Source organism: Nelumbo nucifera, chromosome 2, assembly GCF_055504915.1.
Source record: "Nelumbo nucifera cultivar China Antique chromosome 2, China Antique-T2T, whole genome shotgun sequence".
Lineage (NCBI taxonomy): Eukaryota > Viridiplantae > Streptophyta > Magnoliopsida > Proteales > Nelumbonaceae > Nelumbo > Nelumbo nucifera.
In genome coordinates this window covers 36,337,636-36,473,576 of record NC_142650.1, presented here as the reverse complement: position 1 = coordinate 36,473,576, position 135,941 = coordinate 36,337,636, and the positions used below count along the sequence as shown (strand labels likewise).

The 135,941-nt window shown below is 35.1% G+C and overlaps 2 protein-coding genes, 2 long non-coding RNA genes, 9 other non-coding genes and 2 pseudogenes across 19 annotated transcripts; 10 read left to right on the top strand and 5 right to left on the bottom strand.

Moving 5' to 3' along the window:
• Positions 1–18,073: 18,073 nt before the first annotated feature.
• Positions 18,074–18,833, top strand: LOC104612390 (zinc-finger homeodomain protein 1-like; annotated as a pseudogene).
• A 12,798-nt stretch (positions 18,834–31,631) lies between these two features.
• On the top strand, positions 31,632–47,300 carry LOC104612364 (tRNAse Z TRZ4, mitochondrial-like). 2 transcript variants are annotated; one of them, XM_010279756.3, is made up of 12 exons: positions 31,632–32,168; positions 32,483–32,572; positions 34,277–34,321; positions 34,428–34,482; positions 42,220–42,263; positions 42,418–42,927; positions 43,062–43,330; positions 43,434–43,581; positions 43,709–43,759; positions 44,489–44,970; positions 45,071–45,746; positions 46,935–47,300. In XM_010279756.3, the coding sequence occupies exons 1-12, from the start codon at positions 31,809–31,811 to the stop codon at positions 47,241–47,243; spliced, it is 3,039 nt and encodes a 1,012-aa protein (XP_010278058.1). In that variant the 5' UTR covers positions 31,632–31,808; the 3' UTR covers positions 47,244–47,300. The 2 variants fall into 2 exon arrangements, with proteins under 2 accessions (XP_010278058.1, XP_088755173.1); XM_088899047.1 differs by having other exon boundaries at positions 31,644–31,708.
• Positions 47,301–56,709: 9,409 nt separating this feature from the next.
• Positions 56,710–56,781, top strand: TRNAG-UCC (transfer RNA glycine (anticodon UCC)). Its single transcript has one exon. It is a non-coding gene; the product is annotated as a tRNA-Gly (tRNA).
• A 1,799-nt stretch (positions 56,782–58,580) lies between these two features.
• Positions 58,581–61,567, bottom strand: LOC148802108 (uncharacterized). The gene is made up of 3 exons (XR_016082925.1): positions 60,743–61,567; positions 59,722–60,512; positions 58,581–59,491 (listed from the first exon to the last, which is right to left on the bottom strand). It is a non-coding gene; the product is annotated as an uncharacterized LOC148802108 (long non-coding RNA).
• LOC148802107 (signal recognition particle RNA) lies at positions 61,266–61,572 on the bottom strand. The gene has a single exon (XR_016083351.1).
• Positions 61,573–69,223: 7,651 nt separating this feature from the next.
• On the top strand, positions 69,224–69,295 carry TRNAG-UCC (transfer RNA glycine (anticodon UCC)). Its single transcript has one exon. It is a non-coding gene; the product is annotated as a tRNA-Gly (tRNA).
• A 3,973-nt stretch (positions 69,296–73,268) lies between these two features.
• On the bottom strand, positions 73,269–73,575 carry LOC148802106 (signal recognition particle RNA). The gene has a single exon (XR_016083347.1).
• A 2,061-nt stretch (positions 73,576–75,636) lies between these two features.
• Positions 75,637–75,708, top strand: TRNAG-UCC (transfer RNA glycine (anticodon UCC)). Its single transcript has one exon. It is a non-coding gene; the product is annotated as a tRNA-Gly (tRNA).
• Positions 75,709–76,908: 1,200 nt separating this feature from the next.
• On the bottom strand, positions 76,909–77,202 carry LOC148802105 (signal recognition particle RNA). Its single transcript, XR_016083352.1, has one exon.
• A 13,244-nt stretch (positions 77,203–90,446) lies between these two features.
• On the top strand, positions 90,447–92,465 carry LOC104612363 (uncharacterized). The gene is made up of 3 exons (XR_737806.3): positions 90,447–90,785; positions 90,858–90,950; positions 91,970–92,465. It is a non-coding gene; the product is annotated as an uncharacterized LOC104612363 (long non-coding RNA).
• An 8,532-nt stretch (positions 92,466–100,997) lies between these two features.
• On the top strand, positions 100,998–101,069 carry TRNAG-UCC (transfer RNA glycine (anticodon UCC)). Its single transcript has one exon. It is a non-coding gene; the product is annotated as a tRNA-Gly (tRNA).
• Positions 101,070–103,269: 2,200 nt separating this feature from the next.
• LOC148802104 (signal recognition particle RNA) lies at positions 103,270–103,451 on the bottom strand (annotated as a pseudogene).
• Positions 103,452–116,117: 12,666 nt separating this feature from the next.
• TRNAG-UCC (transfer RNA glycine (anticodon UCC)) lies at positions 116,118–116,189 on the top strand. Its single transcript has one exon. It is a non-coding gene; the product is annotated as a tRNA-Gly (tRNA).
• Positions 116,190–117,132: 943 nt separating this feature from the next.
• On the top strand, positions 117,133–127,330 carry LOC104612361 (uncharacterized). Of its 6 annotated transcripts, none has more exons than XM_088898308.1 (6): positions 117,183–117,425; positions 118,216–118,426; positions 121,240–121,306; positions 121,923–122,050; positions 125,790–126,234; positions 126,587–127,330. In XM_088898308.1, exons 5-6 carry the CDS (start codon positions 125,801–125,803, stop codon positions 126,987–126,989), a joined length of 837 nt encoding a protein of 278 aa, XP_088754434.1. In that variant the 5' UTR covers positions 117,183–117,425; positions 118,216–118,426; positions 121,240–121,306; positions 121,923–122,050; positions 125,790–125,800; the 3' UTR covers positions 126,990–127,330. The 6 variants fall into 6 exon arrangements, with proteins under 6 accessions (XP_010278054.1, XP_088754434.1, XP_010278055.1 ...); XM_010279753.3 differs by having other exon boundaries at positions 125,785–126,234; XM_010279752.3 differs by lacking the exon at positions 118,216–118,426 and having other exon boundaries at positions 117,133–117,425; positions 125,785–126,234.
• A 5,375-nt stretch (positions 127,331–132,705) lies between these two features.
• On the top strand, positions 132,706–132,777 carry TRNAG-UCC (transfer RNA glycine (anticodon UCC)). Its single transcript has one exon. It is a non-coding gene; the product is annotated as a tRNA-Gly (tRNA).
• The last annotated feature ends 3,164 nt before the right edge of the window (positions 132,778–135,941 follow it).

Sequence of the window (135,941 nt, the reverse complement as noted above, 5' to 3'; positions counted from 1 at the left end):
ATGAGTGCTCTTATGACAGAAAAACTATCAGAATCATCCAAGGGTGGAATTGAACAGGCGGGAGGCGGCCATTCCGCCCATGTGCCAGTAGCCTCCAAAACTGATATATGTTGGTCTGTATATACTTAAAACCTAGTATTAAAACCCTAGTTAGCCGGTTATTGAACTGGTGATAGGGATGCCACTATGTTGAGAGACTGTCTTTCTATGGGTTTGAACTCAAATAAAGGGGCACAGAGGGTGACCAACTGAACTACTGATTATGGACTTTAATGAGTTTGTTACTTCGTCTCCATTTGGAAGGAGTACAAATACAAATACGTAGAGCGCAAAATTTTATGTTTTATACAATTTTGTATGTATTTATACTGTACATATTTGTAATTGTACTCTTTCCAAACAGAGCCTTCACATTAACACTTTGGGCTGTGTTTGGTAAGAATGCAAAATGCGAATTCCGATCTGCTTCCCCATTACATGTAGGGAGTGCTCTGTGGGGAGCAGATTCAAATACGCAAAAATCATATGTATTGACATAAATTCAAATTTGATTGAAAAGTAAGAATGTAAGCTCGGTTCGGTTCAGTTTCACATTGGTAAATTTGTATTTTATTTGGTTATGATGGATACAAAGATGAATTTCAAGATTGGAATCTGCCATTTTTGCTTTGACTAATTTTGAGTGCATTGTTCCCGTTTTAAATTTAAAAAAAAAAATGTCATAGAAAACCAAACCAGAGTACACTTTCACCATGATTTTGATCCTAATGCAAAATTTGCATTCTTTTTGTCAAATTTGCAATCCATCCCTCTCGTCCCCAGTTTTGCATTGTCAATTTGCAATCAAGTCTTAATCTAAAACCGCTCCCCTCAACCCCCACTCCTACCTTCCCTGTATAAGATGGACCTCTCCTTAGGGTTGTGTTTGGTACCATTGTTGTTTCTATCTGAAACATTTTAGTTTGATCAATGCGAATTAGTAAACAACTTAAAGAATGCATATGCAGGAGGCTGCTTTTAGAAATGCCAAATTGATGTTTCTTGTTCCACGGAGTGAAATTTTAACGGTTCTATCTGAAGTGACTGTTATATATGATGTTGCAACACATCTATCACCCATTTATATTGATCAACAACAATAGTACCAAATACAACCAAAGTGGGTGTTTATTTATACAAAGATGTTAATGCAATGGTGATCTTTAGAAATTTTGCAGGGTGAAAGCAAACCACGTTTCTGAATTGTGTACACCGACTACAATAATTTTTTGAAAAAAAAGAGTTAAGAAGTGTTGAATGTACAGTCAGCACATGAGCATGATGTTTTTTATTTTAATTGTTTTTGAAATTGTCACATTAGCCAATCCCATATAGTTGGGATGAGATGATGATGTTTTTGTAATTGCCCCATCAGCAAAAAAAAAAAAAAAACAAATTAAAAATATTTCTTGAAGCATGTATTTGTTTTGAGAAAATAAAACAAGTTGGTTTGTTTGGAAAAATAATTCATGTTTTCAAAGCCATTAAAGAAAACCAAATTTTGGAGTATAGAATTTTTGTGGTGTGTAAAAGTTGATGAGAGATCATTAGATAAAAAAGTTTTTTTGAAACCAGAAATTCAAGAATACATGTTTTTGTTTCAGTTTTGAAAAAAAAACATATAAAACCAAAAACATGTTTTCTTTATTTTTGTTTTAAGAATTAAACTGTTTTCAAACCAGATGATTTTGACTTCGTTCTTGAAATTCACAAGAAGAAAAACAATACACATCGGAGAACTCCCCTGGTGATGTGATGTTGTCCTATGAGCTTCAGCTAGTTTGTTGGTTATGATCAGAAACGGTATTCGAAAATCTAAATTCGAATATGAGATTTGGTTTAATGGAATCGAATTTGAATAATTTGAATTGAATATTATTTTTTTATCGAATAAATTATTAGATCGAATCTGGATATATGTTGATTCGATCCGATAAATATTCAAACCGATTATATATATATAATATAATATAATATAAAAGTTAAAAAAAGGAAATGAAAAATAACATTAGTTCGAAAATCTCAAAAGTCAATTGAATATTACACTCGAACTCATTCAGTTTTACCTCTCAAAACCCTAAAGGAAAACCCTAACCCTCCGTTCGTCACTCCCTTCATCGTCGTCGGTTGCCACCCGAGCAACCACCATTGGTCCATCACCGGTCAACGCCCCTCATCGTCCGACCAACCACCAGCCTTTCGTCGGAGTTTGGACGCCATCGTCGCTCATCTCGTCTTTCCTCTTAGGCTCTTACCTCTATCTCTCTTCTCTCAGTCTGTGGCTCGTTGCCCAAGCAACCACCATCACCGACAGCAGTGTTAGTGATAACAGTCAAGCACTAGTCACCGGCCATAGCTCAAGCTCAAAGCTAAAGATCAATGCCACCTCTTTCGCCCAATCGTTTGTTCACCGCTGCTCAAGCTCAAGCAACCCTCAGGCCTCAACTTTCCAGCATCACCGGTTTGTGCTGTAACCCACAACTGCTACTGGGAACTCATCGCATTCGCACCGCCAGGAACCCACGCTTGCCACCATCTCCTATCTCTTTTCTCAATGTGATTACAGCCTTACAATTACAGATTGGTTCCTATGCTAAATTTTTCAAATTTTCAGCTCTTTTTCTAATGAGATAGTGATTTAGATTTTTTAGCTCTTTTCCTATGCTAAAATTTTCAGATCACAAATTTATGATAATGTTGTCAAGTTCTACCTTCTCCATGCATCCAGAGAACTATTGACAGTGTTGAACATTGTTCCAGAATTCATACCATGAAGAAAAGTAATGTGTGCCAGCAGGTACCCTTCTGCACCCTTTGAAGTTCTATTGCATCCACCGCTCTCCCTCCTTTCTTTGCAGGTTCACACATATACTCACTGGTTTTTATGTTTCTGTGTTCTTTTTTTTTTTTTTCTTTTCTTGTGAATGAAGGAGAAGAAGTTTTCATAAAGGATGGGATTTTCGCTTCCGCCAATCGAATCGAATATTCGATTTAATAATCGAAATCGAATTCAAATTGATGTATTCGATATTCGTCGAATTAAATTCAAATATCAGTATCTATAATTGATTTCGAATTTGAATATAACCTGATTCAATTCGAATTCGATCCATTTACGAGCCTATTTCTAATAATGGTTTAGTTTGAATTGTTATTGATGTAAATGCAAGACATTCCAACCATGAATTAAAATATCCAAATGCCCAACACCCACTCGAGGGCATCCGGTATGGGTGCATATTGATATGTCCTGAAGTTTCAAAATAATCCTTGATTAATTCCAACCAATGATACAATGAATTTGTGCATGTGCATGTGTTTGTTGTACGTACAGTGTGATGTTGATGAAATTCCGTGATTGTAACTGCTATGAACAAGTCCAAATAAGTCCATGTGCATAACCCAGGAGTCTGATAAAGATGGGAGAAACTAAGGGAGAAGTAGAACAGCACACGCTGCCTGTGCTTTCACCATGATTTAGAAAGCAGTTTTATTTTTTACTGTGAATTGGTCCATTTGGCATTGGTCACATCCTCTTGTTGAAGGCCGTTGGCCAATCTACCATTTATAGGGATCATGATTCATGGCTGTTGAGCCTTGTGGCAACATGGTTGTTGAGGGGGCACACTGCATAGAGGAGGCAAGGGGTGTGGGGTTGGCCAGGTTGTTGGGTAAGATACTGCAAATGAAAGGGAAATCTGTGGGTCTCTTTCTCTCTCTCTCTCTCAAAAGCTTAAGTTGGTTTGATCTAATGGAGGTCATAGGTTCGTCTCATATGAGTTGTTCATGTCACAACTATTCCCAGCTCTCCTTCACCCCTCTGGATTTTGTGATATTTATTGAATCTTTGAAAAAATAAAAATAGACTCCATCTAAATTCACAACTAATTCACTTTACCTTTTTAACAGGAAATTGAATCTATTCCTTACCCTTGGCTTGGAATATGGGGCATCTTCTAAAACCAGTCCATGTGGGTCCCTTATAGTATAATATCTATCTATCTATTGGCATGGCCCCATAGCTTTTAAATTATATTGTATCATAATTCAAGTTAGAAAGCTAGTTAACTCATGTCTTTGGAAGAGTGTAAATATAAATATGTACGGTGTAAATACAAGATTTACAAATAGAATATACAAGGTTTTGCATTGCACATATTTATATTTGAACTCTTTCCAAACTAAACCATAAGCACTGTTTTGGAAGAGTACAAATGCTGGTTCAGTGCATATATCACTATGGTTCAATTTTTCTAGTATTTGGTAAGAATGCATTTATATACCGAAAGTGACAGTTTTTACAAATTTAAATGCATGTTTACATCCAAAATGGGAGCAAAATTGATCAATGTTAAAATGGTATATATTTCAATATGGAGTTTTGTGTTTGCAACTAAAAATTTTTGCGTAAGAAAGTAAATTTATCAATGTAAAACTAAACCAAATTTGCATTTGCTTGGACGGGAAATCACTCTATATATTTGTATTGGTAGTTTGGTACTCTCCTCGAACAGAGCTATAAATAATAGATCAAGTTTAAATTTAGTCAAGGTTCAGAAATGATATATTCAATATGCAAAAAATTTGTATCATGTGATTAAAATAGCTGATAGTTATATTTATTTTCAGGTTTTAAAAATGATACTTATCAATAGGGAAAGTTGTACTTTAGTACCCTAAACTTTGGGGGTAGTGCCAAGTTAGTATCCGAAACTTTCAAACATATCACTGCAGCACCTAAATTTTCAAAAAGTGTCATATTGGTCCTGCCGTTAATCGACTATCAGTTATCTGTTAAAAATGTTAAAAAGAAGATGACATTGTTCATTGTCTTCTACCTTGAGACTGAACCAGTTGAGGTGTTTGAGATTCTAGACTAATGAAGTTATTGTCATCTACCTTTAAAACTGAAAGACTGGAATACATTCTTGTATAGTTATTTCTTTGTTTTCATTTATTGTTTCCCTTGATCATATTTCATGTTTTTTTCTTTGAAGATAACCGGTTCAGTCTCAATGTAGAAGACAATGAACAAAGTCTTACTTTGAAGGGTAGTTTTGACATTTTCAACAGATGAGATAATTGACAGTGGATTAATAGCAATGACCAATTTATTACTTTTTGAAAGTTTAGATACTACAGTAACATGTTTGAAGGTTAATGTACTAACTTGACACTACCCCCAAAGTTTAGGGTATTAAAGTGGAATTTTCCCATATTAATACTTTGAATCTTTAATCTAATTTTTTGACTAAGAAAAAAAGAAAAAAAAAACTAGCATGAAGGCTTTGAAGATGGCATTTTAAGTTGGGCTGGGTCCTATTCTTCTCGATAAAGTGGGCTTGTTAATTATAAATCAAACTGAATTCGGTATCCTGAATGAATTTAGGCTCAGTTTAGGAAGACGATAAATACAAATATATGCAGTGCAAATACAAGGTTTAGAATTGTAATATACAGTGCAAACTAAGCCTAAAAAGGATAAAAAGAACTAAAATGTGAAAGCAAACAAAAAACTTTAAGCTATTCAAAGATGAGCAAGTCAACTGATATTTCTTCCACGTGATTTTCATATTCAAATTCTAGTAATTTCAATACTGACTTGACAATAAACGTCAAGTCTAGCCTATAGTTAAAACATTGAGTCATTTAAAACAAAGAATCTGCAAAAATGAGTGAATTGAGATGGTTGGGTTCTAACACTAAAGTCAGTAGTCTGTGTCATCAAACCGAATGCATTTAAGAAAGCTCTAGGGTGGCTCCATTAATGATCATGTGCAACAGTAATAAATGACAATGTTAGTTAGCATTTAGCAATGGATCTCCACTGCCAAACCTATCGGTACTCTACCTTAGTTATTGTGCAGTCTCTGTATCCACATCAGCTTGAGGTATACCATTTATTAATGGCTTTCACAAGTAATTGGCCACTGAAACTTTAATTTAATATTTGATATTAAATTTACAGGAAAAGAAAGGTCTTATTCTGAACAAAGGGCAAGAGCTTTTATACCCAAATTTGCACCATTAATAGGGGATAGTAAGAGAAATGTGATGGGCCATTCTCAGTCCCAAACCAATTTGCCACGTGGAAGATCCCTTCATCATTCAGCCTTATTCCTTCAACTAAGAAGATCAATTTCTCATACCTGCTCTGTCAAGGGATTATTCTGAATAAAGGGAAAGAGCTTTTGGGATCAAATTTACCCCATTAATAGGGGATATAGCAAGAGAAATGTGTTGGGCCATTTTCAGTCCCAAACCAACTTGCCATGTGGAAGGTTCCTTCGTCATTCAGCTTTCTTCCTTGAACTAAGCATGTCAATTTATCATGCCTTCTCTGAGCAAAAGGAAGGCTGAATGATGAACAAGGTGGAAACCCAAAATTGGCAAAAGAAGGAAAAAAATATTATCTTTTAAACATTTGTCTCTTGTATGCACAACACCAGATGATTTGCAAAAGTTGAAGACTGTTCACTTAATTTGTTAAACAACATCTGGCTTGAACCACCCATTTTCGGTTTTCAGTTATTAATTCAAACAAGCCAAATAAACTGTTCAAGGGACAAATCTTGGGTAAATGGTCCTATGATGCTTTATATTCTGCCTCTTAAACAACTAACATAACCTATTAAAAATAGTTATACTTAATCCAAATCAAATGCACTTTGTGATCCTATTTTTAAATTATTGTCAAATTAGTCACCTCAAGAAATGGATGTTATATTTTTTTCTGAATTTTTAATATTAAAAAATTTTAATCTAGCAAAGTTTTCTATTTAATCCCATTTACAAAGTTTCTATATTGAAATTTTAGTTTTTGGAAACAATTATAGGTAAGGATTTTTTTTTTTTTTGAGTTCAATTATAGGTAAGACTTGAGCATATTGTTTTTTGTTATTCAAACTATGGAACATCTTGAGCAGGCTGGGCCAGGTTTAAGGTCGACACAGGCCCAACCCATACTTGAGCTTAAAGCCCGGGTCCGTACTGAGCCCAATCTATCCAACCCAGGTTCAGTCCAAATTAAAATTTTACACACAGGATTGAGTCTGGGTTAGGCTTGGTTTGACCACTCGGGATCAAGCAGGCCTATTGGGCCCAATGTGTTATAAATGAACCTAAAGAGGCTAAGCTATCCAAAACACTAGATTGGAATATTTTATTCATGTATGTATATACGTATACAACTAGGCTAAGTTCAAGAGCTTAGGCCCAAACCCAACCCAAAAATGAAAAAAAAAATCGAGGTATTGGGCCTGGGCCCAGCCCATGAACGGAAATTTAAGTCTAGTAGGTATAAAATTTTGGGCTGGGCCTATAAAGTTGCACCCCCATGTGGAGTCTTTCAACCAAAGTTGACGTCACTATTAGGCTAAACAAAATCGTCAAATATAGGCCGAGTTTGGGAAGAATGCAAATACAAATATACTCAATACAAAACTTCATATACGGTATTTTTAAACCTTGTATTTATACTGTATACATTTGTATTTCTACTCTTCTCAAACTGAGCATAATGCTTTAATTGCCTATTAATTAGAGATGCAATTTTCCCCATTTTCCTGATCCTTACGGAACCATCTTGAACGGGGTGGGGATGGGGATGATTTCCCCCATGAGAACAAAGATGGGAAAATTTTCATTCTTTTTGGCAAGAAGGGAGATAGCACTCCTGCCTTGCAGTTGCAGAGTCCCCAATCCACGCTTAACAACATATATTCGTACAAGTATTTTTAAAAATATGGATGAACGTGTTTGAAATCATTTGAATATGTATTTGGATATTTTTGGATCAAATTGTAAATTGAAATTATCTTATTTAAAAATAAAAATAAATTGAATTTAACATCATAAAAGAATGGTGGGAAATGAGGATCCCTATGGAGATGGAGAAAATCCTCCCCCCATTGGTAGGGACAGGGATGGCAGTGGAAATTTTCATGGGGACAGTATTGGGAGTAGATCCCATCCCTGCCCCCTACCATAAGGTACCATTCCTACTATCAATCAAGGGTTTGACTATGATACCCAAAAAAACTTGTAACCAATCAAAATTCACCAAGATATTAATTGGTCAATGCTCTTCCAGTTTCCTTTCCGGATTCATAGAGTTTTACTTTAAACTAAAATTAACAATTAAACTAATTTCGTTATTTTGAGAAACTAATTATATAAAGGACCTTTACTTATTCCAAGTACAAAGTAAAAGACTATTGAGGGTTCTTGTGTGTGGGCGTTTGTAGTCCAATGGTTGGGATAATTGCCTTCCAAGCAATAGACCTGGGTTCCACATAAATTGACCTTTATATGTGAAACCCGTAAAATTATACGGGTCACTAAATTCAATTTGAACCATTTATTACTTTAATTAATTAATTAATTATTAATTATTATTATTATTATTATTACTAATTTATTTTAGTATTTAATTTAAATTGTTTGCTATATAGTAATAATATTAACTAAATTTGTAATATTTACTTAAAATATTTTTTCCAACCGACTATAATTATTATATAATAGATTTGTTAATTCATATTTTAAATTTAAGAAAAAACGTTAATGATAATTGTGATGATTGTTATTTTGCTTTTTATTATTTACTTAATTAAGTACTTGATGATGATTATTATTATTATTAATTATTATTTCAATAAATAATTGATTACTATTATTTACTTAATTAAGTAATTTTCAGCAAGTAATTATTTGATTTTTTAATTTTTTAATTATTTATAATAGACATTTATGGTAGTCTATTTATTTGATTTAAGAGACTTACCATGTTTTATAGACTTATTTGATAAGTCTATAATAACATGATAATTATAGACTTACCATGTTTATAATAACATGGTAAGACTTACCATGATAATTGATGATTGTAAAAAATGATTTATTCTGATTAATAATCAACATGGTAGTCTATAATTGATGATAAGAGACATACCATGTTTTATAAAATAATTAATATAAATATAAAATGATTTTGTCCTGATTAATAATTAACATTATTAAAATACTTATTAATTATCATTAATTAATTAACATTCTAATGTAATAACTATCATTGTTATAATTAAGAAATTAATTATTAGTAATTAATTATAATCAGTAATTAAATTTATCATAAATCATTATTATTAGTAGTAATTAATTATAATTATTTATAATAATAATATAAATATATAATTATATTAATTAATATAAGTATTAATTATAATTACTGATAATAATAATAATAATAATAATATAATTAATTTTTTCATATAAATGTATTAATTATAATTTTAGATAATAATTATAATATAAATAATTAACATTAAATATTAATTTTCAAAATAATTAATATGAGTTAATATAAATATAAAATGATTATTTTTGAATTATTAATTACTATTATGAAAATCATTATTAATTATCATTCCAAATTAATAATGAGAAATATTATCAGTAATTATTTAATATCAGTAATTAAGTATTAGTAGTAATTATTATAAGAAATTATTATCAGTAAGTTATTATTAGTAATTAATAGCTGAAGTTAATTAATTAGAAGTCATTAATTATTATTAGTACTCCTCTCTTTCAAAAAGTTGACTCATCATCATCGTCATCGTCAATGACAATAACTTGATAAATACATAAATTGATAAAAATAGGTAAATATCATTAATTTATTTTTTTGTCTTTTGAAAAACTGAATAAGAGAAAAAAATAAAATGGTTAGCATTGCAAATGAAAAGTTATTTGGATTTTTGCAAAAAAAAATATTTAACATAAAAACCAATTATTCAAAAATAAAGTTATTAATCAAAGAGTATTTAAAATTATTCAGTAAATAATAATTATAAGAAATTAAAATTATTAATTAATTATCTATCTGAATTAAAATGGGTAATTTCAGCAAATAAATTTTGCTATTATCATTTTTTAATAATAATTAGTGTTATTAATGGATTAATAATATATTAATAATTATATAATCAGTAATAATAATAAGCATATTATTATTATAAACAAATAATATATTCTTATTATGTGTGTATTGATTTTGAAATCAGTAATATTAAAGCATTATTACTATTACTACTACTACTACTACATCGACATCGTCAATGACAATAACTTGATAAATACATAATTTGATAAAAATAGGTAAATATCATTAATTTATTTTTTTGTCTTTTGAAAAACTGAATAAGAGAAAAAAATAAAATGGTTAGCATTGCAAATCAAAAGTTATTTTGATTTTTGCAAAAAAAAAATATTTAACATAAAAACCAATTATTCAAAAATAAAGTTATTAATCAAAGAGTATTTAAAATTATTCAGTAAATAATAATTATAATAAATTAAAAGTATTAATTAATTATCTATCCGAATTAAAATGGGTAATTTCAGCAAATAATTTTAAGTAAATAAATTTTTCTATTAACATTTTTTAATAATAATTAGTGTTATTAATGGATTAATAATATATTAATAATTATGAAATCAGTAAGAATAATAAGCATATTATTATTATTAACTAATAATATATTCTTATTATGTGTGTATTGATTTTGAAATCAGTAATATTAAAGCATTACTACTACTACTACTACTACTATTATTATTATTATTATTATTTTATTTTTATTAAGTATTTAATTTGTTATAACTACGACTTTTAGTTAATTCATAAAATAATATTTGCTATTATAATTCTTTAAGTTTAAAAATATTGAATAATATAAAGTTTTATAATTTAACTTTCACTAAATGAAGTATTTATTAGAGAACAATAATAGAATTAATTATAACAATAGTATTAATTAGAATTGCTTGTAATAATAATAATAATAATAATAATTGTATTAATTGTATTAATTAATATAATATTATTCATTATAATTACTTATAATAATATAATTAATTATTTCATATAAACATGTGAATTATAATTTTTGATAATAATTATAATATGAATAATTAGCATTAATTTGTTTCAAAATAATTAATATGATTTAATATAAATATAAATTGATTATTTCTGAATTATTAATTACCATTATGAAAATATTTATTAATTATCATTAATTAATCATCATTTCGACTTAATAATGAGCAATATTGTGAGTAATAAATTATCAGTAATTATTATAAGAAATAATTTTCAGTAATTAATTGTTATCAATGAGTAATTATTATTAGTAAATAATAGTTGAAATTAATTAATTAGAGGTAGCTAACAGTAATTAACAATAATTATTATTAGTAATTAATAGTTGTAATTAATTAATTAGATGTAGTCAATAGCTGGGATTAATTAATTAGTTTAGTGGTTAACATTAATTAATAACAAAGTTTCCTTTTTTTTAGGAAAGGATTGAAAGTGGGAGTTTCCCACTTCTCACAACTCTACATGGTGGTAAGCTCCACTCTCCATGTTAGTGGTCTATTTTCTTGAATTACCACTAATTAGAATTTGACACATTTCTAGTAGGCTCTATGACTATAGGGAGCTTTGGCCTGAAATCATTACTTTAATAATATATATATATATTAGATGGGCAAGCTTTTTAACACTTCCTTCATTCTTAAGGTGATGAAATGGATGGAACCAAAATAGACAGTTGACACAATTGTTCAGATGTCTTCCCTTTTAGGAAGAATTGCAGCTTCATTCAGTTGGATGTTCTCCTTCACTAGCCCATGCATAATCTCACCATAGTCACATGCTGGCATACAGCCGAAAAGAATAGAAAAGGAAATGGAAAACTAAAAGAATAGCAAACAAATTAAATGCACACTATAATGACAGAAACCAATGTATACCTTAAAAGAAGTTTGCAACAAGGAAAACATACATCTGCCATTAACATTTTCCTATATGGGTTATGTAGTGAAAGTCGGTGAAAGACAGAAGTCCAACTTCATTATCATGACTTGTAAAATCTTTGAGGAAAACAAAATCCCCATTGGACCTTATGGAAATGCATTATTCTATATAGGGTTTTAAAAATCGACCCTATGGCCGAACTATTTTTGCCTCCAGTTCGCAGGTTATCGGTTTGACTATTCGGGGCAATGGGTCAGACCATTTTTATTAATAAATAAATAAATAATCTGTGTGTGTGTGTGTGTGTGCACATACATATTTTATCAATTAATAATGTATAATTATGTTTTGGATATGATATATGTATTATTTTATATTTAATTTATTTCTTAATTCAGTTTTTATTTTTTATTTATAAAAATATTAAAATTATGATTTGAGGCCAAAATAGGTTTTCTCATGAAAATAGTGGGGTAAGGCACTTACGGCTCCTTAGGACACATAGATCTCAAAAAGTTACCCACAATAAAAAAATCACCTCAATCAGACATAGAGTGTAAAGTTATGACCTCTTCAAGTTTTCATACACAGTTAGTATGCAACCGCGCCGGGTCAAGGGTCCAACCATCCAGGTCAAACAGTTTTTTACCAAGTCAATAGATTTTGACATTTCTTTAGATTTTACTCAAACTGGACCCAAAATCTTGACTGGGTGATGGTTTGAATGGTTCAATTGGTTGGATCAATGAAAGGTTGAAAACACTAATTCTATACATATATGCAGGTTTCCTTATACATGAAATGAAACCATTGCATTTGACAGTAAGTGTTAAAAGTAGACTTATTTCATCCTAAAAACTGCTTGGAGGTCATCTTGATTCCAATATAAATGCAACTCTTCTTTTCATTTGGATGGTGCAATAGTAGTATTTACATTGCAGTGACAAGATTTAAGGAGTGTTTTTCAACGTATCCATTAACGATATTATTAATATACATGCATTCATTAATTTTCTTTTATTTGTAACATCTATGTTATCCATGATGTAAATCCAATGTCCTGGTTGCTTGAGTTTTCATCTTGATATTTCAAACTTAAGTGTGAAACATAAAATTGAACTTGAGTTTTTTCAAATATAATTCATGCTAAAATCAATGAAATTGTCACTCAAGAACATGCACAAAGGATAGTCAAATAAACAAATTGCTTGTTCTATCATTTTTTTTACAAGGAACGCCTTGAGCTTCAACAAAAAGAGGCTTCCCGCAAAACTAAGTGTTTAGGGGTAAATCGGTTTGAGCCACCATGTACAAAAGCATATAGAAAGAGCATGTTAGTAAATTCTTTGTTCAAGAATCAAAATGAAGTTCATTCCTCAATGCCCCAATAAATCCAAGGCCCTGTGTAGAAGATCGTCTACTTCAGAAATACTAGAGAACTAAAGAGCCCAATAAGCTATTCATAGTAATCTTTGTCGGTTACTCTCTCTCTAGATCACCTTGAATTGGGGAATTGAGTACAGGCTTCATTGACAACACCAGATCAGAACCACAACCACCCTCTCCAAGAGGAAAAGAAAGAACTTAGATACATGCCTATTGCTACCAAATATGGAACAGAGGGTAGCAACATAATTTCTAGCATCTAAGGCCAACGGGTCCAACTTATTGAAAGAAGGAAAGGAGATAGAGGCCCTAGGAGTTATCCCAGGGGCAAAGGCTCCAACAGTCAATGTGGGAGACTTAGAGCTTGAGTTCCAATGTCCTTTACCTTGATGTGGGAGCCCCTTTTTATAGTCAGAGTTGCTTGAGAGGATTGGTTGGGAGCAAATGGTAGCGGTTGGTAGTGGTTGGTGATGGATGGTTAAGGTGCGTCCAACCGATGCCATGTGTTTGGATTTGCGGGATGGTTGGGATGGATTTGGCCGACTCCACGTGTCAAGATCAGTAGGTTAGCCAAATACCCTTACATCACTTGCCCCCCACTCTCGAGGCTGTAGCAACTGAGGTCAGTTGGTGGGTTGTGTCGAGGCCTCAGCTTCGGCCGAAGAGAGTATAATACATTCCCGTTGAGGCATCAGCCTTGGCTGCAGAGCTCTTCTCAATGGTTGTGTGGCAATTGCTCCTCCGTTCACCATTTACTTAAATGAAAGACCATCTCAGGCCAAGAGGATGTGATCGTGGCCCGTGCGGGCGCAAGCCATCTGCCTCCATTGTCTGTGCCTCGCACAGGCATTGACGTCACCCGTCATATGTCCGTACGTAGGACAAGCATCGGGATCGACTGAATGAAGTCATGTACGAGACGGTGCAGGGGGGTCCGGTTCAATATATCCTTAATCTAGAGTCAATGGGCAAACTGGCCCCATCTCTTAGTCTCATTTCATCTCCTGAGGTCAGCGCCCCATGGAGGCCGTCAATTCGGGTTGTCAGGCCGACAGGTCCATGGCCATTGGATCTGATCCATACATTTTTTCTTTAAATAGGGAGGCTGGTTGATCGACTCTCTACCATTTGCTTGAAACCTTCTGCCTTGGAGCTACTGAGGACACCTTGGCTATCAACAACCAATCCATAAGACCTTCTTTGATTAACATCTTTAGGTAAAAGAATTCCTACATCTAACATGTCAACCTCGGGTTTTGATTGTGAGGCATATAACCTTCCTGACTAGAGTACTCCTAGCAGCACTCCTAGTAGTGATGGCAGTGACAGTAGTGACTTCGAGAACTCCTCTTGGACATCTAGCGTCCAAGTGTTGAGGGAGACGGTCGTGTATCGTAGGGCCAAGCACGACTAGCAGAGTGCGGGCTTTGCCAATGAAAGTACCAGTTTCAGGCAGCCGAGGGCTGATGCCCCATGGAATGCTCTTGGGCACCTTGATGTGGTGGATGTGGAAGAGGTCGAGGAACCATTGGTCAAGGAGTGCGCCGAGGGATGACACTGGGGCATTATCCTCGCTCTAATTTAGATAGCACTCTCGGAAAGGGGCAAGTTAGTGCATTAGCCGAGATATACTACATTCAAGGGGACAATAGAGTTAAAGTCCCCTACGTGGGTGATAGGCCGTGGTGCTCCTGAAGGGGAGGTGTGCATCCATGAGCATTACCTTCACTTTGGATTACGGTTTCCCTTACACCCCCTCACTCCTGAGATCCTAAACCATTATAACCTCACCCTTAGCTCACTCCCAATGCCATTAGGACGATAGTGGTCGTATTAGTGATGGCCCATCTCCGGGAGGTGTCAATGACACTGAAAATATTCTGATGTTTGTTTGCATTGAAGAAGCATCTTGACGGGGACAGCTTGTGATACTTCCAAAGCCAACAAGGAAGGGTGGTGGACAACCTGTCGTTTGTCCACAATTGGAAGAAGAAAATCTTCTTTGTTAGTTGCCCCTAAGGCTGATCCTTTTAGTACAGCTAGGGGAACCTAGACACGCTAGCCGAGAGGATTATGCCATGCAACAGAAGGTTGTGATGAATCGGCTTCGGTTGGGTGGGACAATTCGTGTTGGACCCTTTGTGAAGGAGGAGGCCTTGGTGATGGCCAGCCTTAGTTCTACCCCCTTGGTATGGACGCTCCTGCTATCTACCAATTGTGAAATTCATTAAGTTTTATTGGCACTCTTCTGACATGTTTGCTTCTCTTGTTCGCAGAAAATGGAGGGAAATAGGAAGGTAAAGCTGCTAGATGTGGTGTCTAAGAGATCCCCTCGTTCGGTTCACATCAGACGGAGCCCTGGTTGTCTAATCCCTAGGAGAACGAGCTGTTCAAAACTCGTCTGATCTTCTAGCCAACATGGAGTGTTCGAGAGGGGGACTCCTTGTCAGCTCCTGGTATCGGCTGACAGCTAGCGATCAACATGGTCCTTCCTAGGGACCGCCAGTCCTAGATGCAATATTCGATGGATTCGGTCTGGACACACTTTTGGACAAGGTTGCTATGGTATGCATACACTTCTTCAGGTCCATTGTGTCATTGAGGTATTCTTAGCGGCATGTGACTGATGATTTTCTTTTGTCATGGTATCTTGCTTGGTCGGCCTTTGCAATAAGGTCGATGTGCTGATCCAGTAGCTTCGGCAGGCACAAGAGGAGATTGATCGCCTAAAGCAACAAGCAGTCGAGGCATAGTCTGACCAGGAGGTGGCCGAAGGCCAGGCATGCGACAGGCACAAGCATTGCAAGAAAGTCAAGGCCGAGATGGCGAATAACCGGGAGCTCATGAAGGAGCTAAAGTCCTTGGCGTCAATGGAGCTACAGTTGGAGGAGTCAACCACAAATGTAGTCAAAAAATATAAGACCTTGGAGGAGCACGGGACGGATTTGACCATCTTTGCCTCCTAGGCTTACTTAGAGGGCTTCAACGACTGTAAGGCTATGATGAAGTCCCTTCCTAGTTTCGATGTTGGCCAACTGGATCCATTCGCCATTGAAGCTCAATAGATATTGGACATGTTGGGGATTGACGAGAACCCAACTACCAATGCCACTGCCCAGGCGTCCACTCTAACTAGTGGGGGCTAATAAATTTTTTCTTGTCTTCTTTTGTTTGGGCCTACGTGCCCCTAAAACTTGTATTTTTTTTTATTTTTTATTGTAAGGAGTTGGTGCCTTCCCCATAAGAGGCCTTTTTTTGTAAAGATACTTAAGTAAATGCAACTTAAGTTTCTTGCCAAAAGTTGTTCTCCCTTTCTTCTTTTCTCTTCTTTTTCTTTGTTTTGTTCAAGGGGTAGATGCTTCTCCCAAAGAGGCAACTTTGTAAAGAAACTTGCTACCCTTTAATAAAGTAATTCTTTATTTCAAAAGTGTTCTTTACTTAGCCTTTCATGAAATGTATTGTAAATTGTATCTCTTGGTTTTATAGCCAAATGATAATCGTTTTTTTGTGTGGGCCAGCCTTCAACTATATGCCCATATGTTTGATCTGGACTTAATTTTTACCCTTGCTAAACAACCAAGTTAGGCCCAACAAGCAACCACACCTGACCTGAGCACATGGTTTTCAAAACCGGACTGAACTGGATGGCCGGATCGGAAAAACCAAAAATCAGTTTTGATTTTCCCCAAAATTTCTTCAAAAACCATTAATTTTGGTCAGCAAACCGCTGACCCGGATAATTATCTGTTTGAACCGTTTAAACGATTTTGACCATTTTTCTCTTTTTAGTTTTTTGTTTTTTTTGTCAGAATGGGTCAATTGTTCAAACCCCATTCGACTCAGTAACCGAACCCCTGATTGGTTCGGTCTCTGGGTCGGTTTTAAAAACCATGCCTAAGCATACTTTACTGACAATAAACTCGATTTATAGTTCATTACGTGAATCAATCTCTCACTCTCTCTCTCTCTCTCTCTATCTATCTATCTATCTATCTATTTACCTATCTATCTACTAAGTAGAGCTTGCCAGTTGCCACAATGGCTTCTCTTTGCCCCATTACCCAAACCTCGATAGGTACCCTGTATTTTAGGTCGAGTGCCAATTTAGTATCTAAACTTTAAAACGTGACAATTTAGTATTCAAACTTCAAAATGCGACAATTTAGTACCTATTGTTAACCAGTCGTTAAGTGTCATAGAAAAAAGACATAAATGCCCTTCAATTGTCGTCTAATTTTCTTTATCAACCATCTGTTAATAGGTGATCCCAGATGCTCCATTACTGGTTGATAAAGCAACAACTATGTAACAAATGCCCTTCAAGTTAAACGCATCTCAACACTCATCAGTTTTCCAAGGGAAAACCAGGAGTCCTCTGTTAATAGACAAAGTGGTGTGGGTCATTGGCTCGGAGGCCGGAGGCCATCCAAGCTAGTTTAACTGAACATGTATTTTCTGTATACATTTATAGTATCAACGCTAATAATTTGGTGCTATTTTCTATGTCCGATTGAATACGGCACAACCGAAGAAAGACATCCCTTTTTTGCAGGCGAGGAATTGGTGACCACACTCTATACTCTTCCCTCTTATCATCATCTCATCTAAAGGAAAAAAAAAAGATGAAACTAGATCTTGGAAAAACATAAAATACAAAAACCTTCACTGTTGGTAGTGTTGTTACTGCTGGTGGTGGATATGCCGCCCCAACCTCTCAATGTGAAGTTTTTTCTTATTTTTTATCATCTTAGAAGATTGAAATAGGAGAATTGTGAACTTAAGTGGGATAGAGAGGAAAATGGAGGAATAAAAGAAGAAACAATGGACTTAGACGATCACGAAGAGCAAGACAAAGGAGATGAGGATGTTGGTATTAGCCAGTTACGAATCTCTTGGCAACTTGTCTAGAGACAAAGTGGCGGGTACAGGTGGCGATGGGGCTTCGTTTGGGAAAAATACTATCAACAAGTATAGGGAGTGGTTAAAGAACCATGCGGTCAGCATCAGAGGCCATGTCATCGATGGATGTGGAGATTTCATGGCCGCCAGAGAGGAAGGCACGCTAGACACCCTCAAATGTGCCACCTGCAAATGCCACCGTAACTTCCACCGCAAGGAGACGGAAGGAGAAGTCTACCATCATCAATTCTCCCCGTACTATCGAACTCCAATGGGATACCTACATGTGGCATTGTATCATCGCCCATTGGCGCTGCCATTGACCTCAGGAGGTGGTGGTGGAGCCCAAAGCAGGGAGGACCAGGAGGACGTCTCAAACCCAGTTGATCCACTTGAGCCGTCAAAGTTCAAGCACAAGAGAGTCCCAAAAGGTTATACAATCCCACTTGATAAACCTCAAACACTGAAACATTCTATAAGAAGGGGTGGAGAGATAAAACAAAGCATAAATACCAGAACAACTCTTTTGTGTAGTGAGCTTGTATATCAAGACCATGATCCCCGCCCAATGAATCGCTTCAGAAGCAATGAAGAAGTGGTTGTGATCCTTAACGAAAAGTTTCAGAGCAACCAAAGAACAAACCATAGATACCATAGCCAGGAAAATCTTCACCTTCATTGACTAGCTCCAAACCCATCTGAATAACACACTTACAGGAGAGCTCCTCCTCCTCCCCATACCTTCTTGACTCTTCTTTTCTCTCCCCAACATAATATAGAGCTTCAAAGAGAGAGGAAAAGAGAGAGGGATTTAGTAGAAAAATAATACAATCCCACTGGATAAACGTAAAAAGCTAGTAAAGTTGTTGCAATGAGATCAAAGGTCCAAAAGGAGATGTTGTTGAAGGAGAAGGAAAGAAAGGAGCAGTGGCTGCAAGCATTGGCTTAGAAAGCCCGAGCTGAGAGGGCTGGGGGTGCACCACCCCTGATAGTTGTTCCCATCCCTACTGATAGGACAATGATGGGTAGTGGTGATGGGAGAGAAGAAGAGTAGCCTGTGAGGGAAAAAGAGGAGACTATTGAGAGGTTGGGCTCTGTTTCATTTTATTGAGAAAGAAGATGATGAAAAATGTGTTTTATTTCTAAGGGTAATTTTGACATTTTCAAAACTCTTAAATCACACATGAGGTCACATGATATACATAATTGACAATTCATTAACAGTAGGTACTAGATTGTCGCCTTTCGAAAGTTCAGGTAGTAGATTATCATGTTTTAAAGTTTGGGTACTAAATTGGCACTTAGCCTAAAGTACAAGGTACCTATTGGGAATTTTCCCTAATTTTTTTTTATAATAAAAGGAGAAATAATGAGTAATATATTTAAAGTGCCAGAAATGTATTGTAAATTGTATCTCTTTGTTTTATAGGCAAATAATAATTGTTTTTTGTATGGGTCAACCTTCAACTATAGGCCCATATGTGATCTCGACTTAATTTTTACGCTTGCTAAACAACCAAGCTAAGCCCAACAAACAACCACACCTGACCTGAGCATACTTTACTGGCAATAAACTTGATGTATAATTCGTTACATGAAACAATCCCTATCTATCTATCTATCTATCTATCTATCTATCTATCTATCTATCTATATACTAAGTAGAGTTTGCCACGATGGCTTCTCTTTGCCCCACTACCCAAACATATGGAGCAATTCTAGAGGGGGTGCAAGATTCCCTCTAGAAGTCCCATGGACTTGCCACCTAGCATGGATATCTCCCCTTTTTTTGCCCCAAAATTATCACTCCCAAAACCATTCCTTACTTCTCTCATCCAACCGAGACTCCATAGGATGCCAGTTTCCTCTTTTAAAGCATACTAGTAAGTGTGCACGTGTAAAGCACGCGGCAATTCTAGATGATAATAGTGATAGAAATAATGTATCCAAAATTTTCTATAAATTCATGTATTTTTTATTTTTTACATTCTTTTGTTTTTCATTATTAATCGGATGCGAATTGCAAAATCTGAATCTGATTATGTAAGCACCTCATATTGGGCTACAAAGTTTTGGGTATCATTGACAGGCCTACCTATTTGGCTGAACTCTTCTTTTTGTAATGTTTTATCTTCTTAGTGTATACTTTTTTGTTTATTTATCAAAAAAAAGTGTAAGATTTAAGGAGGGGGAATTGAATGAGGTGAAAAATGTAGTTCAAACTATATTTTACACCACACAATTAAATAGGGATTAAATTCAAATAATGGGTATTTTAGTTAAAAGAAAGTTCCATAATTTTATTCATATTTTTAATAGTTGTGTAAATATGGAGTTATATATGTATTCAATTTTGTCTATACTTTTTTATTTATATGTGTGTAAAAATAATACTGTCATTTACACTTATTTTTGTTTAATATGTTAAATATATGATATTATACATGTGCCCATTTTTTTGTAAATTTATGTATTTTTATTCTTTAAATTTTATTATTTAAATATGACATTAAAGGTTGATAGATTTGACCCAAAAGTTGAACTATTGATCTCCGCTAAATAGGAAAATAATTTCATTTTTTGTTAATTTTAGATTATGCATTTCATGTTCATCGTCAATAAAAATAAAAGTATCATAAATGTGTATTTTTTCTATATTTTTATAATTTTCTATATTTATTTCTATTTAAAAAATTCATTTTCTAACTATGACTTCATGGGTTGGCCAATTTGTTTTTTAGTAAGTTTTAAAATATATGGGTTTATATTGGTAAGAGTATTGGACATATATCTAATTAGCAACATTTATTAGTGAAAAAATAACTTAAATATGGGATTTAATAAGAGAGATGGGAGTTAATACCTTAAATACAAGAGCTAATGAAAGGGGATTAAATGAGGTGAAAAACATTAACTGAATTACATTTTCAACTTTCATAATTAAAGGGACTAAATAACAAATGTGGACATTTTTGTCAAGAAAAGTTCCACACCCTCATACTTTTTATAATAGTATAGATTTAATCTCCTTACTTATAGGCATTTCCATCTCTCCCCCTGAACAAACGTCCCAATCCTAGCTTCTCATTCATTCACTCTTTCTTTTCATTCACTTTTTTCCCCTCTCCCAATTGACCACACTTGTTAAACTACATATTTAGGTGTTGTTTGGCAAGTCTTTTTTGAAAGATCTTTTGGAAGATCTGACAACCAAAAGAGGTAGTGGCTATTGCATAAAGATCTTGGCAACCCAAATTTTTTGGTTGGAGGCATGCCTTTTCGCACGTCTTTTCACGCAAAGACGAGCCAAAAAAGGTGAGAAGCTTCATTTCTAGCTTTCTGAAATAAGCTCAAATCGAGCTTCTTGCATTTTTTCGAGGCAAAGTCTTTTGCCGATTAGATCTTCCCCAAAGCAAATGGGAAAAGACAAAAATGTGGGCTTCCAAGCTTGCAAACAACAACTGCCTACACAAAAGACGTGCCAAATAGGCCCTTAAATTGTATTTAAATTGTTTTAAACTATAATTAGCACCAATTATCTTTAATTTTACTTTAATTTAAATGTTATCAATGGTTCAACTATAAGGTTTAATTATCAATGAATTAGAATTTAAAAAATAATTATTATTTTGAATACATTTTATATTTCCTATTTAAAATAAATTATATTTAAATTAACATTAATTACACTTTAAAAGTGTAGTTTATAGTAATTATATTTTCAATATAAATATTATCAATGGTTCAACTATAAGGTTTAATTATCAATAAATTGCAATTTAAAAACAAACTATAAAATGACAAATTAATTATTAACACTAATTGTATTTATAATTATATTTAATTTAATAGTAATTATATTTTTAACTATAATTAACATGTTTTTCTCAAAATTATTTATATTATAACAATTCTTAATAATTACAGTAATTAACTAATTGCTTTCTGATGTAATTATTCAAAAATATTGTTTAATTATTTATACTAAGTATTTATTGAAAATAACACAAATTATTGTAATTATTTTCATTTATCAGTAATTATTAAAAAATATTAATTAATATTAAATTATTCAACGATAACTCCCATTAATTAGTTAATGTGAAATTAAATTTGATTTCAATAAGTTAAAGAATTCAGAAATTATTTCAGTTTTAAATGAAAATTATCATTTAATTATTCAAAATTATTCTTGAATATCAATTTTTATTGTGTTTAGTAGTAATTATTAATTATTTCTCATAATTAAATAACTAACAATAAAATAAACATCAATTATTGGTGAAATTTCCTAAATTAGTGGACGGGAAAGGGAGTTTCCTAATAAAAGGGAGTGGGTCATGTAGAGGTAGCAAGTTGAGATAGTTAGAAAAGGCATAAGGGAGAGACATTAGGATCAGAGAGTTGGGGGAGGGAGAAAGAAGAGGCTATCTAACGTGGCCAGTTTTGTTTTAATATGTAGTAATAAATTATTGACGATGACTAAAAACTATCAATAATTTAAATGTTATTTTCCTTTAATTATTTATGAGTAAATTATTATCACAAATTATCAGTAATCGTAGGGCTGTGGAAGGGAGAAAGGAGAGGCCATCTAACACAATGTTTAAAAAACTGACCTAGAGGTTGAACCGTTTTTGCCTCTGGGTTGCAAGTCACCGGTTCGACTATTCGAATCAAATGGGTCAAACCGTGCCACATCAACAATACATAAATTTATATATACTAATAAGTGTGTACGTGCATATGGGATATAATCATAATAATAATTAAAGTGTGAAAATTAAAAAGAAATTGTTAAAAAAAATCAACACATTTGTAATATCATATATTCACAATACATCCATTGTGAAGCAATGTTATGGATTTGCTTGGCCATCAGTAGATGAGCTACATATGTGGTACAAGAAAAGAGATAGAAACATTGATAGTTCTAGTGGGCGGTTTGAAAATTGCCTCTGTATGGTGGAATGTGGTTGTCGTAAGGCTATTGTTTAGTTGCAGCGGTTCCATGATGAATTGCCATATCTGCACTCTCTTATTTATACTGATGGATGTGATGAAGAAATAAATATCACCATGAGTTTTGTTATATGGGAACAATTCACTATGAAAAGTTTAAGATGATGCATAGGGGAATCAAAGATGATAAAATTATGGAAATATTATGTGAAAAGCTATTAAGCTAATTAGATCGTTTAATATCGGAAAGAGGTCCACATGTTTGGCAATGTCAACCCTCTCATGTGTTGGTGATAGACCCTGCATTGCAGTGTGCAGCACAGAAAAAAGCCTTCTCCATTGGAAATTTTGTATTCAAAATTTGGAAAATAACTTAAATTTAGGGGAACTAGTGGGAGTATTGAGTTGATCAAAACAAATGAAGCATGATGAACCTAGAGTGCTGAAATGTGGTTTCGTTTGGTAATGTATTTGACAACCACAATATATAAATTGAGGAATAATAAGTAGTAAAAAATGGTTTACTAAGGCTATAAGCCTGTAATAGGTCATAAATTGTTTAGATAAGGAAGAAAAGAGAGCAAGAAGAGAGAAAGAAAAAGGTTTGGAACTTGGAAGAAGATAGAATCATGGGGTAGCAGTGTGCTATCCCATTGGTTTTTTTATTTTTAAATAAAGAAGAAGAAATTGCATAAGTAAACTTAATTAGTAAGGGCAACAACTATAACAACAATAATAATATAAAACAAAAATAAAATAGGCCCAAGTCCCACTAAGATAAAACAACCCAAAAAACATAAAATAAAGCCCAACTATCAAGTAGGGATATGCTATTGTAGCAAGTTTATACGATAAAATGCAAATAACAATACTATGGCCTTGTTTGGGTGTTTGGTGGTTTTTTTTTTCCAATAAGCAATTGTGACTCTTTTGTCCTTCATTTGCTTTCAAATTTTCAAAACATCCAATCCAAAGTGAATGAATAAAAGTACTTTGATAGAAGTGCTTTTATAAAAGTACTTTGATAAAATTACTTCTGTAAAATACTTTTATAAAAGTGTTTTCATAGAAGTACTTTTGTAGAAGTGCTTTCGTAAAAGTATTTTTAAAAAATGCTTTTGTAATAGTACTTTCATAAAAGTACTTCCATAAAATTTCTTTCATAAAAGTACTCTCATAAAAGTGCTTTCTTAAAAGTACTTTTATAGAAGGGCTTTCGTAAAAATACTTTACTTTCATAAAATTACTTTTATAAAAGTGCCTTTGTAAAATTGTTAGCAAAAGGGTTATAATTGGTATTCTAAAAATTCAATGGGGTCAATTATGGGAGAAACGAATAAATGCTTATTGTATGAGCACTTGTGTATATAGGTTGTCCACGTCACCATGCCTCTCCTTGCCGCAAACCCCCTTCCTAATTTCCTTTTTTATTTTTTTTACTTTTATAATTCAACATAATTTCCCTTTAAACCAATAAGGAAACAATATATGCTAAATTATCTCTAACAACCAATAGATAAAGAAAGAGGGATTTCCTTTTTTAATGTCTCTAGCTAAGTGGCATCATTGTCCTCAACTTTCTCCTAAATTATCTCTATTTCCTATTTATCTCCTAAATTATCTCTAATTCCTATTTATCCTCTCCCCCACTTTTTATAAATATATATCTAAAGAAAGTTTGAACTAACAAATTTAGTATTATTTAAATATTATACTAAAATTATATAATAACTTTAAAATATTTATTAAAAATACAAAAAAAATTATAGTAGATTTAGTAATGTTTATATTATTAATAATTTTATACTTTTACATAATTATGTACTAATAATATAAATTATAATTTTACGGATTATTCAATTTAAATGTCATTTAAACAATAAAAGCTTAGCATTAAAAAATAAAATATTTACTTAAATATTTCAATAGCTAAATATCTTAAATAACAAAATATTAAAAAAAGTTAAATAATTATATAAAAAAAATTAACATTATGTAATATCTTCGAAATAAATAAAATTCAAATAACGAAAAACTTTAACTATTTTACATATTATTTAAATATTTAACATAACTAAAATTTAAATAGTTAAAATAAGGAAATTATGTAATAAATTTAAAAAATTCTTAAAAATAGATAAATTATTATACTAGAATTCATAACATTTAAATTAATAATAATTTAGTATTTTTCAAAATTAATAAAGAAATTATGTAATAATAGTATAAATTATAATTTTATGGATTATAAAATTCAATAAATAATTAATATTTTAAAATTTTAAATAATATTATTAAATTCTTAAAAGGAGAACGTCATAAGCTCCTTTTTATTTTTTACTTTTTTTAATTTCATATCCTTTTTGAAACAACCAATGAGATGTTCTCCTTCTCCAATCTACCCCCACCCCCACACTGTTCCCTCTAATGACCTAAATAATCTCCTCTCCTAAAATTTCTCCTAAACTACCTCCCCCACTTTCTCCTAAATTGTCTCTAATTCCTATTTATCCTCTCCCTCACTTTTTATCTATATATATTTGAACAAGTCTTAATTAAAAAATTTAATAATTATTTAAATATTCTAATAAATTATATAATAAAAAATATTAATTAAAAATACGAAAAACAATTATAATAAATTTAATAATATTCATATTATTAATAATTTTATACTTTTATGACATTCATCAGAAAATATGTACTAACAATATAAATTATGATTTTCTGGATTATTCAACTTAAATGTTATTCATATAAAAAAAAATTAACATTAAAAAATAAAACATTATTGAAATATTTTAATAACTAAATATTTAATATTATTTAATATCTTTAAAATAAATAAAATTCAAATAAAAATTAAATATTTTACATATTATTTAAATATTTTAACTAACGAAATATTTAAAATAACGGTATTTTAAATAGTTAATGTGATGAAATTTTGTAATAAATTAAAAATTTTGTTAAAAGTAGAAAAATAATTATATCATAATATTTAAATTAATTATAATTTATTATTTTACAAAATTAATAATGAAATCATATAGTAATACTATAAATTATAATTTTACTGATTATTAAATTTAATAAATAATTAATATTTTAAAATTTAAATGATGATATTATTTAAATAACTAAATAATATTGTAAGTAACTAATTTCACTTATATCAATTAATAATTTGACAAAATAACTTTCAAAAAATTAATATTTGTTAATAATAATTTTAAACTCTTAATCTATATTTATTATATAATTATATATACTAAAATTAATATTTATTGTATTTCATTAATTATTTATTTTTTGTGATAAATATATTTTCAGTAATTTTGTATGAATTTATTTTTGTATTGTTATTTAACAGAAAATTTTCAATAATTATTGGAGATTAAACTACTATTATTGAACTTTTTAAATTTATTTTATTGTACTTATTATATTTTTGTTATAATTTATTTATTAATATTTATTTGAGATTAAACTATTTATTTAATAATTTATTATTATTATTATTTATTGTATTTTTATTAGTTATTTTTTCTATTTTGATTATCAATATATTTTCAATAATGATGTATTTTTGTTATAAATTTTCAATAATTATTAGAGATTAAACTATTTTTATTTATTAGAGACTAGACTATTTATTAGAAATTTTCAATAATTATGTATTAGACTATTAAACCATTGTTATAAATTTTCAATAATTTTGCTTAAACAGTAGGGTTCAGAGTATTGATAAACCCGATACGCCATATGTATGTATTGATATTTTGATCCTTGTGATTTTTTTTAGTTTTTTTCATAACTTCATAGGAGGGTTATTTTTTTGTTATTTATTTATTAAAAATACCTTCAAAAATAGTATCGGTACCCCGAGATGAGCATTTGCTGGAAATAGGGCTATAAAGGAATTCCTCGCCATGAGCTAGAGATTGTATATCATAAATAGATTGGGCATTTATAAAAAAATAAAAAATAAAAAAAAATAAAAAAAAAAATTGGACCAATTGGTCTCCGACTAAGGACTAAGGTCACATTTGGTCCTGTTACTCCATCAGGCCCAGACCCCAGTGCTAACGAGAATAAATTCAAGATTGTTAGAACATTTATAATACATAGATCTTTACTCCATCAGGTCCTTTTTTGCCCTAGTTTTTTTGCAATTTTATTTGTAATGGTGAAATACCATAAAAGTGCAAATGAATTGAATATCCGGTTTTGGAGGAACAGTTTGTTAGCCATCTCCTTTCCCCTTTCCACTAGATTTGAGGTTTAATGTTTATTGCCACTAGATGAGTTTGAGTTAACAATCAATTCTCTCCAAACCCCTCATTGGTTTATTTGTTGGACACCTTTTTCAGGGGTTTCTTATTGAGTTTATCTCTATTGGAGGTTTGACCATTCGTTTTGGTGTTTTATGGACTAGTAATTAAGCACATGTGTTGCATGTAAGAAATTTAATTTTCTTCATATTAATTACTAGAACTTTATATATATTATAATTAAGATATAATTTAGAAATTAACAAAAGTAACAGTATGACTAAAAGTAAACTCAAATGCTTATAGTAAATGCACATGCACATTACATGTGGAAATTTTAAATTACATTAACAATTATTATTATTATTATTAAATTCTGAATTCCATTTCTGTCATAAATAAAAATAATTTTAAATTTAACAATTATTTTTATTTAATATGATGAATATATAACATTAGAAATGTTCCCAAAAGTTTTCTACAACATTCTATACTTTTTCATTTTTATGTTTTATATATATATATATTTTTTAAATATTTATTATTCGATTATGACATCATGAGTTTTTTTTGAAAACTTGGATCATTGACACACCATCTAGATAAGAAAATAGTTTTGCTTTCGCATTAGTTTTAAATTATATAGTTCATCTATATTTTATAAATAATTTTGTATTTATTACACTTAATTTTTGTTTGACATGATTAATATAAAATTTTTTATATATTCTTTTGATTACTTGCATTTTTTTATTTTTAAAGATTTATTGTATAACTATCATATCATCGATTAATCCATTTGACTCAACCACTAACCCACCACCCGAAAAGGAAAATAGTTTGACTTCTAGGTTGACATTAAATTTTGTATTACATTTCCATCATTGATAAAATTATTTCTTTTGTATGATTCTTATTTTTGTTCAATATAATAAATTTATAATATTAGAGATGTACCTTATATTTTTATAAATATATAACATTAGATATGTGCCCAAATTTTCTCTTTTTTATTTTTGTTATTTTTTATTCTCTATTTTTAATAATTTTATTATTTGACTATGAAATCATTTCATTTCTAAGTTGATTTTAAATTTGGCATTCAATTTCCATCATTAATAACACTGCTTCTTATATTTCATACTTATTCTTGCTTCTTATAATACTATAATGAATATTAGAGATAAGTCCTATTTGTTTTACTTTTTTGTTGTTATATATTTTAATTTTCAATTATTTAGTTATGATATTATTTATTAACCCATTTGGCCCCAAACGTTGAATTTCTTACCCACCACCAAGAGGGAAGAAAATGGTTTTCTTTTCAAATTATTTTTTGAAATATTTATTTTTATACTATTAAAATTAATATTATGGATTTAATTAGTAAAATTTAATGATGAGAAAAAAAAATATATCTTAAATATAGGATTTAATGAGGGAATATAACTTGGATATGAGATTTAATAAAGTAATATAACTTAGATATGAGATTTAATGAGAGAGAATATGAAAATAGTTTTATTTCTAATTGGTTTTAAATTTTACATTCCATTTCCATAATTAATAAAAACATTTGTTATTTATCATACTTATTATTGTTTAATATGTCAAATATATGATGTTAAAAATGTTCTCAAATTTTTTTTTTATATTTTTTGCATTTTATTTATTTTTGAATTTTATTATTTAATTGTAGCAACATGGATTGACCCATTTGACCAAATGCTTTAATTTCTTACCATTACCTAGATGAAAACACTATTTTTTCAAGTAGGTTTTAAAAGTATAAGTATTTATGTTATTAAAATTATTAATTTATTATATATGGATTTAATTAATAGAATTTAATGATAAGAAGAAACAAAAATGCCTTAAATATATGATTCAATGAAGTAAATGCAAGTTAATAGCTTAAATGTTGGATTTAATGAGAGGAAATTGAATGAATTGAATATTTTAAAAATATCTCTTTTCAACTCATTTAATATTAATAACCAATTGTCCTATTTGCCCTCATTTTTATCAACAAGTTATGTAATAAATTTAAAAAATATCCTAAAACTAGAAAAATAATTATAACATAATATTCAAATTAATAATACTTTAATATTTTACAAAAATAATAACAAAATTATGCAATAATAGTATAAATTATAATTTTATGGATTATTAAATTCAATAAATAATTAATATTTTAAATTTTAAATAATAAGATTATTTAAATATCTAAATAATATTGTAAATAACTAATTTCGCTTATATCAATAAATAATTAATATTCTAGAAAATAGCTTTCAAAAAAAAATTTATTAATAATAATTTTAAAATCATTATCTATATTTATTATATATTAATGTATACTAAAATTAATATTTATTTCATTTTAATTATTTATTTATTTATTTTTGCGATAAATATATTTTCAATAATTATGTATAAGTCTATTTTTGTTTTGTTATTTAACAGAAACTTTTTAATAATTATTGGAGATTAAACTACTGTTATTTAACTTTATTTTAATTTATTGTACTTATTATATTTATTATATTTTGTTATAATTTATTGATTAACATTTATTAGAAATTAAACTATTATTCGAGATTACACTATTTATTGACTAATTTAATATATTTTTAATATTTATTGTATTTTGTTAGTATTTTATTTTTATTGTTACTTATTTCTTTTTCATTATCAATATATTTTCAATAATTGTGTATTTTTGCTATAAATTTTCAATAATTATTAGAGATTAAACTATTGTTATTTACTAGAAATAGATTAGACTATTCGTTTAGTTGAAATTATGAGTATTCATGGGTTGGTTCAGTTCGATTGTAGGCTTTTTGGCCATCCAAATCAACTTGGTTAGGTTGAGGAGTTGGTCACCCGTAACCGACCAACTCAGGTTGCATAAGTTTGGGTTGATTTTCAGTTTGGTTGGTTGGTTCAAATGATTTAAACTTAAAAAATTAAATTTGAATTTATAAAACTATAGTGACATTATTAAAAAAATTAAATTTATGATATAAAATATTTTAGATTAAGAAATATGAGAATTTTTCCACTTTCCCATATTATACATATACATACATACATACATACACACACACACACACACACATATATATATATATATATATTGTGTGTTGTGTGTGTCAAGTTGTTTGATTTTGGTCAATTTACAAATGGTCAAAGCAATACCTAAATCCAACCTGGTCAGGTTGGGAAATTGTTGAACCAAAGCCGATTGAAAATACTAGAAAATTGACTAGCTCGGGTCAAGTTGGTTGGAATTAATTATTGTTATTTTTGTATTGTAAAAAATTATTAAAAGTAGTATATAAAATATAAGGGAAAATCTATGATACGAGAAAGATATGGTATCAGAAGAATTTTGGTCGATCAAAATCCACCCATGAATTTTGATAAATAACACCTGATTGGCTACCACACTTATGATACCAATTGATTGGTCAAAAAAATTTTAGATATCATATCTGTCCCATATCGTAGTCGAACCCAAAATATAAATGATTATTAATTATTTATAAGTTAAAAGTATAAAACAATTATATATATCTTTCGCTTAACAAATCCCGTGCAACGGATAGGTCCCCACTAATTTAATGATAAGAAGAAACAAAAATGGATTAAATATATGGTTCAATGAAGTAAATGCAACTTATTACCTTAAATGTTGGATTTAATGAGAATTACCTTTCGATTCATTTAATATGACCAATTATCCTATTTGCCCTTTTTTTATCGATAAATTTAAATATACGCGATAAATTTTATCCTTAGAAAATTTCAAAAAAAATCTTGAGGAGATTTACGCTGTAGAGTCCTCACAAGCTCTCATTCCCGATGCTCATGATTGGTATTTTTTTTCAGTAGATTGGTCAATAATCAAGATATGTTGTTTCTCATTCTTAGTCCAGTACTCTAGGATTGTGTTGAATGCTCGAACTCGCCCTTTTTGTTATGATTCATTTGTCCTATGTTAGTAGTATGGGATGCTAATGTAAACTATCCACATTGATAGCAATAGGATGTTGTTGTGGAGTATATATGTGCTTGAATTCCCTCCCTCTAATCGCTAGCTTTTAGAGGCGAATTCTAAAATAAGAAACAAATGGTACCAGAGCTTCCACTATGCCTCCCAATTACGATCAGCTTCCACTATGCCTCCCAATTACAATCATATAATTGTCAAGACTAGGTGGAACACCATATTACCGTATTATGATCGATGTTGGCAGTATGAGATGCTAATCTGAGGTATACCGGTAGAATGGGATGCTAGGTATTATGGGTGAGTTCTGCTAACGCACGTAATACTCTCTCTCGCTCTCTCTCCAATCTCCCGGCCCTGTTAGGGCTGTAAACGCCCCACCCAACCCAATTGAAAAACAATGCCCCAAATTGGAACCTTCAGACTATTCTTTTCGAGCGGTTACTCATCTCCTCTCTCCTTTCCCTTCAAGCTTTCATTCTCTTCTTCTCTTCTGAACAAGTCCAAAACCCTTCAAAAACCTCTCTCTTTTGCCACTGTTTCCTCTTCTTCTGTAAGAAGAGAACGAAAGGTTCCTCCGCCCAGGACTAGAGGCAATAGTACCCTCCGAGAAGCTAAGAACGAGAAACCGATGGAGGAGGCCAAGTCTGTCATGTTCAATAAGAGGAGAGCTGAAGGGAAAGATAAGAGTGACAAGCCCAGGACCCTTCAGTTGAAGGTTCGGAAATTGAATCCAGTTAACACCATATGTTATGTTCAGGTAAAAGCTCTTTTACCAAATGATGATGAAGAAAAAGAGTGCATGTGGGTGGGTGCGGGGGAGGGGCGCTTGATCATTATTTGTTTTATGAAAAGTTCCCAGATTTTGAGTGTGGTATTTCTCTGGAATTGGTTCATGGCATCTGGACTTGCGTCTTTTTTCCAAAATTTCAAATTTTATATCATAATAATTGGTCTCCAGAAATTGTTCTATATTTCCGTTTTATTATTAGAAACGAAGGACTTGTATCCTTCTCTGTTTTAATGGTTTGCTTTGAATTCTTATCTAGCCATCTCTGGTTTTTATTTTCACAGATTTTAGGTACTGGGATGGATACGCAGGATACATCGCCATCAGTTCTACTATTTTTTGACAAGCAAAGATTTATATTTAATGCAGGAGAGGTACGTTGAAGAAACACTAATATTTTCTTTTTTCTTTTTTCAACGAGAAAAAACTAGGAATAGGCTCTACTTTTAGGCCTTTTTTGGTTCGCAGGAATAGGGGTTCCGATTCCAACTGTTTGGTTGGGTTGGGTGGAATCAGAATCCCATTCCCATTCCTGGTGGAATGGGATTTCCCCATTTTAGGGAATGGCGATTCCCCCCCTCCCTTCGCCCATTACTGCTGACTTCAATTTCCATTCTTATTCTTGTCTGAACCAACCAAACTATGAGAATAGACCATCCTGATTCCTATTCCCATTGTGAACCAAACAGACCCTTACCTCCCGTTTGGCATTGTTCCTGCCTGTTTCTTTTTTGGAGAAATTCTTGTTCCAGAACTGGTTCCTGGGGAATAACACTTGTATTTGGCAATTTGTTCCTTAGTATTTTAAAGAGACAGAAACAGCTTTTGGATACGCTATTGAATCTTGAGATTAGTTTTTCAAATCCATACACATACAAAGCATGTTACAAGTCCTCATATATAAAAGTAATAAAAAAGGACCACACAGAAATGGTGTCTTCCATTGTCCATCATTTGATAATTGTTGACTATGGATGAAAACAACACAAATAAATAGCAAAATAAGAACCCAACACGCCATGAAGCAGCAACATCCACAAGCTATAATGGTTAAAAATCGGTCCCTGTTTCGCACAACTAGTCCTTGTTGCACCTCAACATGTCTACCACTGTTAGGAGGGATGAATTGGTCAACCCATATAAAGTCATTTTCATGTGCTTGTGTATAAAATAAAAATGTATGGTTATGAAATACCTTGTATATTAAGAATAAAATAGAACAGAACCGATGAGAGATATACAAGAAAAACCCAGGCTGCCTTGTCGATGCTCCACAAGAGGTTAGGAGTCTGTCGGTGGTAGGAAGAAGGAAAAAACCACACTCAGCTAGACTTGGGGCTTTCTTACGTCTGAAACCGCAAAATTACGATTTTTCCCTGACCAACACGTGGGGAACTAGCACACGTGTTCGCAACTTAAAGAAGACGCTGTGGGAATTGCGTGTTCCCAAGTTCCTCGTTCCTGCGGAGTGACGTGATGAAGGCCCTTGGTGAAGATGCCTACAAGTTGTTTCCATTCCCACTCCAAAAGAACCCATTCCCACCTAAAATGTCATGCCAAACATGTTTCCGTTCTACGGGAACGTCGAGAACGCGAGGAAGACTCCCACAGAACGATGCCAGTGGGACCTTAGTTTATTATTATCATGATGGAAAATTCCTGGACTCTGTTGAGGTGGAAAATCATAACAAAAATTCTTATTTTCCTCCTTTATCTATGAATCTCATTTCTCACCCACTCCAAATCCTCTTCCCCTTAATAGTAAATAGTTAGTTACAAATTATCCGCAAGGACTTGTATTTTGAGAGGTTGTGCTTCATTTTGTGTAGCTCTTTTCGCTTGTACTAGAAAAAATGTAGGTTATCATTTCTTCTCTTTTAGTTAGTATGTTTGTTTCGCCAAACAACTTATTCAAAAATCAAAATTACTCAAGAAAGTTTTAACCTCTAAGCATTTCAAAAGCTTGTATTGACTATAACTCTGCAAGTCTGCATATAAAATTAACGATGTTTTAGTGGTGGCCCTTCATGAAACCTTGTAATGATGTTCTATTTTTGAATGGTTTCTTCTTGTTCCAGGGGTTGCAGCGGTTCTGTACTGAGCATAAGATTAAGTTATCAAAGGTATCATATATCTTTTGTTTGCTCACTGTTCTCTCTTGTATTGATAGAAGCTTTTCTTAATAAATTGTGGAAATGCATCTTGATATTGTTCTTTAAATGTTTTCAGATCGATCACATGTTCCTTTCCCGCGTATGCTCAGAAACTGCAGGTGGACTTCCAGGTCAGTGCAAATGAGCTTTCTATGATATGTTTTACTTCGTTATTTGATTAGAAATCTTTATTGTACTCAGAAGAAGGGCGTAACCATGAATCTTCAGATTTTCTTATGTCCTTAATGTACAAGCATGTACAGCTAGCTGTACATCATCATCACCATTATGTAAGCCTTGTCCTAATTGTATGGGGTTGGCTGCATGAATCTTGTTCTGTCATTCCATTCTATTCAGTGCCATATCAACTGTTATGTACAGCTTAACATCATTTTAAGAAAATATGATGCTATACGGATTATTACAATTTTTTGAGACTCAGGCCTCCGGAATCTAAAGTCCTTCAAAATGGGGAACCAAAGTTGCATATGTGCTCAACTTTCTATGTAACCTTATCATCAACAGATCTTGCCTTTACATACACAAATGCTCCTTCCCTTCCAAATATGCAACAAATCTATTAGCAGAAGAAAAGAGGAGAAACAAGGAAGAAGGGAAGAGAGAGAAGACAGAATGATAAAAAACCCTTATGCCCCTATTGTAGTCAAAGTACATAAACAATGATAAAAAAGCTATTGTAACCAGACCAAACAGATCCCAACTAAGCAAAATAAAACATAAAATGTAAAGTAAACACTCCAGCACTCCCCCTCAAGTTGGGACATAGATGTCAATCGTGCCCACTTGTCACACAAATTATTATGCCGCACATGATGAAGGCCCTCGGTGAAGATGTCTACAAGTTGTTCTTCCGAATTGACATATGGAGTGCACACTTCTCCACTCACAAGTTTTTCTCTAATAAAATGTTTGTCCAATTCAATATATTTTGTTATATCATGGAGGATTGGGTTAGCAATAATGTTGATAGCAGCTTTATTGTCATAATAGAGTGACATAGGTTTGTTAACTGCAAAACCTAGTTCATCTAATAGGTTTTTTCATCCATATGATTCTAGCAACTCCATGAGACAGCTCTGTATTCCGCTTCAGCACTGGACCTAGCCACCACACTTTGCTTCTTACTTCTCTAGGTGAATAAGTTTCCTCCCACAAGGGTACAATACTCACTGGTAGACTTTTTGTCATTGACTGCCCTTGCCTAATTAGCATCTGTATACACTTCAACCTTCAAATGCCCATGTTTCTGGAATAGCAAACTAGCTCCTGGGAATTTCTTGAGGTATCTAAGGATCATTTCTGTAGCTTCAAAGTGAGTTGTCTTAGGATTATGCATGAACTGACTAAGGACACCCACTGCATAGGCAATATTAGGCCCGGTCATAGACAAATACAAGAGTCTCCTTACAAGTCTCTAGAACTTCTTCACATCTTTCAAAACCCTCCCTAACTGAGGATCAGGAAATGATGGCGAAGAAAGACACAAAATGGAGGAGGATTAGGAAGAGGAGGTAATTGAGTCTGAACCTAGGTGTGTTTCTCCTCTTCAACCCTAATCTCCCCCTGAGGAGAAACCAAGAAAAAAGGTTGATTCTCAGAGAAGGATATGCCCATGGAGACATGGTACGTGCGTAAGGTAGGGTCATAGCAACGGTAACCCTTTTGAGATAAAGGATAGCCAAGAAAAGCACAAGGAATGGCACAAGGATAGAGCTTATGACGAGTAGGGGACAAGTCATGAACAAAGCAACGATACCCAAAGACATGCATTGGAATATAGTTTTCAAGGCACCAAGGCGAGACTAGGCGACAGGGGGTGCTTTGTCGCCTAATCGCCTAGGCGATGGATTTTTTTATGTAGAAAATATAGATCCTAGGGTAGTTCCCTAGGTACCATAACCATATTTCCTTAATAATATTTATAATTTTCATAAGAAAATTATAGAGTTCATGTTAAAGTATAGAAAATCAACATATTAATGAGAAGAAAAAGAAAAATAAAAAATATAGGGGCTGAACCCTTATTTTTGTTATAGGAAAAGAAGAAAAGCAAAAGTAGTAGTAGTAGTTTAATAGTGCCTATTTTATAAATATAATGTAAAAAATAGTCACTATTAAACTATGGGGGACAGAGGAGCTGTAGGAAACAAAAGTTGATGTGGGGCCTTATACTCTAGTAACCGAGGTGGCATACGGTTGGTGATATATGCAACACACATAACAACATTCATCCAAAAATGTTTTGGAGCATTCATATGGAGTAATAAACGATGAGCTACTTCGAGAAGATGATGATTTTTCCTTTCAGCAACACCGTTTTGCTGGGGTGTCCTAGTACAAGAGCTTTGATGAAGAGATCCACACAAAGCAAATAACTCCATGAGATCACTATGGAAGTACTCCTTCGCGTTGTCCGATTGGAAAATATGAATCTCAATTTGGATTTGAGTAAAAATCATGCATTGAAAATCTTTCACAACCTTTGGTAGTTTATCTCTAGATCACATAAGATAAACCCAATTATATCTAGAGTAGTCATCAATCAAAGTAATGAAATACTTTTATCTAGTCTCAGAAGGTAGAGTAATAGGGCCCCAAACATCATAATAGACAATATGAAGCGGAAATTCAGATCTTTTATTTCTTAAAGGAAAAGAATTTCTACAATGTTTGCTCAATTGACATGTCTGACATTGTAACTCACTAATTGAAAAGACGTAAATAACTCAGGAAACATAAGTTTTAAAGAGTCAAACGGAAGATGACCAAGACGAGTAGACGACTATGCCATAAGTAGGTATGGCTCTCACTAGATGAACTTAAGGACTCCGTAGCCACAAGACCGACTTTATTCTTCAACACGTAAAGACCATCCACCATGCTTCCTCTACCAATTGTCTTCCTCGAGGCCAAATCTTGAAACACACACAAAGAAGGAAAGAAGGTCAATGAACAATTCAAGGAGTGAGTAATACTGCTAATGGAAAGTAAAATGATAGGTAATTTAGGAACGTGCAACGCATTAGAGAGGGTAAGACTGAAAGGAAGGGAGATGGCTCCTTGACTGACTATGGTGGAGAATGATCCATCAGTTAGTCTCACCTTATCTCTCCTAGAGAGGATGTTATATGCCTGGAATAAAGTTGATTTACCGGTCATGTGGTTTGAGGCTCCAGAGTCAATTATCTAAGGGGAATCAGATGCATGAGATGACACATGGAAACCATGTGGCAGTGTTACCTGGTGTAGACACAAAGGAGGTAGAAAGAGTATGGCCAAAATCCATTTGACGAAGTGTCCTACCATATAATTCCAAGTGGTCACGAAAATAGTTGATACTCTCTTCCTTGGGGTCAAAACCAGAGTGTCGTTCCTGTGGTACCATGGGACTAGTCTCTTGAGATGCCACATTTGCTGAGTTATATTTCTTCTGACTCTGCTGGGTTGGCTTCTTACTTTGATCAGATGTTGATTTCTTACTCAATTCCTGAGCCCATTTAGGCTTGCCATGGAGTTTCCAACATGTGTCTCTAGTGTGCTTGGACTTTTGACAGTGAGTGTACCAAAGTTTGTCTTTGTCATCCACTCTCTTCTATGAGTTACCCTTCTTAAAAGAGCCTCCAACATTTGAATTTGTACCTCCTCGGACTGCTAGTGCAACCGACTCCCCCTTTGTAGAATTCATCACACTTCTTCTACTCGCTTCAGATTGGACTAAGGCATAAAGTTCCTGAACTGAAGGTAAGTTCTTACTTCCTAAGATTTGTACCCTCATGAACTCATACATAGGATTCAACCCCAAAAGAAAAGCAAATACTCATTGTTAGGAGACAAGTGATTTGTAGGCCTTTGCATCTTCATCACACTTCCAATTCACACTTTGATAATGATTTAGTTTCTTCCAGATTGATGTCAGATTTGAGTAGTACATTGAGAGACTCCTCTCCCCCTGCTTGCAAGTGGAGGATTCAGCTTGTAATTGGTATATCTTTGCATAGTGCCTCTGCTCTGAATAGGTAGATTTCGCTTGTTCCCATATTCCACAAGCTGTTTCAGCCCACGTAAATGTCTTCCTTACTTGTGGCAGCATGGAAACCAAGAGGCATGACATCACCATACTATTTTCTTGGTCCCACCTGTCATGTTCAACACTTCCAGTCTTTGGTTCCTTCACTTTACCATTAATATACCCATTTTCCCTAGCAGTAATGTAAAGTTTAATTCCCCTAGGCCATTCAAGGTAGTTTCGTCCATCAAAGGGAATTACAGTCATGGGGGAACTCATATCCATTCCTCCACTTATTTCATTTTGACTTCCTAAAATCTCAGAAGTTGCAGAATTTTCAGAGGACAGGATTCAAACACTTTACAGTTTCAACACACCCCTTAAGATCTCTCCTAACGCCCAAAAAGTCCTAAAAACACAGTAGAGATGCAATCCACATGCACACACTGTAGTCTGTACACAATCTGAACACAGACCAGCTCCAATTCTCAATTTTTTTTTTTTTTTTTAGGTTGATTCCAGCACTGTACAGGTATAACAGTCACGGTCCATCAATTTTCCAGATCATCTAAACACACCAACTACTAGGAGAGATCATAAAACAATGGAGTCACACCAAAACAGTGTAAAAACAGGTCATTCGTGACCTACAGGATGTGAGAAGGCATGTGATGTATTTATAGAATAGTTGCAAGCAAGGAGAAGGTATGTGATGCATTCTTCATAGGAGTGGAATAATGATGTATCTCTCTTCCAGTATGTGAGATGACCTCTTGTTAGGGTTTTATCCACAAACACCATCCAGGAAAAGAAAAAGGATATCTTAGTTGTATTGTTGGTTTCCATATGGACCATATCATCCATTTCAATGGGAAAAATATGTTCTTCCATCAATAAGAGTTAGATAGCATGAAAGATATTTAAGCAGGTATCTCAGCGTTGATATGTGCCTCCATGGGAGAGACTGACAGACAGCTTCTCCCACTAATAAGAGTTAGATAGGATGGATTAATAGGAGAAGTTCCTTCTGGATTGATGCTCCACACCTTTCTATTATCTCCATGCATATTAGAACCTGTGGCAGTCAAACCAAGAAGTCCATATGGACCATATCATCCATTTCAATGGGAAAAATATGTTCTTCCATCAATAAGAGTTAGATAGCATGAAAGATATTTAAGCAGGTATCTCAGCGTTGATATGTACCTCCATGGGAGAGACTGACAGACAGCTTCTCCCACTAATAAGAGTTAGATAGGACGAATTAATAGGAGAAGTTCCTTCTGGATTGATGCTCCACACCTTTCTATTATCTCCATGCATATTAGAACCTGTGGCAGTCAAACCAAGAAGTCCATGAGGAGTCAGTTTCTTAATCATTCAAATGAAGCCTGAAATAGAGGGTCCATTATACTTCACTGCCACACTCACGATTCAAAGTATTTCCTGGACTGACTCACCCCTATCTATGGTCATGTGGTACAAAGACGGGAAAGAATAAACATTAGCTGAAGTGTTGGCAAAGGCACCTTTTATCTTCTAAAAGTCATAGCTTGTTCCCTGGTCCACCACAAAAGAAATATGCATATTAAAATCCAAGGAGAACTGGTGATGGAACATTGAATCATAGAACCACAGTGGGGGCTGGTCCTAATTTGGAAGTGTTGGCAGATATTGTAGGCTGCAAGGTTGGAAAGTTGCCATCAAAGTACTAGGGGATGCCACTTGGAGAAAAATGCATTTCTAAGAAGATTTGGGAACCGGTGGTGGAAAGAACGGAAAGGAAACTACCCTCTTGGAAATCGAGGTATCTATTGAAGGGAGGAAAACTTACATTATTAAAAAGTGTTTTGTCTTCTCTTTCCACTTATTTATTGTCTCTGTTCTATTTTCCAGCCAGTGTGGCCAAGATGTTGGAGAAGACAATGAGAAGTTTTCTATGGCAGGGATGGAAGGATGAGTTTAAATTTAATTTAGTTAGCTGGAGCAAAGCCTGCAAGTCAATAAAGGCCAGAGGTTTGGGGTTAAGGAATGTGAGAAAGTTTAACTTGGCTGGTCTAGGGAAATGGTATCGGAGGTGGAATGAACAGACCACACACCAATGGAGAAGAGCAATAGGGGCTAAGTACGGCAAGGAACTCAAGTTGGGACCCAGGGGAATCAAATCTATCTTATGGATGTGCAGTCAGCGAAGGATTTTAGACAATGATTAAGAATGGAAGTAGGAGATGGATCTAGAGTTAGTTTTTGGAAGGAGGTCTGGTGTGGGGATAACCCTCTTAAGGACAGATTCCCAACCCTCATTGATATTGCTATCAACAAGGACCGTATGGTGTTGGAGGTGTTTTCTCAGGTTGGAGGGGCAGGCGTGTGGTGTCCCAGTTTTAGAAGGAACCTAAATGATCCTGAATGTGGTGAGGGTGGATAGTACAAGGGGGGACAGGAGGATTTGGGCAAGGGAGAATTCAGGTATTTTCAGTCAAATCCTTTTACAGCAGCCTTTGTAGCGATGAGGAAGCTAACTTCCCCGAAGATTTGGTATGGAGGATGGTGGCTCCTCTAAAAGTCTCTTTTTGTTTGTAGGTGACAGCTTTAGGGAGATGCCTAACAACTGATAATCTGTCAAAGAGAGGTTGGGTGGTAGAACCAAGCAGATGTGTTCTATGTGGTAACAATTCTGAGAAGCTGGAGCATCCCTTTTTGCACTGCAGATTCAGTTGGGAAATTTGGACGAAAATTCTAAAGGTTTTTGGAGTTCAGTTGTGCCTCCCAAGGAATGTATTGGAACTGTTACAGAGCTGGGGCCTGAGGGGTTTATCGAGGAGAGGTAGGATTGTTTGGAAGGTGCTGCCAGCGGTTGTAGTGTGGTCAATCTGGTCAGAAAGAAATATGAGGCTTTTTGAAGACAATTTTAGGTCAGAGGAGGAAGTCTTAAAGAGTATTTGGGGAAGGTTATACTCCTGGGTGGCGACTTACAAATTGTTCAAGAATTGTCCTTACAGCTCTTTTTTTGAGCACAGTAATCTTTTTGTATGATGCTCATATGGTGGTTTTTTGGGATGTACAAAGTGTTTTGTGTTGCCCAGTGCCTCATTGGGCAAGGTTGTATCTTTTCAGTTTGCTTTAATGAAATACTTTACCTTTTCTCTCTTTCTCTCTCTCAAAAAAAACCATAGAACTGCAAAATTCTGTTGTTGGTAGGAACTCCCACCCATGCGTCATGCCCATATTTGCTTGCAACGACCCTCCAGAAAATATTGGGATTTCTCCATCTGCATGTTTCTCTTTCTTTCTCTCTCTGGATATTCAGATTTTTTTTGATAGGTAATGGATGGAGAAGAGTTATAAATCTTGGACAGGAAAATAACAAATTTCTGTTTTAAATAGAGTATAATTGCCTCCCTTCAATAGGTAACCCTTCTTCAAGCCAGTTTTCTACTAGCATAATCTCTCTACTATTGGGTTCCATATGACCTTGGGCTCTCCCAAAGGGCTTCTCAAGTACCTGGAAGGAAGTTGCTATATGGCTAGACCTACAATGCAAGCTTCTACTAATTCCACTACATGCTGGATTTAAATGCCTCACTTTTGCTATGATTGATATAATAGGTCCAATTACAGAATAAAAGCAGACCAAAATACTCAGGTTCCATATTGCACTTAGAATAACCTTAAGCTGGGTTCTTTCTTGTGATTAAGTCTCTCAAATAAAACAGCAAAAACTGTACCCTCAATATGCATATTTTATTTAATTAAATATTCATATTTTGTTTCACATTTAGTTGGAAGTAAAACATGATTATCTGGATAGTTCCTTACCTGCAATCTTGTACTATCACAGGTCTTCTACTGACTTTGGCTGGCATGGGAGAGGAAGGAATGTCTGTAAGTTAACTTAAATTGAGATGCATAAAATACCATCATCATTCTAACTTGTGTATTATTTAGCTTTTCTGAACCATTCTTTGGAATAGATATGGGATACTATGCTTTATATGCAATCATAGAACTATAACCTTTGGCTTTTGTTGTTTTGAAGGTTAACATGTGGGGCCCCTCTGATCTCAAATATTTAATTGATGCTATGCGTTCATTTATTCCAAATGCTGCCATGGTTCACACCCATGGTTTTGGGCCAGCACCAAGTGCCAAAGGATCTGCAGTCTCTGATATGGGGAAGTTTACAGACCCCATTGTTCTCATTGATGATGAGGTTGTTAAGATATCTGCAATTCTCCTACGGCCAAGTTGCTTTGAGGGGCATCAAGTCATGAGTGAAGATTCCACTTTATTGAATCCTTCTGTAGGTCCGCAGGAGAAAAAGGATCAGTTTATGAAACCCCTTTTACCACATCCAAAAAGTCCAGATAGAAAAGTTCTACCAGTGCTGAAGCCTGGTGACGTTTCTGTAGTTTATGTTTGTGAGTTGCCTGAAATTAAGGGGAAGTTTGACCCAGCAAAAGCTGCGGCCCTTGGATTGAAACCTGGTCCAAAATATCGTGAACTACAACTTGGGAACTCAGTCAAGTCAGATCGTCAAAATATTATGGTGGGTTAGATCAAACTATTTGTTAATATCCTGGTACTTGCACACACCTGAAGGACATATCAGTACATGGTTGTTCAGCCAATATTCAAATTATTTTTTTTCTAACACATGGCTTCATTTACCTGGTTATGCAGGTTCATCCAAGTGATGTGCTTGGTCCTTCGGTTCCTGGCCCAATTGTACTCCTTGTCGACTGCCCTACATTATCTCATTTACAAGAGTTGTTGTCTGTAGAATCTCTAAGTCCTTACTATGCTGATTCTCTGGACGACAAGCTGGATGATGTTAAGTCTGTAAATTGTGTAATTCACCTGAGTCCAGCTTTTGTTACAAAGACTCCTGATTACCAGAAATGGATGAAAAGATTTGGTGGGGCCCAACATATCATGGCTGGACATGAAATGTGAGAACTTATTCATTTTTCAGTATTACTATCACGTTGGTTGTTAGTAATCATCATTTTTCCTTTGCAAACTTGTTATGGGGTTTCTTATTCCTATTTGCAGAAAGAACTTGGAAGTTCCAATTCTAAAATCTAGTGCAAGAATTTCAGCAAGGCTTAATTACCTGTGTCCTCAGTTCTTTCCAGCCCCTGGTTTTTGGTCTCTTCAGCACCTTAACAACTTTGAACCATACACTTTTTCTATAAATGAGGTAATTATGTGGCTTCTCATTTAAGAAAGATTACCAAACTGATTCCTGGATTACATTGTATGGTTAGGGGTTGGTAGTTACTTTTAACATGCTCAGGGCTATTGAGCAGTTGGTTTCTTCTTTCCAGGGTTCTGTTCCAAAGCTTTGTGAAGGCATTTCTGCTGAAAATCTTCTGAAGGTATGAAACTAGTGAACTGTTAAATTCTGGAGATTCATACTAATTAGCTCGATCTTCTAATTGATCTGCAAATCTCCTTTGGATTAAGCACTTCTTGGCCCCTTCATGCTCAGAATACATTAAACATCAGCATTTTTATGATTTTATCCCTAGTTTGAGGTTCAATTTGTTTCAAGAATCTTAAAGTTTATTCATTATTACAATATACTTTAACTCTTGTGTGTTTTGTTACATATAACACTTGTAGCTAATTATGAGTCTTGATCCTTGACACTTATGCTCATAAATTTCCTTTGTACATTTGCTTATGAACTTTGTTTAAGTATTTCCACGATGATGAGAATTGTGCTACTATTGGTGAAGTATCAGCCTTATCATTTCATAGTAGAGTAATTTTCCAGTATTGCTGCCTTTGTTAAGAGGGTTAATACAAAATGAATAACTAGCCATTGTTAACTGACCTTCACTAAGAGGGTGAAGTAACAGACAGTAACCCTTGGTTAATTCTTCTGATCACTTTTTGGGAGATAACTCAATTTTTCATGTTATTTGTGGTCATTTTGGATAAAAAATCTTACTCTTTGGTGTTTAACTTCGTGTTAAAAAATCATAAACATATCACATGTGTTTATTTATTTAATATTACATACTATATTTTTTTGATAAGTTATTTAATATTACATACTATTTCCTTCTAAGTAATATCTCTATCTTTGTATGCTACTACAGTTTACTCTGCGTCCATATGCACAGATTGGGTTGGATAAATCTGTTATTCCAAGCTCATTGACACCAACAGAGGTCATTGATGAACTTATCTCAGAGATTCCTGAGATTACAGATGCTGCAGAACAAATTAGCCAGATATGGTGCAAGTCCCAAGAATCTAAAAGACTATCACCTGTGCAAGATGATGTAGTTATGATTGAAGAACCATGGATAAATGAGAATACTTCTAAACCTGATAAGATATCAAGGGAGGAGATCCCATGTCTGGATGCCACTGACATGGATGAAGTTAATAATGATCAAACTGTTCCTAGTTGTCTGGAGAATATCACACGAGAGGACATGGAAATTGTTCTTCTGGGAACCGGTTCTTCACAGCCATCCAAATACCGCAATGTTAGTTCAGTCTATATTAATCTTTTCTCAAAAGGAAGTTTACTGTTGGACTGTGGTGAAGGGACACTGGGTCAACTAAAGAGGAGGTGAATCCTATTCTCTAGAATGTTTCATTTGCCTACTATTGTATTTCTTTTTGTTTCTTTTTTAATAGATAGAGATGCCCTATGAAACTCTTGTGTACAGATATGGTGTAAAGGGTGCTGACAATGCTGTGAGAAGATTGGAATTTATTTGGATTTCTCATATTCATGCTGATCATCATACCGGTCTAGCAAGAATACTTGCTCTTCGTCGAGAGTTGTTAAAGGAAGTTGCTCATGAACCATTACTTGTTATTGGGCCAAGGAAGCTTAAAAGATTTTTGGATGCGTACCAAAAACTTGAGGATCTAGATATGCAGTTCCTTGACTGCAGGCACACAACAGAAGCTTCATTGGATGCCTTCAAGGATGCTCTTGAATCTAATCAAAATAACTTCACGTCAGGAACTGATGTTGAAAACTTGAATAGCAGAGATGGACAAGGTGTTGCAGTGCAAAATATTGAGACAACCTTGTTTGCAAGAGGCAGCCCCATGCAGAGCTTTTGGAAGAGACCTAGCAGTCCAGTTGACTCTGGTATGACCTTTGAGCTCCTAAAGAACTTGAAGAAGGTTCTTGGTGAAGCAGGTTTGGAGGCTCTGGTCAGTGTGCCTGTTGTGCATTGTCCACAGGCATTTGGTGTTGTCCTGAAGGCGGCAGATAGAGTCAACACTGTTGGAAAAACTATTCCAGGTTGGAAGCTTGTCTACTCTGGTGACACTAGGCCCTGTCCTGAACTGATAGCCGCATCTCAGGGAGCAACAGTTCTTATACATGAGGTAAGTCATCCTATTGATAAAGGATCTTTTTCCTATCCAGTATTACAGTTACCAGCCTCGCTAGAAGTAACATGGTTCCATGTCATAAATCTGTGGATTCATCTGAAGACAATCAAATTCTGAGATCATCACTTCAAACTTAATGAAAACTGGTTGAGAAGGAAGTCAAGATAGACACAGAATGTAACAGATAACTGCAAATTTTCTTCAACTGAGAAAATTTCTAATGGATATCCACAACTCTGAGTAATGCTACTCAACTGAAACTATACTGGATTAAAATAGAAAATCAAAGAGCTAGGCAAACAGGGAAGTGCTTTGTTGTTGTCTAGGTGCCTGCGTAGGTGATGGACTTGATTTTTCTTATATTTATCATCTGGTAATTCCCTATGTTCCATAGCAACTAGCAACCAACAATCATCTTTCACTTATAATTACCAATAGTCTTCAAGCTTCGTATCAAAATATAGAAAACCAGCATATTGAAGAGAAGAAGAAGATTGTCCTAGAGAGAGAAAGGGGTGGAACCTGTGTTTCTTTTGCAGAGAAAGGAAAATGAAAGGGGCAGAAGAAGACATGCCTCAGTTGCTCTTGTGTGTTGATTGGATAAAATTTTCAAGTTTTTCCTTGTTTATCAGTTCAGGTTTTGAGACCTTCAAGAATTCAACACAACGTCAAGTAACTGGTGTGTTGATCAAATCTTAACAAATGAGAACATGATTGAAAGAAACTAGTATACAATAAAAAATTGTATTTGGCTTCAAAAAGAAAAAAAAAAAAGAAAAAGAAATTGTGTTACTGACAAGGGAGAGGGTCCCTTGGCCATTGTACAAAATCCACATATAATAATTTAGTGAAGTAAAATTTGTTTCAATATTATAATCTCACGAGACAAAAAAATGAAAATTTTATGGTGTCTTGTACAAAAACTACTAGGCATTTGGGTGAGGCAACCCACCCTCCTTGGGTATTGGTTGCCTTGTTGCCTGTCACCTTGACAACTATGCTCGGTCTTGGAGTGTTTGTACCTTTCCCCAGTGTTTCCATTCCATGTATGTTAATACATTTCACCATGTGAAAAAAAGTTTGTAAGTACTAATTCCATCTGCTAACTATCTTATGAATCATGTGGAAAGAATGTTAAGGAAGCATTGATGATTAAATGGTTTGTGTTTGCCATTGTTGCAGGCAACATTTGAGGATGGAATGGCAGAGGAAGCTATTGCAAGGAATCACAGCACAACAAAAGAAGCCATTGAAGTGGGAGCCTCGGCAGATGTATACCGCATCATTCTTACACATTTCAGTCAGAGATACCCAAAAATCCCAGTTTTTGATGAGAAACACATGCATAAAACATGTATTGCTTTTGACATGATGAGTGTGAACATAGCAGATTTACCTGTTCTTCCAAGGGTTCTTCCATATCTGAAACTCCTCTTTAAAAATGAAATAATGGCTGATGAATTTGATGAAGTCATTGGTTCAGAAACATGAAAACAATGTTCAGAAACTCCTCTTTAAAAAGTGGGAAAGAATTTTTTTTCTTGAGTAGTATGGTTTCTAGCTTAAATTACCACTAACATTGCCTCATGTGTGATCCAATGTCAACCAACAAGCAGAAAAAATTTCCAACATCGCCTATGCATGATAGATGAAGGCCTTGTTTGGCAAGTCTTTTTGAAAGATCTTTTGGGCTTTTAGAAGTCTAGTAGACCAAAAATGGTATTTTCATGTTTGGCTAGTAAAAGCCCACTAGACCAAAAGACAGATCCCGAAAAAGACCCTGAAAGACCAAAGTGGTTTGGATCTGAGAGGCTCCAAGCCAAGCTTATGGTCTATTTGGGCTTCTCAGCTTCCCGATACTTTGAGAAAAATTCGACAGAGAAACTCTGACTCCAGCAACTACACAGGTATGTTTTTCTCCTTTTCTTCTTTCATCTCTTCACAAGTACTAATTGGCTAATCGCGACTCACCGTTTACTATGTTCATGTTCTTCACTGTGTTCTCCTTTCTCATCAATATTTGTTGCTCTTCACCGTGTTCAGGTATAATCAATTGCTATTTCTCATTTTTCTTTTCAGTTTCCATTGGGTTTTAACTGGTACTGATGCATAGATTTCTAGCATAATGAATTTATAAGAATTTAAATTTTGACCTGTAGATTGTGTTGCCTTTCGTTGTTGTTTATCTTGTTTAATAGCCAATGCTCATTTGTGGAATTGTGTGCTATTTTTCAAGTTTGGTAAAAAACAAGCCATGGTTTATGACATGTCTCTGCTCTGCTCCAAGAACAAGTAATTGATATATGTCTAGTGGTTTATGGCATGCCCATAGATTTTTGTGTTCTGGCTCCCGTAGCGGATTCTGCAGCTGTTGGAATTACCAACCAAATACCATCTCTTTGCTTTGCGCTTCTCTGACTCAATACACGACAAGTTCCTTCTCTCTTAATTCTTCCTTCCAACTGCATCACTGTTAACCATCGTGTTTTAGCTACTCCTTCAATTTCAACTGCAAGAGCTTTTTTGTTCTCCTCTTTGAATCGAATAAGGTTTCAATTGCAGCTTTTCTACTCCTTCAATCTCTACTTTCTCTATTTTCAGTTGAGAATTTGTTGTGTATGGGTGTTGAATGCAATCTCTTGGAGTAAAAGACATGCCTTTTTAGGGTATTGATTTAAAAGGCGTGCCTAGGTGCACAGGCGAGGCGCATTTTAGGGTAGGCGCCTCGCCCAGGTCCTAGGCGCACCACTTTCAAAAGGCGCACACCTGGTGCACCTGATGCACCTTGCACCTTGGTCCAGGCGTGCGCCTTTTGAAAATTGTACAATTTTTTTTGCCTTTTTTGAACCTACGGTTGAGCCCCTGGACCCCAACCATGCCCCTCGAGGTAAAACCCAAACAAGTCCATGGCCGGGTCTTAAATTCTTAATTATCACACACCAGAGCTCCAAGAACCTCCTATTTGCTAATGTTGTTCATATCTTCTTAAAAAGCAATTAAAATTATAAAATCATTATTTTTTTGTATGAGAATTAAGAATTTAAGACCTGAACATGGACTTGCTTGGGCTTGCCTCAAGGGACGTGGCACAAAGGTGACTCGTAGAATTAGGAATGTAATATTTTTACATGACATTAGCTACTTGAAGTAATGCATATGAGGAAAAAAAGTGATTGTGAGCTTTACATGCTTGAAAATGTTTTATACGTTTGATTTTATTTTTAAATTTTCATTTGAATATGCTTTACGTGTTATGTTTATGTATTTTAATTTTAGATTATAGGTTTTTTAAACCATTAATTTTAAAATTTAAGTTCATATTCCTTATTAATATTTTATTTTATATTTTTTGCATTTTTTGAATTGTTTTGGCATTTTTTGAAAATTCTGACATTTTTTTAGCATTTTTTTGTATTTTTGCGCCTTGCTTCAAAAAGGCGTCCTTGCCTTGCACCTCTCGCCTCGGGCACAAATTGGCCCTTGCACCTTTTTTGTGCCTTGCACTTTTAAAACACTAGTTCAATCCCACTATTAATACTTATGATACCTTAGTATGATTTAGTATTTTTTCAACAATAATAAATTATTATAGGAAAGAACTGCAGTACTGAAATTTCCTTCTTCTAGGTTTTCCAGCATTAGTGGGCAACAATATTGTCAGACTCAGACTGGATAAAAGACTGGAATGCTCACAGGGTCACAGTTTTACCAGTTAACTGGGTGGTTAGCTTGTTAAAACCATGAAAACCATCATTTAAGAGGACCCAGAAGGGTCACTGGGTTATTAGCTGTCCAGTCCAGTCCAAGCCTGACAACACTAGTGGGCATCATAGAGATGAAACACTAGTGGGCACCAGGACCGAGAGCCTTTACAACCTTTCGTCGGGAATATCTCTGTACTTCTGTGCTTTATTTCATGGGGAGGTATTCCCAATGCAAGGCTATAATGGCTGTTCGAATGGACTTTGCTCTGACTGAATCCGGTTCCGTCAGGACCCTGATAAAATCAGTTCTATTTGCCCTTCCCTAGGAAGTAAGTCAGCCATGAATTTGCAGTCCTAGGGATCTATCTACATTAGATTCAATTTGTACTCCCAAGTACAGCCAAGTTCTGTCAGCTCCTCAAAACAGAATGTTTCATTGTTCTCTCTGTCTAGACAAAGGATCAACTAGGCAATTGATTGATCTTGCTACTATTAGACGAAACTCTATTATATTAGACTTCTGAAGTAGGACCCTACTGCTTTTGGATATTTGAGTGTTTCTTGTCCATAGTGGACTCTATTAGACGAAACTCTATATTAGACTTCTGAAGTAGAACCCTACTCCTTTGGATATTTGAGTGTGTTTCTTGTCAAGAATATTTCTGTCAAGGCTTGTGAACATATTGGACAAGATTAGGTACCTTTGGATGGTGGAGTCACTGCAACACATAGATCAACCAATATAAATGGCTATGGTACGTCCTGTCCAAGATTTTTGAGCTTGATCAATATTTTATCAGATCTGGATACATATATCTAGTTTTAACTATACCCAGCTAGGAGTAAGTCTGTCAACAGGTGAGATCTGGGTCAGGACAGGCTGACATGGTGGTCCCAGTCCCGAACCGATTATTAATTGGGACAAAATCACAGCCCAAGAACCATCATGGTTAATAGTTGGGAAAATCATGTCTGACCCCATAAACCCAATTATACTGAAAACTATACTTATTTATTTAAATAATAACTTAAAATTTGATAATATAACCTTAACAAAAATGACAGTAAAATAACAAATTATTTATATGTTAATAAATTAAACATTTTAACCAATATTATATCATATATTATCTTTCAAGTTTACCTATTCAAACATAAAATATGATAAAAATTATAAAAAAATTAGGAAAACCTTGTATATGTTTAATAAAATAATCGATTCAGGACAGGCAAGAACCAGAACCAACCCAATTATTTTAATCAGGACAAAATCATGGAACCAGAACCAATATAATCGGTTCAGTTTGGGTTGGGCAGTTGGGCAGAACCAACCCATTGAATGTCCTAGTTAGGAGTGAGGCAACTGCCATGTGTTTGTACATGAGTTATTAGGGTTTACATAATTAATCATGTTGTATATTGCTTTTTCTCTTCAAATTTTGTTTTCTTGTTGATATTAGAAAATTCATGTTTTGCACTTTTCTAATTCCATGATTATGTAGTTGGTACTGAAAAAGTATCATTGTTTGCTAATTAGGGTATGGGACTGCCTGCTTTTACCTGGGCAGACATACAATAGGGTCCTATGATTCAATGGTGAGGACTTCAGGAAAGTGCCATCAAGCACCACCTTTTGAGCTAACAAACTTCTTCTCCATTGATCAAAAAAAAAAAAAAAGCACCACATCTCCCTAATCGATTCATATAGCCAATCCCATATAGTTATGACAAGGCTTAGATGATGATGACGATGATGGTGATCTAGTTCTAAACTTATTTTTCAAATCATTCTTATGAATAATCTCCTATATTGAGAGTGAGGCATGCAAGATTATAGTGTATTAGTTGTAGTTAACTTTAGAATTGCTTTTAATTGGCAGGCCTTAAGCCTTCTGAATGGAGACCAGACAATTGAAAAACATAGTCTTCCAGAAAAGCCATCTAGTGTGGGAGCAAAACCCCCTACTGTTCAGATACCTGATTTAATAGATACTGGTGACTCGGATGATTATTATTGGAGATAGTTCAGCTACTGGCTTGAGCACCAATGGACATAAGACTGAAGCGGACCCATTTGCAGATGTCTCATTTCATACAACTGAAGATAGAGAACCTGTCAATGACCTATTTTCAGGGTTGGTGGTTGGTGATAAAAAGGCTGCTAATGAAATCCGCATGCAAGCAAATAAAAATTGAGCACAACTATTGGATATTTTTGGTTCCATTTCTGATTCAGAACAATCAGGTGATAAAGGGAGTATAGATAATTTAACGGCTGGTTTATCTGTAGCTGACAAGAGATCAGAGACTAAGAAACTAAGGAAGCTTCTCCGGGTTGTTTTCAGAAGCTACCCTCTCAAACCCAAGCATTCAACCAAGTCATTCGGCATCAAATGATTCTTTGAATAGCATATTTAATTCTCAAATGGTTGGAATGAATCAAAGTGCTATGTTTTTAGGTCCCATGTACAACGCATCTCCTAACATGATGTTCAACCCAGCTTTCGCTTCACAGCCAATGAATTTTATTCTGCTATGGGACATCATCTTTCTCAACAAAAGCTGCTAGCAACAATGTCTAATTAACAACACCTTGGAAATTTAGGCCATGTTTGGTCCATAGCTTTGGGCCTCGTTCTTTTTATTCTTGCCCAGGCAAGAATGAACAAGAATGCATGAGCCATGAGATAAAGGTGTTTGGATAAAAATTTCTTGCCGTAGGATTCATTCTTTCCAGAATGGAACTTGGGTTTAGGGCAAAAAATGTTGTATCTATTTTGCAGCACGAAAAATATTGGTGCCCCACTTTTCCATTCTATTTATTTTCATTCCAAGTTCGAACCTGGACCCTCTCTCTCCCCGTCGAACCTCGACTCTCTCCATTGAACCGTGAGCCCCTCTCCATTCAATCTTGCGTCCCTTTCTCTCTCTCTCTCTCTCTCTCTCTCTCTCCCTCAAACCTTGACTTTCTCTCTCTTGAACCTTGACTTCCTCTCCACTGAATCTGCTTCTCTCTCTCTACAGACCACGAAGGTTAAATCCATTTTTCTCACTATAGAGCACAAAGGTAAGATCAATCGCTCCGGTGAACACGAAGCTAAGATCGATCTTTCTTCTTCCTCACTTATGCGTTGATTGATTTGTGTTTTATCCCGTTTTAGGGCGTATCAGTGATCTGATGCTTTGCTTAGTTTCTGGTTTCTTTAGGTCATGGGGTTGAATAGCTAAATGCTATTCTCTTTGTGCCCTGTTCGTTATTTTTTGGTGGGCAAGGATTTCTTTCATAAATGAAATTCTTTTTATTGTTGATGAAAAAAATTCAAGTGATCTGATCAACAAAAAAGTCGAGTAAAAAAGAACATCATATGGATCATTTTTTTCCATTTTCCCCATTTCCACAATTGTATGTAGATTCTTCTTTCACCTGTATTTTCTCTCTATCTTATACACAGCACTGCTGGATGTTTTGTTATCCCCGCTTAAAAAAAGGAAAAATTAAAAACAAAAGTGGGCATCAAAGATCAAATTGTTTTGGATTGGTGGTGTGGTTTTAGTGTTTTGATGTCCAACAGCTATTGCTACCCCGATCATCCACTAGTGGTCTGGTTTTAGAGTTCTAATGTCCAACAACCTTGCTGTTTTTGGTGGTTCTTATACACAACACTGCTGGATGTTTTGTTATCCCCACTAAAAAGAGGAAAAACTAAAAACAAAAGTGGGCATCAAAGGATCAAATTGTTCTGGATTGGTGGTCTGGTTTTAGTGTTCTGATGTCCAACAACTATTGCTACCCCGATCATCCACTAGTGGTCTGGTTTTAGTGTTCTAATGCCCAATAACCTTGCTGTTTTTGGTGGTTCTCATGAACAAACGTGGTCGTATAAGCGTTTTTTTTTTTTTTTTGGTTCTAAAGAGATTTAAAGACTCTAACAGGGCTAATAATCACTATTAGTTCCTGGAATTTAATATTATAAGTCAACTATGACAAAGGCTTGTGAACATGTAATTTTATATTTTGTCCATTGCTTGATTTGATGGTAAACTAAATCCTCAGATGATAATGATGAGTATATGGGCATAAGAGCAACTTGTAAAAAATGTTGGAAGATGGGTCTTTATCCAGGTCTTCCCTTCCAAGGACCTGGATAGCTGGGGCCAGCATCCCTAATGCTTTGGTTCAGTTATCAACTGAGTTGCATCAGAAACTGAATAAACTGGTAAACTGGAAAGTTCAATTAAATAGTTGTTCTAGATGGCCTTGATTTTTCTTCTGTTTTTGTTCAGCTACTTTTATAGGCTATTTCATTTGTGGACTTTGCTGAGCCTGATGGTTGAACTAGAATTGAAATGATCTAGTCTTGGGAGTGTTGATTGTAGCCAATGCATTACAGGAAAGAACAAATTCTTCTTTTTCCATGTGCTCCAGATTTTTGGCCCTTGTTATACAATAGTGGGGTTTTATGAAGTTAGGAGGGGAGAGGTGGTTGGAATATGTCTTTATGTTATAATAAATTATTGGGAAGTTGATAACTGTTGGAAGGATTATGATCCATCATAAGGATGGCCATGCTAGATGGTTGGGTGAAATTTCAAAATTTCCTAATCCTTTTAGAAATTAAATTCTCTATGTTTTGAAAAACTACATTTTTAAGGATCAGTTTTGCACTGAATCAGACCGGATTTGAAATAAAAAAAAGGAGATTTGTACTTGATACGGATACTACAAATGCAGATCTCAAGATGAAAATTCACGCCCAAATCAGCTCTAAAATCAGCCTTGAATATGGCACAATGTATAGGTGAAACTGATTAAGTAACATAGTTTTCAGCAAAACTAAAATCCAATTGCTTGGATCAAACCGAGGATGATGAGCTTGATATTCCCTAAATTTTTTTGCAAGAATCAAAAGAAAATTGATCTAAATCAGTCTTAGATAGTTGATGTCGAACTTGAAAAAAATTGAGAGACAAAAGGGTGCAGAGAGAACAAAAAACTACAAAAATATGAAACTGTCTTGGACTGCTTTGCCGCCTCCTCTTTTATAATCTCTTATGGAGCTATTCGCTAATCTAATTAGAAGATAATCCAGATCTAAATCAGATCTGGACTCTAAGTAGAGATATACCTTATCTTTTTATAAGATTAAGTGCTCCATACCTAGACCCAAACCCATGATAGTTGTCATGTGCTAGTTTAATTAATCATATTAATTATGGCCTTAGGCCTATCAGCTATAAGGTTCACGACCAAAGGGTATTGCATGGCCAAGTTAGGCCTGATTTGTATGACGTGGGACCTCATAATAACTTTACATAAGTCCACATGGGTTTGCCTAGCCCCTGTGAAAAGGCATGGCTGAATTCACTACTAAACACAGTGAACCCCTAAGCAAATCACTATGGGCTCAATATGAGCCCAACATTTACACTTCAATGATCATTGAATTCAATCATCATATGAAGATCCAAGGATAATGGACTTAAGTAAAATAAAGCCCATCAGGTAGTCAGCCTTGTAATGATTTTTTACACTTAACCTCTCGACCCATAATGATCAAACACTGCTTGACATGGAAAGACCTCTCCCCTAGTTGTAAGGTGTAATGTCACACTCTCTACTCGGATAGATCATGGGAATTAATATTTTTCATATATCATATAAATATATTTTGCAAAACCAAATCTCAAACACAGTTGAAGTACATTACTAATAGTTTATGTTTCCATCAGAGAGAGTGTAAGCCCTATCATTCACTTTGTCTGGTTAAGGGGTTGATCCAATCACTATGATCACCGATTCATATGAATTCTAAGATTGTACCAATATACCTAGGTTTTGACCATTGAGGGATCTCACTGATTAGCATATCAAAGACAACTCAATCGAATACCTAGTGAATACCATAATCAAGTCTAAGGGTTATGTGTAACTTTTCAGTTTTACTCATCAATCTCCAAGGTCTAGGGTATAACTAAAAAATGGTCAAGGTTTAGCGTTTCATCCAAACAAACATTGCATGCGCTTCGGGTCTAACCCTAGCGGGTGAGACAAGCTGCCCCAACTTCAAACACACATCGCATGCGCTCCAGTTTTAACCTGAATGTTTATTTTTTCATCTTATTAATGTTTTTTCTATTATCTCCATTTTTTAGCTAGTAGTAAATCAATTTTTCATTTTTTTCTTAGTTTTCAACATTTTGGAAAGAAATTTGGGAGAATGAAGGAAACAAATGCCAAAACTCGAATTTGTTATAAGTGACAATTCCAAGATTTTTTTCAGCATTTTCTTCCATTGTAATGTGTCATTTTCATTGTTTTTGCATTTCCAATCATTTTCAGACATTTCCAAAATATTTTTGATGCAAAACACTTCTAATGTGTACTTGGATTAACTAAGCAAATCCGATGAGAAGGGGAAAAGGACACCTAACAAAGCTTCTTCCAAGTGTGATGAAGAATGTAACACTAATGCTGCGTTTGGAACCGATGTAAAATGTCATCGGTGTAATAGTACATTGATGATGTTTTACATCGAACCGTTTGAATGTGACCACTTGAATTTTGAAAAGCGTGATGAGAAAAACATAGTTTTACATCGATTTTATTGATGTAGTATTTACATCAATAATTGGTGTAAAACTCTACTTTAGATGAAGTTTTGCGTCGGTTTATAATGTAAAACTCCATTCCATACATCCAAACATATGCAAAACCAAACCGTAGTGGAGTTTTACATTGATCTTGATTTAAACTCTTCTAAACACTAACAAAACCGAACCGACATAAATATTTACATTGCTTCCAAATGCAGCCTAAATGACACATTGGAAAGCAAAATGACTTAAAAACATTGAACCAATGAGAATAAGTGTGAGAGCTCAATATTTCAAAGGGAAAAATTGAAACAAACTTGATGAGAAGAAAAACTCTCTTAGAGAGAATTTTAGCATAGTTTGGGGCGTCAGCCCGACATAGCCTATGGTCCCAGCCCAGGCCGATCGGGTAAAGAAAAACCAACCAAATCGGATTGTATCGGGCCGGATTGATTGGTTTGAATTTATTTGTGAACAACCCTACCAGCGCTCTCAAAAATACTGACATCACCATTAAGTTAACTAATCCTTAAACTTGATTTTGAACTACAGTTAACAGAAGCTATTTAAAATCGTGATACAAAAAAAAGGTAAAAACCGTGAATGCGTTAATGAACACATAGATAAGAAATAAAATATCAAGACACTAAACAACATCAGCGTTTGTAGTCCAACGGTTAGGATAATTGCCTTCCAAGCAATAGACCCGGGTTCGACTCCCGGCAAACGCATTTATAAATCGTTTTTGTTATTTTCATCACAAATTTCTCTTTTTTACTTTGCCGTGTTTGATGCCTTGTTTTTCTTCTATTACGCTTTAATTAGCAGTTTTCCCAGCATTAAAGCATGAATGATGAAACACTTTGATCCTAAAGAGAGTCCCAGAAAAGTGGAGAAATCCTACAAAAGCAGCAATAATAGAAGAAACTAAGAACTTTGTACATCTTTTTCTCTTATATGTCACATCCCTACTTTTTAGTCCTTTGTGCAATTCTAATGGGCGAGCTTTTGACTCAATTCCTTCTCCAATTGGTTTCTCATAGCTTTAAAGACATCTATTTAGATGTCTTCCTTTTCAGGGAGGGATTGCAGCTTTCATGGCTTGCTGGTGCTATGGCCTATAGGAGTTGAGTGGATGGCATTGGAGCTATACAACTCATGCATCAATGGTTCTTATAACACCTTCCCATTCAATTGGATGTTCTCCTTCATCAACCCATCTATAATCTCACCACAGTTACCTCAGAAAGAATATATAAGGAAATGGAAAACTAATTAATAATAGCAAACAAATGTACAATAACGATGGAAACCAGAGTATACTTCTCAAGAAATTTCCAGCAAAGAAAAAATACATGCATCTGCCATTGGCATTTTTCATTTTTTTTTTCTTTGAAAAAGAAAAAAGTGTCAATAGCAGAATTTGTAAAGGGAAAATCTCTTAAACTATCTTTAAGTTTTAGGAAATGGACTAAAATTCTCCTACACTTTGCAAAATCCCTTAGTCCCTAAAGTTTTTTGACAATTCACTAAACATTCCCCTACCGTTAGTATACTGTTACAATCCATTAGGAATGGCAATAAAGTAGGGTGACCCCAAATTCAAATGCCCCGCCCAAACCCTACTAGTGCTAGAAACCCTAACCCCATCCCCGTCTCTAGGGGGATCAGGGACCCCCGAATTTGCTCCATCCCTCCCCGATCATTCCTTGTTGCACATTTATAATTTTTTTTTAATTTTTTGAAACCTATCTAGAACTATTTTATATTATGTAATATAATATAGTATATTATAATACATTATAGGATAGACAAATACCATATCTGCCTCGTCCTCGATCCCTAGAGTTTTAGGTTTCCCCACAACTTGCCTCAAACCCTGATCAGTGGTCAAAAAACCTACCCCAACTAGGGTGGGTGGGGCTCCGCCCCACGGGGACTGGTCTATAGGCATGAAAAATGTTTGTACTTGATTTGTCTTCAAAAGCGAGAAAAAGTGGTTGATAAACGTTTTTTTTTTGGTATTTGTTAATAGCTAGACCACTAGTCACCACATAAGTGGAATAGTAAATAAACACCCTTGTGTAGGAAGAAACATTAATATGAAACTTCCCCCAACGGTTGGCTTGCAGATAAACCATGATAAACATTTATAAGATAAATAGATATATGATAGGACAAATGTCCACATGGTGATGAATTGGCACTGTTTATCAAATAAATGAAAGTTATAACAAACACCCTGTAGATTTAAAGGAATATTTTCTTAATGTATCCGTTGAACATATTATTAATATACATGCATTCATTAATTTTCTTTTGTTTCTAACATATATTTTTATCGATGATGTAAATTCGAAGTCCTAGTTACTTGAGCTTTGATCTGGAAATTTTGAAGTGTGAAACATAACATTGAACTTTGAGATTTTTATCTCTAATTCATGCTAAAATTGGTAAATTTGTCACTCAAGAACATGCTTAGAGGATATTCAAATAAAGAAATTGCTTGTTTTTTTTTTCTTTTTTTATAGGGCAACACCTTGAGCTTGAGCTCCAATAGAAAGAAACTCCTCCCAAAACAAAGTGTTGAGGGGTGAAATTTTGAGAGCCCTATAAGCTATTCACAGCAATCATTTGCCAGTCACTCTGTCCCTGGATTACATTGAAATGGGGAATTGAGTACAATTTCCATCCACAACACCAGATCAGAACCCCAGACAACCTATCCAGAAGGGAAATAAGAACTGAGATGCATGCCTTTCTTCTCAAGTGCTCCCATCCAAACTCATGTACCTTGATCTCATCTGAAGTATAAGTCCTCAAACTCTACATAGTCATGGGATATGGCAGGACTACAGCTATAATTCTTTCTTTACATGCGAATGAAGTCTTAGAGAAAGGCCATGTGTCCAATGTGAGAAACTTAGAATGTCTAGGTACCATACCTCAAAATCAAGAGAGCAAGCCCTATATTTTGGTACCATAAAAGATTTATTCTAACTAATACAAATGAATTCAATTCAAACTCTGCAATCTGCACTATTAAGTTGCTGTTCTGCCTAATATCCACATCTTGACAAAGGAAACCTTCAACACCAAAACCCATCCCTTGTCTTCATTTCATGAAGGGTAATAGTTCATGGCCGGAATATTGCTGCTCCAGAAAACTAGTCTTTCCCTTGCCAAGGCATTTCTAGTGAATATTTCCTTAATAGTTCCCTTCATGTATATTTAAAAGCTTGTAAAACAGTTCAACATAACTAATGTAATGGATCAGAAGTAATATACCCTTGAATAGCCTAAGTTTTTATTTTTGGTATTACAAATTACATTACATGGGAATGATCAAGGGGTGGGAACAGAGCAGGGTGTACATGAGGTCCAATGACCTTGCCACGGAGAGAAAAACAACAACAAGGATTTGATCCCGCGCCTCTGTAACTGGAGTGATGCCAAGTGGTTAGTTCAGAGAAATATCATAAGGAGATTAAGGAAAGAGAAAACAAGAAGAGAAAGGAAAACAAGGCCAATTGTTAGTTGTTTCTAAGAAACAGATACAACATTGAAACAAATAATCGGATCATTGACATCACAAGCAAATAATTATTTCAGCAAACCAACCAATCTATAAAAATAAGTCATAAATTTAAGACTAGAGGTAGCATAACTACCAAGAATCAGATGGTTGGCCTCCCAAATATGCCATATGAGCTTTGAGGTAACTATTGCTCAACAGAGTACGTACTTTGCATTTCGTAGAATTACAAGTGGTTGCAGTATCAACTATCAGCAAGATGAGTTTTAAGACAAATCAATGGGAGCTTTGACAAACAAGTTGTTTGACTGCGATCATATGTTTTGGATAGGGATAATTAAAGACAGGGATGGAGATGCATAAGCTTTGCTTAGTTTGGACGTCCGGAATTTTGAATTCACTGTCCATCTACAGAAAATACAGCTGAACAATTCTTAATAAACATGGGGATTAATTGACTGACCTAACGAATTCTATGCACAAGAAACCGTCTTTAAGAATTAGAGTTGTCAATGAAGTTTTCAGCAGATTAAGAATAGTGTAAAAGAAGGTAATGTAAAAATAGATAGAAAAGTGGAGTTACTTGACGGGAGCGAGAGGTTGAGATGGGAAGCTGGATGGAGGAGTGGGGTTGACGGTAATTAATCAGAGCAGGGCTAAAAGGTGGTCGTCCGATTGGGCTCGACTCGTTGGGCACTGAGTGGATGAGGGGAGCACCGACTCGTAATCCTTCCACCGACAGAAGCGGGAGGTAGTCGCTGCTCTGTGAGACCAGCCTGAATAGCCTAAGTTTTTATTTTTGGTATTACAAATTACATTACATGGGAATGATCAAGGGGTGGGAACAGAGCAGGGTGTACATGAGGTCCAATGACCTTGCCACGGAGAGAAAAACAACAACAAGGATTTGATCCCGCGCCTCTGTAACTGGAGTGATGCCAAGTGGTTAGTTCAGAGAAATATCATAAGGAGATTAAGGAAAGAGAAAACAAGAAGAGAAAGGAAAACAAGGCCAATTGTTAGTTGTTTCTAAGAAACAGATACAACATTGAAACAAATAATCGGATCATTGACATCACAAGCAAATAATTATTTCAGCAAACCAACCAATCTATAAAAATAAGTCATAAATTTAAGACTAGAGGTAGCATAACTACCAAGAATCAGATGGTTGGCCTCCCAAATATGCCATATGAGCTTTGAGGTAACTATTGCTCAACAGAGTACGTACTTTGCATTTCGTAGAATTACAAGTGGTTGCAGTATCAACTATCAGCAAGATGAGTTTTAAGACAAATCAATGGGAGCTTTGACAAACAAGTTGTTTGACTGCGATCATATGTTTTGGATAGGGATAATTAAAGACAGGGATGGAGATGCATAAGCTTTGCTTAGTTTGGACGTCCGGAATTTTGAATTCACTGTCCATCTACAGAAAATACAGCTGAACAATTCTTAATAAACATGGGGATTAATTGACTGACCTAACGAATTCTATGCACAAGAAACCGTCTTTAAGAATTAGAGTTGTCAATGAAGTTTTCAGCAGATTAAGAATAGTGTAAAAGAAGGTAATGTAAAAATAGATAGAAAAGTGGAGTTACTTGACGGGAGCGAGAGGTTGAGATGGGAAGCTGGATGGAGGAGTGGGGTTGACGGTAATTAATCAGAGCAGGGCTAAAAGGTGGTCGTCCGATTGGGCTCGACTCGTTGGGCACTGAGTGGATGAGGGGAGCACCGACTCGTAATCCTTCCACCGACAGAAGCGGGAGGTAGTCGCTGCTCTGTGAGACCAGCCTGACGCGGTGTCCTCCTTTCTAAGAACGAAGAGGCCTCAGCCTTCGCCAAAGTCCCATGGCTCAACTTCCTACTTGGAACGGGCGTGCCGGCAAATTACTCCGCCTGATCCTGCCTATCGAAATCGGACCAATGTTCGTCCACCTTGATGCCCCTTCTCGGGTTACAAGCTCACGCTACCAAACTCGGCGACACTTTTAGACTACTAGAGCATAGATAAGGAACTTAGATCCTTTGTATTTGCTCGATGTGGGACTTTTGGCAAATTTGTGTTGGCTTTTGAAAAAATAATTCAGCTCTTGACCATCGATCTGAATCCAGGTCAGTGGCCAAGAATCAACCGGACATCGAACTGCTGTGCCATGATCGAACCGTTAATTAATCTGAACCATCAATTATGTGCCAGAATTCAACAATTAGGGTCTGTTTAGTTTGTGGGAATAGGGCCTGGAATTAGAATTAAGATGTCTCATTTTGATTCCAACTGTTTGGTTGGATAGAATTGGAATCCGATTCCCATTCCTGGTGGAATCCCTTACCCCTGCCTTGGGAATGAGAATTGCATTTCCAATGATTCTGATTCTGATTGCAATTTGAACCAAATAGGTGAGGGGAATACATCACTCTATTCCAATTTAGATTTCCACTACCAACTTAATGGACCCAAAGATTCAACCTTATCTACTTGACCATATGGTATATAATGGTATCTTGTGTTTGATACATTTAAGAATACTAGTAAGCATATATATGATTTGCACGTGGCAATACTGGATAATGATAATAATAGTAATAATCAAGGATTAAAGTATCAGTATTGGGTATCATATCGAACAACTCGGATATGAATACGGATACACTTTGGAAATGCATGGATACGGATAAAAAAGATGGAAACTCATGGATACACTAGGAAAATACATATAAGTTTCATAAATATATTAATAACAATAAATTTAAGATCAAAATGATCACAAAATAGTATGTAAATACATAAAAATGTAAATATTAAGGATATATATGAAGAAATATAATTACGATTAATGAACCGTGATGCATAATTTTATTTATAGTGCATCGATCAAGTCTAAGACACTAAACATATGCACCTATTATATTTTAATTATTATATCAATTATTTTTATTTTACTATTTTAATTTTTTAACATTAAGAAAAAGTCAACTAAATATTAAAATTTCAAGTGCAAATCAAAATATCAATTAATAATTTATAAAAATATAATCGTAACATAAAGTATATCAAATTTGTTAAAATTTCTAAGATGCATATGATATACAAATTCATAATTTTTAATTACTAAACTAATTATTCCATTATTACTATTTTTATTTATATAAATTTTATGAAATAAAAAACCATTTTTTGAAATAAAGTTAGATTAGTGGATTTGAAATATTCAATTTAATATTATATTCTTCAATATTTTGTATATAATATTTTTATTTTTTTGTAAATAATAAATATGTTGTTATTACTTATTAAATGTAAATTAAAATATTAATTAATAACTAACAAAAGTATATAACAAATGTAAGATTTATATCATGTGCAAATTTATAAGTTTTAAGTATTAATATAATTATTCTATTTTTATAAATTTCTTGATACTAAAAATTATCTTTTTTATATAAATGTGAATTTGATACATTGTTTATTCTATTAATTTATAAATAACTAATTTTAAGTATTATTTTTTTAATTTTTAGTTAGAGTTGCTAAAAATAAATATGTATTTTTTATTTAAATTGCATTTGAATAGAAAAAAGTTAATAAAATTTATTTTATTTTACTTTATATCATAAAATGAAGCGTAGCTTATTCGTTTGGAAACACACTGATTTCTAAACGTGCGTGAGGTGATTCGACTTTTCGGAGAATGGATGCAGTGCGTATCGTGCATATTGGCCCATGTCACGACGTATCGGCCGATACAATGCGATATAGGCTGATACACATTTGTATCCGTTTGATACGAATGATTAGCGGGATACACTTGTATTCGTGGCGTATCCTGTATCGGATGTTTCGTATCGATATTTAAATCCTTGGTAATAATATCTAAATTTTTTATAAATTTTTATGTATTTTTTGTTTTTATATTTTATATTTTTTAATATTAATCGAATGTAGATTGCAAAATCCATATCTAATTACATAAACACCTCATCTAAATATATGATAATTGGATTAAGTGTGAAGTTTTAGGTATCATTGACAAACCTACCTGTTTGGTAGGGATGCAAACGGATTGGATCAGATTCAAATCAGGGTACATTCGAATCTGATCCAACACTATTAAGTATTAACAACATATCTGAGCACATCTCATAAACATGGATTTGAATTCAAATCCAATGAGGAAGTCAGATATTTGGATCTAATCGATTCCAATTTAATTTAAAAAATAATAAAATATTAAAAGATAGAAAATGAAAATATAACAATTTAAAGAAAGAAAAACAAAAAATACAAGTATCTTTTCAATTATTTCCATCATATATATACATTCTTTTATAAAAAATAAATAATATAACAAATTTACAAATATACAATATAAATAATATAACAACTATTTTCATCATATATATAACATTTAGGGTGGAATCAAAATCTCATTCCCATTCTTGGTGGAATGGCATCCCCTCATGAAGGAATGGCCATTCCATCCCCTCCCTTCCAAATAAGAATATCCATTCTGGTTGACTTCAATTCCAATATCCAATTCCTATATGAACCAAATAGCTAGGGCCTAGGTGTAAGAATTAACCATTTTGATTACAGTTCCTATTCCAATTCAAATTGTGAACCAAAAAGACCCTAAGGTCGTGTTTGGTTCATGTTTTTCAAAACTGGATTGGACCAGAAAAACCAGGAACCGGTTCCGTTTTTTCCCCAAAACCATTAATTATGGTAAGCAAATCGCTGAAATGGCTGGTTAACCCGTTCGAACCGTTTGAATGGTTTTGACCGTTTTTCAAAGTTTTAATTTTTAATTTTTAATTTTTAATTTTTTTTGTCAGAACAAACCGACCATTTGACCCAGTAACCGGACCCCTAACCGGTTCAGTTGCTGGGTCAATTTTAAAAACCATGGTTTGGTTTGAAGGAAAAAATAGGTAGGAAAACCTTTACAAACCTTGTATAGATTTTCCTACGTTTCCCTTTAAACGAAACATAGCCTAAATTTAAGGTTGAAATAAATATGAATAAAATATAAATACACAATAAATGCATACTTGATACTTTACGTGGAGAAATATATAACAATCTATATAGCAAGACATCTAGATATTATTTACAACAAGTGATAAAATATTTATTATGTACAAAATAAAAAAAAATTATCTACAAAATATTTGAAAATTAAAAGATTAATTTAAATAAGTTTTTGTTAATACATATAAAAAACTGAATATGATAAATAAAATATTTAATTTCATAATTAAAATATAATAATTGTATCGAATCAATTGAAATGGACCAATACAATAAACAGTATCTATCAATTGATACTGATGAGGGCAGATAGCTTAGTCTAATCAAGATACTCATGTGGTCCAATCACCAATGACTTGTGTTCGATCGGCCAACTTGGAATCGATATCCACATCAATATTCAATAGGCTGCCCTATTAGGATAACTTTGTGCCTACATCCCTCGTTATCGGGGCACCAAATAAGGGCATCTTGTGCATGGAAACCCATCTCCCAGCGGAACTAAAACTCTACACAAAGTACAATGCTACGCAAGGTTTTTAAAACCGAACTGGACCAATGAACTGGTCAAGGGTCCAGTTTTCGGGTTGAATGGTTGGCCTATTCTGATAAAAAAATAAAAAAATAAAAAAATAAAAAACGGTCAAAACTGTTAGATGGTCTGGATGGTTCGAACAGTTCGATTATCTGAATCAACAATTTACTGATCAAATCAATGATTTTTGGCAAAATAAGGGTTTTGGGATAAAACAGAATCAATCACCTAACTGGTTCTCGGTTTTTCCGATCCGGTTTTGAAAACCATGATGATGCTACCCTTCTCTTTAATAATTTGCTCACTTTGTTGGCCTAACTACCTCTCGACTCGACTTAATATGGTTTTCTATCATCCGTTGTTTGATCCCTCTTTTTTGTTCGACTCCAAGCGGCCGGCCCCATCAGAAGTCCCTGCAAAAGTGCAGAGGGAATTAATCTTGTGTGAAGTCATTTAAAAGAAGAGAGGTGGATAGGAAATAATTCGGAATTGGTTTCACTACGCTTTTTAATCCTTTTCTCATATGACTATTTTATCAAGGCAAGGAAACAAGTCATTCAGTTGGTTTAAAGACTTCCAAGTCTATCCGGCCAAGAGAACGGTTAGGCCACATTCTAATGAATAATGTGAAATTCTCAACATAATTTGAATAGAGCAGGGAGATGTTCAAGGAAAAGGTACAATCAATCCTCTCTTTAATGGATAACAATAAATCCCACCATGAATCACCTTCATTTGGAGATCTTACCAAGGCCACCTTAGAGGTAACCATTACTTAAGGGGACATCATTGCACCGTGCCCAAGTGCATTTGTTCCAGCGAGGCAAATAACTCACAACATTCTGATAACCCATGAAAAGGAAGAAAGGTAAATATGGTTTTATGGCGTGTAAAATTGACAGAGAAAAAGCCTAACCCTCAAGAAAATGGGGTTTCATGAAAATGGATTAAATGGGTCATGTAATGCATTACCACAGTTTCGTACAAGGATAGTTAGGCCTACTACGGGTATCAGACAAGGGGCCCTTTGTCCCCCTACATTTTCCATTTTCGTCTTGTGCAGTGAAACCTTCTGTGAGATTGTTTGTTTGTAAGAGAGACCAAGAAAATAAGGAAATATTAGTGTTTAAAGCAGCTAAAGGTGGGCCTACTATTCCAATTCTGCAATTTGCAGACAATTGCCTCATTTTGGCAAAAGTGAATGTGGATAATGCTCTAAAAATCAAAGAGATGTTTTTTGCTGGTGCTTCAGGGCAAAGACCATATTTTAATTAATCTACAATTTTTTTTTCTCCAAAAACCTCCATAATTGTTTTAAAAAGATGATATCAAGAGTGACTAAAATCCCTATGGAAAAGAAGGAAGAGAAATATTTAGGGGCTCCCATTATTGAAGGAAGAGTAATTAGGAAGACGTTTAAGAGAATTAGAGAAAATGCTGATAAAAAGCTAGTTGGATGGAAAAGAAACATTCTCTCATTGGTGGGCATAGTTACTCTCATCATAAAGTCATCGATAAGCATGTTAACTCAGTATATCATGAGAATCTTTAAACTTCCAAAGGCTACAGTGGAGAATGTGGAAAAGAAACAAAGGGATTTTATTTGGATACAGAAAGATAAGAAAGCTATAAATCGTGAAATGGGATAAAATATGTAAAACAAAAGATAAGGGCGAGGGGGGGGGGGGGGGCGTAAAAAACTCCTGTGGGTGAATGATGTAAATTTAGCTAAATTAGGATGGATAATCTTGACCCAACCAAGCAATCTTTGGGTAAATACTTATGGGAAGCCAAGGCAAGAAAGAATATCTCATGGGCGTAGAGGGGTATATTGGAGAATAGAGATGCTTTAAGAAAAGGAATTGGATGGATAGTTGGTAATGGTAGCTTAATTCATTTATAGGATGATGCATGGATGAATAAGTCCCCTATAAGAACAATACTAGCTATGAGTGAAGAGGAGGAAATTAAAGTCTTATTAAAAGCAAATTTATAACTAATGAAAAAATGTGGGAACAACCTTGGCGATTGGTGTTTTGGATAAAAGATAATTAAATCCCTTTTATCTCCTACATACATAAGAAAATCAAATCTTTGCAATTAATAAAGTGGGAACAACCCGATCGAGGGTACCTAAAAGTTAATTTCGATGCTTCAAAAAACCATGAAGGTAAGTGTGCGATTGGTGTCGTTGTAAGAGATGAGTATGGGAGATTTGCAGGAATCACAATCTCAAAATTTCCTACGTGCATGCATGCATTGAGGGAACCGAATTTTGCAGAAGATTGTCTTGCCAACCTTGGTGCCCATAGATCGTAAGAGTCTGATTCTAGTGTTTTTGATTTCAAGTTAGATTTTATTTGATTCTTCGACGCCTGAGGCCATCTCTCCAGGCATCATGATACCTTCTAGTTGGTGTTTGTTTGTTTTACTTTTGGATGTATAAAAAAATACTGAAGGCTGTAAATGTTATTCATTTATCCAAATTCAATGTATTTATAATTGGATCAAATATAAATCTATCTCTGATCTAATCTTGTTAATCCTATTTGATTCATTTTAAATGAATCATATATACTTAAAATTTATATTTTACCAATTAGTAATTTTATTTAAATATTGTGCTTTTATTATGCTTCAACTAGGTTATTCCATTACACCTCTTAGAAAGAAAAATATTAAATCAAAATACTAAATAACATGACAATATATTTATCTAACACACTCAATGAAAATTGTACCTTATAGAGAGTCAACTGAAAACCGATCTATAAATATTTTGATTTATAAACATTGTTACATGTAATTAAACCTGTCTAAAATCATATCCAATAATACCCAAAAGTATTCCTAAAATCTCCCTTCAAAAATCTCTCAATTTCCTAAATTATTGCTTTCAATTAAACTTCATGTCTCCTCCAAAAATACTTCTAGCTTGATGATTTCTGATATAACTCTCTCTCTCTCCCCCCCCCCCCCCCCCCTCTCTCTTCTATTATTTATTTTTAAATAAGTATTAATAAAAATTAATAAGTATTAATAGAAAAATTAATACAAATCTATCTAACAATACATAAGCCAAAAGTAATGCTTGGATTGGAATCAATTCGGCTTTCCCCACTTGAAAATATCACAAGGGTCATTCAACTTGCATATTGTTGAAAAAAAGCATGTGCATTCACCAAGGACCCCACTAGATTAGATAGGTCAATTTTAATTAACGTAGCTTAATTAGCTATGTTACTTTAGTTTATATTGAAGTGAAAAATGCTTAAATTAATCATACCTATACGTGTTTAAGTTAATCTATATATTGATTTAGTTTAGATTAGTAGTGATTGGAGAGGAAAAAAACTTTGAAATAAAGATTTGCCCTATTTTGTTAGTAAATATATTATCCTACATTAATTGTAAATAAATATATAGATTGTGTTTCTATTAATAGTAATTTAATTAATTACCTTAGATTAATCAATTATTTATTGAACTATTTTTATTAAGTAAAGTACTTTTTTTTGAAAAAAATGATATAATGTTTACATTTCCTTTTAACCTTTTGTCATCATATATATTGGATATCGTGTATTTATGTACATCATATCCCACTAATAGGTACGAAGAAATACATTACAATCAACATATAAGGACTTATAGATATCATACAATATCTTTACTAAATGCATCAACCTGAGTTCAGCCATTAGTATGTTATTTTTTACTTAAATTAAATTATTAATCAACATTCATAGAAATATAAAATTAATCGAAAAATATAAATTAGATCTCTGAGAGTTTTCTAGTATAATTATCTTGATTTAGCACGGTTTGGCTTTCTTTGTGCTTCAAAGTTCAAATAGCTGTGCCACTTTCCAATAACCCAATAATAATTAGACTGAGGCAGCAGTTAATGCATACCCTTCCCTTGGTGGAGCTATTAAGCCAAAGTTGACGTCAGAATTTAACTAATAAATTCTTCAAAGTTCAAATGCATTGCCTTGTGACTAAATAGTCTAATATTAATAAACTTCAGTTGTATTTACTGCTATACCGTATCAGCATCAACAAGGAGCGTTTGTAGTCCAACGGTTAGGATAATTGCCTTCCAAGCAATAGACCCGGGTTCGACTCCCGGCAAACGCATTTAATCGACATGTTTTTCAATCACCCCAGACTGAACACATGCCTCCAAGTTCAAGAGGGGATTGCTCTGCACATCCCAAATTCAAGGTGAACTTATTAAACTATTTCATTTTGCATTGTTTGATGCCTCACTTGTTTCTTCTTTAATTAGCACTTCCAAGTTTTAGTTCTCCGGCATTAACATATGAAAGGTGGAGAATACTACAAAAGCATCAATAAGTAACAAGTTGGGACGGAGGTTGTAACGAGCCTTTGGATAGTACAGCGTGGGACAGTACAGCAATTACTACAATAAAGTTAAGTATCCGGAATGTTTCCATTTTTTTTGCTGCCAAATATGTAGCCGAGGGCAATAATAGAATTTTTAGCATCCGAGGCAACGGGTCCAGCCTGTTGAGAGAAAGATGTCAGAGACCCTGAGAGTTATCCCAGGAGCGAAGGCTCTGACGATTAAGTTAGCAGAGGGTTCTGAGGGGTCGGACCAACCAAGAGAGGAGATTTAGAGCTTGAGTTCCAATGTATGTTTACCTCAATGTGGGAACCTCTTTTTATAGTCGGATTTGCTTGAGATGAGTAGTAGTTGGGAGCAGGTGGCAACAGTTGGCAGTGGTTGGTGATGGATGGTCGGGGTGCAAAGGCTCTGACGGTTAAGTTAGCAAAGGGCTCCCTGATGAGAGAAAGAAGAGTGGGACTCAAGCTCTAAGTTAGCAAAGGGCTCTGAGGGGTCAGACCAACCAAGAGAGGAGACTTAGAGTTTGAGTTTCAATGTATGTTTACCTCAATGTGGGAGCCTCTTTTTATAGTTGGAGTTGCTTGAGAGGAAGAGTAGTTGGGAGCAGGTGGCAGTGGTTGGTGATGGATGGTCAAGGTGCGTTTGGCCAATGCCACGTGTCAAGATACACGGGATGGTTGGGATGGATTTGGCCGATGCCATATGTCAAGATCTGCAGGTCAGCTAGATACCCCTACATCACTTTTTATTCCTATTCAACATCTCTAGTAGCCATTAGATGCTCTGTAGTTCTTCAACGTTCCTTTAGATGTGCTTGTGGACTAGTGATTTTCTTTCTTTAGTTCCTTTTAAGTTCCGATTCATAGTTTCTCCTTTCATTTTCTATTTTGGGCTTTGTCTTTTAGTTTCTTTGTGGTTTGTTCTTATACTCTATGACGATGCGCGATATGGTGCTCTCTGCTGGCCAATAGCTCAAATGCCAGATTGAGTAGGTTGCTTGGTCGAGCTACAAGAGAGAAGTAATCAAAGTTTCCAGGTTGCTTAACTCGGGGTGGGCATTCTGATGCTCAAGTTAGCGAGCTGGTATTTGATTGCAAGAGAGAATGAGAGCTAGAGTTCCTAGAGAGCTAAATTGCACGTACCTTTCTTAGAGAATGGGGGTGCCTTTATACATGCGTCGGTTGGCGTGAGCTTCACGCATCGCGTCCGAGATCTCCACGAGGACGTGGCTCACTGGTCCAAAGTCCTCGGAGGTAGTTTTGCACGTAGACTAGACTTTCGTGCCTTATCTGGTTGCCTTCGAGACGATCGGTGTGGGAGTTGACTTCTGGAGGAACTAGAAATGATAAGATGCACGTAGAGGAGGTTGACAAGCACATCTCACAGGTTGCCACCTGGACCTCAATCAGGTCGGCACGTCCTTGGGGAAGGTCGTTCCTTACACCGAGGTCCCTTGGGCTGGTACTAATGAGGTACTACAGGTGGGCCTTGGATGAGGTATTGCTAGTCCTCGGAGGTAGTTCCTCACACCAAGGTCCCTTGGTTCCAGGGTGCACGTCATTGACTTAGTGAGATCCGTGGTTGTTCGCATGGTGTTGAGGTGTCATGTGGCAGTATTATCATGCCATGTGTCACAATGTCATTGGAGGGACAAATTGTCCCTCATCAATTGTCCCCCACTCCCCAAACGAGGTCAGTTCGGAGAAGGTAGTAGCTTGTTGTTGGTCCTTGGCCCGGAATGACTAGTTTGATCAATTCATAGGCATTGGTCCAGTTTGCTCCCCAAGTCAGAAGAGTCTAAGGGTTGAATGCAACATTATGCAGGACTTCTCCATCTTGATTATCGGAGTGCAACATCTGTTCAAGGAGAGGTGGAGCAGGCACTCTGAGGACATCTACCGTATCAAGAATGTAATCGTCAAGGAGTTCTGCGATTCGGCCGAACACCTCAAGAGTGGAGTTCGTTGTCTTGTCCTCAAGAGGGGCTTCAAACTGCGTGACTGTCTCCTCAGGTCGCTTCACTTACATAGAATTCAACACAATGTCCCCCAAGACGGTCATCGAAGGAGTAGCAGACAAGGTTGATGTGGAGCCTGAGACCAAGGTAGAGGACGATTGTGAAGAAGTCGACCCAATTTGCATGTCTCTGCCAAAAACGAATTGGTCTCCTGTGAACTAAAGTACACTTAGGTCGTGGTGCTAGAAAGTGAACTAGCCATTTAAAATTGTGGCAAAGTCAAAATGTTGTCAAGCTAGTTAGATGGGGGCCAGTTTGCATAGATCGGTAACCTGTGTCGACGTGTCTCGCGGTTCAGATGTAGGCCAAATTGCAAACTTCCTCTACTAGGTTGAGGTTAGTTTGCAGCTCATCTTCGTTGGCTTCTTTATCATATGCCTCAGACCGTAAGGTTGGAACTTTGATTTCGATTGAGATGACGACCTCTGTCCCATTCATTAAGTTAAAGGAAGTCTCATCAGTTGCCGTATTGATCGTAGTTTGGTAGACCCACAAAACACTGTACAACTCATCTACCCATAGACACTTAGCGGCTAAATAGTTTATTTTGAAATTCCAAACTTGAATTGCAAAATATTGAACTTAGATACACCAGATCAAGAACCCCATCCACCTCCCCATGACCATAAGAGAAAGAAGAACTTGGATAACTGCCTATCTTCTTCTGCTCCAATATTCAAAAATCATGTACCCTGAGCTATCTTAAAGATATCATAACCCTCCAAATCTACATGGTCATAGGATATGGCAGGACTATGGCTATAATTCTTTCTTTACATGCAAATGAAGTTTCAGAGAATGGCCATCTATTTAATTTTAGAAGGTCTAGATACCATACCTCAAATCAAGAGACCCAACCCTATATTTTGGTAACACAATAGATTTATTCTTACTAATACAAGTAGATTCATCAGACTCTAGAACCTTACACTACGAAGTTTCTGTTCCACCAAATATCTGGATCCTCAATACAGTTTATAAAGGAAATCTTCAACACCAGAACCAATCCCTTACCATCATCTGATGAAGGGTAAAAGTTCATGGATGGAATTTTGCTGCTACAGAAAACTAGTCTTTCCATTTGCCAAGTCATTTCTAGTGAACCTTTCCTTTTTAGCTCCCTTCCCTTAGGCAGGTTTTTTTACCTTTTCCTTCCTTTCCCTACTTTTTCCTTCAAACCAAATACATCATTAATGTATATACAAAACCGTGTAGAACACAACAGTCGAGCAAAACCACTGTAATGGAATAATGGATTAGATGTTTCTTTCCCTATAGAAGTAGAACCTAAATGACAAAGTCCTAGACCCACCCTTGAATAGCTTAAATCTTAAAAATGAAAAGAAGAAATATCATTGACAGGATAAGAGAGAGAGGCCATTGTTAATTGTTTTAAAGAAACACATGCAACATTAAAGCAAATAATTGGATCATTGCACCCCAATACAAATTAAACTAAATAATTCTGCAGCAAACCAATCTATAAAATGAAGTCATAAATTTTAAGATTAGAAGTAGCATAACTACCAAGTATCAGATGGTCGGCCTCCCAAATATGGGACATGGGCTTTGAGGTAACCAGCTGATTGCCCTGGTGAAACAACTATACAGTTAGGCAAAATTGTCGCTAGAGTCCCCTAATCATCAATAACTGTAGACATCCAATGACAACAATAGAATTTCAGCAAACGTAGTGGGGTTACCTAACGAATCAGGGCAAAAAAAAAGGTGGTCGTCCGATTGGGCTCAACTCGATGGACAATGATGGATGAGGGGAGCACCGATTCGTAATCCTTCCACCGATGGGAGAGGGAGGTTTGTCGCTGCTCTGTGAAACCAGCCTGACGCAGTACCCTCCGCTCTAAGAACCAAGAGGCCCCAGCCTTCGCTCAAGTCCCATGGCTCAACTCCCTTCTTGGAACGGGCGTACCGGCAAATTACTCCGCCTGACCCTGCTTGTTGGAATTGATCCAATGTTCGACCACCTTGATGCCCCCGCTCGGGTTACATGCTCTCGCTACAGAGCTCGGCGACATTTCTAACTACTAGAGCATGGATAAGGAACTTATATCTTTTGTATTTGTTCGATGTGGGACTACTGGCAAAGTTGAGTTGGCCAATAAATATAAACATGCACATGCATTGTGCATGTCAATTTCACATAGTAATAATAATTTTAATATCTATATTATAATCTATTAAGTAATTAAAACATGGTGTGCTGATGAATTTAAATTTTATATTATATTTGTTTTTATTTAATATGATAAATATATAATATGAGAGATGTGCACAGATGCTATAGACAAATTGTTTTATTTTCTATAGTTTTTTATTTCTATCTAATTTTGAGTTTTTATTATATAATTATAACATCATGTTTTGACCTATTTGATTTGAAAGAAAAAAGAGATCTCATTTTTGGGCAATTTTAAGTTTTTTATTCTATTTTCATAATAATTCTAAAAATAATTGTTATTTATTACACTTATCTTTGTTTAATATGATAAATTTATAATATGTTAGATATGTCAAAATTTTTAATAAATTTTGATTTATTTTAATAAATCAAAATTTTTAATAAATTATAATTTCTACAAAATTAACAAAATTATTTTTAGAGTAATTTAATAAAACTAATATATTTAATTTATTTTAATTAATAAGCTACTTAATATGTTAATCATGTAATGTAAGTTGTTGATTTTTAATTTTCCCTTATTTTTAATTTTCTTTTATTTTCTAATTTTAATATTTCATCAGTAAATATTATTTTTAACATGTTAAATTTTCCATTGTAAATAATTCTTTTTTTTGTTATATTCCCTTATTTTTCTAATTTTCTATTATTTTCTAATTAAAAACACATGTTTAGTGAAAAATTCCCTTATTTGTTTTTTTTTTCAATTTTCAAAATTGCATAGCTAGTTGGATTAATCAAATTAGATTGGCCTAATTCGGTATGAACTGGTAATTAAAGTTCGCGGGTTAGATAGATTTTGTGCATGCAAACAATCCGACCCATGAACTTCGTCTTCTAAATGCATTACAATTTTTTGGCCCTTGGTTCATTTCTACTTTTTATGTTTTTTCTTCTTCTAGTAGAGCTGAGGAAACAACCTGATCCATTTGATTTACCACCTTAATGCTTCCAAAACTTAAGTTGAATGGAGTTATACGTTAAAAGAGGCAATTCATGTTCACAACAAAATATTTTTTTAAAAAAGTAGCAGTGAAATTATCATATAAGTTATAGAAAAAACTAGTGATTTTTTAACAAAACTTTTCTGAAAATAATAGAAAAAAAATTATTAAAAACTTAATCAATAGTGCTTCTTATATTTATATTAAAGTGATGTTTTCCCAACTTGGGATCTATGGAACATCATTGGAGAGTGTTTGGATTTGAAGAATCGAGCAAACGAAGACTTGGTCTACAATCATGTGTATTGGGAAGCTAATCAAATAGTAGACTAACTCGCCAATCAAGCTTTTTCTTCCCTAAGGGGTATAGTAAATCTCAATCTTAGTAATCTTCCATAAAATTTAGCTTGTATTTGTAAGTCTGATTTATGGGGACGTGCTACTCCCCATCTTGTGTAGCCCCTCTTGGTTTCTATAAAAAAAAAAAAAAGGTGATGTTTTCTAAAAATTTATATAACAAATTTGGCCAACCAAGCTAGAGGAACATGTATATATCATGCAATAACTTTATTAGTAATGCATGAAGCATGAATTCAAGAAACATATTATATAAATAGTTATAAATTACCATTAATATGCTATTATTTATTTAAATTAAATTATTACTTAATATTTCATAAAAATATAAAATATATTAGATCTCTGAGAATTTGTTGTTGGTATAATCATCTTGAGTTGGCATGGCTTGACTCGCTATGTACTTCAGTCAAATACCTGTGCCATATGCCAACAACCCAACAAACCAATATGGCTTGGCTCATTCCTTTTTTAAGTGTTTTTCAACCAAGCTAACATCACCATTGACCATTTAAACAAGGTCTTAGTGTTGGCAGAAGACCCGGGTTCAACTCGCTATAGTAGATTTACTGTTGGCAGAATTAACAAGAAGCGTTTGTAGTCCAACGGTTAGGATAATTGCCTTCCAAGCAATAGACCCGGGTTCGACTCCCGGCAAACGCATTTTTAATAATACATTTTTCCAACCACATCTACCCAAAATTCATTAACCCAGCCACAGCCTGATGGCCTTCAGGTAAGGGGAATCCCCGTGCATCATCAGCTAGAAAGGTGATGCACATATCACAAAACCCATTAACCTAGACTTGAAAAGCAGCAGCATCAAAGGCGGAACAAATGAAAATGCACATATCACAACTTTCTGTCCCATAATAAAACTAGTGTTGGTGAATCTTTCCTTTCTGGTTCCCTTCATGTATATATATATAAAAGTTTGCAGAACAGTTAAACAAAAATAATGTAATGGATCAGATGTTACAGGTTAAGGGGAGAGAGAGAGAAGGAGAGATGGGCCATTCTATAAAATGAAGTCATAAATCATTCTCACTACAACGACAAATTAAACGAAACAATTCTACAGCAAACCAATCTATAAATTGAAGTCATAAATTTAAGATTAGAGGTAAGAGAGGTGGTCGGCCTCCCAAGTACACCAAAAGGACTTTGAGGTAACCAGCTCATAGCCCTAGCGAAACACCTGCAATTGGGCAAAATTGTCACCAGATTCCCGTTAAAACAGAATTTCAGAAAAAAATTGTAGCCTGTGTCTGATGACAATCATGCATCTTTCTATTAGAACATCGAATAGAAAAATTGGTTGCCACTGCCTAACATACTAAGGCTAATTAGTCAACAGAGTACTTGCACACCACTGCCTAACATACCCTGCAGGCTAAAAGTAAAAAGCAAAAAATAAAAAAGTACTTGAGTTTAGTTGCAGTAGATCTGATGGCAAATATCAATTATCAACAAGATGGGTTTTTAGATAAATTAATGGGATCTCCAGCACAAGTTGTTTGACTGTGATTACAAGTTTCGGAAATTTGTTTAGACAGGGATGGTGATCCATGAACCTTGCCAATTTGAACTCTCAAATGATTCACGAGTATTGTCCCAAAATCTTTGACAATTTAACGTTAGATAGAAACAAGTCTCAATTCTTAATCTCACTCTGATTTTGCTAGTATCGTGTTTGTATTACGAGCAACGCATTTTGTGCAGATTTGAGAGTAGACTATAGAAGGTAATGTATTAGATATGATTGAACGAGAAAAAGGAATGAATCTGGATCTACAAAGCAGAAAGGTGAGGAATGAGGAATCCTGGTCTGGACGGAGTTGACGGGGTGTGTGATCAAGGCAAAAAGGTGGTCGTCCGATTGGACTCGACTCGTTGGGCAATAGTGGGTGAGGTGAATACCGACTCGTTATCCTTCCACCGACGAGAGCGGGAGGTAGTCGCTGCTCTGTGAAACCAGCCTGACGCGGTGTCCTCTTCTCTAAGAACCATGAAGCCCAAGCTTTCGCTTAAGTTCCGTGGCTCAACTCTCTACTTGGCCGGCAAATTACTCCACCTGACCCCGCCTGTCGGAGTCAAATCAAAGTTCGGCCACCTATACCCCCGCTCGGGTTACAAGCTCTCGCTACAGAGCTCGGCGAAACTTCTAGTTACTAGAGCATAGATAAGGAATTATATCCTTTTTATTTGCCCGATGTGGGACTTCTGGCAAACTTGGGTTTCTTTTGGAAACAGAGATTCAGCCTTGTTACGTTTCTCGTGACCATCGATCTGAATCCAAGATTGATCCGGGACATCCAACAGGTGTGCCATGATCTTCCAACCATTAATTAATTATTAGTACTACTAGGGCCTAGGGCAGTGCATGGGAAAAGCCACTATCCAATACAATACCGGAGGGGATTAAAATCGAAGCAAAAAAGCAATCTAAATATTGTTTTTGTTAGCATTAATTGAAGCAAAAGAAGCCTTGTGACATTTCGGTTTGACTCTAATCCAACTATTAAATTTTGGTCAGATGATCTTGTCAATTTTGTTGATTATTAATGTTTTTTTTTTAAATATATATATGACATACATATTTGTTGACAATTTTGTGTATTACTGTATATTTTATTTTCAAGTACATGCATTTTCTTCAAAATATCTATGATATTCAGAAAATTCTACATTTTATTGGACATTTCTGCATTTTCATCAACAAATTCTATCCAAATGTTTATGATAACTATCATTAATCTTATGTAAATATTAGTAGCTTTCATTAATTATTAACTCTAAATTATTTCTATAAGCATTGACTAATAATTGTTTTTGTAATTATCATTAATGATACATAAATAATTAATTAATGATAATTATTTGAGTAATAATCTTAATAAATAAATTTATTTATTTTTTAAAAAATTAAGTATTTATAAATAATTAATTACTAAAAAAATAATTATTTTAATTATCCTATATGTTTAATGCTTGGGAAGTTTCTATTTTTTTCTGACGGTGAAATAGGAGGCATGGTGATGTGGCCAAAGGCTAAGAGCCCAATGATGTGGAAAAATGAGGAGTCTGGGTAGGGTGAAGGCAAACCTATACTTATCTGGACTTGTTGTATTTATTTTTGTTATAAATTTAAATTTAGTTTAAATTAATAATTTTTACTTTTATTCAATTTTAATTTTTTAGTAAATTGTTATCGATACATAATTTAAGTTATGATATTATGCTAAGTTTATTATTGTTTAAAATTTTAATAAAGTTATAACTTTTATTATAAATTAAGAAATATTATTTTGATTAATTTTAACAATTATTATTGTTAAAATTAAAAAATATAGTAACTTATTGTGAATCTTCTATTATGTTAATCATTTTAAATTTGAAAATAAATTTTATTACTTTATAATTGTAAAATTATTATAATTAATTATTAAATTTTATAATGAAAACATGAAAATATTATTTACAATTATAATAATATTTTAATTAATTATGAAAATTTATTTTTAGTATTTGTCTTATTGTATTATTTATTTTTTTCTCTTATTAGTAGTTTAGATATTTTATTCATCTTATTTCAATGTTTAAGTTTTAATTTAGGTGGAGAGAGATACAAATAGGAATAGATAGAGAGAGATAGGGGTGGAAAAGAGGTTTTAGAATTAGATGGTTTGTTGTGAGATAGATTAGGAGACTTTTTAGGAGGAAATGAACTACTCATCTTATTTCAAAAGCCCCACTTGTTTTAAGTGTGGTAAAAAAGAACACTACACTAATAAGTGTTTCAAAAACACAAAAAAGGTAAATGAATTAGGGGAAACAGAAGAGGAAGAAATCTCAGAAAGAGAATCTTCAACCTCTTCAGAGGAATGTTGTGCTAATGGAGTATGTACTTGTAAATACGAAATAAGTATAGAAGAAGAAGAAGAAAGAAAACCCGTTTTATGACAAATTTTAGGAGGGGAGATTATTGGGAATGTATGAGAGAGAGAGAGATATATTTTAGGTAGATTTTTGTAAGAAAATGAGTCTCTTATTGGTTGATTCAAAAATGACATGGAATAAAAAATAAAAAATTCTAAAAAACGGAGAAAAATTTCTCAACTTCCTTCTTTTAAGATAGGTAGATAGATAAATAGATAGATAGATAGATGCATGGATGGATGGATGGATGGATGGATGGATGGATGGATGGATGGATAGATAGATAGATAGATAGATAGATAGATAGATAGATAGATAGATAGATAGATGGATGGATGGATGGATGGATGGATGGATGGATGGATGGATGGATGGATGGATGGATAGATAGATAGATAGATAGATAGATAGATAGATAGATAGATAGATAGGTTATCAATTATGTAAGACTGACTCCACTATTAGCCAAGAAAAGACTCAAACCTCATTTACTTGCCTAATTGTATCTTGTGTTTCAGTTTGACACAAAGTTAAAAAAAGTAGGTGATGTGTATTGAATTGGTAAGCTTGCAATATTGGAAAGGGGTATATAGTGCAATATGCTTTCAATATGCATGGCTATGGTCAAGGTTCAAAGTATAAATATGATACGTCTAGTATCAGGTGTATCGTATTGTAGGCCTTGATAGACTTGTTTATAGTTGTTTTTATAAAATCCTTTTTATATTAAATAATTTATATGTAATTATACTTAAAATTAAAATTTTAAAAATAAAACATTAAGAAAATAGAAGGTGTATCGATTAAAGTACCAATACACCTTTGTCGATACACAAAGGTGGATCCTATTTTTTCTCCACTGGTTACACCCACCTCCTTGTAATTTTTGAAGGGGGCTGGTCTAATTGCTAGAAATTAGTGTGGTGCTTTTATTGTGAACTATTCCATTGCCTTTCTTCTTTGTTCTCCTATGGAGATTGAAGCTTTGGCTTTAAAGGAAATTATCAACTCATTCTTGCTCTCCACTTCCATCATGTAATTTTTGAAGGGGATGCTCTATTAGTTATTATTTCTTTACTGGAAGTTTCAAAAGATACTCCTTGAGTTAAGCTAAAAACAAATTGATAGAATAATGAATGGTTCAATGATCAATAGATGACCAAACCCTTATGTATTCATAATGATTGAGTAATCATAGTTGGATTACAATGCAACACTTGGATGTTTGAGTTAGAGTACAACATTGATAGTTAAGAGATAGGAGATAGAATACAAATAAGAGATAAGGATAAGAAGAGATGGAATCAGATCTCATTCGAAGTATACCCAAACTGCTCTAAAATGCCCCCTCAAGTGAAATGTCCATGAAGGACATGAAGCTTGGAATGAAGAGAGGCAAAATAGGCACCACTTTGGCTTGGTGAGAGGTCTACAACTTGGTCACTAAAAGAGATGAACTGGATGGAGAGAGACCGTTTGAGCACAAGATTTCATAAGAAATGAAAGTCAACTTCAACGTGTTGTGTACGTGCACGGAAGACAAGATTGGCTGCAAGATACGTCGTGCCAATATTATCACACCAAATAATGGGTATATGAGAGAGAGACTAGCCCAAGTCATTTAATAGAGAATGAACCCAAAGAACCTCTATGGCAGCATTGGCACAAGCTTGGAACTTAGATTCCATGCTAGAACAGATGATGGCATGTTGCTTCTTAGAGCTATAAGCAATCAAGTTCTGGCCCCAAATAAAGAAGATAACCCCTTGTAGATCGGCGATCATTGAGACAACCTGCCCAATCGGCACCAGAAAAGGCATAAAGAGTGAGAGGAGGTGAAGTGGATTAGAAATGAAGACCATGGTCAACCGTGTGTTTAAGATACTATAAAGTCCTCTTGGTGGCAGCCCAATGTTTCGTCGTCGGAGAATGAAGAAACTGACACACTTTATCGACAAAGACTGAGATGTCCATTTGTGTTGATATACTGAAGTGCGCCAACAATACTTTGATAGTCTAACAGATCTGAAAAAGAGTCACTACTAAATTTAGAGAGTTTAGAGTTGACGGCCATGGGCGAAGTGAGAGGCTTTGCTTCAGCCATGTTCGCACGCTTTAGTAAGAACAATTTCATTGGGTTGTGCCATAATTTTCATACCTAGAAAATAATGTGCTAGACCGAGGTCCTTTAGAGAGAAGGTTTGGATCAAAGTAGAAACAAGATCATCAAGGGTGGACTGAGAAGAGTCAGTAAGAAGAATGCCATCAACATAAATCAGCATGTAAATGGTGATAGATTGGATGCAAAAATGCTAAAACCAAGTAGAAGAAGGCTAGAGTTGTAATGAGAGTATCATGCCCGAGAAGCCTGACAAAGGCTGTACAAGGCTTTATTGAGCTTACAGACATGATGAGGTGTTGTCGGGTCCTCAAATCCTTTTGGTTGCCTTACATAAATTTCCTTAGAGACATAACCATTAAGAAATGCATTCTCGAAGGCCAATTGTCGGAGGAGCTATCCAAGAGCAATAGAGAGAGCAAGGATGGTATGAATGGTTACTAGTTTTACCACTAGACTAAAGTATCTATGAAATCTACCTCCAAAACTGAACTAAACCCTTAAACGACCAGATGTGCCTTACAACAACGACCAACAGAACTGTTATCTCTCCATTTGAGTTTGTAAACCCACTTGGTACCGGCGATATGCATATGTGGTTGGTAAGACACTATAGTCCACATCCCATTAGCAATAAGAGCATTGAATTCCTAAGACATTGCCTTACGCCAACAAGGTTCCTTATTGTCTTTGGAAAACCAACTGGGTTTCATAAAGTCATCATGAAGAGCAGGAGAATGAGAAGAGGCAGCACCGAGGAAAGCACAACCATTAGAAGCAGACTCAAATGATAGATTTGAAGATGAGAAGGTTGGTTCCTCAAACTATGGAGGATCCATGGGCATCTCCAAGCAAGGAACTGTGGAAGAGAGAATCAGTGGTACAAAAATAGTGGCACCCATACGATCAACTGGTGATGAAGGAGAAGCAAGAATACCCGAAAAATAACTCTCATCAAATACAACATGCCACACAATATAGAGCAGACCAGAAGGAGGACGAAAGCATTTATATCTTTTGTGAAAACCACTATAACCGATAAATATACAAAAAAGTGATCGAAAAGAGAACTTATTGCAATTTTATGGTCAGAGAAGTGGATAACATGCACAAATGAATGTTTGAAGTAGTGTGTAATCAAGTTATGTGCATTTTGCAAACGGAGACATGCCATGTAGAACCTTGGTAGGAATCCAATTGATTAAGTGGTTGTAGAGGTTGCATCATCCCAAAATGTGAAGGGAAGAGCTAAGGAGGCCAGTAAAGACAGGGTAGACTTAATGATTTGGTAGTGTTTTCTTTTAAGTGCATCATTTTGTTCATTAGTGTAAGGTCAAGCAAGTCGATGTATGATACCATGGTCAGCTGGAAAGGATGACACCCGTTTGTATTCTCCTCCCCAATCTAATTGTAGACACTTGATTTTTTTCTCAAATAACACTTCTACAGGTTTCTTAAATTTAAGGAAAACATCAAATACATCAGGTTTATTGCACATCAAGAACAACCAAGTAAACTTGTTCTAATCATCAAGGAAAATTGCATAATATTTGTAACCAATATTGAACTCAAAAAGGGTAGGGCCCAAACATTTGAATAAATTAAATTTAATGGGCCATTGGACTGACTAGTAGAAGAAGAAATATGCAACCTACAACTATTTTCGACAAACCCCACAAACAGATGGAACACCACTGGCAAAAGACGGGAGCTCGAACATAGAGATTACTTGCCTCACTACACAAAGAGAAGGATGTCTTAGTCGTTGATGCCAACCACATGGAGTGGACTGTAGTACGCTCACCTACGAAAGCAATTGGAGATGTATTCTTGATGCTAAAACTACTCGGGAAACAATAGAGCTTGTTTCTTTTACGTCCTCACAGATTTTGTCTCCCTGTATAATCCTTCAAAACAAAATAGTCATGATGAAATTCAAAATAGAGATCATTATCATGAGTAAACGTGCTAGCAGATAATAAATCCTTTGATATGTGAGGCACATGTATCACATCATTCAATAGAAAGGAATGAGAGTTGTGAAATAACAGAGAAGAACCAATATGAGATATCTGCAAACCTTTCCCATTACCGACCTTGACCTGATCAAACCCACCATAATCCGACTGATTTTCTAGGTTATTAACAATAGGTGTCATATGATGCATGGCTCTAGAATCAGGATACCATAATCCGTGCTCACACCGTTCACACAACCTTTCATAACTATGCATTTGGATCATTCCATCCCATCTAATGCAAGGCTGCAAGGATTGTGCAAATAGTGTGAGCACTAAAGCCGATTTTCCACCAATCTAAATAAAGTGCTCCCAACGAACTAGTAGTAACCAAGTTAGGAGTGTTATGTGTAGGGATGAGAAAAGTGCCCAAAATCTTGCCTTGAATGGTATCTTCCAAAACTTAAACATCAGAGGAAGAATGACTACCTGCTACAATGGTTTGTCTTGTTAATTAGGTTTCCAAAAGTAGAAATTGCAAATCCGTCCCCAATTATAACAAGAGAAGAATGTCCTCTAATGCATTAACATTAACAATAAAAAAAGAACACCGGGACAAATATCATCTAAACCACATCCAAGGATTATTCCAATTTGACCAAACCAATCAAATGGTAGATACACCAACCTGCAAGCAAAATCAAAGGTTTCAGTGCCAAAACCAAACCAAAGAACCCCTTCAACACAACGGGATCGTCAGAAAAGATTTTTGCATTATATTCAGGAGGAAAAACATCTCCAAACTTAACAGAACCAGAATATCTCTATTCCCTCATCAATGTTTGCTCCCACACCAAAAAAATGAACCATCAAACTGACTCATGATTACAAACCTTTTCAGAAATGTCTTAGAAAATGAAATCTTTGCCCATTATAATGGAGGATGTCCTTTGTAGACAATGATTTCACTAATTGTAGCTAAAACCTTCACAAGCATATTTGCAATACATACCAAAATAAAGAGAATGAAGAAAAACCTCACATACAAAGATGTGAGAGAGAAACTCACTCTGTGAAAAGCAGGAGGGAAACCCTTAGGCATGGCTACGAGAGAGAGTAAAAATACAACATTCAAACCAACTTCACTAACCTGGTTGAGTCATAATAAAAGCACCAAGATAACATTTAAGCCAACTTTACTAATAGATAAAATATAAATTTTAAGAATGTACGGTCATAATCATTTAAATTGAATTGGATAGGGGTAATATATATCAAATTGGAGAGGGGTGAATCCATATTTTAATTATATATTAATTAAATTTAGATAATTGAATAACATTTGCATCGCAAACATATGATCACCTCTAGATTAAAATCTCTAAATGAATCTAAATGAAGTGACCGATGGTGGTCTTTATTGTCAACCACTAAATAGAATTGTGCCCTTTGAAGTTATCCTTGTAAGCAAATCATGTCAAGAATTTCACATTAGGCATCAGGCTAATCAGTTCTTTTGGATAGATTGAGAGGTCTTTAAATGAACTTGAATGAATTTTTGTTTTGCCTTGATAAAATAATTATATGATAAACTGTTTAAGATCAAAGTTAGGGGTACAATTTAGGCAGGCCTAAGTTACATGGCTAGGCTTGGACTTTTAGTCCTTGGGTTGGGTCTGTCTGGGCCCAACACTTAACTTTTTTATTTTTCAGGTTGGACCCACACTTATCCTCTATATAGCCCAAACATAGCTTGACCTTATTCCAATTCAAGCCTAACCCAACCATACATATTCTTACATACATATATAGATATGTATTTACATGTATACATAAATAAAGGCCTACATACATGCATACATCACATGTATGCCAATTTTTAGAGTGGGATCATTGATTAAGCCCAGCTTGGGCCTGAGACCAACCAGAGTGCATCAAATTTTAGTGCAGAATGAATTTGGGTTAGGAAGATCAGGCTTGGCCTCAAGCTTAGTCCAGGCTTAGGCCTTAGGCTCAAATCTTAGGGTCAGGCTTGGGTTAACCATAAATCTGGCCCAGCCACCCAACTTGCACCTCTAATTATAGTGATCAACCCAACATGCTATTCTACTTCTAAGGAGATTTTAACATATTTATAAATTTATTAGCTAAAAAATGTCATTCAGTTTAGTTAGGGTTGCAATTTGAGTGGGCCTAATTTGAGCCCTACCGACCCAACTTGAATATATAGATGGCAATTTAACCCATCCCCATAGGGCTCCACCCTGCCCCGCCCCAATTGAGGTACATTTTTTGACCACTAATCAGGGTTTGATGTGGTGCGGGTTTCCAAGAAATCCAAAACTTTGGGGACCAGGGATGGGGCAAGGATGGTATTAGTCCACCTCACCCCGTCCTTGGCCCCAAATCCACTCAGACTAAATGTGTGTTTGTGTTATATATATATATATAGCCCAGTCTAACCTGGGCCTGACCTAAACTTGAGTTGGGCTTGGATTGAGACCTCAAGTGGCCCAAACCTAACTTGAGTTCAGCCTAACCCAACCTGAACCCACCATACTTAGACATACATACATGCATTTTATTTATATAAAATATCATTTTCTAATTATGCATATTTACATTTAAAATAAAACTTTACATATTTTCAGTCAATTCTACTCTTAAATTGGCCTAATTGATCTCGGGCTTTATTTGAGTTTGTGTTTGATTAAGCTCGGATTGGGCCTGAATCGATAAACTCAAGCTTAAACTTGAGATGGGCCAAGTCTAAGCCCAAGGTTTGCACTTTAGGATTGGGCCTGGGTTGACCATCAACCCAACCCAACCCACTCGAATTGCATCCCCTAAGTTCAGCCACTTCAACATTTATTAAACAACCCTTAAAACCGGCAAGTTTGCCCTTATCAAACCAAGGTTCAAGGTCTTGATACAATACATTCGCAACAAGGTGTATTGTATCCATATACAAGGGGACTAAATGTTTATTAATTATGTCATTCAATCCATTAAATCCTACTTTTCATTCATTATATGAATATTCAACTTTGATGCCTCATTAATTGTGGTCTTTTTAGATTTTAAATTTATAAATTTGTCTATGATATGTATCTAAGAAATTGTCATCCAAGGCTTATCCCAATTAAATTGAGATTATATATTTATATAAAATATTAATGTGTATTTTAATTTACAATCAATAACAGTATATCTATTATATACAAAAAATAACAATATTATTTACAAAATGTTTAAAAATGTAAGATTAATTTGAATTTTTATAGTTAATATACAAAAGTAAGAATAATAAAATAGAACCGGATAATCCAATCCGAATCCAATCTTATTTTTGTTGGATTCGGCTAGCCCTCTGTCAAGTTTTTGAATTGGATAATCGGATCTGATTGAAAATCAGATTGGATTCGACTTATATATATATATATATATATATATATATGCATATATTTATAAATATATTTCCTTATAAAAAGACATGTGTATATTAATATATATGATGAAAATAATTGAAAAAAAAATACTTATATTTTTTATTTTTCTTATATAAACTTTTATTTTTTTCTTTTAATAATTTATTAAAATTTTCATAGTTCGAGTCGGATCGGACCAGATTCATATTCGAATCACCATTTATGAGATCCAATCAGATTGGGTCTCGGATTCTAATATCAGATTGAATTCGGATATATCCTGATTTGAATATGATTGGATCTATTTTCATCCCTATTAAAATATAATAGTTAGATATGATTTGTGTGTTAGACCATTTATATTCCCATGAATTTAATATATTTTTAGATTAATCATATATTTATTTAATTACTAATTAACAATTTGACATATAAAAAATAATATATTAATGGCTGTATGCATGGGCTAATTTGTAAAGTTCTATATATTTATATAGTATGTCTATTCGCCACTTGATTGATGCGTTATTATAATATCCACATTAGTCTATATAGGTTGTAATGTATTTCTTTATATAAAATATAAGTAATTATTAATTATTTAAAAAGTTAAAGTATAAAACAATTATCTACTCTTATGTATATTGTTTAGCTTTCCCTTAATAATGTATTAGCAATTTTATAGGTTGTGTAGCCCAACCCTACCACACCCTAAGCATAATAATATTTGTCTAGGCTTGGGATAAGGATAGGCTCTCCCATGTTAATTATAAAACTATGGCAATGGGGTGGGACCATACTCGTCCTTGATCCCGATCACTGTTAGGGATAAAAATGACCCTCTATCCCCAATTCCTAATGGAGACGAGGTCTTTGTTGGGAACTTGAATCCCCAAAAATTTTAAATTAAAATTATTTTTCATAAAATATATTTACTTAAAATAAGGGAAAAATTTTAAAATATAAAAATATTTTAAATATATTTTGATATAAAAATATCATAATATATATATATAATTGGAGTTAGGGGCGAGTGAGGAATTCACTCCCCCATCTTCATCCCTATCCTCGGTTGGGTATCGCTATCAATTTCCATCCCTGCCAAGGAAATCTCCATCCCTAACCCGATGTTAAGTACCCGATAGGATAGGGAACATTGCCATCTCTGTTCATATTCAATTCTTATTAATTGGTTAATTGTCAGAAAACTATAATTTGAAACTTAATGTGTAAAATTAATAAAAGTCTAGCTCAAAGTCTTAAAGGCTTAGATTAATTTAATTATGATTAAAAAGGTAATCTAAAAATTAATTTTATTATAGCTATAATTAACTTTATATATTTGTTTATATTTTATGTATTTTAAATATTTAAGTAACATTTACAAAAAAAAAATATAACATTTAATCATTAACAATAATTTATTATTTTTATTAAAAATTATTAATATAGTTAATTGAAATTACTAAAGATTAATTATTTTAAACAACATAGCATTCCTTCCTTATAATAGTTATCAGTTTCCATTATTTCACTTTTCGTTGACAAATTCCGTGCATCGCAAGGGTCCTTGCTAGTAAAATATAAACTAACAAATTTCTTAATCAATGAAATTGAAGCACTTTTACTTAGAGTTTTAAGGAAACTAAATAGATAAATGGTAGTGAAAAAGGATATCCATGCTACACTATAGGTCTTATTATATATAGGGCATATCTGAATCCAATCCAACCTGAAGATCTGATCAAATCTCACATATGGTGATTCAAATTTGATTCTACCAAGGAACGTTGGATAACCGAATCGGATCCAATCTTTAATAGGTTAAGGTTAAACATTAAAACATAAAACAACAAATTTCTTAATTAGTTTGATTTTAAGTGAAACTAAAAAAAAAATTAATTAACATTTGAAGGAAACCAAATTTCTTAACTTTTAACTATTATAAGATAAATATATTTTAAATTTTTACTAAGTTTTATTAATAATTATTATAATATTCTAAAAATAAGATTGGAATCGGAAATGGAATTGGAATCAGAATTGAAATTAGAATCACCTATTCGTAACACCTGTTTGGTTCAGTTGGGAACCAAAATTGGATTATGATTGCTGTTTGGTTCATTTGGAGTTGTTCTTTTATTATTACTTCAATGCTTTCTTTTTTATTACATTTTATTTTCTTATTAGTTTATTAATGATCTGTTAATTTATACTATTATTACTTTAATTGTATTATATCAATATTGATATTATTACTTAATTATTATTATATTATTAATAATATTATTACTATTATTTTACTAATATTTTGTTAATAGTTTATTAATACTTTTCTCTCTCTCTCTCTCTCTAATAACATATTGCATTATTTCTCTCTTGAATGAGAATGCCAATCCCTAGGGGGCCTAATAAACTATCCAACGTCTCTCTATCTAATAATATAATATTTATCTCTCACTCTCTCTTTAATAATATAATATTTCTCTCTCTCTCCCTATCTCTTTCTTTAATAATATAATATATTGATAATAGTTTAAAGCTTTATTAATGACATGATAAAAGTGTACAACTTTACTAATGACAATGATTACTTTATATATATATATATATACATATATATATGTATATATATATATATAGAGAGAGAGAGAGAGAGAGAGAGAGAGATAAGAAGAAGAAAAAGAACATTTGTGATGATAACTTATATTAGTAGATCCATGAATTTCCCCCCAAAAATGGATGAAATCCAAAAATCATAAAAATAATTATTTTAAATGGTTTTGATGGTGGAAAAGAACTATAAGATGAATCTATGTATGATCTATCAAATCTATCAACAATTTATGTCAAAAAATGTTTTTTTTTATTTTTAGTAATTTTTAAAATTATAAAAAATAGAATAGTTATTTTACTAATAAAAATTAATGAATAGTATGATATACATCTTAGAAATTCTAATGGATCTCATATATATTTTAAAATTAAGAATATATTTTTTGAAGCTTAACTTAAGATTGTATGTATTTCAAAAATTATTAATTAATAATTTAATTTAAATAAATAATATATTAATTGTTTTATATATGTAGTAATTTTGTAACAAGCCATATAATATATTAATATGTGGCTTAAACTCATGGTCGATGCATTATTAGTAAAGTTACTACATGATATTTACATTTCTCTATTTGTTATGTATGTATGTATTAAAAACTCACAAATTTACATGTGAAATGTTAATGGCAGGCTTGGGCACAAATTAGGTTTGGAAAAAAAAAAAAAAACTAAGCACAAGCTTAAGAAATCTTTGGTAAGGCTACAAATAATAAGGTTGCAAATGAATTGGGTCAAATTGGATATATGGTAGATCCAAATAGAAAGTTCACTAATATTAATTCCAATTCAAATTGAATGTGGAGAACATGGCATCCCGCTGGTTTCACATTGGGAACATATCCCCATGAATTTAGCATTCAACTTAGTGTTTTAAAAATGCCAATTCATCTTGCCTTAGTTTGTTCATGTTTTTGCCAATAAAAATTATAATAATTTAATCATGTAAATTTTTATTTAATTATAATTTAAAATTTAATTAATTTATTGGATAAATCTCTTAAACTATCCCTACTATTTACGAAATTGACAAATTGTATCCTTATTGTCTTGTGGTACGTTTAAGTTTTCTAACAATTGACATTATCGTTAAATACTAAGGGAAGAAAACGAAATGTCGAATTTATTCTCCACTATTCCTCAAATTTCATCCCCCATTTCACCGTCCCCTCTGCTCTCTCTCCATTATGAGACCTCCCCCTCGGCCTCTGGTCTCTCTCCTTCCTTCTCTGTTCTCAAACCTTCCCTCCACCTCTAAAATAATTGTGGGGACCCTTTTGGATCCAACTGCAATGAATAATCCCGAGGTGCCGAATCGTCTAGGGACTTTAAAGATCAACCCGTCTGTCTTGCCAACCCGTTCCGCTCTGCGTGGTGGTCGAAGCCCACTCAGCTTCTCTTCAACGGTAGTTTAGTCTCGCATCTACCCCCCACAGATTTGCCCCCAAAATACGTATCACACAATCGGAATGCGACGCGTGTCATGAAACACGTGCCCAAGGCGAGACGCATGCGAAGTCAAATTGACGCCGTTTCCAGCATCCCCGTTAATGAAACATGCGCCTAAAGGGTTTCTTCTCCATTCACTTTGAACCGAAACCTTGAAACCCTTGGCGCCCCCATTCTTCTCCATCCACCCACCGGTCGAGTTCCGCCGGCCGACGACCATACCGGCAGGAGGTAAGTAATCTGTATTGTATGTTTTTCTCATTTTTTTTTTGTTTTTTCTCATTCATTTTCTAATATTCACAGATCTGAACCTACCGGAATGGGAGCCCCCTGACGCCGCTTTACACCCCCCTTCAGTGACCTACCGGTCGACGCCGACAACCATACCAGCAGGAGGTGTCTCTCATTTCTTATCTTTTTTTTTCTCAGATCTGAAATCCGAGACTGTATAACATTCTCAATTTGATATTAACGTGATTTTTGAATTGAATATGACGATTTAAACGAAGCATGCGGTTTGATTATGGAAAAGAGCCAGAGCATATTCACGCCACCCATGAAGACCCATTCCTCTAAAACTGTTTCTTTATTTAGTTGTTAAGTCTTAAAAGGCACAAGTTTCAATATCTACAAAAGGTTCCTCCTTTCTTCCCTCAAGGCTCAAGCCCCTTGCTGCTCCTTTGCGCCTGGCCTGAGAGAACACTAACAGTAACAGGTCTGCATAGTTCTACCAGTTAATTGACCTGTAAGGTAGCTTAGACCACCATGGTCTTATCATTAGCTAATTTGGCTGGCAAGTACAAACACATGCACTTAGATGGTTGAACTCTGATGTCTGAACACTCTTGAGTCTGAATAGGTTCAACTGGCATTTATTGATAAAAAAAAAAAAAAAAAAGGTTCAACTGGCATTTCCTTAGAAAGTATTTTTGTAATTGGTATTTCCCTAATGGGATCCGTCAAACTGTAAGATCTTGATCCTCTCTGCTTCTATAGAGAAGATCAAGATTCAGTTGCCACCTGTTTAGCAAAGAGATCATCTCTGAGTTAATGGCGCTTCTCTGCCGGACTACTCTACATGCATGCCAAATGTTTGAAGCAGGTGCAAAGAGAGAGTTCTCAATCCATATGCATGCCAAATGTTTTGGAATATTTTGAGAATTTATTTGTTAGAAGTGAAATTTATTTTAAAGTTTGACACTTGTGTATGTAAATGTAGGAATGAGTTCTCAATCCACATCCGAAATTAGGTTTTATAAGTACCTGAAATATAATGCCTGATACGGAAAGTGTGGGAAAAAATGCATAATTCGAGTGTCAGATACACCTGCAAATCCTCAAAGATTGTTTTACAGTTGCCCGAGCAAATTGATAACTAGTATTTTGATTATTGACTTGTGTCCAAATGTATGTAGGTAAATGATACCGATGAAGAGACTTGGAACTCCAATATGAAGTCTTGCAATTTTTTTGAATGGGCAGTTCCTACTGTGAGAAAACCAAGGCTGTATTTTCAGAATGATCATGTTGAACTAGCATAGCACCAATCTCCATAAAGATATAGAGAATGAGCCTCACCATTAGACCATGTTACTTTTCGTTCTAGATTAGTTGGGTATATGCTGACCGCAAATTCTGTTGATTTATTATGAATTGGGTACATGGTGATGCACACCACCTGAAGAATCATACGATCATTTATTTTGACAAAAGCATTGATCAAAATTATTTGGTGGATGTAAGTTGCATAGGAATTGAATATGGGTAATTGAGAACCATGGATCGGGCACATCAAACTGGGCTTACATGATGTGGCATATCCATGGAGCTATTCTATTGTTAAAGGGTCAAAAGAGTTCCGTCTCTGAAATTGAGATGCTAAGAAAATCAAAAGGTTAAGACTTAAGGTAATTTTCGTCCATCTGATTTGAGAATTATATTTTGGAACTTTGATGATGGTTTATTATCCATGGACTTTATAGTGCAAGCAAAATTGATGCAATGAACATACAGCAATCAACCCTATGCTGCAAGTCCCTCCAGTTTTGTATCTTCACTGATCCGTCGTCACGTATAGAAATCCTTTGAACCATGTTGTCACTTCTCCCACTAGGTAAAAATCATCACTGTCTTCTCTTCCCTTACTTTAACAGCTTCTTGCCCTTTTATCTTCTTCTCTTTGAATAAGAATTTCTTGGTTTGAAATCTAATCTCTTTCTGCTATCTGCCTTCCGGTTCAAACTTCCCTTGTCACTCCGATTTATTAGTAGGCACCTAGAAGCAAATTTAGATATTATCCAAAATAAAGTCTAGTTACATGGCCTAAACCATTGAAAGGCTTAGGCATCCAGAAGCACTTGATGATTTGCTGACAGCATTCAATGCTACTGCTCTTCCTTGCCAATCAATGACAGGTGAACCACTTGAACCTCCTTTAGTCCTTGATGCAGCCTGGTGGATCGAGAGATACAACATTCTTATCTATGTTCATCAAACATTTTTCATTAGAGTGCTTCAACCAAACTGCTAGAATAGCTCTTAATAGAAAACTAGAGAGACTTCACAAACAAAGAGATTGATAGAACATCAAAACAGAAAAAATGTACTGTGTGAAAATAAAATAAAACCAGCAAATGATAACTCCACTTTTCCGGTTGATAGAACATCAAAACATAAAAAAAAAAAAAAGAATCATCGTTCATCCATGATGACTCCACTTTTCCGGCTGTTGGTCTTGACATGGTCCGATCCATGATGATTCCTACATTAACACATGATAGTTATTATTTTTTAATTATGCAAAAAAATACATTTTCAGAAATAAGCAATTAAAATTTCACCCGGCTCATATGAGATCCACTAGAGATGGTTTGGCTAGACACATTTCTGGGTACTTCTACCTATACAAACAATTTCTAATTATTAATATAATTTTACAAAATATTAAAAAAAATCCGTACACAATTTACTTATATGGAAAGACTGTTTACAAAAGAGCTAGAATGGTTATACATGAGCCAATGTGGTGCCTGCGCAGGTAATGGCATGTTGTGAACTTGTTGCCAATTCCAAAGATAAGGAATGGTGCTTGCTGGACCATTTTCATCTTGATCCTGTAATAGATTGAATATTTTCTCCAAAACCTTGATCCTGTACTAAAATAATTTTGTTAAAGTTTAATATAATACAAACCAAAATCTTTTCTATAATCAAACCACATGCTTCGTTTAAATCGTCATATTCAATTCAAAAATCACAGAATGCTAGAAAATGAAACAAAAACCACATGCTTCATTTAAATCATCATATTCAATTCAAAAATCATATTAATATCAAACTGAGAATGTTATACAGTTTCGGATTTCAGATTTGAGAAAAAAAATATAAGAAATGAGAAAATGATGGAGGCCCATCACAACGCCCATCTCGCTCCTAGGATAAGGTTAAGATAAGAAGAACTTCCAATATTATCAAGATAAAGCAAGACTCTTCCAAGATTATCAAGATAAAGCAAGACTCTTCCAAAATTATCCAGAAATCAAGATCAGAATTCCAACAAGACTCTAAGAAGCACCAAGATTAGCAAGATAATCCAAGATTCATACATCAAGGGAGATCGGGCGGTGGAGATCAAACCAAGAAGAGTTCGATCCTATCATATTAGATATTTGGATCTATCCTACTTGTTATTTCCTAGTTCTTTTACAATTTCTAAATGTATTATAAATACTGCTATTTTCCCAGAATTATTCATCAATTCATACTTCATATTTTCAGAATTTCTTCAAGTTCTCTTCTTTGAGTTTTTGCCACCTTTTCTCTCTCCTAGAGAAATCGGTGTTAGTCGCTAGGAATTAGCGAACGCCCGGTGCTTGCATAGCCAGTTCCGGTGTCCATTGCTTCCACACTGCGTCAGGTGGTATTAGAGCAGCGAGTTCGCCCAGTCAGATGGCCAACCAAGACGGTAGCAGTCGCAACCCACCCCGTGACAGTGATCAGGGGTTACAAGCTGTTTGGAGAGCGATTGAAGAACAGCGCACAACCACACGTAACATCGAACAGCAGTTGGCACAGGTGACTGAACAACTGCGAACCTTGTTACGGGAGGTTGTTCCACGAAACCAGGAAAATCCACAGCAAATCGAAGGAGACGACCACGACAAACCACCCGTCGTTACTGCGTCCCGGCGTCCAGTTCTTGACAACGACAGTGATGATGATTTCAAATTTGGTGGTGCTTCAGTTCTTCCTGGCAACGACAGAAACGACAAAAATTAGCACAATCAAGGTAATTTCAATCCCCGTAGGAATAATGATGAATTTAAACTCAAGGTAGATATTCTTACTTTTAGTGGAGATATTGGCATAGTGGGACTTCTAGATTGGATCACAGAAGTCGATAGATTCTTTGAGTACATGGAGATACCAGAGGAACGAATGGTAAAACTGGTAGCTTTCCGATTAAAGGGAAGCGCATCTGTTTGGTGGGAACGCCTGAGAGAGACCCGAATTAGAGAAGGAAGGGGTCCTGTTCGAACCTGGAGGCGCATGAAACAGCTCATAAGAGGTAGATTTTTACTCCCAGATTATGAACAATACATGTTTGAATCTTACCAACGGTGTGCGCAGGGTTCTCGTAGTGTTAATGAATATACATGTGAATTTTTGAGATTAGCCGAAAGAAATCAATTATCTGAAAGTGATAACCAGCAGGCAGCCCGTTATCTAAGCGGTTTGAGACCGTCCATCAGAGATAAAATTGGTGTACAGATGGTTCTTAGTGTGCAGGAAGCAAGGAACCTGGCCCTGAAAGCAGAATTAATGTTCCAAGACAAGGCACGCAGTGATAATTTCCGCCGGTACAGCGGGAGCGACAACAGACCGGCAACTGTCGATAGGATCAAATCAGTCCCGGCAGTACAACCCTCTCACCCGACAAGCACAAGTAACGCCGATAAGGCTACTACAGGAGGACATACTCGAGGTAATCCTTCCAACCCTCCTAAACCCAGTAACCCTTATGCAAGGCTTGCTCCTATTAAATGCTTTAAATGTAATGAGGTTGGACATAGATCCAGTGACTGTCCCAAGAGGAGGGCAATTAATATGGTAGAAAGGGAGGAGGAAGAAGATATTGAGGAGGAGGTATATTGTGGCCCTGATGAGGAGGATGAAGAGGGTCCATACGAACATGAAGAGTATACTTGTGTTGTGAGAAAATTAATGCTGTCCCAAAAAAATAAAGATACTTCTCAAAGGCACAGATTGTTCCATACTAGATGTGCTGTCAAGGGCAAATTATTTGATTTAATTATTGATAGTTGCAGTCAAGAAAATATTATTTGCAGGGATGTCATACAAAGGTTACAGTTACTTCCTGAAAAACATTCAAACCCATATACAATTAGGTGGATCAAGGAAGGAGGCGGCGTACGAGTGGAGGAGCGCTGCAAGGTACCTTTTTCTATTGGTAAGTACCATGATGAAGTATATTGTGATATTGTAGATATGGATGCTTGCCATATTTTGTTAGGGAGGCCTTGGCAATTTGATATAGATGCAAGGCACATGGGTAGGAAGAATACCTACCAACTTGAAAAAGAGGGTATACGTTATACTTTGTTACCCATGGCTGAAAAGAACATTACAAAGGCCTCAAAAGCACATGAGAAAAATTTCCTTACCATTACCCATCATCATGCTGAATTTGTAAAAGAATGTAAGAATACTCGTGAGGTACATTTGTTAGTAGTAAAGAGAGAAAATGTTAATGATGAAAATAAAATTCCAGTGGAAGTGCAGGGACTATGTGATGAATTCCATGATGTAGTTACAAAGGAATTACTAAATGGACTCCCTCCCATGTGAGATATACAGCACCATATTGATTTTGTTCCATGTGTCAGTCTACCTAACCTCCCACATTACAGGATGAGTCCTAAAGAAAATGAAATCTTACGGGAAAAGGTAGAAGAATTATTGAGGAAGGGACACATTCAAGTCAGTATGAGTCCTTGTGCAGTGCCAGCTTTGCTAACACCTAAGAAGGATGGCAGTTGGAGAATGTGTGTCGACAGTAGGGCCATTAACAAAATTACTATTGGGTACAAATTCCCCATTCCTAGACTGGACGACATGTTGGATCAGCTTAATAGAGCTATAGTTTTCTCAAAGATTGATCTCAGGAGTGGATCTCATCAGATCAGGATCCGTCCCGGAGATGAATGGAAGACAACCTTCAAGACTAGAGATGGCTTGATCGAGTGGTTAGTCATGCCCTTTGGACTAACCAACGCATCCAACACATTCATGAGGCTGATGAACCAGGTATTGCGCCCCTTCATTAGTAAATTTGTGGTAGTCTATTTTGATGATATTTTGATATACAACAAATCTATCACTGAGCATGTGGGACATATTAGGGAAGTCCTAAAAACATTGAGGGAAAATAAATTATATGTTAATTTGAAGAAATGCATCTTTATGAGTGATAATTTATTAATCCTGGGATTTATTATAAGCAAGGATGGTGTAAAAGTATATGAAGAAAAAGTGAAAGCCATTAGGGAGTGGCCGACCCCATCCATTGTCACAGATGTCAGACGTTTTAATGGGTTGGTAACCTTCTATAGGCGCTTTATTAAGAATTTTAGTAGTATCATGGCTCCCATTACTGAATGTTTGAAAAAAGGAAAATTTCAATGGGGAGAAGAACAAGAACAGAGTTTTGCTCTCATAAAAGAAAAGTTATGTACTGCTCCTGTTCTTGCCTTACCAGATTTTAATAAATTATTTGAAGTTGAATGTGATGCCAGTGGAGTTGGCATAGGGGCTGTATTGTCCCAAGAAAAGAGACCCATTGCTTTCTTCAGTGAAAATTTATGTGAAGCCAGGAAAAAGTGGTCTACTTATGACAAGAAGTTTTATGCTGTGGTTAGAGCCCTGAAGACTTGGGAACACTATTTAATTGCAAAAGAATTTGTTCTATACACTGACCATCAGGCCCTAAAATATCTTACTGGGCAAAAGCAATTAAGAAGTGATTTGCATGCTAGATGGTCTGCCTTCGTAGACAAGTTCCCATATAAAATTGTGTATAAGACAGGACAGCAAAATAAAGTGGTTGATGCACTTAGCAGGCGTGTAGCTCTCATCAAGACCCCCAGTGTTGAGATTATGGGTTTTGAGTGCCTAAAAGACTTATATGCCCAGGATGAAGACTTCCAACAGGTATGGGATAAATGTGTGACTAAGCAGCCAACAAAGAACTTCTTTATTTATGATGGGTTCCTTATGAAAGGGGAACAGCTGTGTATCCCTTGCACCTCCCTCCGTAAAGAGATCATCAGGGATTTGCATGGGGGTGGATTAGCAGGACACATGGGAAGGGATAAAACAATAGAAGCAGTTAAGGGGCGATATTACTGGCCGAAGTTAAGAAAGGACGTGTCTACCATTGTAAGCAGCTGTTATGTTTGTCAGACAGCTAAGGGACAAACCCAGAACACAGGTCTCTACATGCCCCTACTCGTTCCTACTGCTATATGAGAAGACCTGTCCATGGATTTTGTGCTAGGCTTGCCAAAGACCCAAAGGAACATGGACTCCGTCTTCGTGGTGGTTGATAGATTCTCAAAAATGACTCACTTCCTCCCATGCAAGAAAACAACAGATGCATCCGCTACAGCCAAATTGTTTTTCAGGGAGATTGTTCGTTTGCATGGGGTACCCAAGACCATCATATCAGATCGTGACACACGGTTCCTCAGTCACTTTTGGATGACCCTGTGGAGGTTGTTTGATTCATCACTTAATTTCAGCAGTACAACCCATCCGCAGATAGATGGACAGACAGAAGTGGTAAACCGGACCTTAGGGAATTTAATTCGCAGCATATGTCGGGAGAGGCCAAAACAGTGGGACTTCGCCATAGCCCAGACCGAGTTTGCCAATAACAATGCAATGCACAGTTCTACACGCAAATCCCCATTCTCCATCGTATACATGAAGGTCCCTAACCATGCACTGGATTTAGTGAAGCTACCCAGAGTACCCGGTGCCAGTATCTCAGCAGAACAGATAGCAGAACAAATCCAGTCCATCCAAGAGGCCGTGAAGCAGAAGCTAGAGCAATCCAACGCCAAGTACAAGATGATCGTAGACAAGCACCGCCGACCTCAAGTGTTTGATGTAAGTGATGAGGTCATGGTCTTTTTTAGGAAGGAAAGAATTCCCGTAGGTACTTATAACAAGTTAAAGCCTCGGAAGTATGGTCCATACAAGATCGTGAAGAAGATTAATGATAATGCCTATGTAGTGGACCTACCAGATCATATGGGTATATCCAAGACCTTCAACGTTGCTGACCTTCACCGGTACCTGCCAGAAATAACACTTGCCTATCCTAGTCACGACTCGGGGTCGAGTTCTCTCCAAGTGGGGGAGAATGATGGAGGCCCATCACAAGGCCCATCTCACCCTTAGGGGCGGCAGCTCCTAGGATAAGGTTAAGATAAGAAGAACTTCCAAGATTATCAAGATAAAGCAAGACTCTTCCAAGATTATCTAGAAATCAAGATCAGAATTCCAACAAGACTCCAAGAAGCATCAAGATTAGCAAGATAATCCAAGATTCATACATCAAGGGAGATCGGGCGGTGGAGATCAAACCAAGAAGAGTTCGATCCTATCAGATTAGATATTTGGATCTATCCTACTTGTTATTTCCTAATTCTTTTACAATTTCTAAATGTATTATAAATACTGCTATTTTCCCAGAATTATTCATCAATTCATACTTCATATTTTTAGAATTTCTTCAAGTTCTCTTCTTTGAGTTTTCGCCACCTTTTCTCTCTCCTAGAGAAATCAGTGTTAGTCGCTAGGAATTAGCGAACGCCCGGTGCTTGCATAGCCAGCTCCGGTGTCCATTGCTTCCATGCTGTGTCAGAAAACTTACCTCCCGCCGGTATGATTGTCAGCGTCGACCGGTGGGTCACCGAAGGGGGTGTAAAGCGGCGTCAAGGGGCTCCCACTCCAGTAGGTTCAGATCTGTGAATATTAGAAAACGAATGAGAAAAAACATAAAAAAAAAATTAAAAAAAAAACTTACATTACAGACTACTTACCTCCTGCCAATATGGTCATCAGCCGACAGAACTCGACCGATGGGTGGATGGAGAAGAATGGGGGCGCCAAGGGTTTCAGGGTTTTGGTTCGAAGTGAATGGAGAAGAAAGGGAGAAGAAACCCTTTAGGTGCGTGTTTCATTAACGGGGATGCTGGATCAAGATCTTACAGTTTGACGGATCCCATTAGGGAAATATCAATTCCAAAAATACTTTCTAAGGAAATGCCAGTTGAACCTATTTAGACTCAAGAGTGTTCAGACATCAGAGTTCAACCTTCTAAATGCATGTGTTTGTACTTGCCAGCCAAGTTAGCTAATGGTAAGACCATGGTGGAACTAACCCTAAACCATGGTAAGACCATCAGAGTTCAAGAGTGTTTGTACTTACAGGTCAATTAACCCTAGACCCAAGTTCATGCTGCAACCAATTGGTAGAACTGTGCAGACCTGTTATTGTTAGTGTTCTCTCAAGCCGGGCGCAAAGGAGCAGCAAGAGGCTTGAGCCTTGAGGGAAGAAAAGAGGAACCTGAGAATGTCGGTTGCTAAGAGAGGGGCCAGTTCTAGGTTGGCGAGAAGGAAAGAGGGTCGACTATAGCATCGGCAACCATGTGGCCGCCATTGCCTGTGATGACGATACTAAAATCACCGCCACCACTGCAACTTCCAACAACAGCAATAAACAATAAGGGTATTTTATGAATTTTAAAATAATTACCATTCACGTTATATCACATATGAACGGAATGTGACGAAAAATTAACGGTAAGGAAGGTTTTAGACAATTATCAGAAAACTTAAAGGATAAAAATACTGTTTGTCAATTCATGAACAGGATAATTTAAGAGATTTACCCTATTTTATTTTATTGATTAACTAATTAATAATCTCATAAGACCAGTTAAACATAACTAGAAAATGATACTGTTAAACATAATCTCATTTGACTCAATTGAAAATGTCATAAAGGTCCTTTTGCTTCAATTCGGCTTTGACAAACCTCGTACTTCACAACTTGTAAGATTTAATATAACAAAGCATTTCGTTTCCCATCTGAGCCATGTTTGTCAACCGTTGACCATTAAATTAACAAGGCCGATCCTGTAGGAGACTATTTATGTAAGAATTATGCTAGCAGGGTCTTAAATGAGAATTCAAGGAGGTTTGCTTTATCCATAGCCTGTAATTCAGACTATTAATTTAACCTTTTTTACTATTTTTTTTGTTAGAAATAGGAGGAACTATACAAGAATGTGTAAATAAATTCATAGGCAGTAATTGTGGTATAATATTCACCGTTAACAGTGGTAAATATCAGCATTTGTAGTCCAACGGTTAGGATAATTGCCTTCCAAGCAATAGACCCGGGTTCGACTCCCGGCAAATGCATTCTATTAAGCAGCAGTCCATTTTCAACTCTATACATCTAACAGAAGCCTTTCTTTTCAGGAGAAAGTGTATAGGGCCATGGAGATGATACACAGCTGCTAGTACATCATCAGGACGCTGAGCTCCAAAGAAAATTTTAGGTGCTTAGGAGAGGCGACCCTCCAAAGGTACCTTGTTGCCTAGTCATCACCTTGACAAGTAAGCTTGGTTGGCAAAGAAAAAGTTCAACTAGAAATCCCCCCATCCAACAAAGATATCATTCTACACTGAGTGTCTTCTCACAAGAAAGCAGCCTCTTTTATATCATTATCAGCATTATCAGAAAGAACGGAGTTTGTGAGATTATCATAGGTCTCCGCCCGTGTGGTCCATTCTTGTAAATCTGGAGATGTGGCAGTGCTGAAATTCCAAACATGAGCTCCAAAATATTGATTTTGAAATCCCAAACTTGTAAATCAACTACACTAGAGTAGTTGATTTTGAAATCCCAAACATGAGCTCCAAAATATTGAACTTAGATAACTGCCTATCTTCTTGTGCTCCAATATTCCAAACGCATGTACCCTGAGTTCATCTTAAGGATATCATAACCCTCCAACTCCAAATCTACATACATGGTCATGGGATATGGCAGGACTATGGTTATAATTCTTTCTTTACATGCAAATTATGTTTCAGAGAAAGGCCAGCTGTCTAATTTTACAATGTCTAGGTACCATATACTTCAAACAAGAGACCTAACTCTATATTTTAGTAAAAAAAAAAAAAAAGATTTAGGGCTCATATTCATGGGGAATAGGGGTCTGGAATCGGAATTGGAATCCAGCTATTTGGTTGAGCAGAATCAGAATCTCATTGTCATTCCCTCCCCCTCCCTTGGGAACGAGATCCTATTACAGTTGATTCCATTTCCAATCAGATTCTTATTTGAACGAAACAGGCTATGAAAATAGATCATTCTGGTTTCGGTTTCAAGGGATTCTGATTCCGATTCCAGCTGTAAACCAAACTGAACACTTATTCTTACTAGTACAAATAGATTCAATTTAGACTGCAACCTTGCACTTTGAAGTTTCTGTTCCACCAAATATCTAGATCTTGAATACAGTTTATAAAGGAAACCTTCAACACCAGAATCAATTCCTTACCATCATTTCGTCAAGGGTAAAAGTTACATGGCGGGTGCTACAGAAAACTAGTCTCCCCCTTGCCAATGCATTTCTAGTGAAGCTTTCCTTTCTAAAGCTTGTAGACCAGTTGAACATAACTAATGTAATGGATCAGATGTTTTTTCTCATATAATCATGGATACAAGTAGAACCCAATTGGCAAAGTTCTAGACCCCTGAATAGCCTAAATCTTAGAAATGAAAAGAAGTATCATTGGCAGGTTAAGGGAAGAGAGAGAGAGAGCATTGTTAATCGTTTCTAAGAAACACAAACAGCATTGAAGCAAATAATCGGATCATTGCCACCACAAAATTGTAGCTACTGTCTGATGACAATCATTCATTTTTCTAAACATCGAATGGTATTCGTTTATCTAGGCTTCCACTGCCTAACATACCAAAAAAATAAAAGAAAAAAAACAAATTACTTGCATATAGTAGAACTTGAAGTGGTTGCAGCAGATCTGATGACAGTATCCGTTCTCAACAAGATGGGTTGTATGATAAATTAATGGGAGTTTGTAACTAGATCTCACTCTAACTTTGTTAGTTCCATGTCTATTACGAGCATGTTGAATCTATTTGGCTATGATATGATATCTGAAAAGCTTATGGCCAATCAACTGGAATCATAAACATGTTAACCAATCAAGTGTTATTTATCAAAATTCATGGTTGAATTTTGATTTGTTAAAACTCTTCCAATACCATATCTTTTCCACATCATGCATTTTCCCACTGCCCACATATATATACATGTCAAATACAGTGGAGGGATTATTCCAATTTTCCCAGGAGGGGATGTTGTCAATGGAGTTTTCAGCAGATTGAGAATATAGTATAGAAGGTATTGTACAAATAGATTGAACGAGGGGAATGAATGAAACAAAGACCACTAATCTGGATCTACGAAGGAAAAGCTCGAGAAACCCTGACCTTAGACGGGAAGCTGGATGGAGTGGGGTTGATGGTAATTAATCAGGGCAAAAAGGTGGCCGTCCGATTGAGCTCGACTCGTTGGGCAATGAGTGCATCAGGGGAGAACCGACTCGTTATCCTTCCACCGGCGGGAGTGGGAGGTTGTCGCTGCTCTGTGAAACCAGCCTAACGCGGTGCCCTCCACTCTAAGAACCCTGAAGCCCAAGCCTTCGCTCAAGCTCCATGGCTCAACTCCCGACTTGGAACGGGCGTATCGGAAAATTACTCGGCCTGATCATGTTGGATTTTAATCTCATAAGAGATTAAATCCAATGGGTTTGATTGGTCAATTACATGAGAAATTGCACCTGTACAATTGATTGAAAAATCAGTTTTTCTCTTATAAAAACCCAATTTTGAACTTGTCCCCCACATTGAAAAATTATAAGTTTTGTTTTCAGTATTTCAATAGGAGCTGATTTACACTCCTTAGAATTAGTAGAGGAGAGTATGGGGATTCGATACCGCGCAACGCGCGCACACGCATGTGCGGCGCAATGAGGCGCTTTAGAGGCGCACTTTGCTCGCACCCGCGTGGCTCGCGATGGGCAGCTTTGGTTTTGGTGCGTTGCTGACCGTTGATCACCGTTGATGAGATCAACGGTCACAATTCGATCGGGTGTGATCAAGAGGCACAATTCAAAGTTAATAGTCACCAACTGTTAACTACCTACCTTTTCCCCATACCTCTTCACAAATTATTTAAGGAGCATGAATTAGACTCCAAAACACACAATTTCGAAATCCACTCTCTCTCTCTCTCTCTCAGTCCGGTCTGCTACAGTCTCACAGAAGGTTTCTTTGGAAACTCTTCAACTTTGTTGGTTGCAGATTCTCGCCCAAGGCTCTGTTGTATCCTGGGAAAGAATTTGCCTGTAACCCTACAGCAAACTCAGTAAAACTGAGTGGGGGCAAATAACGTTCTAAAGACAGTGTCTTCAGACGCACCTCAGAGCTTCTCCTCCAAAGTTACAGTGACCCCATTTTTCTCCAACAGATCATACCTGTCGGAACCGGGCCAATGTTCGACCACCTTAATGCCCCCGCTTGAGTTACAAGCTTGCGCTACAGAGCTCGGCGGCAATGTCTGGTTGCGAAAGCATAGATAAAGAAATAATGTCCTTTGTATTTGATCTATGTGGGTTAGTTTGCCAAAAGTGAGATTCAGTCTTATTTAAATTTCTCTTGACCATGATGTGAATCCAAAGTCATAGCCACTATTGATTGGACATCCAAATGGTGTGCCATGATCCAACCATTAATTAATCTAGGACAAGGTTCAAAGTAGCGATATGGCCCGATACATACTGTATCGTCTCGATACACCTTAGGGTTTCGATCTGTTTAGGGGTGAATAAACCTTAAATCAGTTCCTCTGGATTAGATTTGAATAAAAAAAACTATCTATACTGCCCAATATGGTGTAGAGGCATATCAAGTGTATCGATATTTTGAACCTTGATCTAGGACATCTAAATTACGAGACAAAATTCAACAATTAAGATTAGTCATGCCCAAATGGTATTTTGTGTTTGTCACAAAGGACATGTTTGTTTTGTTTTTTTTTTCTTTTTTTTTTTGGGAAAAGTTGTAGCGAAAAAGTTGCACAATGGGAAAGTGGTTTTCATTGACCAATTTTATTGTCTTCACTTGGTAAGTTGTGGATTTTGTTGTAAGGTGTTTTTTCCTCCGATTAAGTGATATCCATCTCCTGCAAAAATTGATAAAATGTAATGGGACAAATCTGTCCATTCTAATAATAATTTTTTTTTATAGATAAAATTAAGTGATATCCATCTTCTAGGTGGATAAATAATTTTCCTATCTGGTGTGAAAATTGACAAAATGCGATTGGACAAATTTGCTCTTTCTAATAATGAATTTTTATGGGTAAAAAGGCCATTGTATAACTTAGGTGGCATTTGATAAATCTGAAATTTCAGATTTGAAAAGTTAAAAAGATTTTTTTTGTTTGAAATCTGAAAAAGAAGCATAAGTGCTTTTTTACTTTTTAGAGGCTCTGAACCTATAAGTTTGTTTGTGTTGGATCAACCCTTTACCATCTAAAATTAACTGATTTTACTATTTTACCCCTAAAACATACTATTTGGAAATGTTGAGTTCAATTTGCATTATCTCATTAAAAATAATTTTCAACCTCAAAATAATATTGAAACAATACAAATAATAAATAATAAATTAATAATTAAAAATTACTAATTAATAAATGAAATTATTAAAATAAAAAAATTAGTGACTATAAAGATATTAAAATAAGTAGTAGTAGTAGTAGTAGTAGTAGTAGTAGTAGTAGTAGTAGTAGTAGTAGTAGTAGTAGTAGTAGTAGTACCGAACCGTCACTGCATAATTCCTAATTATCTCCGATTCAAATTTATCCTCTCCCATTTTCATCCATATCCATCTAAAGAAAGTTTGAATTAAAAAATATAACAATTATTTAAATATTAAAATAAAATTATGTAATAACTTTAAAATATCTATAAAAACACAAAAAATAATTATAATAGATTTAATATTAATATTCATATTATTAATAATTTTATAATTTTATGTATTTCATAATGAAATTATGTAACAGCAATATAAATTATAATTTTATGGATTGTTCAATTTAATAACTTAATAATATTTCAAAAAATAAATAACAAAATTTAATATCTTATTCAAATAATACAAATTAAAAATTAAAAAATAAAAATATTACTTCAATATTTAAATAACTAAATATTTTAAATAACAAAACATTAAAAATATCTCAAATAATTGTATAAAAATATTTAATGTTATATAATAACTTTAAAATAAATAAAATTTAAATAAATAATTACATATTATTTAAATATTTTAAATAATGAACTATTTAACATGCCTAAATTTGAAATAGTTAAAAAAACTAAATTGTGCAATAAATTTAAAAAACATAAAAATTAGAAATATAGTTATAATAGATTTAATAATATTAAAATTAATAATAACTTTATATTTTACAAAATTAATAACTATAATAATATTATAATTTATAATTTTATGGATTATTAAATTGAATACATAATTAATAAGCATTTATATTTTATATACTATTTTTAATAATATAATATATAAAAATAAATTTTTATAATTTTAGATACAATTATATAAAATTTATATATTAAAATCAATAAATATTTTAATATAATTGGAGTAGAATTTTAGTCGGATCGGATGTAATCAAAATCGAATATATGATCCGATCCAATTGGATGTAATTTGCAATGTCCAAATCCAATTACATAAATACATCATCCAAATTAAGGGTGCAACTTTTGCAGGTCATGGTTTGGATTTTTATCAAAATTTCAATGGACCCAACTCGTAGCTCAAGCCCAAAACAGTATAAACTATTGACTCCGGCCAACCCGACTTACACCTTAATCCAAATCCAAGATAATCAAATCAGATGTCGGGTTATCATGGATAGAGATAGTGCTCTGGGACCAAATGGCTTTACGGGACATTTCTTTGTTTCTTGTTGGAACATCATTGGTACTAACGTGGTAAGGGTTGTACAACACTTTTTTAATGGTGGCCAGCTCCCAGTGAGTTACACTTCTTCTTTTGTTACTCTCATTCAAAAATGCAAAGTTTCCAAAAGTATTGCAGATCCCCCCCCCAACATAAGTCTAGGTAATTTTTGCTACAAAATTATTACAAAGGTGGTTACTAAGAGGTTAACAAGTATCTTACCTAGGTTGGTTTCGCAAGAACATGGTGCTTTTATACAGGGGCGGAATATCATGGATAATGTGGCCTTGGTGCAGGAACTAGTCAATGATATTGATAAGAAGGCGGTAGGGGGGGATGTAGTGTTAAAAGTAGACATGGAGAAAGCCTAAGATCAGCTGAATTGGTCATTTCTCTTTGTTGTTTTGAGAAGGTTTGGTTCCAATTAAACATGGATTGATTTGGTGAAAAAAATGGTTATCAACTATTGGTTTTCATTCTGCGGATTGGAGGAGTCACTGGATACTTTCACTCCACAAGAGGGCTACGACAAGGGGAACCTCTGTCTCCATATTTGTTTATCGTCGCAAAGGAAGTTCTAAGCAAAAATTTGTCTAAATTGGGTGAGAATTATCCTGTAGGTGTTTTTGCTACTCATAGGGATTGTCCAGTTATCACTCATAGTCTTTATGTCGATGACACAATTATCTTCACTCGGGGCTCCAAGAAAGTGCTAGAGAAAGTCATGGAAGTCATCCGGAGATATGAGAAGTGTTCGAGCCAATTGGTGAATAAGGAAAAGAGTTGTTTCTTCACTTCAACAAAAGCCTCTCATAGCAGAATCTAGATTATTAATTCAGCTACAGGTTATATGCATAAGAAATTACCTTTAATTTACCTTGGTATTCCAATCGGTAAGGATAGGGTGAAAATAGAAGCTTTTGATGATGTAGTGTAGAAAGTGATGGCCAAAATTTCTGGTTGGAAAGGGAAAATGATTTCAGCAGGAGGCAAGATTGTGTTACTCATACATGTTTTAAACAGTATTCCTATCTATTTGATTTTAGCAATGACAACGCCGAAAAGTGTTATTAGGCGACTGGAACAGTTGATGAAAGGCTTCTTATGGACCAAATCTGACTCAGCCAATCAGAATCATTGGGTGGCATGGGGAAAAATTGTGAGACCTTTCACTAAAGGGGGCCTCCAAATTAAGAGTTTATATGATGTTCATAAAGCTCTTCAGATGAAGGATCTATGGTAGATGCTTTTTCACAATTCTTTATGAGCTGATTTCTTTAGAGCCAAGGTTCTGAAACATGGTCATTTTTATACAGTCGTCCCTCCTTACTACACACTTCACGTACTTGGAATGTAAATATGAAACTAAGAGGTGATTTAGTTCATCTTTCGAGTTGGATGGTGGGTAGAGGAGCAATCAGTTTTTGGTATGATAGGTGGACTATTGATGGCCCCTTAATTGATAAAGTCCTTCAGCATGAAGGGCTGAACTCACAGTTGAGGGTTTGTGATGTCCTAGATGAAGAAGGGGTTTGGCACCTAGATCAGGTTCATGGTTTTCTAGAGGAGGATGTCCTAAACAGCATTTAGGGGTCTAGTGTGAGTCTCTCCAATTGCCACGACAAAATAGTATGGCTAGCTGAGGCGAAGGGGGAATTAAATGTAAAATCGGCTTGATCTTTTTATAGAACTACTCATCCTTCTGTGAATTGGCCCAAGGTGGTGTGGAATGCTCTAGTGCCAACTAAAATAAATTTCTTTATCTGGAAACTTATGGTAGGGAAGGTCGATGTGGATGTTGATATTAAAGAGCTGGGAATTCCACTAGCTTCCAGATGTGTGTGCTGTTATGACCCCTTCAGAAGAAGACATCAATCATGTGTTGGTGGGTGATTGTTTAGCTCAAAAATCGTGGCTCTTCTTCAATAGAATTTTAGGTTTGCCTTTATGGGGGAATGAGAGTATTAAGGAGCTTCTCTCTTGTTGGTTTTTAGCGGCATCAAATAGGAATCAATGGGCTGTTGTGGTGGGGCTGATTGCACGCTTTGTTGTTTGGGAGATTTGGAAAGAGAAATAGACACAAGATGGAAAATAAACTCAGATGCTCAAAGTTGGTGATTTGGATGGTAGTGCGGTGGCTTCATGAGGCTTCTTCTTCGTTAATTCTGACCCATAAGGTGAATTGCAACCAGTAGCTTTCCTTGCAAGGACTGGGGTTGTGGATCCAACCAATTAAAGGAAGGAACATTTAAGTGGTACACTTGATGGTTGTTTCGAAGGGCTTTTTGAAGCTTAATGTTGATGGTGCTTCCAGATGAAATCCCAGCCCCTGTGGTGGAGGGGGTATTATTAGAAATTGAAGGAATGGTTATGTTTGTGCCTTATTTAACACTTTAGTACTGAAACTAATTTAGTTGTAGAAGCTATGGCCTTGCTGGATGGACTAAACCTTGTCGTTGCTTTATATTTAAATAAGATTATGGTTGAGTCGGATTTTAAAATCTTGATTAATATTCTTAACGAAGCTTGTACAGCCCCTTGGAAGCTTTGGTTTTGGTTGTCTCAAGTATAGGAGCTTAGGAGTAGACTGGAATTATTTTGTGTACATATCTATAGAGAGGCTAATCAACCAGCGGATGCTCTTGCAAAGCTTGGTTGCTTAACTTCTCAGAAAATTGTTTATGACTACATAGAAATTCTTCCTTCCCACGTCCTGAACTTGGTTATCGCAAATGGTCTAGGTCTTCCTTTTTTTGTGAATTCAGTAATCATAGGTTTCTCAAACACTTGATGCTTATATGAGTCGGGTTTCCTCTGTATAGTTTCAAGGGGTAAGGCCTCACGTCCCCCCCCCCCCCCCCCCCGAGGTTTTTATTGCATATGAGTAAATTTGCGATAGCCACCCCTCCACTAGGAGTAAATTTTGGGGTTAAAAATATGTTATCATCACTATTAGAAATTGCCACATATAAAGCATGTACACAAAAGATATTATATATAAATAAAACACATGTATGTGTGTTTAAGTATGGGTGGGCTCAGGTTGGGTTGGGTTGAGCTCTAGTTATATTTAGGCTACTCGAGATCTCAACTCAAGCCCAACTCAAGTTAAGGCCAAGCCCTAGTTGGGCTAAACTCAAGTTAGTCTCAGGCTACTCAAGTAGGAACGACAACGGGGTGGGGTGGGGTTGGGTTTTGCATGAACTGTCCCCAACCCAAAACTCAAATACCCGATTTCATCCCCATAGAGAATGGGGATCCCAAAATTTTCCCCACCCCGCCCAATCATTTCAACTTGCAATTATTTTTGAAACCTACCTAGAACTATATTATTTTTTTTTTAAACACACAAAAAAACATACTTTTAGTCGAAAAGGGTTCAAGGTGGAGTAACCAAAGACCATCCATACCCCATCCCCTATCCCCAGAGTTTCAGTTTTCCTTGAAACCCTTACCCACATTGAACCATGATCAATGGTCAAAAAACCAGCCCCAATTAGGGCACAATAGGATGGAGCCCCACGGGGATGGGTATGTGGCACATAGGAAATGGTGAACAAGTAAAAATTTGGGGGGATAAGTGGGTGTCGAGCCTTTCAAATCAACAAGTAACGACCCCTCAACTAGCGAGTGACTCCATCTCTAGAGTATGTGACTTGATAACACAGGACCCAAGAGCTTGGAATGTAGATGTCATTAGAGCCCGTTTCAACAGCCATGATGTTAGAGCCATTCAAAGTATCCCCATCAACTGGATGAACCATTCGGATACTATTATAAAGAGCCTACATGATTCAGGAGAATGCACGACGAAGTTGGCTTATCATTTGGCAAAAAGAATGATGGATGAAGAGGACCAGGTGACAACAAGTGCACAGGCCGACACTTCTGGGCTTTGGAAAGATTTATAGAGATTTAATGCCACTCCCAAAATGAAAAATGTCCTTTGGAGAATCTATCATGGTGCAATCCTAGTGAAAATGAATCTAAAAAGAAGAGGAACCACTAAAGATGACTCATGCCCCAGATGTGGAAAAGAAAGTGAAACTCCAGAACATGTCTTCCTTCATTGTGATTACAATAGAGCAATTTGGTTTGGACAAGATCTAAATGAACGACCATCGCATCCTATCTCTTTCTCATCCTGGGTGGTGAAATGGTTCTCTCAAAAGGGGGATACCTCTCTCAATCAGGCCCAAAGCCTAGTGACAGCAATCTGCTGGCACATTTGGATAGCCCGTAATAAATTAGCCTTCACAGGAGAGTCTGATCCTCCAGAACAAGTGTTGAAAAGAATTAAGTTGGAAATAGCCTGGTAGGGGAAGTGTTGTCCCTCTGCAAACCACAATGAAGAGTCCCTAAGGTCTCCCCCTAACCGCTAGGTTCCTTCTCCGCTGCAGTGGTTCAAGTTAAATACGGATGCAGCTTTTGTCTACAACTCGTTGAAAACGATGTTAGGAGTGGTCATTCGATCTCCTACAAGCTATGTAGTAAGGTCTGTCTGGAGCAGAACTTGGAGTTCGTTGGCCCATTTAGCAGAGTTGTTGGCAATAAAATTGGGTATGAGACTAGCTCAGTAGTTGGGTATTCAAAAATTGATTGTTGAAGTGGATGCGACAAATGTAATCCAAGAGATAGCGCATGCGGCTGCTCTCCCCCTCTCTCCTCAGAGGGGTTTGAATGTTGTGTTTTTAATCCCGAGAACCTATTTCCTATCTATCAGTCTCCCTCTCACTTTTCATAGAGTTTCTCTCTCACATCTTCGTATGTGAGGTTTTTCTTCATTCTATTTATTTTAGTATCTGTTGCAAATTAAATACGCTTGTGAAGGTTTTGGCTACACTTCGTGAAATCATTGTCTAATACAATAGACAAAAGTTTTGTGTTTTTACGATATTTCAGAAAAAGGTTTGTAACCACGAGGCAAATTGATGTTCATTTTTTGGTGCCGTAGAAAACGGTGTTGTTCAGTTCGGAGATGTTTTTCCTCCTGAATGTAGTGCAAAAATATTTTCCAATGACCCTGCCATTGTGTTTGTGTTGAAGGGGTTCTTTTGTTTGGGTTTTGGCCCAAAGCATCTTATCTTGCTTATTGTAGGTTGGTGTATCTACCATTTCATTGGATTGTTCAATATATGTCCTCGAGGTATTGTTTTTATTAATGTTAAGAGTTCAAATCAGCCACCCAGGATTGCCCCCCACAATGTCCCACAGCACATCCCCATCATGTATTGAGAACATCTCCCGATAATAATTTCATAATGATATCATCAAAAGATGTTCCCAATACATAGCGGAGATGTGCTGAGACGTTGGGGGGGGGGAGGGGAGCAATCTTGTGGGAGGTTGATTTGATCTCTAATGTTAACGTTAAGGTATTATTGAAGGACATGTTGCTCTTGTTATAATTGGTGACAGATTTGCAATTGCTGGTTCCAACCTTAACGTGGTCAGCCATTCTTGCAAGTAATAATTCTTCCTCTACGGTCTTAATTTTGGCAGATACCATTCAAGGTGGTATTTTGGGTGTTTTTTTTTTCATCCCTTAACGTACTAACACTCCTGACTTGGTTACATCTAAAATACATTTTTTAATATATAATTCCTAACATACATATTTGGAAGCATAATTGTTAAAGGAGTTTAGGATGACCTTGGGGTACCTAGAAAATAAGAATTTTATAATGTAAGGAACTATTTTTTTGCTAATCCCATAATTTTACATATCATTTAGCATGTACATTAATGGAAAAAGATAGCAATTCTTTTTATTCAAAACAGTATTCCTTTAAAGACGTTTCAAATCATCATTATTTAAAAGATGAAAACTCTTTTAAATATATTAATTTCATTATTTTCAAACATAATATTACTATACTAAAAAATGTTATTAACTTTATATGATAAAAATCCAAGATGGAAAATAAAATCTATACTACTATTTAAAGTGTGAATGAGGTCTACATTCTGGAGTTTTTTTATTAAAATACCTTTACTCTTTTAATTTGGTCTCACTGTATTTAATTATGAGGGCAAAAAACATAATTTGAACTAATACTTTTATTAAACTCATTATATTCTTCATCATTAAGTCTTATATTTAAAGTTTTAAATCTCATTTCCTTTCATTAAATCTTATATTTAAGGCACATTAAACAAATGAGCTTTGTGGACTTTTCTTGACTAGAACATCCCTATTTATGAATTTATAATCTCACTTTAAATATATAGGAAAAATTTATAATTTAAAGTACTATTACTTTCCACTTCAGTAAATTTCCTCTTATTAAGGTATTAACTCTCATTCTCTCTCTTTAGATACTTTATTTATAGTATTTTTGTTTCTAACCAATAAATTCTACAAAACAAATCTATATCTAATATTTTCAATAATGTAAAACTTATCTTCAAAAGCAACATGAAAAATAATTACATAAACCACCCTTTTGTATGAGTTGCAAGTAAATAGTTCAACCATCAACGTCAAATGAGTCAACCAATGTTCTCATAGTTAAATAATAAAAATTTTAAAAATATAGATACATGAAAATTATTAAAAAATATAAATTTTGTAAAAAAAACATTTGAGTGCATCTTTAATATTATGTATGCATCATATTAAACAAAATTAGGTGTGATATATAAGAGTTATTTTTATTAATGATAGAAATAAAATTAAAAACTAAACTAATTTAAAAGAAAAACTATTTTCACATCTAATTAATGACCAATGGTTCATAGGGAGGCAAATTAGGTGGGCTTAACTCAAGCTCAAATCGATTTAGTTTGTAATTTTAGACAGACTAGCTTCAATTTTTGGTCATCAACTTGGGCCTAGGCCTAGGTTCAAAAGTTTGGGCTTTTTATTTTTTGGTTAGGCCCAAGCCTATCCCTTAGGTAGCTAATGTCAAGCATCATTATATATAAATAATCATAAATACATATATAACACATATTTGCATATATGCATGCATATACAATTATACACATACATTTATGACAAATTTTGTCATAGGGGCTACTTGATAGATAAATCCAAGTCCAAAACTAACCAAATGCATCAAATTTCAATGTAGGTTGGAAGTTGGGCCCAAGTTGAAGATTAGGTTTGACTTTGCTTTGAAGCCTTAGGTCCAATGCATAGGGTTGGGCCTGGGTTAAGCTTAAATTTAGCCCAACATATTTGACTTGCATCGTAATGGTCCAAAAGTTTGGGTAAGTAAGTTAACCAATGATGTCATAATCAAATAAAAAAAAATAAAAACACATAAAAACTCAAAAAATTAAAAAATACATAAAATTTATAGATATTTTTGAGATATCTAAGATATTATAAACTTATCATATCAAACAAAAATGAATGTGATAAACAAGAATTATTTTTAGAATTAATTATGCAAATGGAATAAAAATTTTAAAGTTGCCCAAAAATGATATTGTCTTTTATTTCAAGTCAAATAGGCTAGCACATGATGTCGTAATTATATAATAAAACTAAAAAATAGATAGAAAATGTAGAAAACACAAAATTTTGTCTATAAAATTTGTGCACATCTCTAATATTATATATTTATCATATTAATAAAAAATGAATATAATAAATAAGAAGTATTTTTATTAACAATGAAAATGAAATATAAAATCTAAATATACTAACACGCCGTGCTTTTATTACTTATCCTTTTTGAATGGTTCTAATAAGGATATTTAAATTATTAATGTTATATGAAATTACCATATGCAATGCATGTGCATATTTACTAGTAGAAAAAAAGATGCAATTATTGTTTTATTTAATTGAAGAGAGAGAGAGAGAGAGCTTTCTATATTTTTATTCTTTTTTTTCTTTCACTCCTTCTTTTTCTATCCTTAAAACCTTTTCATATTTTAAATTTCAATAGTAAAACATTAACACAAAATATAAATGATATATAGTATATAATAGAATGTATCCATAGACATACTAATAAGATGCAGCAATATCAATGACATTATAATAAGATGCCCACATTGTCTTTTTTGTCACATAGGCAGGAACTAATCACATAGGTGGGCGCTTAGTTGTTATTAGTGATTGGATTAGATCTGATCATATTCAAATTAGGGTATATACGAATCCAATCTGATATACTATAGATCCGATTAAATCTCATAAATACCAATTCAAGTTCAATTAGTGATGTCGAATTAGATAGTTGGGACTTAATCTCAGACTTGGGTTAAGATACAATTCTTAGGGTTGGGCTTGGGTTGTGATTAAACCCAGCTCAGTCCGCCCAACTTGCACCAGCACCCCTATGGATTCTTATAGAATATAGGGTGCTATGCACAACGTTGTGGAGCTTTTCAGTCAAAGTTGACATCAGAATTTAACTAATCAAATCTTCAAATTCATTCCTTTTAAATGCCTTTCAACAAAAGTAACATTACCACTGACCATTAAACTAAAAATGACTTTGTTGGAGTAAGGGTGCTCACGATTCGATTAATCAAACCGTGGGGTAATTTTCTGGACCGAACCGATATCTTTGGTTTTTACATTTAATTGAATCGATGCAACCAGTTAACCGGTGGATCGGTTAATCGTGGTTCGGTTTTTTGGTTTTTTTATGCCCTTAAAATTTAAAAAGAAAAAGGAAAAATACAGTCAAAGAGAGCTGGGATTGCCACTTCGCCAGTGTCGCCGAAGCAGGAGGGATCGCCATTGTTGGAGGCCGTCGGTGAATCAGTTGGAGGGCGGAGCACCAAAGGCTAGAACCCAGAACTGGGCGAGTGGGAGTCTGAAAGAGTGAGAGAGAGAGAGAGAGAGAGAGAGAGAGAGAGAGGCAAGAGAGAGAGAGAGAGAGAGAGAGGCAAGAGAGAGAGAGAGGGGTATGTGGGAGAGTCTGAGAGAGAGAGAGGGAAAGCTGCATGACGGGTGTCAGACAGGCTGTTTTCCAGTCTGGCTACCAACCTGCCAGACTGGCGAACCTGAAAGTCTCAGATTCTCAGTTTGGTAGTTTGAACACTCTCAGACTGTCGAACGTTTTTATTAGATTTAAAAAAATATATAATATTATATAAAAATATATTACTGTATATATCGGTCAATTCGGTTAACCGCCGGTTTTTCTAAATGGTTAACCAAAACCAAACTGAAACTATCAGTTTTTTGAAAACATCAAACCAAAAACGAACCGACTGATTCAACTAACCGATTTTTCGATTATTTTTTTTTGCTCACCCCTAATCAGGAGGGTCTTAAAAATGAGCATTAAGATACATTAACTTTGTCGACAGCCCGAAATTCAGATCCGCTGCGAGAGATGAGGTATTAATAAATTTACGAGGTCATCAATAAGTGCTGATAGAAAATTTATTATGTCAACATTAGCAAATAAGCGTTTGTAGTCCAACGGTTAGGATAATTGCCTTCCAAGCAATAGACCCGGGTTCGACTCCCGGCAAACGCATTTGTTTTTCTGTTTTTTTTTTATTTAGTTATTTTACGGTTCTAAGTTCCAGCATGAACGTTGAATGACGAAACACTATGGAACTTAGAGTCTCAGAAAGGTAGAAATGAAACCCTTTGGAACTCAGATACAGAAAGGAAGAAATAAAGCTGTAATAACAAATTATAAAAGGGCAAATTTCTTAAATTATCCCTATTAATTATTAAGTACATATTTGTGATGTATAATTATTTTAAAACCCAAAAATACCTTTTCAATAGTCGGTTTTACCGCTTCATTGTTCTTCAAGCTTTCAAAATAAAACCTAACAAATTGAACTAAGATTTTATCCAAGAAAAACAAATACATTATTAAACCAAAGAACATCAAATGGATTCAATTAGTTTATGTAATCTTGATATTATTGGTTTCTTATTCGCTTAAATACATTAAACTTAAATCTCGGTTGGATCCAGATCCATCTCAGTGTCGCCATTCTTACAGGGTTTGCAATTTAACCAAATGCTTGGGATGACAATGTTCTGCAAAACCATGCAAGTAGGGAGGAGCTCTCAGTAATTAGGAATGTACGTACAGATTTTTCCGGTATAGATATGGATTTGGATCCCAAGCCAAATTAAACTTTCTCGTCCAAAGTGGCCTACAGGGCAGGGTGTTTACAGCCACCTAGCAGCTATGTGTATTTTGTAATCAACACGTTGAAATGCCAAATTATATAACAATTAAACAATACCTACAAAAAATAATTTGGGTTGGACTTGAGATTGAGATTGGCTTCAGTCAGTGCAAAGCCACTTGACACAAATGATATTGTGTGTGATAAAAGCTTAATCCGCAATTTTTTATTTTTTTTAACAACAGTAATAGTAATGGTTTATACTTGCTATACTTTTATATGTAATAATATTATAACTAAATATGAACAAAATGGTAATTTCGGTGAGATGGGAATTGGGAAAACCAAACACCTCAGTCCTTACCACTTGAATGGGACCAATGGGTCATTTCCAATTTTCATTTTTGATTCCCCCTGTCTCGATTGTTCGCTGCCCTAGCTTCTTCCTCTTATCTTCGTCTCATCTCCTGGTTCCCCTTTCCTTCAACTCAAATCAAACTCTCAATTCTCTTCTCTTCACTCTCTTCCTCCTTCAATCTCAAATACTCAATTGTGGAGGGCCTGGAGGCGGCGACGGTGGTGGAAGCAGCGGCTGTGACGGCATTCCATGTCTCTCAAAGGTATCTCAAGTTCTGTAACATGCCTTATGATTCCAATGTTCCATAGCTCTTTCTCTATTTTAGAAAAGTACTATAGAAAAATCCTAGACTCCCTAGTTTATCTACAAGTCTCCTAGTTCCTTTTTTTTTTTTTGGATAAGAAAGAAAGATTTCGTTGATTAAAATGCTATTAGAAAGAATACAAGGCTGGAAGACAATCCAGTCGCCAAAACAAATTCGCCCAGCCCAATTACAATTCTGCCCAAAACAATTGATCCCTATGTACCCTTGCTTATCCAATTGATCTTCCATTCCGTTTGCTGTTCTTCTTATCCATCCGAAGGTTGCCCCCACCTCCTTAGCTAAAGATTGAATTTCTCTAATTGTTTGTCTATACTTCCAAGCTCATGGAATATTGTTATTTAACCAAGAAATGACCACCTTGGAATCCCCCTCCTCCAACTCCTGCCTGTCAAGGGTTGCCTAGTGAACTTCCATCAAAGTTCTGCTTTAAGCCTTGATTTATCGGTGGTTTCCATTCCATCACAGTCTTATCTTTTGCCTTTGACGAAGTAGCCACTTCTCTCCAAGCTCTTATTATTATTTTTTTTTTGGATAAGTAGCTCTTATTAATTCATTGATGTTAAATTCCTTGAAGATTCACCCAGCTGGCAACCTTTAAATTTATGTTCTCCATATTTCTTCTGCACTCCTAGTTTTTTCCTTGAAAATTCTTCCATTTCTTTTTTCCCATATTGCCCATAAGGTTGCTGCCCTTGCTGCTTTCACAAAATTGTACTTCCTTTTGTAGGCTGCCTCAGGAAATTAGGGCTAAACAAGTCTGCTACATCTTGGGGAGCCTCCCACCTGCACCCAAAGAAAGAGCACAATTCTAACCAAACACAATTCAAAATGGTACAAGAGATTAATAAATGGGGAATAGTCTCATCACTTGCTTTGCAAAGAAAACATATATGAGGAGAAAGGACATAAAAGACTTTCTTTTTTGCAGCATATCACAGGTATTGATCTTGCCTAGAACCACTTTCCAACATAAAGCTTGAATCCTAGGAGGGATAGGTCTACTCAAAATTTCTTTCACAGGGAAGTTTATCCCCAAGCTGTTTGTCTGTACTAGAGAATTGAAGAAAAAAGCTTAAGAAAACTAACCCGTGGGAGAGACAGACCAAATTCTTCTGTCAATGACCTGGTTGTCCAAGAAAACAGAATAAAAAATGGCCAATAGGTTGATTAGAGAACAGCATTCCAAATCTCTTAGATCTCTACGAAATCCAAATCCCAATTCCACCCAGACAAGGAGGCAAACCAGAACTTATAAATGGGTTCCTTTTTGTAGGTTGGGAGAGAGTACAAAAGAGGAAATTGTTCTTTGGGCTCACTTTGGAAAGAGTACAAATGCAAATATGTACAGTACAAATACATACAAAACAATACAAAATATAAGGTTTTGCACTGTACATATTTGCATTTGTACTCCTTCCAAACTGAGCTTTGAGAGTAGAATTACCCAACCAAAGATCTTCCCAAAACAAAACATTAAGACCACCACCCACATCATACTTAATGAAGCTTAGAAAGTAAGGAAAAACCTTGTGAATAAATCTCTAGGGAGAGAGTTTGGTGAAGAATTAGGAGCTTCCTTTGCATCCCACCCGTTGTCTGAAACACCATGAATACTCGAAGTGACTTTATTCTAGAGACTGTCTCTTTCTAATGGTAGTCACTAGTCACCACAACCATTTCCCAAGCAAAGCAGTGTTCTGTGTTCCTATATATCAAATTCCCTATCCCTAACCAACCTTATACATTGGCCCCACACACCACTTCCCACATGACCAAATGATCCTTTCTTTCCTCTTCTGGTTTCCAAAGGAAGTCTCTCATATATTTCTCTAACTTTTTTGCCACCTAGGCTGGAATCCTAAATGTGGATAGGAAATAAATGGGTTTTTTTTTTTTTTTGAAAGAAGTTAACTGATTTCATTAAAGGAAAAAGGGGTACACAAGAAGGTGTACAAATACAAAACAGGGGCCAGACCCCTGAGAATTACACAGGAGGAAAATTATCACAGTACAAGGTCTCCAGAATGACTCCTAATTTTGCTAGACCATCTGCAATGGCATTTATCTGCCTTGGGATCCAATATAGAGAAACATTCATATGAGCTAATAGGTCCCTTGCCTCTGTTATGAAATGACTAAGTCTCCAAGGTCCAGTCTCCTGTTGTCCTAACCATCTTATAGTATTTGCTGAGTCACCTTTGATGGAGAAGTTCTGAATACCCAGTTTACTGACTAGGCGAATCCCTGTGAGAGCTGCCAACGCTTCTGCCTTTGTGGAGTCAGCTATTCCAATCAGTCCACTGTATACCCAGCAGGTGAGACCATTTTCCTCTTAGGATTCCCCCTATGCCGGCTTCTCCAGGGTTACCAAAAGCACTGCCATCAAAGCATAGAGTCCAAGTTCCTTCCCTTCTTAAAGGGGGGACTCTGGGGGGGGGGGGGAGGGATAGAGGAGGAGGAGATCAGAAAGTTGTACACATTTCTGTTAAGGTCGTTAACATTGATTCCTTTGAACTCCTTTGAGCTGGAAGCCCACAAATTGCAGTGATAGGAGATGTGGTTGATCAGCTCACCCTTTGATTTTATTTTATTTTCAAAGAGCCAGTTGTTCCTTTCCTCCCAAATTCCCCAGAGTACAGCATAAAGTACTCTCAGCCAGTAAGTGTTACCTCTCTACTCAGACCTCTTCCTTGCCACTGAGAAAACAGATCCTGAAGGTGCTTAGGAGCCACCCAACTATAGCCAATTGGTCATTGTGGATTTTATCAATGTTATTCTGCTTGCCAACGAAATATAATTTTTTTCCACGAGGCTAACTTCTTAGCAAACCTTTCTAGGACTGGTTTCTGAAAATCTTTTGACCCTGGATTGCCACCCAAAGGAAGCCTAAGGTGCTCTAAAGGCCAAGGTTTTGTTTCACACTCCACAGCTCCGCACAATGCAATGGCTCTTCACCTTCCAAGTTAACTCCTGCTACTCCACTCTTCCTTAAAGTTCACTTTTAGATTAGAGACCTTTTTCAAAATGAGAAATTAGTTCCTTCAGATTCCTGAGATAGTCATCATTCTCACCTTCACAAAATAGGATCTGATCATCTGCATATTGAAGGTGTGTGACAACCACCTCCTGCCTCTCTACTCTCTAACCTCTGAATCCTCCATCTAAAAAAGCTTTTGATATCATCATGCTTAGAGCATCAGCAACTAGAGTGAACAAGAAGGGAGAATGTGGGTCTCCTTGTCTTAAGCCCCTCTTGGCAAGACTTGAACCCATGAACTCTTATTTATGTGTATTGCTCAATTACCATTAATCCGTTCCTTTATTTATGTTAATTAATGAATCCTTATTATATATGTTACTTTGTTATAAAAGAAAATGTGAGTTAATAGGCTTGAATCCGAGTCATTTACTTTAAAAAGTAAGAAACTTGACATCTATCCACCACATTCAAGCATGATATAAATTGTAAAATATATTATATATAGTGTTTATACAACCTGTAATATATATATATATATATGTGTGTGTGTGTGTGTGTGTGTGTGTGTGTGTGTGTGTGTGCCACGTCATCACAGTTTGACCTCTAGGTTGACCCCTGTTGAACATATGATCCGTGAACCTCTCTCTTTTCCGGTTCTATTCCCAGTCCAGTTCTATGAACATTGGTTTTTGCTTACACTTTGAATGCTTTCTCTTCCATTTATGTTATTGGGAGAAGTGATCTGTTGCTTATTAACTATTGCTATGTCAGGCCTGGTTAAGTAAGTGAATGGGTGCTTGAACCAGTGACAATGGCATTGATAGCCTACCAGATGCAGGTATGTACGGAAATCCTGGCTCTATATCTACACAAGTATTATTGTTTGTGCTTTAAGTTTTTATCTCAATGCAGGGAGCTTGTGGAGATTTTTATGGATCACTTCTGTATGGATGAGTCAAATCCTATTTTTTACCTCTACACTTATATGAAATGTTTCCTATGCAATTGGGTTTTGATCCACCTTTTTTATTTATGAAAAATCAAATAATCCATCCAAATTCTCAAGTATTGGAGCCCAGTTGTTTCTTTGTCCAATCATTTTAAATGCAATGGATTGGAAAGTGATTGATTTTGGCAATTGTAACTTACTAACTTCTAGTTTTTGTTTTCTTCTTTAGTGGAGAGATCACAACTCACGCCTCTCCAAGGGCTGCTTGTATGTGCTAATATTTCTAATTTAATAAAAGGATTTATTTACTTATAAAAAAGTGATTAATTTTGGCAAGAGTATTTTCTAATATGCAAAGCACCATATCACCATTATCTAACATTCACTTCAAATCATTCATATGCAACTTGTGGCTTTAACCCCATATCAAAATGTTTTTTAAACTCACTTGTCCCTCTTAATAGGTTGGCTCAGTTGATTGTTATTTCTATTTATTGCTTTTCAGAGTTCTTATGCTACCTTTCCATTGAGGCCTTTATCATGGACCAGATGTATGAAATTGAAACCAGTAGCTCTTCAGTTGGTTGGGAAATTGGATAGGTGTGGTGCATCAAAGCAGAACCTTTTTTTAAGGTATGAGATGCTTGATATTTATCTATGATGCTTGAGCTTGCTTTCATGTTATTTTTCTCTCTAGATATGGATTATGAACTCATTGCTTAAAACTGAAAAGTGAAAAGTGAGAATGTGTCTACCAGCTCATGGTTGAAACTGAAAACTTTTAGGTTCTTGGTTGATGAAATTGGATAAGTGTTCAGTAGAATGCAGGATAGCCACTTATGATCTAGATCTATCATATTCAATATCAAGAACTAGCCTTTTTTTTATCAATAACAAGAATTCATTAAATTAATAAGAATTAGTTACAGCACTCCAGAGAGAGATAAAAAGGCTTAACTCTCTCCGAGAGGACAAAAAACAAAACAACTTATAATACAGCCCAAAACATTTGGTCCCTTCCCACCCCCTGCTTTGCCAAAGCATCTGCAAATGCATTTGCTGTTCTCTTCACCCACTGATAAAAAAGGGGTGTATATCATTCTTCCTTAACAAATTAATGAAATTCTTTGATTGTCACTGATAAAAAAGTCCATCATATTTATCTATTGCTAGGTGCATAATTAGCAACCTTTGCTGCTTTTTCTTTATTCTCCTAATCAATACAAAGGGAAATAACATTATTTTAGATCTATAAGAAGGAAACAAAATCAATGGATGATGTATAAGTGGTGGCTTGAGTTTGATGTACTTGATTGTAATGAAGTGTAGGATCTCATTGGACTGCCAGCTTTGACTGATGCCATTACCTGTTAAAAGATTTTTTATTTTTTTTTTACACTGCAATACCTAATTTTGGTATTGTCAAAATTAGGTATTACAATTAAAGTGCCTTTAAGAATCTCTTCATATGTGGCTCTTATTGGTGACTTCAAATGACCCCAGACCTGCTCCCTTGGAAATGGATTTTGGAAGTTAATGCCACATCTGAGGTGTTCTTATGGAATGTTGTGTTTGACAAAATACTTTCTTTGGAGAACTTAACGTTGATATGATCAAGGAATATAGACAGTGATTGCTCACTTTGAGGCAGAGGAGGAACTGGTTATCCACTCGCTGTTGCATTTGCTTCTTTTCCTTGAAGTTTCGCTGCCACTTTATAACACTCCATTCAACTGACAGTGAGTGGTCCCATAAGATCTTCTGGACCTTGGTTTGACAGTGAGTGGTCCCATAACATCAGATTGTTTTACTGTGTTAATGTGAAAGAGAACACATGTACTCTAGAGCAATGTGTAAATGGTGTTAGCAAAAGGCAAATAAAATACTGAGAGCAGTATATACTACTAAGAACCTCTCTTGCATTTATGCTTGGCTCCTGATTAAGTCCAACTCCCCCGTCTTTGCTAACCTGTTCTTGCTCTTTAGTTGGCCATACACTCGCCCCAATCTTGTCTACAGAGGTACTAATGTCTGTCTGTAGCTGTGATAAACTTGCTTCATTGGGTGCCTTTTTTAAATCTGCCGTTGTGTCCTCTTCGAAGAGAAATGCCATCCCCAACTGCCCGTTATTCCATCTTTGACTAACTTTGGAACTGTCAACACTTCCCAAGCTTGAAAGCGAATCTTCACCTACAAATTGTGAATTACTCCAATCGCTAATATCTTCTTCTTCTTCTTCCTCTTTCTTCCTGTTATACCTCGGATTGGGTTTCTCTGGTTTTGTAGTCCGCATCTCTTGCCTTGGCTTCCAAACCAAGCTCGAAGCTTTCCGGGTCTAGGTAGAAGAAGTTGTCTCTCCACACTGGCACTTTTTCTCCACTAACCCAGCCGCTGTTGTTTTCCCTGTTACAGGGAAAAGAGAAGTGATAGACCAATTTTTTGATCTATCGCTTGAAAAACTGAGACAGTGGGTTGGTTTAAATGAAAAACCAGTTTGCTTTCAGACCTTTGGTCCGAGCCACCTGTCATGCGGTATTTTAAAGCATCACATGGCCGGGCAACTGGGCCATTAGTTGCTTGGCTTAAGCTAGTTCCCGGGCCAGTTGCCCCTTCTGACAATACATAAGATTTGCTCCCAGCCATTTGATTACCTTCCCTTCAATCCAGGATTTCTTTTAAAGTCTCAGACTGTTTCTCTCCCCTGTTGAAATTTGAGCAGTCATTTACTTCATTACAACATTCATTTTGAATTAATTCCTTTTTACATAAAACCCTGCCTCCCTTTCTTCTCGAAGACTTTCCCTCTTCTTCTGTGGTAAGTTTTGTTGCCACATCATCACTACCCTCCGTTTCTACCCTGCCACATGGAATCCACCAGACCAGGTTAGCATCATCTTCTACCTTCTTCCTGCAGCTTCAGAGAAGGGCTTCTGTTGCAACCCAGATTTTGCACCAAATTCTATCCACCAGTTGGTCAATAGAACGGGGAATTGCTTCTGGTTTGGTGCCTACAACTCTGATTCTTGCTGCATGAAGATCTACTATGTTCATGGCTTCCAGAATCCCTCCACAGGCTACCACTACTTTCTCTAATATGGGTTCCTACCACAAGTTGAAAGGGAGGCCCAGAATCTTCAAAATCATACTTCCTTGCTTTGCAGCCTTTTCATTACAAGCCAGGTTCCACTTTTCAATCATAACCAGTCCCTCATTGGTCTCCACTGTACAGAAGCTAAGATTAGCACTTCCACTTCCTGTATCACTTTGTTAGGTTCAAATGGCTTGAGCAATAGTGTATCTTTTAGCTGTAATTTACTTGCAATGGCATTTAGAGTCTCCTTCCAATCTTTGACTCTGTTCTTCATCGAGACTACCATTTTTTTCTCCCAGTTTTCACTTCTACCACTTCTAGGAGCTATTGAAAAGCAGATGAGAGGTAGCTTCTGGTCTCCCCCCTTTCTTTATTTCTTCCTGTTTGCCTCCTTGATTTCCTGTCATCTGTCTTCCTCTTCTACTTTTTGTTTGAGTTTTTAAGTTTCAATCAGTCTGCTCATATACTCCTGTAGCAGCCCTGGTATAGTATTCCAAGCTGAGGTATTTCGTTCTTCTGGGAAACATTATTTGTCTTTGTCCTCGACCAAACTGTTCTGTTAGCATCAGGAACCAACCCTTTATATTTCTTCTTTGTTCTGTCTGATATATTCTTTCTTCCACCTTTAAGGTATTCTTCCATCCTGGATGTTTCACCGAGTGTATTACTCCATCTACAAAACCTTCAGCTTGCTGCACCGAACTCCAGAAACACAGTTGCTCTTCTTCCTTCTCTGATCTTTAGTGAATCTTTTCCTCTGCTTCTAGTTTCCTTGAACAGAAAGTTTTTGGCCTCAATCATTGTTTCCTTTCTCCATTTCATTGCGAACTCCATTTTGTCCTCCTCAGTCTCTCCCTTAAAAATCATTTCTATATCACTTATGATACAGATCAATCAAGGGTTTGAAACTTTGAATTATGATCATTATACATGGTTCATTATTCATTGAACATGCAAAATCCATGTACAAGCATATGTCTTAGCTTTTTTGCGTTAGTTTTGTAGTTTTACAGTAAAAAAAGGGAAACTCGTATGTAAATCCTTTTGTCATTTGAAGTGTTATGTATTATTTACCAAAAAGAAATGGTATAATAACTTGGATGGCAGTTATGAGATAATATATTTGATGATTCACACATTCATATGGTAAAGTTGCAATGTTGATTTAGCATATACATCTGCCATATGTATTAGAGAGAGAGAGAGAGAGTTCCAACATTAGACATTTACCTTTCTTGCTTAGATTGTAAGAACTAATATAAATTTTTTCCCTCAGCATAGGTGCTCCTTGTATGCTTGAACCAAGTAAAAGAAATTTCAGGGTCATAGCCTTCAAAGGCAGTGCCCAAAATGATGAATCAGGAGATAGATCAGGTGGATGCAAATTCCCCAAGAACAATGTTAAACTCTCCTATGTACCACATGATGGTGAAGAAACACTGACAGAACCAGCAGACAGAGAGAAGGTATATACTTCAGAAGATGGTCAAGATTCGCTAGTGGGATCCATAGCCATACAAAAACTATTCAAGAAATGGCTGATGATGTTGCGCACACAATCATTCAATCAAGCACCAAATGTGATTTTTGAGGAGGGACTGCCACAAAGCGAGATATCAGAAAGTCAGAATGGGATCCAGAAAAGGGAAGCATTTAAGATTTTCAAGGCAGCATGGTGTTACTTTATGGGACTTGATGCAATAATTAAGGTCCCTCTTGTGATATTGTAAGTATAACATTTTTACATTCTTAATCCTGAGAAAGGGTTCTTTCTGATACCCTGATAATATTGTCGTTGAGTCATCATTTCATGTTAGCATCCCGTTGCTCATTTATTGTACAGCTAACAAATTATAGTTAAAATTAGAAACATAAAGAATTTATCGTCTTTGGTGTGGATTAATCATGATCTATAAAACAACGTTGTGTGTGAAAACTGGGAAGCTTTAGCATGTAATTCTAATATAGCAAATTGTTTAGTTGTTTGTTTTTCTAATTTACCATTATAGTCTTATGAACTTATAATGATGGCAATGGTAGATCACTGACTTACTGACGTGTTATGTTTGCAAATGCAGCATCCCTTGGTACCTGTCAGTTAATGTAGTTTATGGGCCTGAAGTTTCGAAGGAGTTAACCCCTCTTTGGGTCTTTGGGCCACTGGTCATGGCTCTCTACATCAAGATGCTCCGAGGACTCTGTGCATTGTATGTTTTCACCTTCAAGCAGATGGTGCAAGTTTTGAAGAACTTACCGACCTACTACAACTATGTGGCCCAGGGCAAGCTCAATGATGACCTGCGAGCCTATTTCTGGCAACCTGTGGTGGACATTAAAAACCTGGACTACAAAGAAGCATTTAGGAAGAAGCTGAAAGAGTTTGAAGCGTGGTTGGTGGATAAGTACTTGGATTTTGTGGAGTCAATATGGCCGTATTATTGCAGAACAATCAGGTTTCTAAAAAGGGCCCATCTCATTTAAATTCTGAGATTGTTACGGCTAAGTGAGTCTTAATTGAGCAAAATGGGAGGAATGGTTTTACTTTTACAGCCCCCAACCCCAAACAGTAATCTTCCTTTGGAGTTTTGAGAAAAAATGAGCCTGGTGAAAATTGAGGCTGGCAAACTAAAAACCCATTTGGATTGGGGTAGTTTTCCTGGTAGGATCTGAGGTATAGTGGTCCAGCGGGTCTGTAATTTAAAATCAATCCCGTTTTTTTTTTTTTCTCCCCACATCATTTGTTTTTCTCAACTGTATTTTATTTCAGGATCCCTGTATTTCAACGAGGTCTTATAATGGTATGAGAATGGAACGGTTCTGAATGGCGATGAATCATTCATGGGGCATTTTCTGGGGGAAAATCTAGATACGGAAAAGATATGGCATGAAAAGAGTTTTGACCAATCAAAACCCACCCATGAATTTTGATAGATAACACTTGAATCATTATCACGTTTATGATTCTAGTGTTTTCTCCATATCGTATTTTTTCCATATTATGATCGAACCCTTTTCTTTTTTGTCCTTTTGTTCATTAAAATTATTTAATTTAATTGTATCTGTTTGACAGATGGGCTTGGCTTGCTTGGAAGTTACAAAGGTTGCCCCGTAAAAGCAATATACTGTCATTCACAACCTTAGGAACCGCTTAATAATGGCTATTCTGCATGATATAATTAAATAATAAAATGTTTAAGGGCATAATAACTGGTTTCTGCTTCAGACATTATAGTAGATCCAAATCACTATAAATAGGGCCCCATGCCTAGATTGAAACCCATTAATATCCTATTGATTAGACCCATTGAGGAGAGGGGAAACCCACATTTTCTCTCTCCTTCCTAAACTGCCGATCTCTGCAAAGTGCAAATCATCACCATTTTCCGCCAAACTTCGACACACTAAGAGGGAGGGAGACCCACATTCTCTCTCTCTCTACTTAAACTGCCCATCTCCGTAAACCATCACCATTTTCCTCCAGACTTTCGAGTCAGACATTCCTTATCCTTCATCGGCTTACACCAAGCAGGACCCACACTCTTGGGTTGGGTTAGGCTACGGGGTTGAAGACCACCACTTGGGATGGACAAAAATAGTTGTTGGGGACTCTTTCCAATGGCTATTATAGCTTTAGGGGGGCTTAAATGACATAAGTGCCCCCCAAAACTATAAATAGCTAGTTTTTTTTTTTGGGGGGGGGGCATTCTTAGGGGCCCCAAATGACCTAAATGCCTCCAATAAATATAAACAGTTACTTTGGGGTCATTTTGCTTAAGTGGTAAAGAAATTAATTTTTAGAAAGACTTTAAAATGGCTATAATACCCCTCCTAACAACAATAAACCAATGTTTAAAGAACCAAAAAAGGGAGAGAGGTTCAATGGTCAAACCAGAGGTTGAGCTATGATAACATGGCATACATGTATATATACTATAGGTCATATAAACATTATATATATTTTACAATTTATTTCAAATGTTGTGAATAGATGACAATTTTTAAAATTTTTAAAGTAAATGGCTAGGGTTCAAGCCTCCTAACTCACTTTTTTTTAAATACATGTGTAATAAAGTAATATATGTAATAAAAAATCATTAATTAACATAATGAAATAATGGGTTAATGGTAATTTAGCAACATACATATAAAGGAGGTTATAGGTTTAAGTTTTGCCATTGTCACTTTGAAACTGCATCTCAATTAATGACCTATATGCAGTTTTATGAAATCGAGACTAGTTTGCTAGTTTTCTAGTTAATTTGGCCGATCATTTGGTTTTGGTCGATTTTTTATCAAGTTTGATTTTTAGGGTATAACCGGACCGACAATGCCCAGCTTAACTAGTCCGATCAACCAATTTGATCTGGTTTTCAAACACTACTATAAACAACTAATTTATGAGGGTATTTTGGCTAACTCAACATTTTCAATTCCTGTAAGTATTGGCGCGGTCGATAGTCCTTAAAACGGAGTGAGTCTTGTAAAAGGCAATCAACAACAACAAACACTAAAATAGCGTGAGCTGAAAACAATGTAGACACCAACCTTCCTATTTTACAGCGGACAACCTACAAAGGAGATGACCTTGAACCTTTACTTTAGCAGGTGGTGAAAGGATTTGAGTCTGCTCCTTGAAAACAAGGACAACAAGAGAAGAAAAAGGAACAAAGGTAGAAAATGAAAACCAAAAATAGAGTTCAACTTTATAGTCCTCTAGGCAGCTTATATAGATGCGGCAACTAAATAGAGTTCAACTTTGGTGCCAAGCCCATTATACAAACTGAGCTAAACCAAAGATAAACTCTATTAAGAAAATGAAAACCAAAAATAGAATTTACAGTAGCAGAGGGTTGACGAACTCTGCTTGATGTTGATTCGTTGGCCGACAGTCTTCGTGCTATTGATAATGGACCGAGTCAATAAGCATTGTCGCTATGGGTTCTCACGGCTCAGTTAACCATAGGTCTATTTTTCAAATTGAACCGGTACTATTGGTTTTTTGAAAAACTATGAACTGAAACTAAACCAAACCCCACCAATTAACCAGTTGATTGATTCAGTTCATCAACTTTTCGACTTCTTGATATTATAAATAAATATATAAATATATAATAAAAATATTAGAAATACATACAATATATTACATTATAAATAATAAGTAATATATTATATATTGTATATATACTTATATATAATGCATATATTCATTTATAATATATAATTTATAAGGAGATAGACCTACATAATACCATTGTAGTGGATTAGCTATGACAATAGAACTACAAACCCTGTGATAATCTAACTAGAAAGTTTACCTATCATCCACAGCTTTGTCCTTAAACCCTAAGCCACAGATATCTTTCATGAGATGCACTCATACAAGACAAAAACGAATAAAGCAAACTACAGTTCAAGAGACAAAACAGCTGAAAAGTTGATTGTACGGTAGATATGGTCTCCCCTAAAATGACATGTAGAAGGAGGTCGCAAGTGTGGGAATCAAAGCCATTTTCCTGCGTTGTAACGTGACACATATCCTCATCAGGGTGATCTAAGGACTCGAGCCCTTAATAGTCCAAAGTAAGGTTTTTAAAATTAAATCGGACAATGAAGCGGTCAGGGGTCTGGTTCTTGGATCAGACAGCCCGTTATGACAAAAAGAATTAAAAAGAAAATAATAAAAAATGGCCAAACTGTTGGACAGTTCGAACGGTTTGACCACCTGGGTCAGGGGTTTGGTGAAATAACGGTTTTGGGGTAAAACGGAACTGATCACCTGACTGGTTCCTAGTTTTTCCGATCCAGTTTTGAAAACCATGGTCCAAAGAATATTCTGAAATTATTAAGTCTAGGAGCGGAGCCAAGGGGGACCCAGGGGAGCCATGACCCCCCTTATGGTTCAGAAAATCTCTACAGTAATACAGCTTTCTATGTAAAATCCCCCCCCCTATGGATCCATCCATATTTCATTTAGGTTTTCGCCCCCTTTATAAAAATTTCCTGACTCAGCCCCTGATTAAGTCATTAACCATCGAGAGAATATTTTACAATTCTTACCCATGCACAAAGTGATCCCTCCCTTCATCTGTAAAAAGTAGGGTTCATAACATGAAAAAAAAAAAAAAAACATATTCATACATACATTTATTCCTTTCATTCAGCCATTACCCCATTTAGATAATATAAAATATATGTGAAAAATATATAATATACCAGTTAATTCAGTTAACTTTTGATTTTTATATTGGTTAAACGAAACTAAACTGGTACCTTTGATTTTCAAAAATACTGAACCAGTTCAACTTTTCTTTTCTTTTTTGACGATCAGCACTAATTGTAGGGTACAAAATTCACAAGGCAAATAGAGGAACCTCATAATTTGGTCTTGCACCCTATATCTCATGTCTTGTCGCTGCAGCCTCGTGGGTTTTACAACCTCGGAAGGTCATTATGCGTCAAGCAAAGAGAGGCTTTGGTTTTTCCAATTCTCATGAGATGTGACTTGTGAGCATTCAGGTCTTGTCCGCCTTTGCTTCGCCTCTCTCTCTATCGTTCCCCTGGGCCTCATGGGTCGAAGCCTCAGTTGTTTTCCTTCCTCTACCTCATGGCTCATTTTTGGCATGATGAGGATCAAAAGTTTAACATTAAACACATTAGAGGTCTTGTAATGAAGGGCAAGTTCAAGGAGTTCAGTGTCCGGATGTAATAGGCATGTTAGGTAAGCATAATGAATGAGCACGTAATAGTTATGTGACACATGTTCTAGTTAATACGTCTTTTATCCAAACGTTTTTGTTCCGTTAGACAGAAATTATCCATTATTTTATTATGTTTGTCAAAATAATTAAAAATAAAAATAATGAAAAGATAAAATGCAAATGAGTCTCAACTCCCAATACGTTTATGTTTTTCTTTTTCATTATTTTTATTTTTAATTATTTTGACATAATAAAATAATAGATAATTTCTATCTAACGAAACAAAAACATTTAGAAGAAAGATGCATTAACTGAGACATGTATCGCACAGTTATTACATGCTCACACATTATGCTTACATAACGTGCCTACTACATCCAGACCCAGGAGTTCAGTTAGCTCCAAGGGTTCTCCAGGGTTGAACCCATAGACTATTTGGTAAGGGCCTAGATGGGTGTTGTGGTGGGGTCTCTCGTTGTAGCAGAGTTCTGTTAGGGGCAAGACAACGTCCCATGTTTGGGGGGATTTGCTGATCTCAGCATGTAGAAGCTTTCCAACTTCGCGGTTCACTATTTCAGTCTGACAATCGATCTATAAGGATGATATGAGCTACTAAACTTGAGGTTGGTGTTGAGCCTCATTGAAAGATATCTCCATAAGTGATTGGTAATAACCCTATAATCCTGAAAACTCCTCATATTTGAGATACAAATTTGCATTTGAAGCTATTGATAGTGTCAAAAATCTAGTGAAGAATCAAATTCATCTAGATAAAATTAGTGTATATCCTACTACCACACACTATCTTTTGGAAGCCATCATGTACTAAGAGCACAAATACAAATATATGCAGCGTAAATACATTCAAAATATAAGATTTTACATTCTACGTATTTGTATTTATATTCCTTCCAAACTCGGCATAACTATAAAATAGGGTGTCTCAAAACAAAAATCCCACTTTTATTAATAGAAAAACAAGTAGAAAGATGCAAAACGGTTTAAACAAGCACATGAAAAAATCATATTTGTAACAAAGACTTGGATAATTGATTTGTTAATCATTTCAATTGCTACTAATTTCAAGCAAAAACACAAATGGGGCATTAACGACAATCTAAGGGCTCTGTAATGATTGAAGACTAATTGTAAGAGAGTAAAGAAAACTCTATCTCCAACCACAATGGCAAGTATATCAAACGAGTAGTAGGAAATGGCTAAGAATGAGGGAACGAGCAATCAATTCTTTTTTTCTTTCCAATGCAAAGTATTGGAATTCGTTAGTATAGGGTGTCTTTGTTGCTAATTCAGTCTTAGGGGGCCAAGTGTTATGACCCTTTAAAGTACAAGATGAGTATTTGTAATTTAACCTTTGAAATAAGGTGCGGAGTGAAAAAGGTAAAATCACAGATTACTATTCTCTATCTTACGTTAGGGGTGTTACTTGTTGGCTGAACTTTACATATTATAAAAGTTTATCCTGAAATCACATCAAGCGAGCGTTTGTAGTCCAACGGTTAGGATAATTGCCTTCCAAGCAATAGACCCGGGTTCGACTCCCGGCAAACGCATTGGTTTTTTATTTCCTGCACTCGGATAGGTGTGTGCAGGGATGAGGGATGCACTTCCAATCAATCAACCAAACCCCATGCACATCTGCGGAGAAAATTAAGGGTGATTTTTTCCACTAGTTTTTCATAATATAATTTTTTAAACAACTAAAAAAACAAAAGAGCCAAAACCCAGTTCAAACAAGGAGGAATCTCAACCAAAGAGACTGGAAAGACTCCATTAACGATTGCAGGAAGTTCTTGCTTATGCAAGAAAATATTTTGTTTCTTCACCATTTCTTCTTCTTTGGATGTCATTAATGCAAGCTCTACTTATATATTTAAGAAATTAATTTATTGAAAATGGTTTTCTCCCCTTGTCGAAGCTTAAAAGAGAAAGTTTCCCGCAATCGTTAATGGCATTTGTAGGGTTTTTCTTAAATTTTTTTTAGTTTCAAAATTTGTATGTCATTTAGTTTTTTATACATACCATTGGGGTCCCTACATGTGAATTATGATGTGTTTGGTTTTGATTGGAAGTACACCCCTGCACACACGGAAATTCGATTCATTCAGGATCTCCTGCCCCCAAAAACTCTACCCAACACTATTCATCAAAAGAGTAGGAAATGGAAAGAAACAACCAACTAGAGAGAGCCATAGAGCGGGGGGATAAGGTCGTTTATGGTCAATGGAGTTTTTTCTTCAATCCTCTCTCTCTCTCTCTCAAGCTCAGTCTTCCTTTTAACAGGTTTCCTTAATTCTTTTTCTTCTTTTTTTAGTATTGAATCATCACCTTTGCCTTCATAAGGGCCCTAATTCATTTTTTTTCTTTGATATAGTACAACACTTTTTTAGCAACAATCTAACAACTCTTCTCAAAGGTATGGTGGTGGGAGCCGATAGCGGGGCTTGAAACCGCATTGCTTCTAGGACTGCCCAGTCTACATACTAACCAAGCCACCACTCAGTTGGTACAAGTTTCCTTCATTCATTCCTGCATCTGCATTCTCTAACAAAAATTCAAAATGGGTTTCAAATTTTATTTTAATGCATCTTTTATTTGGCTACTTTTCTCTTTTCTAAACTTAATTTGCTTCGGCTCAGTTTGGAAAGAGTACAAATGCAAATACATACAAAATAATATAAAATACAAGATTTTGCATTCTACATATTTATATTTCTACTATTTCCAAACTGAGCCTTCTTTGCATAAATTCAAGTCTATATAATGTGAATTTGACACTTTTTTGCATAAATTCAAGTCTATATAGTGAGAATTTCATCTGGGTTCTATAATTTTTGAAATATTTCTTTTATTTCTAGAATTTTGTCCATTCCAAATTTCTTCTGGATCTAAATCTTATATTGGATATCTATACGCATCTGGGATAGTATTATACTACATGGTTATTCAATTCGGTTAGGATTATCATCTAGAAGATTCTTGCCCGCGTGTGTCAATTACAAATCTCGCATATGTGGCAATCCCATTCCTCTTGTATTTATATCATCAATGAATTAATCTTTAGAGCGTGTTTTCCATTTTCTTTCCGTTGTGCAAAGTTTATATGGTATCAGGGCCTCCGGGCTTTGATTCCTCATCTCCAGAACTTCAAGAATCGTCAATATTCCTCAATTCTAGAGCTTCAAGAATCATCAATGGCACCAAGAAATACTTCAGTCATCGGACTTGGAAATACAAATCTCTCAAACAACCCAACCTCTTTATTCTATCTCCACCTGTCAACCAATCTAGGTACAATACTTGTGTTTTGTTTATTCAATCGAGAGAACTATTCCACCTAGAGACATGCCATGCATAATGCCCTGTGGACAATTTATAGATGGTTCGATCAAGAAACCAAAGAACTCTTCCTCTGAAGAATTAGCATGGAGAAAATGCAACTCCATGGTTATCTCATGGATTTTCAACTCGTTGACTAAGGATCTTCATGAAAGCATAGCATATATAGATTTTGGTAGTGAGATCTAGTTCGAACTGGAACAAAGGTTCTCTTGAGGAAACATTCCCTATTCATTTGAAGCGGGAATTGATGCTTCTCAGGCAAGACAACTTGTCTGTAACAACTTACTTCAGTAAGTTAAAGGCTATTTGGGATGAGATCACAACCTATACAATGGTCCCTGCTTGTTCCTATGGCAATTGCTTATGCAACATAAAAAAAGAAATCATGGACAAGAGAGAGAGAGCAAGAATGGATCTATCAGTTTCTTATGGGATTAGGGGAGAATTTTAACATTCTAAGATCAAATGTCCTTAGTATGGATCCCCTCCGAAAGGTTAGCAAAATTTATAGCACTCCCTTAATCGACGTTATGATTCTTCACGTAACCGGTCAAGTAAAATCAGTACAAAAATCTAATCGCTCGAAGCTGAAATGTGACCATTGTTATTGAACTGGACATACTAGAGATGAATGCTACAAATTAATTGGATATCCTCCAAACTGGAATATTGAGAATAAACAACCTCAATCCAAGAATAGAGCTCCACAACAAAAATCTGAGACAAAAAATTCTAGTTCCTTTGTAGCAAGCCTAACTGCAGAACAATATAAGCAGCTAATAAACCTTCTCATCATTGAACAATGATCGATCTCTGTAAAGCTTGTAGGTAAGATCTCCAAGTTTGTTGTCACACACGATTCTTTATGGACAATTGACAGAGGTGCATCACACATGTCACCAAGTCCTCTTGAATCAATTGTTAAGTCAGATTCTAAACTTGTGTTGTTGCTTAACAACACTTCCTTAATGGTCCATGGTCATGGTACTGAATCACCATTTCCAAATGCATATATACAAAATGTTCTCCTTGTTCCTGATTTTAATTGCAAAGTCATCTCTATAAGTCAACTAACCAGCCAGTTTTATTATGCCATTATTTCCTTTCCCACCTTTTTGTTTGGTGCAGGACCTGACCAAGAACAATGACCTTTATCATCTTGTTGGATTGTCCACACCATCATCATTTAAATCTGACTCGTTAGTTTTTGCTTCACCTTCCGTTTGTTCTTCCAATTCATCAATAATGTGACATCATAGAATGGGCCACACCTCTTATGACAGACTGTCACTAGTTCCATATTTGTGTGTATCTAGTCAATGTTCTACATGCCGTGATGTCTGTAATCAAGCCAAACTGACTTGAATTCCTTTTT

What these genes read in the sequence shown, in the direction of transcription:
- LOC104612364 (XM_010279756.3), top strand. Translation starts at nt 31,809, where the DNA reads ATGCCCCAAATTGGAACCTTCAGACTATTCTTTTCGAGCGGTTACTCA. An exon ending in CAGATCGTCAAAATATTATG is followed by an intron (nt 42,928 to 43,061) that starts GTGGGTTAGATC and finishes CTGGTTATGCAG; the next exon opens with GTTCATCCAAGTGATGTGCT. An exon ending in CAACAGTTCTTATACATGAG is followed by an intron (nt 45,747 to 46,934) that starts GTAAGTCATCCT and finishes CCATTGTTGCAG; the next exon opens with GCAACATTTGAGGATGGAAT.
- LOC104612361 (XM_088898306.1), top strand. An exon ending in AAGCAGAACCTTTTTTTAAG is followed by an intron (nt 122,051 to 125,784) that starts GTATGAGATGCT and finishes TTTTTCCCTCAG; the next exon opens with CATAGGTGCTCCTTGTATGC. An exon ending in AAGGTCCCTCTTGTGATATT is followed by an intron (nt 126,235 to 126,586) that starts GTAAGTATAACA and finishes TTGCAAATGCAG; the next exon opens with CATCCCTTGGTACCTGTCAG.